This window comes from Aotus nancymaae, unplaced genomic scaffold (assembly GCF_030222135.1).
Source record: "Aotus nancymaae isolate 86718 unplaced genomic scaffold, 86718_ANA_hifiasm-v0.15.2.pri h1tg000029l, whole genome shotgun sequence".
In the NCBI taxonomy this organism is placed as follows: domain Eukaryota; kingdom Metazoa; phylum Chordata; class Mammalia; order Primates; family Aotidae; genus Aotus; species Aotus nancymaae.
The window spans coordinates 37,802,329-37,945,470 of NW_026988442.1; the positions used below are offsets into that span (position 1 = coordinate 37,802,329).

Here is a 143,142-nt window from a genome sequence, read left to right on the forward strand (position 1 = left end):
TGAGCCTTACTGGCTGATTGCCACAGTGAGGGGTAGGGAGTGCTTCAAACCCCCTGAATTCATTTCTATCCAAAGAAAAGTTTGAAAAGCTCTTCATCTTCAAAAATAGTCCTTTCCAATGATTGTCCAAAAAATACCTTAAAGAGTGATTATACCCGCTCACCAGGCAGAGCAGAACCGATCCATTATATTGAGTTTCATCTTGGAAAATGGGTTGATCTCTATGGGACCCATGACAATAGGCTGCAAGCCTTCTGAGAAGCCATGATTCATCTGTCTCCCCGGGAGCCACCAGCACATGGCTTTGCACGCGGTAGACACAGGGTTAGGAACAAGTGGATTGAAACCAATTCTCATGGGCTTTTAAAAATCAAAAGAAAATCTCAAAGTCAGACCAGGTAAAGACTCATCTCTTTTTGAAAACCACCAGATGAACTGTACCTCTGATTCTAACCACAGTTACTCAACTTCCCTCCCTGTCTATCTGGGGCTAGAATGTATTACTCTACACCTGTCAGCAATCTAGTTTTCATATCTGGGGGCATTTCACATCAGTGTGTGTGTTGTTGGATGGCAGGAATTCCTCAATTACTGCAATCTCCCCACAATGCCTGGAATAGTGTCTTGATCATAGAAGTGGCTCCATTCACAAATGAAATAGCCAATTTCATTTGTAATTTCCGAGACAGCTCCAGGGAAGGAGGCAAAGAGGACCAATGTAATTAATAGATGGACTTGATTAATTTATTTGCTTCAACAAGTGGTGAGTTGTGGCGCAAAGAGCCTGTCTTAGTGAGGAAAGCTCTTCTGTAGGCCACTGGGTCCATCACACACATCTGTTTGCCATGCCTTAAAACTGCCACCCCAGGCCGGGCACAGTGACTCATGCCTGTAATCCCAGCACTTTGGGAAGCCAAGGCGGGCAGATCATGAGGTCGAGATTGAGACCATCCTTGTCAACATGGTGAAACCCCATCTCTACTAAAAATACAACAACAACAACAAAAATTAGCTGGGCATGGGAGTGTGCGCCTGTAGTCCCAGCTACTCGGGACTGCGGCAGGGGAATCACTTGAACTCAGGAGGCGGAGGTTGTAGTGAGCTGAGATCATGCCATTGTACTCCAGCCTGGTGACAGCCTGGTGACAAACACACATAACTGCCATCTCAACATTCCTGTCACTGAGCCACTTATACTTTCAATGCTTCCAAAATAGTAAGAAGTATTTTACTATTTTGGAGGGAAAAGATCATGTCCATCAGTAGAGCCCCCAAGCCCTTTCTCGACGGCCTCCAGAGGCCTTCAATGGAATCAGAGGCTAACCTGCTAAGACTGTGGTAGGCACCAAGTTCCAACCCTACTTACTCACTCACGCCATGAAAAACATCTCCAGGGGCTGATCACCTGTCCTTTCACCTACATTGCTTCGGACAAAGCACCAACAACCTTCTGACAGCCCACTCCATGCCCGATTCTTCTTTGGGTTGCGCTGAAGGCTTTCTGCTACAACTACCACCGACAGGTTCTAAGTTTGCCCTCTAGAGCCATACAGAATAGATCTTAAAAGCCTCTTCCTCAGGAAAATCCTTTAAGGGGTTAAAGACAATATTCTTCACAATCCATCCAAATCAGAAGCTTACTGAATGATACTGTAGTGAGCTGGGAACTGCGCTCTCCTGCCCAACTGGTTTAGGAGCCTCCCTCCAGCAGAGCCCTGGAGGTGATATATGTCCATACTTTATTTACCGGCAGACGGAGAGAGCCCCTTCTTCCTTAGTCCGGGAACAACAGAGGTTGTTCATCACCCACTTGCTCCTTTTTGAAATTCACTCTGCAGCAAGCACTTTTTAAAGTCAAGCACGTACTGCATTTTAAAGAGCATATTCTGCACAGCTCCATTTGCTCAACCTCGGCACTAAGTGTGAGCTGCAACAGATTTCAGTGCAGTCCCCTGCTCCCTCCTCCCAGAGCCTGTGTTGAATGTACACTGAGATGTATTGGTAACTATGCGGGACTGGGACTCAAAAATGCAGTGTTTTGTTAAATGTTTGTTTGCCAATTAAAATGCATCTTGGAAAGAAAGCACATTGCTAATGCAGAATCTAGTCCAAAAATATGTATTATGTAATGCACATTTTTAAATAATGCAGGCAATCTCAGTGTATCTATGTTAGTGAATCAGTTCTGGGCTGCCATCTCCTTTATAGGCATAAAGCACTCCATCTGAAGAATGAAGTACTTTCCTATATACACTAAAGAATCATAATCCACCTCGTTGCTGACAGCTGACATTAGTTTCCTTTCAAAGCGCATTTACTAGCACCCATATATTCCTGATTTTTTTTTGCCAACATGCACTGAAATCAGCTTGAACGATATCTTTCTGTGCCATGTGCTGTCGGTGGAGCTGTGCTAATTGGAAGAAATAAAGTGGGTGGGTCAGCGTAGGCAGACCCTCTAGAAATGTGCCCCATCAGTCAGGACTGAGAGGCAGAGATCAGAATTTGAAATATACAGCTCTAAATGCCCCTGTCCAGTGTCCCATAATATCCACACAATGACTACAGCCACACAGGCACTTGCTATAATCAAACCTTTGCAGTTCCTCAGGAAAAGTGGCAGAGCAGAGCACAACAGGAACACAGACATTTGTCCTTTTGTGGGGTTTGACAAATCACTCCCACTTTATTAGACCACCTTCCCAGGTTCAAGCAATTAATTCTTGTGCCTCAGCCACCCAAGCAGTTAGAACTACAGGTGCATGCCAACGTGCCTGGCTAATTTTTGTATTTTTAGTACAGACAGGCTTTCACCATGTTGGTCAGGCTGGTCTCGAACTCCTGGCCTCAAGTGATCCACCTGCCTTGGCCTCCCAAAGTGCTGGGATTACAGGTGAGAGCCACCGTGCCCAGCCCAATCACTATTTTCATGCTACAAACTAACATAGAATGCAAGATGCAAGATAGACACAGCCAAGATGCAGAAAGGAAAACCTCAACACATCCAGAGTGGCTACTGGCTTCTCACTGGGGTATGAACTCTGCACTTGGTAGCTTTAATGCAGGTGTGGTGTTGAGGGTGTGAGAACGACTGTGGGTACATGACTGACTCTTCAGACACCAGGCAGAAGTACAAGGAGGGTAATACCTGGTGGGCCACCCAGTGGGAGAACATCTTTTTTTAAGATTCCCCACACTGACTCAAGAAGGAGAAAAGGACCCCAACCCATGACATGAATCCCACATAAAACAACCTTCTTGATACTCCCATGAATTCTAGGATGATGGCTTTGCTCTGAGTTGTTTGGCCTTTGGACTTGTCACTGTGGCCAAAGGGGCACTCTCTGATCATCATGGAGGGCCAGACTGAAGACATGCACACCCCAAAAGCAGCAGCCAGGTTAGCTCCCACTGCAGGGATCTCTTCTGCATGCCATCATTTGATTTTCTAGGCCCAAGAAAGAGTGGCAGTATTTATTCCACATCTTCAGCCTTTGCAGAGTTCAACAACACGATCTAGTGGTGTCTGGCCGCCCCCTAGCCCTGATCCGATCATTTTCTCATGTGGAATTCAAGCCAGATTAAACAATGTTGGTGGGTACAGAGGGATTCTGACTGATTCAATCTCCTGATTAACAGCAAATTAATCCAAAATGTCTTGTCCTTAATACAACACTTTTGCTGTTGTTCACTACTCTACCTTCAGCACCTAGAACACAGCTTGGCATGTGTGAGGCACCCAATGAGTATTGCTGAAAGAGTTACCTTCGTTAAAAATCTATCTACAAAATAGCTGTAAGGGGCCTCCATTGAGGATTCCGTGTCACCCCTGAACTGCCCCACAGGAGAGAAGTGGTGGTGTGGACTAAGAGCAGAGGAAAAGCTTCCCTTTACCCATGTTCTCAGCTCCAGCCTGAGTTCCAGCACCACCTTCTCAGCTAAATAGAGCTCAGGGCAGTTCTCAGATGGGTTTGCAGACTTGCAAACTACTACCTCAACCCTGCAGGCCCTTGTTGAAAAAGTTGAGGTGATTAGCCAATTCAGACTGTTTGGGCATGTCTTTTTTGGAAACTTCTCTAATTACCATCACTACAACAGAGCTGCAAAGGCAGTTTAATGATTAATGACTGCCTGAAATTACCATCCTCAAACTATTAAGACCTTGGAAAAGACTGGGGGCTGGATCATTAACACCTGCGTAGAGACCCTCATTCCCCTGAATATTTGCTATCTGGGGTTCTGGGTTCTTAGCTGCTCCGGGGCTTTATTTCACCAATAACTGGGGGAACCGGGAAGGGGCACGACCCCATGGGAGCCGATGCCCACCTGCCCAAGTGCTGGATCCCGGGCTAGCTTGCCCGCTTGCTCCTCGCCACCCGCCAGGTCCCCCGCCCATCGCCTCGCCTAAATCCTTTCAAACAAGGTTCCCTCCTGCCATCTGCCGGCCCACTAGGGTCTGCGCCACAGGCTCGGCGCCACCGCGCAGCTCGTGGGGAGGCGGCCCCCACCTCCTTACTGCACATGCCCGGCAGAAGTCCGGGCGCGCAACTTCGCAGAACCTCTCTGCCCGTCCCTCCTCGCCTCAGTCTCCTCTGTCCTCTCTCAGGCGAGAGGACTGGCGGAGGCACCTCTCTGAGTCTTAGACTGCAACGCCTAAGACTCAGCGAGAGGAGCCCGGGAGGAGACAGACCTTTCCCCCCTTTTTGCTCAGAGAGGCAAGCAAGGCGTGGAGCTTTAGAAAGTTCCTAAGTGGTCAAGAAGGTAGGTCTTCCCTGTTTCTCCTCACAAAGAGGTGAGGCTGGGACCTCCGGGCCAGCTTCTCACATCGTAGGGTGTACCTTTCCCGGCTTCAGCAGCCGATGCACTTTGGAGCCGCTCTCTGCAGAGCCAGAGGGCAGGTCTGCTTCTCGGTGTGCGCCTAAGAGGATGGATCGCAGGTCCCGGGCTCAGCAGTGGCGCCGAGCTCGCCAAAATTACAACGACCTGTGCCCGCCCATAGGCCGCCGGGCAGCCACCGCGCTCCTGTGGCTCTCCTGCTCCATCGCGCTCCTCCGCGCCCTTGCCACCTCCAACGCCCGTGCCCAGCAGCGTGCAGCTGCCCAACAGCGCCGGAGCTTCCTTAACGCCCACCACCGCTCCGGCGCCCAGGTATTCCCTGAGTCCCCCGAATCGGAATCTGACCACGAGCACGAGGAGGCAGACCTTGAGCTGTCCCTCCCCGAGTGCCTAGAGTACGAGGAAGAGTTCGACTACGAGACCGAGAGCGAGACCGAGTCAGAAATCGAGTCTGAGACCGACTTCGAGACCGAGCCTGAGACCGCCCCCGCCACTGAGCCTGAGACCGAGCCGGAAGACGAGCGCGGCCCCGTGGTGCCCAAGCACTCCACCTTCGGCCAGTCCCTCGCGGAGAGCCAGTCTCTCACCCAGCGTCTGCACGCCCTCAAGTTGCGAAGCCCCGACGCCTCCCCGAGTCGCGCGCCGCCCAGCACTCAGGAGCCCCAGAGCCCCAGGGAGGGGGAGGAGCTCAAGCCCGAGGACAAGAATCCGAGGGACCCCGAAGAGTCTGAGGAGCCCAAGGAGAAGCAGCAGCGGCGTCGCTGCAAGCCGAAGAAGAAGCCCACCCGCCGTGAGACGTCCCCGGAGTCCCCTTCCAAAAAGGGACCCATTCCCATCCGGCGTCACTAATGGAGGACACCGTCCGGATTCTCCTTGTTTTCATGGATTCAGGTTAGTTGCCTTCCGCTAAACTGGGGAGCCCGGGGTGGGGGGCGGTGTGGGAGCGGCGGGCGGAAAGGATGTGAGAAGGAAGGGCAGGTTAGGGGCGAGCGGGAAGAGAGAGGCTCAGCTGGCCAGCCCAGGACACTGGGTCAGGGTGAGGCGGCGAGGGCTCCCCCAAACTTCCCAGGATGCCAGGAGCGCCCTGGTGGCCAAAGGCTTGTTGGACGGCGGGACGCACCCGGTGCGTCCTGCTGGAGACAACCTGAGGTACCGGTGCTGGTGCGCTGGCTGAGCGACTGAGTCCTGAACGCGCCCCAGATTTGGAGCTGCACACCCAATTGGTATTGGTAAGTCACTTGTTTTGCGCGCTTTTCTACCTCTTAGAAAGACTAGTCTCAAATAAGTTGGCTTCGCAGGCGCCTAAAATGTGGTTCAGAGGTGCGCGCGCCAACTTTCACGATTCGGGAGCAGCTGCGCTATAGGGACAGTGTTGCAATGTGCTGAAAGTAGTCAGAATGGGATTGAGCCAGAACTCTGGAGACTGACAGCCGGGGAGGGAAATCACCCGCGCGCGCGGCGCCTAAGCAACTCAGAGCCGGGAGCCCAGCTCTCAGCGCTGCCAATTTGAAGCCACGGGACCTCCGCGCCAGTTTGCCCTGCTGCTGCGCGCCAGGCTTGGCCGCCACAGCCCGTCTCCGGGCGCTCTTGGGCCCAGAGACCGCCTCAAAGAGCGTGCGCACCTGCCCGCGCGCGCCTGAGCTGACCTCTCCGGGCGGCTGGCGGTTGGGGGAAAGTACTTGGAGGAAAGGTAGGAGAGGTAAGGGGACCCCTGGGGGTGCTTCTACGGGCTACGAGGGTTGGACACACAGACATGGTCACGTGGGGGTATTGGCAAGCTTTTGGCGCAGCTGGTCAGGTGGCCAGGCTGCATGCAGCTGACCTGACGTCCTGAGCTGTTTGCGCAGGACCCCGGGAGGCCCTCGAGGTGGTCGCGAGCGGAAAGGTAAAGCGGAACAAGGGACAGGCTGGAGAGGGGGTCGCGTCTAACATCACGATAACTTACAATTCGTCCCCAAAGAGCGCGGCACCCGCCGAGGTGGGGAAAGGTGTTGGATCCAGCGCCAGTCCATGGACAATCAGTCGAAAAGCGGGCAGGGGCCGGCTGCTGAGGGAGGGGAGGCGGCGTGCTCCGGCCATTTTCAGCTTGGGTAGAGTTTAGAATCTGTAACCTGGAGGGGAATCTGCCCTGGTGACCCAGCACAAAAACGGCTGCAATCTGGTAACACACCTTCGGAGGGGAAGGCGTGCTCTCCTCGCCAGTCCTGGGAGGAAAGACTGATATGTGAAATGCCTTTACAAAATCTCATCCGAATTGGAAATTGATTTTTTTTTCTGGTGCGCCTGTCTCCTTTTGTGCCGGCTTTACTTATTATGATGACAATTATTTGGAGGAAAAGTAAAGCGATTTGATGATTTGAGATGAATGACGGTCAGGTTCTTAATTCCTAAGAAAAGGATGGTGACAGAAGGAAAATACCTTAAATAGTCTTCCTTCCAGGACTTACTCCGTAGGAAAGGCGTCGCAGCGCCCAAGAGTCAGTTCTGCCGGGCTGCAGCGCGAACTGTGGTTGGATGCCTTTGTGGTCTTCCCTAGTAAATACGGAGAAGCCAGTTTATTTGCAAGTGGTTTTCTGCGGCAGTCATGTTAGTCTCCGAAGTTTGGAGGGTGCAGAAGGGCTAGGCGTGCCCTGCTTTTGGCTTGCCCCTAACTTGAAATTCCTACTCAATGTAAACAGTGATGGTGTGTTGCTTTCCGTGACATGAAGTGTTCAGTTTTTCGTCTGGTAATGTCTCAGTCGCCTGAGTACACCAAGCAAAAGGTTTCTAGGGACAAGCAAGAGAAGCCAGGGGTTATGTTGAATTTTTTGGTGTGCTTTTCAAGGGTGGGAGCGATCTTCAGACTGGGTGGTCTGGGAGACCCGTTTTCCCACAGAGCTCGGTTTACTCACTAGAGAAATTAGCATGTTGCCGTGTTGCAGGGTGAATAAACAAGTTTTTCAAAAGTCTTCCATGTCGAGCCCACACCAAGCCCAACTCAGGGAGGCTTCCTGAACTGTAAGCAATGCACCATGTTCACGTATAGCAGGGAGGGACAATCTAGGAACACACAGTCTTTCAGCCTTCCATAACTGCCTCCGCATCCGCATTACAGCCCAATTGGGAAAACCTGTTACCTACCGGCACTCACCCTCCCCCACTCAATTCTCCTCCCCCAACTTCCCTCTTTACACCCTGATTCAGTGGTGGAAAAGCCAGTGCAGACCATACAAAGCAACTGAGAGATAGACCAAAAGACCACCCCCCACCCAAGGAAAGTACCCATGACCCTCCCCGCTACCCCAGCCAGGAGACAGGATTTTGCTGTATAGACTTATCAAGCCTTCTTTCTGCCTGAGAAACTGGTGTTCAGCTGCCTTCCTTTTCCAGAGCCATTTCTAGCAAGTTCCCCAAGCATACCTAAATCACTAGTCTCCCAACTGGCCCTTTGTCTCACTCTGCTCAACTAGGGTTAGCATTTGAATAGGCCCACTTGCCCCTTTTACTTAGGTGAGGTCTGTGGAGTGAGGCTATACTCTCAAGATAAAGCAGATCTTACCATTAACCACATAGGTGAATTCCCAGCCAGTTTTAATATTTCAAATGGAGGGCGAGGGAGGAGGAGCAGGAGATTAAAGCTGGTTAAATATGATGGTATGCCCCAATATTGAAGTTTTTTCCTTTACTACATTAATCATTTACTTAATGGACATTTGCTTTTTGGGGGGAGGGGAGGACGACCCCAAGGTGCTCTTGTAATTGAACTTATTTGAGCTGAGAAATTATGTCACAGTGTTCCAGCATTGTGTGGTGTCAACCTGGTGTAGGTTTAAAGTTTTGCAAACAAAACTCTTTCTGTTCATCAGAATTCAAGAATTAGAAATGTTACAGTTCGGGATTGTTTTGAGATGCTTCTTTAATGCGCTGCGAGCCTTTTTCACCACGGAATTGCTCACAGCCTTTCACTCTTTAGCCTTCACTCTTCGCAGCTGTGTAGAAGGTTTAAGGCGAAAGAAAGCTAAAACTTCAGTGTTGGTAAGAATAAGTTTTTTTGGTTTTTAAATAATCAGCATGGATTTACTTCATTTATCAGTTATTATTATACTGCTCTTCAAGAAGAGGAAAGCTTTTGAGAGGAAATTGAGCAGAAATCATGGTGTGGGTAAAGCATGTCTCTTAACAGAAAGGTGACCTATCACAAAAACCAAATCACTAAAATAAAATTGAGCCTCAGGCCAGTGATGTCACATGCTGGCCCAAGCCCTGCTCTTCTCTAAAAAATTGCCCAGGAGAGGGAGGAGATGCTCAAATGACATCTTTAATCCCCGTGTTCAAGAATGAGGGATGGAATTTCTTGTTCTGTTGTAGAGTTTTGACACTAATGACTCTATTTCCTATAACTTGATGTCCCAGACCGGAGCCGTGGGATCCAAGACAAAGCCGGGGGCTAGCAGCCCAGGTTGCTTCTAGTCCTGGTCTTGCCAAGTGGCCTTAGGTCAGACCCAACACCCCTCTGCCTCATTTTCTTCTACAATTAAGTTGCTGAATGAGATGTTCCAATTATCCCTTTCAGCTCCAAATGTCTAGATTGATTAAGAAGCCTGGGGTTGTCCAATTTGACTCTATACTAGTGATTTTAACCCTAATGGGATTCCAAAAAACTTTAAATGTTGATCAAATAAAAAGCACCAGCTATGAAGAAATCTGTTTTGTGTTGGTTTCATATAAATTTTCGTCAGATCTTCTTTACAGTTGGTTGCAAAATGGTCTAAAAAGGCAGTTTAGAAAATGCAGAATTCTACTGTGTCCTTTCCCTAAACTGGAAAAATTTAGCCATCCTGAGAGTCGTACTTAGTGTGTGTTGTGTGTGTGTGTGTGTGTGTGTGTGTGTTCCCCACCTTCTCTCCCTGACCTCGGTGTCTAAGAACAAGCTTTTCAGAGCAGGAGCAGGCAAGCATGGTTGCAAGTACTGACCTAGTACTGCAGCTCAAGGAGGATAACTGCTGTGGAAGACAGCAGACTGATGGGGACATTGGTTAAGTAACCACAAGTGTTGGTGAATGTTGTCTGGTAACAGTTTTAAGTGTTCTGGTTAAGCTAAACCTGAAAAAATGGGACAGAAGCTACAGGTATTTGAGATAAACCAGTTTTCTCAACCTTTGCTTTTTTCGTGATCACTCCCCTCTTGGCTTCTTTAGACATGTATTTCTTATTTGCCCCTCCCCATGACATTTTAATACCATGGACATATAACTATATATTATCTATTTATGTACTGCAGGACCTTGTCACAGCTAAGACGTTTTTGCACACTGCCATCCCCTCAAAAAACAAAAAAAAAAATTTTTGCCTCCGTCACAGATGCATGGGATAAACAAAGCAAATATTTCAAAAACAAAACAAAACAAAATCTGGTTCTGTCAAATTAAATGATTTAGCACCCATTTTTGTTTTATAGTTTCTTGTTTTCTTACATATCAAAAGGCCATATGTGGAGGGTGGAGGATTTTTTACTGCTATTTGTTTTTTTCCCCTTATTTAAAAATCTCATGAATTTTTTTAAAAGCCTCCAATAGCTACGCTGGTCCAAGCGCTAGTGGCCAGTTAATTCACAGGGCAAAGAAGCCAGAACAAACAGCCTAGTGACTTAGTTCTCCTAAGGCCCAGAGCCCGCGATGAGGAGCCACCGTCACCTGTTGACAGCGCTCAGCCAGCAGAGGCAGGACTCTGCCTGCAACTATTCCCGGGTAGAAATGAGGAGGCTGCCTTCCCCGCTTCCACTGGGCATAGCCTGTGTGTTTATTCTGTGGGTTTATTTTAGAGTAAGCATGTTACAAATTAGCAGGGGCACATGGCTATGAGAAACGCCAACATAAACCCAGGCTGCCTGGACAGAGGGTAGGTGGTAGCAGTAAAGTGGGAAGGGATTTAAGGAAGACAAAAGGAAAAGAATTTGAGGGATCACAGAAAAAAGGAAGATGTGGACAGAAAAGAGAACCCCTGGGAAGGAGCAGAAAAGAAGATTTAGAAATGGGGTAGGGGGTCAGAAAGCCAGGAAATGTGGGGGTTATAAAGTTGTTTGAAGGAATAAAGAGACTTGAAGAGAAAAAAGTTGTGGGCAGTTTCAAGTATCTGGTGGCTGAGGGGGTTAGAACAAGGTGCAGCAAGGGACAGACATCAGCTCAGCATTAGGAAGGGCATTTTTTAACAGCCGGATATGGCACTGGAGGGCAACTAATGAGGCTCATAGATTCGATACTGTTAACATCACTGTCCCCTGAGAGTTTCTTACAGACCTGTCCCAAAAATTCCAATTTCACAGGTGTGGAGTTTTCATGCAAGTACTTCAATTGCTACGCTCAAACAGAAAGACTTAACACCCAGAAATCTAGCCGTTAGCTCCAAGCCTAAGCCTTGTGTTTGGTTCACAGCAAGGTTGGTCTTCAAGGTCCCCACTTTCAAACTTGGGGGGGTCCAAGGGGCACAAGCCAAGGACTGGCAGCCAGCAGAAGACCACGTTTCTTATCCCTCTAACTCCATGTGGAAGCTGATTTCTGAGTGTCCTGGCTTATGTCGTTGTCTCAATTAGATTTCATTAGGAAAATTTGCTCTGGGTAATTGAGGTTGTTCGAGAAGGTGAAATATACCATTCCTCTTAAATTCGAACAATGATGCCCAAAAGCCCCCAGGGTGGCTGGAATTTCCACCATGAATTGCAGAAATTTTAAACAGAGCTTCCACTAAAGCCAAATTACCTTCTGGGATTCCCTCTCCCTCCTCCAGCACCCACTTTTGCCCCTCTCTTAAGTCGCCTTCCCATGGTGCTGTTCACCTTTTCTGGAATGACCTCTTCTCCCCTGAAATTCTTTGCTGCATCATCAGCTAGTCTGGAGAAAGAATCCACAGCCCAGCTCAGGCAACTACAGAGAAAATGTCTGGACCCACTTTTCAAGCACAGGTGGTCAGATGACAGTGGCGTGCCTTGGCTGAAGCAGAATTTGGTGTGCCTTTTGAAAAGGTTGCTGAGTTACAGCTAATTAGCTGAGTGAAGGGATGTGAATTCACGATAGGGGCTTTTTAAGTATTTTCATAAAGACTGTTTCCCCTACCTCTAATATCAGCCTTGCACCTGCCTCTAACCCGGTATCTTGCCTCATCCATTTGAGGCTTTTTTCCTTTAGCTGGGATTTGCCTCAAACAGCCTAGCCATGCAGACCCTTCTGCAGACAGCAGTATGCTGCTGCCTCCACCGGCCAAGGTGGGCAGAGGAGAGGCTGAAAGGAAAAGGATGGCAGCAGTGAGTCTCGATTGAAAAGTGATTAACTGAACAGCTTCAAGTCTTATTACTACTCAGTCAGCACTCAGAAAACATTTGTCATTGGGAGGCTGAGAAACTTCATAGTTGCCTAAATTCTTTTCTACCTTCTCTTTCTGCTTTTACTTTTCCCTCAATTGAAAGAAACCCACTGACAACTAATGACACAAATAGGCTACAGAAGGCGCTTCTGCAAACTTCACCACCCAACCCCCTGCAAAGCCGAAGACCAAAAGGAAAATGACTACAAAAAAAAAGACTGTTTTTCATGGTTTTGGTTCCCTTCCCTTTCACCCACCTCCCTCCTCTTCCTCTCTCTACTTTGCTTTCTCTTTGTGGGCTACAGGGATAAATCCAGAAAGCTGACAGGTAGCTACCTAAACTTGGGATGTGCCTTGTGCTTTTGGTAATGAGTAAGAATCCCAGAATGTAAATAGAAGCACAATCACTTGTTGAATACATGTGCCAGGAAAGTGTCAATAGAGAGCTGAGACTAAGTTTGGAAAGCCCAGGACACCACATCAGGCTACCAAGGAATGGGGCTGTAATGGTGCTCTTCAGAGAGTCAGCAGTAAAGAAATACATTCTTTCCATTTGGGGTTCCATATTTTCAAAAAGCCACTGTTTGCCACCTGTGGCACGTTGGGCCATTTGGCTTTCCTCAGAAATGCAGTTTAATGGAAGCATAAGAAGTTTTTTCCCATCCCTTTCTTAGTACATCAAATGTAGAAACTATTATTTTTAAGTAGCCAAGTATACACATGATTTTCAAGTAAGCCATCCCCGGGTTTCAACAGTCAATCCTATCCTCCCCTGCTTGACACATTATCTCATGGCAGCCCTGCACTTCAGCACACAGCCCCTCAGGACAGGGGTCAAGACCCTGGCACACAGCTTCTGTCCATCTCAACTCAGCCTTTTTTTCAGGCACCAACCTCTCCTGACTTCTTCTTCCTTAGCTGCATAAACACATTAATAGACTTTTCTTCCTCAGTCCTATCACATATTTATCTCTTCCTATGATGGCAATCCATCCAGCACTGGAAATCTATGTTTAAGGTTTGCTATTATATGGTTATAAAAGCAGATCCTAAAAATGCCACTGGTCGGGTTAGGCCCCAGAAGACACTGCCCACTGACATCCAGCACTGACCATCTCTCTCCAGGTCAAGACCACATTTCTGTCTTTAGCTAGCAAAATTACCAGCCCTCAGGAGGATCACCACACAAGCCAACCAATCAGAGGCCAAACAAGGTGGCCCCCAGTAAACCACTAGCCAATCACCCCCAGCTCTTACCATACTGGATTCCTCAGGTCCCTGTGGCCAGACCACCGGCTGCCTTTCAGGTGGGTCAACTCCTCAAACATTTGGCCACACTTCTGGGGTCCCTGACCCCATGCTGATGTTTCAGCTCTTAGCTCCACTCACCTAAAAGACTTAGGTTTTTCAGAGTCTGGTAGCCAGTCATTACAGATAAATAAACAAGAGTGGAAAAAAAGGGGAATATTGGGGTTAAATACTGGGATTTATTCTTCCTGGTCTTAATTTACCTTTAAATTAAGGCAATTACTATTCAAATCTAAGGGTCCTTTCTTTGCGTATAGTGGCGATTTTCAACTGGGGGTGATTTTGCTCCCCAGAGGACATTTGGCAAAGTCTGGAGACATTTTGGTTGTTAAAACTAAGGGGATGCTACTGGCATCTAGTGGGTAGAGGCTAGGGATGCTGTGCCACATCCTACGATGCACAGGGCAGTCACCACAACAAAGAATTACCCGGCCCCAAATGCCACCAGTGCAGGGGCTAAAACACCAAGTCTAGATTAGATGGGCTGAGTTCTGAAACCCCTTCCTCTGGTGTGCTCCCATCTCTCCCTTCTGAGTTCTCCCTGCTCACTCCTGGACTGCCACCCTTTTTCCTGTCCAGTGCGCCAATTGTTCAAGACTCTATTACCAAATGTATTTTTCCCCTAGAGAGTTTTATCTGACTCCATGATTTCACATCTTTATTAAGATGATTGCCAATTTGAATGTATGATCTTTATCTTTTTCTAAACTTCAGACCTTTCCTCCCAAATAATGGGCCGCAAAAATCTCCATCCCAACTGCCCAAGTTTCCTTCAACTCTGCCGTGTCTAAAACCAAATTGGCTCTGCCACCTTGCCAGCCCCTCCCACTGGCTTCCCTGTCCCACTCCCAGTGTCCCATCCATCTGGGTGCCACATCCAGGAGGGTCCTTTGGGACCCCTCCTGAGTGCCGTCCTTCAGCCTTTCTGCTTCCTTCACCGTGCCAGGTCTCTCCTTTAAACATCTCCTTTGTGTATAACCCCTTTCCTTTGTTCTCTCTCCATCAGGATCATCCTCCATGCTGCTTCTTCCTTTCCTAAAAGTAGGCTCAAATCCTCACTTGCAGAACAAACTTTCAGCATCCTCTCCCGTTTCCTGCCAAAATAGCCTCAAATGTGCTTGCCCTCATACTCCATGGCATCCTTAGAGAGATTCTATCTAATTTCTCCTGCCTTTTCTCCCACTGCTCCCCAAGAGCCAGCCAAGGTGGCCAGTTGTGTTTACCCGGCCACGCCCCATGTTTCCTACCATTAAATCCTTTGTTCGTGGTGGGCAAACGTCTCCCATCCCCCACTACCACCTTCTATTCAGCCAAGGCGCCTATCCTTCCTTGGAGGCTCATATAAAAAGCCATTTTCTCCATCAAGACTTTCAAGGTCCCCCAAAGTGGAGGTCTTTTCTTTCATTTTTATGCTGCTCTACCCCCTAGGATGAGGGATTGGTATTTGTCTAACTTTTTTTTTTTTTTAATCACTTCGATGCATGTGCTCCCCTGGCAAAGAATCATGATACCAGAAAGAATGAACAAAGGAGTCCCACAGACCCATAAGGGTATCAAACAGACCCTGAACCCGTTCCTTGACAAATGGTGCTTTGGGGATGAGCGCGAGGCCTGACGACAGCAAATCGTCCCTTCAGAGCACCCATCGCAGCCTCCCTGGGGCTCCAACCCCAATGTCTACTGACCTTCCACTTGTGCAGGCTCAGCATCCCTGGGGCCTCAACTCCTTATCCATCCTGGGTTGCTCCTCGCAGTAAGCCCTTTCCTCGGGGTCCTGGCCCTCTACCTCACAGCCCTGGAAATCTTCTTGCTCCTCGCCTCGCCCGGCGGCGGCACCCTGTTGGCTAGGCTAGCCTGCCGCCATCAATGCGCCCAAGGGTTGGCTCCTGGGACCCCGATCTCTCCCCCAAGCCTCGGCGACCTGTGGCATGAGGAAGCCTGACCCTACGGCGCTAGCAGTCCTCGTGGCCTTCCAGGCCTAGCCGCCATATACCCGCCCACCAACCGCTTTCAACCACCTCATCAGCACAACCTCTTTGGGCGTTCCAACGCGGCGCCCCCTATAGGACCTCCCACCCATATCCGGTTTCCGGTCTGACGCCCCCTTCTCATTCGCCAGGCAGCCTTGATTGGCATGACCCCGGCCCAATGGCTGACCCGGCGCTGGGGTCGGAGGGGAGTGAGTTGGTGTTGGGACCCAGTTGGGCCATTCAGGGGATGTCCAAGTGGTTAAGCCGTTTTGCGTGGGGGTAGTTGGCCAAAGTTTGAATCAAAGTTCAGTGTTGACATCTGGAAGTGTGTAGACCCACAGAGCTAAAGCGATACACCTTTGGGGGACCCCAAACGTTTCCCAGGGTCCGACTGTGTTCGCCTCCCTCCATGCTGCCCCACCGCCACGAGGATGGTGGATGCAGAGGGTCAAGGATGCGCCGTGCCTGTGGTACCCGGGCTCTAAGATGGATGTGTTAGACTAAACTGGATCGCCTCGTGCGGTGGTTCGCCCGCCTGCGGCAGGTATATAGCGGCCCTCGCCATACGCCCTGCTTGCTGCAGCCCGCCCTGTGTAACACTCATCCAGCCTCTTCTCCCCCAGGGTTCTGCAGACCAGGCGACCCCCTACCCAGCTGCTCTGTGCCTAAACGTGGCTCACCAATCTGTCAATCACTGTTGAGACAGACCTGATTCGCGCCTGCCGGGTTTTACGTGACCCCTGGCAACAGCTTTTCTCACGGGCTCAAATCTCTCTGCAGACCCCAGACCAGAACACAGCATGTGCACGCACCAAGGCCACCAGGTGATGTGGGTATTTACCTTCCGCTGGCTCTGAGCCCACTGCAGCACAGTAGCGGGAGCGCAGCTGCGCGGGCAACCGCCGGGTTTGTGGCTGGATGGCGGGCTCAGTGCCGCCTCAGCGGGCTCTAGCAGTGGAAAACTAAAGTGGCTACACTAAGATACCCATAGCGAGAGGAGAGGGGCTGGAAGGGTGCTGGAGACAGGCTGTAGTGGGGCTAAAGAAGCGTACTGACCGGCTCTGCGGCGGGCGCCTGAAGCAGCGAGCCACGCACCTCAGCTGTGGTTGCCGCGCGGCACGGTGTTTATCAGCGGGTTCAGTGCGCACGGCACAGTCCAGTCTCCGAAACCACCCCAAAGCGGCCACAAACTGCAACCGAATCCCCTTTAATCCTTCCCTAGAACAGTAGGACCTGTGAAACTCTGAGACCGCTTTGTGGGGTCCCCCTGTGAGCAGCACACCCCCCACCCCTCCATCGGTACCACCGCAGCTACTGCCTAGGGGGCTTTGCTCTCGGCGGTGCGCACCTGAGACCCTCTTATTCCCCTGCGTCACCATCCACATAAACCGCGGAGCACCCTGCCTGCGCCGCTATGGGCTACTGCAGAGACCCCTAGAGTGTGATGAGGATGGGGGCTCTTAAAGTGCTTTACCGGAGCCAAACTCAGCAAGCGACAAGCAAAAGCAGCAAAAAGTCACCCAAGGCATTTAAAAAACAAATTGTGTGCTCGCACACTCGGCATCCCCTCGCCCTTGCCTCTCTCTGCTTCTCTGGTGGGCCCACGACCACCTGTCGCATCCCCGCGCGCACCTGCGCCCCCTTCCCAGGCACCAAAAGTCTTGCGCTCTGGACCAGGGACTTGAGATTCAGGGCTGCCTGGAGGCTGGGGGCTATGACTCAGGGGTTCGGGGGTATCCTGGGGTGATGCAATCTTTCTTCAGTCCCCCCTCCCCCGAGGAGTCTGTTGGGTTGGAAAGGGAGGGTTTCAGCTCCTGTACTCCAGCGTCCCGAGGCCCACGTCTTGCGTCACGTGTCCCGCAACGCAGGAGATCTTTCTCTGGACAGGGGAGAAGCAAGGAGAAAGACTCCAAATCAGTTGGGGAGAGGAGTGAAAGGAGCCAAAATATCCCTGCGAGGCCTGCGCTCATCAGCCCCCTTACCCAAAGTCCTGGGCTGCTGGTGCCGAGAGCAGGCTCCTGGAGCCGGCTCCTGGAGCCGGAGCCAGCTTGGCACTGGAACCGGCGTCCTCTGGTGGCAGAGAGCGCGCGCTACTGGCGATTTTCGGACCGAATCGGCACGCTCGTCAGATCCAAGCAGGCGGGACTGGCCTGAAGCAGAAAGAAAGAGAGAGGAAGGTATAAGGACAGACCAAGGAAGGGGGGCTAGGGGTGCAGACTGAGGGGATAAAAAGTGGCCAGGAAGGAGCCAAGACTCCACCAGCAACAATTGAGTTGCTTCAGCCTCGGTCTAGGGTTCCAGGCCCTGAACCCCCGCAACCTCACAAGGGTTGGAAAGTGAGGCTGGAGAACTTTCCAGGTGGTACTTTGATGTTTTTCTAAAAATTTTTTTTTCACCCTAGTTCGGTTGGGTGCTCCGTCCTACGGAGCCCCAAACTTATTTTAAGAAGCCGCCACCGTGTTATGGGCGTGCGCAACTGCCTCGACAGCAATAATATGTCAGGACAACACGATATCTCCCCTGAAATCGGGGAACAGCCCGAGCAACCACCTTTGGAGGCCCCAGGGGCAGCTGCCCCCAGTGCTGGGCCTAGCCCAGCCGAAGAGATGGAGACCGAACCGCCTTACAGCGAGCCCATCCCCATCGAGAATGACGGCGAGGCCTGTGGAACACCAGTGGTCTCCAGGCCCAACTTTCAGGTTCTCAATCCGCCCTTCAAGGAAGCTGGAGCCCATGGAAGCTACAGCCCACCTCCCGAGGAAGCCATGCCCTTCGAGGTTGAACAGCCCAGCTTGGGAGGCTTCTGGCCCACACTGGAGCAGCCTGGATCCCCCAGTGGGGCCCATGAAGGCCTTGAGGCCTTCTGCTCAGCACTCATGGAGCCCGGAGCCTTCGGTGGTGGCAGACCAGGCGTGGGAGGATACAGCCCTCCACCAGAAGAAGCTATGCCCTTTGAGTTTGACCAGCCTTCCCAGAGAGGCTGCAGTCAACCTCTCTTACAGGTCCCAGACCTTGCTCCAGGAGGCCCAGGTGCTGCAGGGGTCCCCGGAGCTCCTCCAGGGGTCCCCGGAGCTCCTCCAGAGGAGCCTCAAGCCCTCAAGCCTGCAAAGGCTGGCTCCGGAGGAGGCTATAGCCCTCCCCCTGAGGAGACTATGCCATTTGAGCTTGATGGAGAAGGCTTTGGGGAAGACAGCCCACCCCCGGGGCTTTCCCGAGTCATCGCACAAGTCGACGGCGGCGGTGGCCAGTTTGCGGCAGTCGCGGTCTCGAGTGCGGTCCGCCTCACTCCCGCCGCGAATGCGCCTCCCCTCTGGGTCCCAGTCACCATCGGCAGCCCATCCCGAGAGGCTGTCAGACCTCCTAACTTCACCGGCAGCAGCCCCCCGATGGAGATCTCCGGACCCTCGCTTGAGATTGGCAGCGCCCCCACTGGGGTCGACGACGCTCCCGTCAACATGGACAGCCCCCCAATCGCGCTTGATGGCCCGCCCATCAAGGTCTCTGGAGCCCCAGATAAGAGAGAGCGAGCAGAGAGACCCCCAGTTGAGGAGGAAGCAGCCGAGATGGAAGGAGGCACAGCCACCGATGCCATGGAGGGAGGAAAAGTCCCCTCTCCGGGGGACAGATTCCCTGCCGCCGGGGCAGCCTCAGCGGATCCCGCAGCCTGGGCGGCCCCTGCAGTCCCAGCCGATCCCGACTCCCGGGCAGCCCCAGCCGATCCCGACTCCGGGGCAGCCCCAGCCGGTCCCGACTCCGGGGCAGCCCCAGCCGATCCCGACTCTGGGGCAGCCGCTGCCACCCCAGCCGATCCCGACTCTGGGGCAGCCCCTGACGCACCAGCCGATCCAGATGCCGGGGCAGCCCCTGACGCCCCAGCTGATCCAGATGCCGGGGCAGCCCCTGACGCCCCAGCCGATCCTGACGCCCGGGCAGCTCCTGACGCTCCCGGCGCCCCTGCGGCTGCTGAGATCGGGGCAGCCCCTGTCGCCCCAGCTGCGCCTGACGCCGGGGCCCCAGCTGCCCCAGCCGCTCCTGCCTCCCGGGCAGCCCCAGCAGCCCGAGCAGCCTCTGCAGCCCCTGCCTCCGGGGCCAGACGCAAGCTCCATCTCCTTAGACCCCCCAGCCCCGAAATCCAGGCTGCCGATCCGCCTACTCCACGGCCTACTCGCGCGTCTGCCTGGCGGGGCAAGTCCGAGCGCGGCCGCGGCCGCCGCGGGTACTACGATGAAGGGGCGGCCAGCAGCGACGATGACTCCAGCGGAGACGAGTCCGACGATGGGACCTTCGGATGCATCCGCTGGTTTCAGCATCGGCGAAATCGCCGCCGCCGAAAGCCCCGGCGCAACTTACTCCGCAACTTCCTCATGCAAGCCTTTGGGGGCTGCTTCAGTCGATCTGAGAGTCCCCAGCCCAGAGCTTCACGCTCCCCCAAGGTCAAGAAGGTACCCCTGGCGGAGAAGCGCAGACAGATGCGCAAAGAAGCCCTGGAGAAGCGGGCCCAGAAGCGTGCAGAGAAGAAACGCAGCAAGCTCATCGACAAGCAACTCCAGGACGAAAAGATGGGCTACATGTGTACGCACCGCCTGCTGCTTCTAGGTAATGCGGTGGACTCTGCCTGCCGGCAGCAGGGCCGCCAGGGAACCGGGGAGGGGGTGGCAGGGCTGCCCGGTGGGATGCGCGGGGCTCAGCAGTGGGAGGAGGGGGTTCAGCCAAAGGCAGGAAGAGCCTGCTCTAAAGTTCCAGGGAGGGACCCTAACTTTGCCCTGGGAGCGGGAGGGGATCTTGGGTGGATTCGGGTGGCCGAAGTATATGCCCTCCAGGGAGAAAAGTGGTGCCGAGCGACACTGAGGGTCGTTTCTGGCTGGACAGGCCAGCGCCAGCAACCGTAAGCTGGACAGCAGGCAGGGGCTTCAGGTGAGCCAGGAACTGCCTGGGAGGGGCCCCGGGGCTCCCCCTGGCTAGGCTGGTGCGGGCCATGGTGGGCTGGAGTCATTGGGGAAGGCGCGCCCCCGCCTCGCCTGGCACGGCTGCTTGGACTCTGACAGCTTGTCGTTGATGTGTGTTGGTGTCCATATTCTGTGTTCGCCTGTGCATGATACGCTCAAATGTCCCCTGTTCCTATCCCGGCACCCCCAAATTACCCGCCGACTGTGTACTTGTACTTGGGAACGGGCTGTCTTGTGGTTTGCGCCATGGCGCGGGCAAAAAAACTTTCGGTGTCTGCACACTCTGGTGGTACCTGCGCCTGGGCGATCTGCGGTGAGCCGTGCGGAGGAAGCGCGGGGAAGCTGGCGGGACCTCCCGGGAAATAAGCAGGGCTCCTGGCCTGGGGGAGTAGGGGGGTCGCTATTCGCCGGCCTCCGTAACCTTGTTCCTGTATATCTTTCTCTCTTTTTCCCTTTGCGCTAAGCGTTTCCTCACTTCTCATTCGTTCGCCAAACCCTCCCGCCTTTACAGTTGAAAAACCAGACACACAGGTATCTGGGGCGCCCGGGGCTGCACACATCAGTTCAGTATTCTGCACACACTCTGCTCGCCTGGTGGGGGGATGGAGGAGAGGGGAAATACTTAACCTGCTGTAGACAAGTCTGGATTCCAAACCATGCGGGGGCTGGTTCCAAGGGGGTGGGCGTGGCTGTGCTTAAAAAATATGAACTAATTTTTTTCCTAGCGAAGAGCCCGAGGTAAGCCAATCATTTTTACTAAGAGTACAGTAGGAGGGACTTGGTTTAAAAAGATGAGTGTTATGTGTTGGGAGTGGAGTGTCATCTTTGTATTTGAAATGCAACAGAAATAAAAATTTTCAAAAAATGCTCTGAGTGTATTTTAAGTATGTGGACAAAGTATGGCAAAAACCGTGAATATGACTTGTGAAACATATAAATGTTTACACGTGCATTTTTTCAAGCAGCTTTAGCTGGGGGCAAAGAGGCTTGTCAAAGGTAAGGTCTTCTGCAAGTTGGCTCTGGGTACAAAAAAATATAAAGGTCTTCAGATTACAGAAGTTAAAATCATGCTATTCTCACCAGGAGGGTATTTTAATGGCCTTCTACCTCCCCCTCCTCCTCTGCTCACATTCCGTTCTCCCCTCTGCAGGATCCCCCGCACCCCACAGCAAGACCCTTTCCTGTATCTCTCAGTCTTTCCCTGGTCATTCCCAGTTCCCTGGCCTTCCCCCAGCCCTCCAAGACTTCTTAACTTCAAATCTGCGGCATTAAATATTTTTCCACATTTAATCAAAGCAGCAATTAGCAATGGTCTGAATATGTCGTTTAAATGAAAACCTCCAAACAAACTTGACAAGCTTAATTTTTACATTTTATTCTCTAAGACCTTTCAAGGGATTTCAAGATCACAGTTTTTAGGGCTGTGCTACATTTGTTAAGTATGTTAGAACATGTGATGGTTTTATTAATGGCATTATTGGCATATAACTGTGTGTTATTGTGATGTGGCTCTCACAAATCACAATTTTAAATGTAAGGATCATTTTATATATGCCCATCCAGGGAGATCATGACATTATCACTTACCCAAAATCATATAACATGGAAGTTGTTTTAAATTTCATATGTCCCAACTACACTAAAGCCACCAAACATTAAACAACAATGCACTGGTTTCCCTGCAGACAACTGATTTTGCCGTAACAGACCCATTTCAATATTCTAAGCACAGGTCTGGGAAGCAAACCTATAAACTGGGGGTGGGAGGACACAAGTGAGTACAGACAGGAGACCCAAGTGACTGTGCACCTGACGCCTAATTATCAAATTGGTGGTGTACCTTACATGTGGGGCCTCAGTTGCCTCCTTTGTGAAATGAAGCTTTTCTCACAGATCTCCACTAAGGGATGCTTTTGCTCCATGATTTGAGTCTTTATTCTTCCTGGGGGCGGGGGTGGAAGGTGTAAGTCTCCATTTACATGAGGACTGAAGACTTATACCATAGATAGTGCAGCCATCAATCCTGCAGCAAACTGTCCACATCTGGGACCAGGTCTTAAGAATATTGTAAGTTTCCTTTGTCTCCCTTTATTTTGTCACCAGGAGTAAAAATTAACCTTAACAAAAGATTTGCTGGGATCACCTTGCACCTTGTCCTGGCTTTGTTCCTAGGTGCTGGTGGCCGAACACCTTTGGAGGCAGCATAAGGGCTGGTAAACCCTGGGCCATGTCTAGCATAAGCCTTAACTACCATAGCCAGTGTTAGCTGCTAGCTGAAACTGGACCAATGCAGTTTGTCAAACCAGGCTACAGTTTTCCATCAGGCTTCCTTTTGCAGAGGTGACCAGAGGTTCCTCTTCTGGACCTGAATTATTGATTGGGGATGGGGAGAGGAGGAAGGATGAGAACTTACATGTAGGACAAGACTTTTTACTAACTTTCTAGTCCTAACAAATAAAACAAGACATCCCTACACCTCTACCACTGAAAATGCAGATCAAATGGCTGTCCTTTGATATGGTTGCTAATTTGTGACATGCAAATTCATCTGTTGCTTGGAAAATGTGTGTTTATGTACGTATCCTTTCTGGTTTTATTGCCCAGTTTAACCTCATTACAGGGAATCTTAAGAAATAAGAGAGAGAAAAAAGGGTAGATAGAAATCAATAATATGATGAAAATTCTAAAATATCTAAAGAATTTTTTAGGTATTATATAAATATTCTTTTTAAAGAATATATAATGTCTAAATTTATAATATTCTTTCGAAGTCTTTTTCTCACTCAACACTATCTACCAGTAGACTGTTTCCATGTTTCTGTTACATTTTAAAATAATTTTTGTGGCTTAAACATTTTTTAAAACCTCATTTAGGTGTGGTTTCCTCCTTGTTTGAGAACTGAAGAGGGGGAATAGATCAGAGTTTCTTAGTATTTGCCACATTTATTAAAATTGTGCAGGCAAAAGCTATATATAATAATGGCTATTCTGCTATGATGCTTTATTTATACAATGAATCACAATTAATTGTATGATAATTTATTTATGCCACCAAGTGCAACAGTAATGCAATGCATCCCATCTTGCAGAAGTATTCTTTTTTCCCCTCTCTTTTCTTTCTTTCTTTTTTTTTTTTTAACATACAGCCATTTTTCTGTATTCTAAATGCCTCCACTGAGCTTTTCGTGCAGTGGGAGGGCATGGTTTATCAGGCCACAGAGTTTTGGAGTCCAAATAGTTTTATTATTTTTTCTTCTCAGTCTCCTAATAAGATTCATGTTTCTCAAAGTCTGAAATTCTGCCTCAGTTTTAATTCCTATAGATTTCTCTAAAAAAGAAATTCCCATATAGATAGATTAATTTTTTATTACCACATTATCTACCATGGAAAACTGGTTTTAAGCAAAAAGAATTGGGGGTCATCCCCTTTCTGTATATACCCTCCTAACTTGAAAATCTCACTGCTTTCAGTATTAGTAACCAGTAATAATAAAAATAACAACACATTCTGATTACATTTTACATTTTTGTTCGTTTTGAAACAAAGTCTTGCTCTGTTACCCAGGCTGGAATGCAGTGGCAGGATCTCCACTCACTGCAACTTCCACCTCCCAGGTTCAAGCAATTCTCCTGCCTCAGCCTCACCAGTAGCTGGGATTACAAGTGTGCGCCACCATGCCCGACTAATTTTTTGTATTTTTAGTAGAGATAGAGGTTTCACCATATTGGTCAGGCTAGTCTCGAACTCCTGACCCCAAGTGATCCACTTAGCCTCCCAAAGTGCTGGGATTACAGGCATGAGCCACCATGCCTGGCCACAATTTACTTTTCTTAAAAGGCTTTCATCTAGTCATACCTGTCTCTTGAAACAGTCCTGGGCAATAAAAACTTGATAGGGCCCCATTTCACAGGCAAATAACCCAAAAGCTCAGAGATTAAATGTCAGGCATTTTTCCTCAAAGACTGTAAGGTAGGTAAATGATCTCAAGTTTCAAATTCAGATAAGATAATGCTTACCAGAAATGTGATGATAAGCTTAAAGCATTATTTAAATGTAAAGCATGATTATTGTAAGTATACTATGTGCTCTTAAAATCCCTTGTCAAATGACACGTCAAGTCATCTCCTGCTTTCTGAATTATAGCCAAACTCACAGATCCCTGGTTATAAATGTCCACTGAGCGTACATGAAACGTGAGCCCCCCCCCCCCGCATTTCTGAGACGGCTGTCATAGCTGTGGTGATACTGCATTTCCTCATTTGCTTTCACTCATCTGCCAGCTCTGCAACGCTGCAGTCCTAGTCTGTCGAGCTTCTCTTTTCCTTTTGTTTTATGCAGATTTTCTGTCAAGTTTTTTTTTTTAATCTCACATTTGTTTTCTTTAGCAGGATCTAAAGCTTTTCTTCTTGTTTAGATTTCCACTAAATAATAATTATTAAAACAAAATGCAGTTACTTTTATGGATAGCTCTATTATAAGTATAGTGTTAGAATGTTTAGAATGATGGTCTGGATCTCATGATCTTATGGAAATAACTCTGCTCCATATTCTTCCTAGTGATTTTTTTTTTAAGTATGCCTTGCTTCTAGTCCAGGCTAATTTCCATTTAGCAAGAGTTAGTGTGTGGTCTTAGAAATCACCTTTGACTTTTATGCAGGAAGGTTACTTGTGGGTTTGTTGTTGTTTGAGATGGAGTCTCACTCTGTCACCCAGGCTGGAGTATAATGGCATGATCTTGGCTCATTGCAACTTCTGCCTCCCGGGTTCAAGCGATTCTCCTGCCTCAGCCTCTCAAATAGCTGAGATACAGACATGCACCACCACGCCTGGCTAAATTTTTGTATTTTTAGTAGAGACAGTGTTTCACCATGTTGGCCAGACTGGTCTCAAACCCCTGACCTCAGGTGATCCACCCACCTCGGCCTCCCAAAGTGCTGGGATTATAGGTGTGAGCCACTGCACCCAGCCAGGAAGGTTAGTATTAAGCAAAAAATACATTTCTTTTTAGAGAAGGTAGCCTAGATTTGAAGTTCCCAATGCCAGTCATGCTCTTTCTTTTTAGAGTTAGTTTTCCCTCCAAATAAAACTTACTCCCAACCCCAGCAAAATTGTGGCTCTGCAAATGGCTCTAAATAAAGTAACTCTCAGGAGACACATCAGTAGCAAGCAACAATTCATTCTACACTTTCTGGTTTCTTTTACTTGTAGTAGCAAATGTGAGGTTCCTCTCAAACCCACTCATGCCATTTGCCCATTTAAAAATCAAATTTCTCAGGAGGAGTAGCAATTTTCAAGATAGAAAGGACAGGGCCAATTGATGTCACAAGGTCCCCACCATCAATTAAAACAAGTCACTGGAGGGAACTAAAAGCACTGGTCAGCCTAATTGACCATCTCTGATCCCTTGGAATAGGGACTCAGAGACTCTGGCCCTAACACACACCTTCACAGATTCATTGAATTAGACTGAATGGAGCTTTTGTTCCCATCAGATTCCTGTTCTGGCCTGTGGTCACCCTGAGTACAAGATCATGCTGTCTTTAGGAAGAAAGAGGAGAATGGGCCTGAGCCTCTCTTTGGGAGTTCTGCTGAAGAGTCTGCAAGCCCTAAGTGGCCTTTATGCAATTTAGATACTGGAAGGAAGGCACGGATACAAATTGGCCATGGGGGTCTCATGGGAAAAAGTCCCTGAATGAGGGAAAGGAAAGGTATTTTCAAAAAATGGATACAGTCTTTTTTTTTCTTACTTCCCCAAAAAAGATGGCCAGCTACTAGAAGCAAAGCTACATTTGAGAAATCTAGAGTTTTTTAAAGGACAGCATGCTCCACACAGTGCTTGGCACATATATGTCCTCAAAAATGTTTTGGGTTTTGTTTTGTTTTGAGACAGGGTCTCACTCTGTCAACTAGGCTGGAGTGCAATGGTGCAATCTCAGCTCCCTGCAACATCTGCCTCCCGGGTTCAAGCGATTCTCCTGCCTCAGCCTCCTCAGTAGCTGGGATTACAGGTGCCTGCCACCACGCCCAGCTATCTTTTGTATTTTAGAGATGAGATTTCACCATGTTGGCCAGGCTAGTCTTGAACTCCTGACCTCAGGTGAGCTGCCCACCTTGGCTTTCCAAAGTGCTGAGATTATAGGCATGAGCCAATGTACCAAGCCTTAACTTTTATTTTTAGAAACTTACTTTTCTTCTAGACTTTTTTTCACCCTGCTCCAAGTGAGGTTTTTGGTTTGGTTAGTTTTTTGTTGTTTGCTGGGTTTTATTTTTTTTTGTTTTTCTGTTTTTTTTGTTTTTTTGCATTTCCTGTAAGACTATTCATGCATAAGTTCTAAAAGTACCAGCCATCTCATCCTGTCTTTCTCTCTCCACCTTTAAGAGTATAGTCTTTGTTTACATTTTGTAAATAAAGATCAACTCAAGCAGTAGACGAATGCCACCTTGCCAAATTTATAATTGTGTGAAGTCACTCTCAGGTGAATGACGTTGCAGGGAGAGATGAGGAGATAACTTACTTTTTGACTTGTCACCTGTCACCTCTGCATATCCAGCTCCCCCTTCTGTTTTGATTAGCTCCTAACTATAAATCAACTCAATACCAAGGCTGAACTCAAGGACCTGAGCTTGGATTGTTCTGCGATTATTACACATGCAAGAAAAGAAAAGAAAAGAAAAGAAAAGAAAATGTGTTTAGCTTCCTTTCCAGCCGCCAGATGGTAAGCAGGCCAGCCCATGGGAACTGAAGATGAAGAGACCTCCGAGAAAGAGGTAGGGAACAACACAATAAAACCATGTTTGACTTTTCATTATGTTGATCATCACATGCTCTCTTGAAACGTAGGATGCTTTGAGCACGAGGTACACACCTTTCAAGTTAGAATCAGTGGAGCACTTTCCTGCATGCAACAACTGGGAGCTATGCTAAGGGAAGAATGTTAGGCAACTGATCTGTGACGGAGCAATGGAAATTATGGGAGTGTGCCTCTGTTGTACTTCCTTAGAAGTAAAATCCCAAATTGCATTGCAGAGTAATTTGTTAAACCTCAGGAGTATTTAAATTCAGGAGTATTTTGACTTGTGGAGTTCTGCCCACAGAACTGCACGTTGGATCTTACTAAATGTTTTTTAATGATTCAATTTGGAGTGAGGAGAGAGGTATAAAGGTAGTATAAATTGTTATCCGACCTCAGATTTATTATGAGTCAGTCAATGTTTCCGACATTGTCACACATTCTGTGTGTGGGACACAGTAAGTACTTTAAACTTCCTTTAATGAATTGATAATGGGAAGGAAAAAATCTCTGTACTACTTTCCAAGGAGTGTCACAGTTGAGCTTTCATAAGCTCAGTGTCACCACTGAGTGAGCATCCATTCTTATAAGGAAATTAAGACTTGGGCTGCAAGAGCCTCTCTCTTCTGAGTTATCTGGCTCTTGCCTCTCGCCCTCCATCAAAACACCATACTATCTCTCTCCTCTTTCCCATTTGAACAATTTTGCCATCCATCGAACTGATTGCTAGTGTGGAAATTACATGATGGAATTTTTACAGGGAACCTGCATTCAGGTAAGTTTGAAGCTGTGGGATATTTGGGGGGGAATAAAAGAGTGATATTTATCATGATCCACAGAAACTAAAGTCAGCCATTGTGGGACAGTCCAGAACCCAAGAAGGGTCATGACAGGACCCTTCCAAAGGAAAGAGAAGCACGTGTCCTGTGTCTTAGTGATTATCCATTCCAACTCCCCCGGGGCTCTGGGACCCACATATCTGTGCCTCCATTTTACTAGAGTTGTGATAGCTGGTGCTCCAGCTGAAGAAAATGAAAACAGGAAACCTGTCAAGAATAGTGTTATTGGCCCAGTGCAGTGGCTCACGCCTGTTATCCCAGTACTTTGGGAGGCCGAGGCAGGCGGATCACCTGAGGTTGGGAGTTCGACACCAGCCTGGCCAACATGGAGAAACCCCATCTCTACTAAAAATACAAAATTAGCCGGGCGTGGTGGCACATGTCTGTAATCCCAGCTGTTCGGGAGGCTGAGGCAGGAGAATCGCTTGAGCCCGGGGTAGAAGTTGTAGTGAGCCGAGATTGCATCACTGCATTCCAGCCTGGGCAAGACAGAGCGAGACTCCATCTCAAAAAAAGGAAAAAAAAATAATAAAAAAAAGAATGGTGTTATTTAGGAAGTATATAGGTACTTACATTACTGAGACCACCTGAACATATCCTTTTAAATAGATTCTTTTAAAAAATCTATGGTTATGTAACATCTATGTCCAGGGGATTTAAGCAGAAGCCTTGTAGGTTTCTCTTTTAAAAAGACAGAACTTACTTATAATCAGCCCCTTGATTTTTTTGGCTTTCATATGCTTTTGAAATCTTAGGAAGTATCCATCCTAATTCCTTATAGCTGCTCTTTCTGTGGCTCTACTAGGCCTGCAAGATGCTGAATTAACTTATTAATTAAATCACTGACATCATTCGGGGGGTTCCTTCTGCCCACTGCCCCCCAACATGGGAATTTTTAAATGACTGGCTCCAGAAGGGCCCAAAGATGGTGAAGGTGCATTAATATTTCAGGTGACCACTAGATGGTGAGACAGTATAAGGCAGAAAACAGATGGCATGTCTATGTAAAAATGACAGAGATGGCCAGGGCCAGCCAACGTGAGGAAGGGTTCCCTTTTACTTTTACCGCCACCTTCCACCCCAGGACAGAGCTTGGATTCAAATAGGCCCCAAAGCTTTAGCAAGAACAGCGTTTTACTTTTATGCTGTGAATTCTCCTAGTTAACTATGTGCTAGGATTTTAGGGGCATTTTCGGGGGCTCAGTCTAACAGAGGGGTCCTCTTAGTGGCTCCATTGACATTTTGTCATGGGGGGCTGTCCTATGCACTATAGGATGTGTAGCAGCATCCCCGACCCCTACATACCAGTAACTCTCTCTCTCTCTCTCTCTCACACACACACACACACACACACACTGTTTCTAGTCATTGCCAAATGTCACCCCTTATTGACAACTACTGCCCTAACATCAGTATCAAATTCTGGGGAAAGTTCCAGATCATACATATTGTAACTTGCATATCTTAAAATTATGTATATCTTCAAAGAAAAGTTTGTCCACTGCAGTTACTTCTTTTTTTTGAGATGGAGTTTCACTCTTGTCACCCAGGCTGGATCTCGGCTCACTGCAACCTTCACCTCCTGGGTTCAAGCAATTCTCCTGCCTCAGCCTTCTGAGTAGCTGGGATTACAGGTGTCCACCACCATGCCCAGCTAATTTTTGTGTTTTTAGTAGAGAGGGGGTTTCACCATGATGGCCAGGCTGGTCTCGAACTCCTGACCTCAGGTGATCCACCCACCTCGGCCTCCCAAAGTGCTAGGATTGCAGGCATGAGCTACCGAGCCCAGCCTGCAGTTACTATCAACCAGTCAGAAATGTTCATACTGACTTTGGTGACCCATATTCTTGGGTAGAAGTAATTTCTAGAAATCTCAGAGAAGAAAGTGAACCACATGATCCTAACTAGAATAGAAAAAGGAATTCTTTCAGGGAAGTAAACAATGAGCTGACTTTGAGTAACCACGTCAGTCCCATAGCTGGGCCAAATCAGTGTTTAAATAGCGTTTACCCTTAAATGATCACATCTATCACTTAGGGGTTCTTAAGGATCCTTTTCCTGTAGCAGGCTAGGAATTCTGTCTCTGACTGGTGCACACTCAATTGAAGAGAAGGATGCCAAGACATGAAGGACCCATCTGCCAGATGGCTGCTGACAACGTATCAGCTCTAGGGTGGCAGGGGCCCCACTTCGTATGTGTTCCCCCAGAACAGTAGCTGAGCCTTTAACTGATCATGTGTACACACCAGCAACCAGTGTGTGTGGGCCCCGTTGCTGGGTCTCCATAAGGTCTCCCTGAGGTCTTCCTAGTCCCAGGCCCATGAGGAACCACCCCGCTGCATGGAAGTGTATAACCTTTAGCAACTGATCTTCCAAGCCAGGAAGTTAGATTGCAAGAGAGAGGGGCACTTCTCTGAATGACTGCACTGAGAAAGAGCATAAGATCTCTTAGGAATAAAACATAGCTAAGCCAACAGAAGTAGCAATCCAAGACATTTCCTGCTCGAGAGTCTTGCACTTGGTCTTTAATAAAATGGACACCCCCTTCTCCATCCTAGGGCAGACTCTTAAAACTGTTATTTCTTGGAATAATCATAACAGGACTAAGTTGTGATCTTAGTTTTAAACAGTGGTCTAAGCCCCTAACTTGCATATGACCGGCCCCTCTCCCAAGTAACCATTATGGAAGGTGGCTTTATAACTTCTTTGTTATATTTTTACTGTAACACATTTATATTTTTGCCCCCATTTGGTCTTTCTGTAGAGTTTTCAGATGTTACAGATTCATCAGGGATCTAATTTTTTCAAACAAAGGAGGTTTTTTTTTCTTTTTTTAAGGAAGTTTGGAATTTGTGACCTCTGAGTTCATTGCAAAGACCAGAAAAATAAATAAAGACAATGACCACTCTCCACTCCAGACTTGCACATGTATTTCAACACTTTAGCTTTCACTCTTAGGATTTCTTTAGGGGAAGACATAGAAATAAATTGGTAGTTTGATAAATTATATATCAGACATGTAAAATTTAAAATATCATTTGAAATCAAAACTTGTCTGAAGACTAGCTTTTTATGTCACAAGTTCAGCTAAGCAAAATGCCCCCTAACTACAAAACCTTCTTACTGCGGGATCCTAGAAATTACCCAAGGCAAGCTTTTTGAATGTTGATTTTGACATTTTGCCTGGGGAAGTTTAACATCTTTCCAAGTAAATGCTTCGAAGACTCAGGGCAGAACCCAAAAATAAATGCCAGACGTTAGGGGAAAATTTTTTTTAAGTTGGATTGCCGAAAAAACTTCTAGCTATTTATAATTAAGCATTTTCAGCTGCTAAAAGGGAAACACATTAGATCATTTTGTTTTGCAAAACAAATGGCTAGGGCGGGTTTTAGGATGGACACTCCCAGGAGGGTTCCCCTTTCTGAGTGGGAGTCTGGAAATGTTGCTGATGCGATCCAGCCATTCTGGAGCTCTCTTACGAAATCGCGCATCCTAGGGCAGTTTGGTGTTTGTGAGCTTACGGTGTTTACCCCTTGCTGTCTTCTATGGTAGGTCTGATCTAACAGAGTTGGCCATGGACAGAGGACCCCCAGCTCTTTGGGAGGGTCCTGGGATACTACACACAGCACTGGATGAGAAGTTGGGGGTTCTCATTCCTGGGATCTTGGTTCATTCTAGTACTTTATTCTAGGATTTCATGAATTTACCAAGTTGACATCCAGAAAAGGCTAAAGTTTGATTCTTGGAAGTATTGACAAGGCTTCATTTGGGGATGATTCTGCCAAGTATTCCTGGGGTCCTGCCATGGTCAGGAGAGTACTTTAAATTTGATGGGTTGTCCCAGAGGAAGCAGAGGGTATCTCTATGTTCAGCTTTATGTCTGAAGAAGTAAAGACCCAAGACGGGGACAGGACAGGGACAGTTTGAGAAAGGAGGCTTGAGATAGAGACTTGGACTCGGGTGCCAGGGACGAATCCAAACTGCTTGCAGGCGTCTCAGCCTCAGACTTAAGCTAAGTGAGTGGATAGTGCACACCTCTTGTTTCTTTTCTTTCCTTTTTTTTTTTTTTTCTTTTTGAGATGGAGTCTTGCTCTGTCACCCAGGCTGGAGTGAAGTGGCATGGTCTTGGCAATCTCCACCTCCCAGGTTCAAGCGATTCTCCTGCCTCAGCCTCACGAGTAGCTGGGATTACAGGCATGCACCACCACTCCCCGCTAATTTTTGTCTTTTTAGTAGAGACAGGGTTTCCCTATGTTGGCCAGGCTGGTCTTGAACTCCTGACTTCAGGTGATCCACCCACCTTGGCATCCCAAAATGCTGGGATTACAGGCATGAGCCATAGTGCCCAGACTTCCCCCCACCCCCTTCTGGCTCTACAGTCTTGATTCCCCAGAGTTAGGGTCTGATTTCAGACGTTAAGGCAGGCTCAAAGTGGGGCACCTGCTCTGCCAGAAAAAGGTGGGGAAAGGGGCCAGAAAGAAGGAAGATCATGAGGGCTGCATTAGTTGGAGAAAGGGGGCTCATCTCTCATTTTTCTCAGAAGTTTCACAATGCAGATCAGAAATCAGCCTCCTGAGGAATTCTTGAATTTCTTTCTCGCTTTCTCTCCTTTTTTTTTTTCTTTCTCTCTGTCTTCTGAGATTTTTTTTTTAAATAGTGTTCTTATTTTAGGGGGGCTTTCTGAGCAGGAACTACCTTTTTTTGGCAGGAAACAAATGAGAACACGAGTTATTCAGGGCTGGGGAGTGGAAACGATGAGAGCAAGGCTGCTCAGAACCGGCTGGCAGGTGGCGCTCGGCTTTTGCTATTGACAGCCTGGTTTCAAAAATTCCCTCTTGCGCTGGTGCCTAAGGCAGAACCCGCATCCCCCTATCAAAAGCCTCTTTCCCCGGGACACAGCCCCCGCCCCTAAGGCTGAGGAATGCTTTTAAAAGTTTTCAGTTGAGCAATTGACATCTAAGGACAAATTCCGGCCACTTTTAACTAGCAGATCTGGAGAGTTTAACCAAGGCAGGAAAGCACACTATCAGGCAACCTGCAGATTCACAGCCTTGGTGCCCCGGGTCTCCTGGGAACTGGTCCTGGGTCTTGGACAAATCCCTTTATGTTCTGGTCCTGGCTTTCCTAAACTGGAAAAACAGAAGGGATGTCTTTCTCACTTTAAAACGTCTTTAATTCTCCTATAAAGTTTAAATAGACGAGGTATGCCAACACCCTATCCCACACACACTTTTTAAAATGTCTGTTCCAAAATGGCAGAGTGTATAGGAAATCAAATGGCAGGGCCCTCTGTTGTCCTTTGGTAAATAATTGATACTTTCTGGGTCCCCATCAAAGGGAGAATCTTTGTAGGAGCAGAGTTTCGTGGTAAACTCTTTCAAGGGCTAGAAAAGAGGTTCATAGGTAAGCAGAGGTCCAGTTTCCACCAGGGAAATCCAAGGGGTCTTCCTGGAGGAGTTAGCATTTAAAATAATATGGGAAGATGCAGGGAGATAGAGCAGAATTTGAGCTACATGGTCGATGATTTTTTACAGAGAAGGCACTTGCTAGGGATAAATCATTATTTTTCCATTCATGCAAGCATCATCGGGTTTTTCAGGACCTCTGAGACCTCAGGGCTAGTTTTTAGTTTGTGCCCTCCTCAACCCCTCTTTAATTCTCAGTGCTTCATACTGACAGCGCACCGGGGCATTCTCATCAGCGAAGGCGTCTTCTCTAAGCACGGGGCCCCCACTGTCCATCTGAGGCTCAGCACTGCCTTGGGGCAAGCCGCTTCCGGCTTCTTTAGGCCTCCTTTCCACTGGAGGGGAAGCTGGGTCTGATGGTGTCTGGGCCAAATTCCTTGGTTCCAAGAACAGGTGCCATTGCCATTCCCTTTCATTCTGCCCCCCGACACACCACCCAGCAGCTGGAAAATGATGAGGTTATCTATTTGAGAAGGGCCCCACAGGTTCCCACTTGAGGGCTACAAAGTCCTCCAATGGGAATTTCTTCCTTTCTGATCAAACTTACCTACCCTCCGAACGCCATTCATATACACACTGTCTCTCCCCTCACTCTTAACATTGTAAAGTGAAAGAAGCTGAATACAAAAGACTGATTTACGTAAATGTCCCTCTCCACCCTCCTATTTAAAAATTTTTCTCTTAGTTGATAACTTTCCTACGACATTATTCTCTTATGCCCATATTCTTATGGGTAGTCTTTAAAGCTCTTCTTGCCGTTTCTCCTTCTCACAGTTCCTGACTTCTAGCCCCAAGTGTTGGCTGAGGGCAGGTGGGGAGCAGAGGTGACCAGGGCAGGTGGCTGCCTCTTTTCTGGGCTACTGAAGCTCCTCCCCACCAGAGGTCAGCAGAGAGCTCAGAATGGCTGGGTCCGCACTCAGAAAGTGGGCTCTTGGAATTCTCTAGATGGAATGTAGGATGCGCAAACGGAAAAAAGCCCCGTGTTTCCAGGGTGTTTTGGTTGAGATTCTCATCCTGTCTTGGGGCCTGGGGACCTTACTTTTAACACCAATCCAGCTATTCAGTGCTTTCCTCGGGGGAGGGGTTTTGGTCTGTTTATTTGGTGGCTTTCTTGGCCACTCTTCTCCCCGTGCCAGATGCACAAATCCCTCCCTTAGAGGGAACCACACCCTTTTAGAAATCCCCATTCTGAGGCCCAACTGCCCACTTTCACTTCCCACAGGACACTGAACCCACATCCTACACTTGGCCTGGTGCCTTTTCTCCTAGAAGTTGTATTTATTGTTAAAATTGACATCATAATATTACAGGAAACCCCCCTCCCCTGCCCTCACCCTGCTGTGATTGTATTGATCCTTACCTCCCTCTGCTCTTTACTCAGGTGCATGGATAGTCTTAGGGCATTAACCACGGTGTGCAGTTTCCTATTAATCGCCTTCTCCACAAACACACACTAACGGCCAGCTTCCTGAGAGCTCTTCCCGGGTTCCCCACCGTCCTCCCCACTTCTGTCACTTTTTCAGTCCTATTCCTAGCCCAGGAAGAGCAGGGAAAGAATCTAGGTTCCTCCGTTTGTTTTTCCTTCTCTGATCTTTTGAAATCCCAAGGTCCTTGTGAACAACTCAGAAGTTAAAACCAGTTCCCTTTGGCCAGTTGTTTATTGTTGAAAGAGAGAGACAGAGAGAAGTGAAGGTGCAAACGGAAGGAAAGAAGTAAATAGAAATTAAATTTTAAAATTTGAAAGGGAGCGGTGGCTCACACCTGTAATCCCAGCACTTTGGGAGGCCAAGGCAGGCAGATCACCTGAAGTGGGGAGTTTGAGACCAGCCTGACCAACATGGAGAAACCCTGTCTCTACTAAAAATACAAAATTAGCCAGGCATGGTGGCACATGCCTGTAATCCCAGCTACTTGGGAGGCCGAGGCAGGAGAATCGCTTGAATTTAGGAGGTGGAGGTGCAGTGAGCTGAGTTCGTGCCATTGCACTCCAGCCTGGGCGACAACAGTGAAACTCCATGTCAAAAAATAAATTGAAAGGGAGAGAGAGGAGGAAAAAAGAGGGAAAGGAAAGAGAAATAAGGAAGAAGGGAGGGAGGAGGGAGACAGGGTGAAAAGAAAAGAACGCCTTTGCCAAGTTTAGCTCTAAGCACCAAATAGGGTCCTTGCCCTCTAGGAACTTCTAGTCCAGAACAGAAGAGAGGATCAGGTTGCAAGTGATTATCTTCCTACCAGGCAGGGAGTGGAGCACGGCCAAGGAGGGTGTGGCCAGCACAGTTGAGGGGCCAGGCTGGCTGGACTGGACAGGAGCAGGGGAAGGAGAGGCAGCCTCACAGTCCAGGCTGGGGCATCCTCTCCTCCCCATCCCACTGCCCCACGAGGTCCCTTGTTGATTCAAGTGCCAACCAGAAGAGCCGGAACAGAGGCCTGTCCTGTGTGCCAAGATGGGGCCACCGCCACCCTCCAAGCTCTGACCACTGCCCTCTCACCTCTTACTGCTTTCCCAAATGTTTATCTCCTGATTCTAAAACGATGGTCCATTATTTGTTTTATGTTAAAGTTAGGAATACCCTGCCTGTAACACAGCCTCATTTTCCAAGTGCTTTTATGAGCCTTATCCCACTAAGTGGTTTTGTTTTGTTTTAGGAAGTCTGGCACGCAGAGAACCTTCTAGTTCTTTAAAAAAAAAAATCATGAATTTTAAATTTGATAATTACCCAGAACAAAACAAAGCAAACCCTAAAGTGAAAAGCGGGCATCTTATACGTTAAATATACATCTTTAATGTTGGGGAAACCTTTGAATTTTACAATTGATGTCCTCGAGAATTGGGTGCTAGCCAGACCCACTGTAGGCATTGTTTTATTTTTTCTTTTTCCTTCCTTCCTTCCTTCCTTTCTTCCTTCCCTCCCACTCCCCACTTTGAAAAACAAGTTTTATTCTCTTGGGGTATGTTCATTAGAGAGGGAAGACAATTCTGTTCGGTAAGGAAGGGCGAGGGGAAGAGAAAAGAGGGGAATTCAGCAGGAAGAGACCAGGGGCAAGGTCGATTGCTCTGTACTGGGGCGAGGGTAGGGGGCAGAGAGAGTCACAGCCAGATGCAAATCACAAGAGCAGACCTTCAGCTTCCTGGCATTGGTGGGGAAAACATTCCATTAGCTCCTTCCTATGTCCTGGGCTTTATTCATCAGCTCAAGAGAAAAAAACAAAATCAAAATTTCACCCTAATTTGTTGTGGTTGGACCCCATTCTCCCGTGTTTTGGCTTCTTTCGAAGCACACCCACAGAGGCGGAAGCGGCTTCCTGGGCTGACCCGCCTCTCCTTTGATTCTCAAGGCATTCACCTGGTTCCACCAGGAGGAGTTCAGACTCTCCCCAAGCGCCAAGAGTTAGAAATGTGTTGCTAATTGATTTGAGCTAAATTTGTGTTGCTTTGAGACTTAGCAAAATGGCTGATTAGGGCCGGTGTTGGGGAAAAGAATTGCTGATCTAATAGCTAAGAAAAGGAACTCATTCACAAATATGTTTTAAAAATGGGCCTTCTGTGACATTTTGGAGTTGCCAGGGAGTCAGGGGCCATGGTGGGTCTTCAGGAAGAAAGAAATGTTGTTGGGAAATGTTTAATGGAAATTTAGCATAAAATGGCATGCCTAATTTAAGAACATAGTTAAATTTATCCTGGTTCCAAGTGAAAACAGTTGTCACAAATTAATTTTTCAAATTTTTGACTATTGGCAGGTCTGAGGTTTACCCATATGTAGGTTATGTCCAACTTGGCAAAAGCGTGGAATACCACCCAGTTCTTGGTACATGGGAACTAGCACATATACCCATTTTTTTCTCACTGCTATTTCCTAATTTTTTGGTTAACTTGTAGGTTGAAATAGCCTTACTCCTTTTTGTCTGTCTAGTAGCATCTCTAAGCTCGCAGTAGCCACTCACATATCTGCCACATCTCTTAGAAGGATGAATCCTTGCCAGGTCAGTGAGTTTGCCTCAATTCAGGCATTTTCATTCATTCATTCATTCATTCAATATACATGTATTGAGTGCCAAATACATGCCCTTCCCGGTGGGGAAGACAAAGGTGTGAGACATTGCTACTCCCTTGATGCAATCGAAACAAACCCAGGAAGTTAGCAAGAGTGGGCAGTCTCTGCTAAGTGATTACACAGGGAATAAATAAGGCAAGATGGAGATTGTCAACCAAAAGACTTCAACAACCTGCTAAGAGTCTTCCAGCCCAGCTGAGCACACCAAATCAGAGCTTACTTAAAAGTGTCATGAGTGCTGATAATCAAACTGCAGAAAAACCAGAAGGATCTGCTGGGGTCAAAACAAACAACATTTGACAGGCACAGCCATTCAGATTTTCATGCCACTCTGAGGCTGAAAATTTCTGCACAAACAGCACTGACTGAACCGTTTCTAGTCATGGGTAGACCTCCCTGTTGAAGACTTGCCAGTCATGCGACTGAACGAGGCCTTTCTCCGGGAAGCGTAACCCAGAGGGTTACTGGTCATGCTGAGGAGCCCGGCTTGCTTCCAGGAGGGGCTGTAGAGGCCTGGCCCAGGAGTGGTGCTGAGAACCGCCTTTTACCAAATTCCTTCTTTCATTGAGCTCTCTCTGGAGCCAAACTATGCCTTCCAGGATCTTTCAAGACTAAAATTCTCTTAGGAGAATGGGCCCAATATCTCCCACTTAACCTTAGAAATCGTCTATGTCTAGGATTAGTGTTTTGAGAGTAAGACGGGAAAGTGTAGTTTGCAGCCAGGTCCTGATGTAGTGTAGAGTGCTTTTACCTTAGTGCTTTCCTCCTCCATCTTCGCTCCAATCCTCTGTCATAGCTCTTGGGCCGGCACCCATCTTAGCTCTAGTCTTCCATCTTCCCTCCTGGCCTGCCCTCCATCTTAGCTCCTGGTCTACCTTCCATCTTAATTCCTGGCCTGCCCTCTCGCTTAGTTCCAGTCCTCCATCTTAGATCCTGAGCTTCGGGTCTCTTTTGTTCCCTAATGCAGATAGAGGTATTATATATTCAAATTCTATAATAAATCCCCAGCCATTGTGGAAAGAAAAACACATTTTAATTTCCAGAATTTTATTTCCAACTTTCCTTTCAGAAATACTTTTCAATTATCTATTCATTGCCCTTGAAATAATATGTCTTCTTGATAGGTCTCTGTAACTATCACAGCACGTGATAGTGACCTTTATGTTTTTTTGAAAATATGAGTGCGTAACACAGATTGATAGCTATTTTTTACGTTAAAAATATGACAAGGGAAGGTTTTTTTGTGTGGATGACTGAACTGAAAGAACTCTCAGATAAATTTTGTTCCATAGTGAATATGATTGAGATTTATAGAATTATTAAGTTGTGGCTTCTTAAAACTTGCCACTGAAACAAGAATGCCTGAATTTTGCGTTCTGGGTGATCTCGGATGAGCACATGGCAAATCTGAGAAGTGATTTGGCCCCAGGCCTCCTCACCTCCCTGCAGGTGGCTGTGTTCTCTTCAGTTAATCCCATTAGCTGGCAAAGGCTTATGGGGCTACTCTTAGGGACATTTGCATTTTAATAAAGAGCTCTATGAGGCCCAAAAGCCCTGACAGTCACATTTTTAATAGTGGGGTTCTTAAGAGTAGCATTCTAACAGAAGGCATTGGGGGGAACTGGAGAGGGCTTTTGGGCAGTCACCCCCTCCCCACCTCTTGTTCCAGCCCCATACCCTGTTATTCTCAAGCCAAGTCTATGGCTGGCTAGCAGCCCCAAAGCAATGAATTGACTTTCTTTCACCATGACCCCAGGACACGCAGACCCCTCACTCCAGGTCTCCAAGTAGCCGCATAGTGCTTGCTTAGTGCTGTTCCGCCTGGCAGCGGGGTGCCCTCCACCCCATTCAGTGGCACAGTCAGGTTCAGATCGCAGCCTTCGGGGTGCCTGACTCATCCAGCTCTGGTCGATAATGACAAGCCCCATGTTTTTCTCCAGCGTCCACGGCTATGACACATAGAACAGTCAGGAAATAAAAGACGCTTGAGTACTATACGGTAGCTTTGCTTTCTCTAAAAAAGAAATATAATGCGGGGGGCGCTTGGGGAAGAAGCAAGGAAGCAGAAGGCCAGGCCAGCGAGTAAGCCAGCGGCAAAACAACCTTGTTGTTTGTATGTTACATAAACAGCCCCCCTCAAAACTGTCCTGCAGTTTATAGCCTTAGGAAAAACTGGGGCTTAGTGGCACTTGGGTTGATTTCACACCTTAGCTTAGAGTTACTCAGAGGTGTATTAACAGCTAATGACTCCATTGAGGGCGGCCCAGATTGCCATCTTGACTTGCCAGATATTAGCAATACCCTGATAGAAACCCAAAAGCCTGCCAATTAAGTTCCCCAGTGTAACTTAAAAGGGGCCTTTCCGAGATGTACGATCTTTAGGAAAAGGAAATTAAGCTAATTTTGAAAGCTCCTGACACTCGAGTTTCCTTATAATGTAAGAAGGTGATGGCTGGGATGAATATTATGAGTGCCTCCCATAATGTGTATTTGAATAGATGTCATGGATTCTAATGGCAGAGTTCAAAGTCGCTCAGATGTGTGGGTTTCTTTCAGAAAGTTCTATGATGGCTAACAGGATTAGAATAACATTGTCACAAAATGATAGGAGACATTAAAAAGACCCCTACATGATGCAGTGTTCACAACAAACAGGAAGTACCCCCCCAGTATGACTCAGTAACACTCAGCTAGGAGGAGAGCACTGAATTATGCCTGTAAGTTACAGCTTTATTTCAAACACACAAACACGTAGGCCAATGGTGACGGTTGCAGGCATGCTTTCCCTCAGAGCATGAGAGGCATTTGGATTTTATCTTCCCAGGTACAGAACCTCTGTACTTCCTTCTAAATAGCTTCCTCCTGACCCTTAGCTAAGTCAACAGGGAGAATTAGCCTCCAAGTTTTGCTAAATTGTGTACCCTGACAGTGACTTGTAATTAGGAGAACTTGCATGGATCTAAAGCCCAGAGGTAGCCTCTGCCCTTGTTCCTCCTGATGAAAACGGCCTCAGCAGCACCTTGCTGCAGACAGAGGCCAGCTCAAAACACTGATTTTCTCCCCACCCTCCCAAGGTTAGGCTTCTGCTTAGAACTCGATGCCTTAAGTTAAAATTTCCATCACCAAAGGGCCCGATTTCAGGCAGAGAAAAGACCATTTTAGCAAATGAGAGAAGCGAAGAGGAGTGGAGAAGGAGGGTCATTTCAACCAGCAAAACTCAGCTGTGCCATTTTCCCTGACAGCACTTTAATTATGATGAAAGAACATGATTTTTTTTTTTTTTAAGAGGAGGCTCTTGGTGGGGGAAAAGGAGGGGGCCTCTGAAAGAAGAGATCCGAGTTGCTAAGGTATGGAGTGCGAAGTGGCTGTCACCACCAAATGACAGATGCACTTGGAGAGGGGGAGAGAAGCCCCTCCCTGAGCCTGTGCACCACCGGCCCATTCTGTGGGGCCCAGGACTAGTCAGCCAGGGGCAAGTGGTGAATAGGATAGCCCAAAGGGCAAGACAGAGGCACCTGCTAGGTGCCAGCTTCCCCTTTTCCTTCTGTGAGATTTTAACCCTGGGTCTGGTCCTCCTCCTTGTGCTCTGCTCCACCGGCTTTGAAAGCCTTGGAGGGGTTTCAAGTGGTCACATACCTTATTGTTGTAAAGGATGTTTTTCTTTAAAGTCAGGTGCTAAGTCAGGTGTGAGGTTGAAATGAACACTTAAGGACCATTCAACATAGCATTGGAAGCGAGGTAAAGGGACAGAGCCCAGCAAGCCGGGACTTATGTTCTGAGGGGCCGAGGCCAGCTGTGTTTTTGGGATGGGGAAAGAGTTGGAGCACAAGATGTTGTTAAGAGACTACAGTCAGCTCAAGTGAGAATGAGGGAATGGCGCCGTCACCGACTTCCACCTCCCAGCCTGGCCTGGAATCCCTGCTCTGATCTGAGGCATGGGGTCCACAGGAGTCCCCTATCGTGTTGTTGCTACAGTGCCGCAAAGTGGCCTAAGGATTCTGGGCTGGTAATGTTTAGAAAGAGATAAAAGTGAATTCTAGACTCCCACAGCTGGAAAAAACCTCTCCGCCTGGGCATGGGAAGTAACAAAATGTGTCTGGGTTAGCTGTGAAGTCCCTAGAGATGAAGGGAGCAGAGAGGGGAAAAAAAAAACAGGCATAGAAGGTGCATTATTTTGTACTTCCTTTCACCTCCCTCCTTAATTTTAGGGCCCTTTCGTGACATGCAACAGGAAGTGCAGGCTGCGTTGACAGCCTCTGGTGCAGACTTACGCAGAGCACAAGAGATGATGTGAGCCTGCTCGTCTGGGCTGCTTTTGTGTAACTGAATTACACAGTATCTATGTTAGAAGTAATGTCGCACAAGAAAGCCCCGTGGCCTTGAACTAAATACTGAGGGGCCCTGGGCCCCAGCCCCAGGAGGCCCGGTATGCGGCAACTTCCCTGAACAGTTTGTGATTTTCTGTTCTTATTCCCCTCACTAAATTGCCATACGGCTAGAGACGCTTCTAATTTGATGGTTATTAACGGGCAGCTGATAATGAAACAGCAAGGACTCAGGGCTTTGCAGTAGGTATATTATGGACATTTACAAGTTAAACAACTTTATTTCTTACATTTAGCAAGAGGTTTAACAAACCAAGTGCAACATCTGCAGAATCTTATGGGAGGAGGCAGTGGTCTTGAAATTGTGAGGCAGTACTGCAGAGATAGAGATAGCTCCTTTCTCTAGAACAACAGCAATCTCCCTATCAGAGCCAACTGCAAATACAGATTTGCTCCTATATCCACGCATGGTGATTCTGCCTGCTACTGAGATGGAGGAACAGTGAACTATAAACACTTGACAAATATGTGAAAATGCATTTTCCTCCTGGAAAGCAACATTAGAGTCCAGCAGTTCTGTCTGGAAGGAGAGAGATGCAGGAGCAGCATCCTGGCATACGACCGGCTGGCTGCTTAGCGGTTTTATTTTAGGAAGTGTCTTAATTCAGAGAGGGGAAAGAAACAAGACAAATCAGATACAGAGGTTTGCCGAGCCTGGAGGTCAAAAGAAGCCCACTTCAGGAGAGTGCATTTTCAGTGTCAGAATAAGTAAAGTATTTGAGGATTTTTTTTTCCCCTCTTAAAAATAAATAGGCATGGCTGGGTCCAGTGGCTCACGCCTGTAATCTCAGCAATTTGGGAGGCTGAGGTGGGTAGATCACCTGAGGTCAGGAGTTCTAGACCAGCCTGGCCAACATGACGAAACCCCGTCTCTACTAAAAATACAAAAAGTAGCTGGCCATAGTGGTACATGCTTATAATCCCAGCTACTCAGGAAGCTGACGCAGGAGAATCACTTGAACCTGGAAGGCAGAGGTTGCAGTGAGCTGAGATTGCACCATTGTATTCCAGCCTGGACAACAAGAGTGAAACTCCATCTCAGAAAATAAATAAATAAATAGAGACTTTTGGAAAAGGAAAATATTCAGGCTTTTGAGAAACACAGTGAGGCAATCAGTTAATGTGGGGTGCTGGTGATTGTGATGTCGGAAGAATTGGTCTCATTTTTCATGTCACAATTAATATTGTTTGAGATTAGATGGCGTCTTAATTTAGACCATTTACATTTTACAGAGCACTGAAAAGGAACACTCCAAGCCACTTTCTGGCAGCAACAAAGCCAAATAAATGGGAATAATATAACCTTAACAAGATCCATTCTTTCACTTTGTAGCTTTGCTCTGGTCAATTTTGAGTCATTTAGCACAATCTAAAAATTCACATTTTTCATTGTTAGAAATATGTAATGCTTCCTGCTATTCACTGCCTACAAATTTCCTACTCTGATGACCTTTTTGACTTGGGTTTTTGTCTTCTTGACACCAAAGCATCCAATCAATTTGGTCAAAAGTTCAATCGTGAAAAAGCATCTGGATGTTTTGTCTACCAACAACCAGTTTGCCTGAATATTTGAGAGGATCAGCTCAGCCAGCCACCTGTCCCAATGTCACTCCAACACAGTCCAAATGCACTCAGGGGGTGCAGAAGGAAGGGTACACACAGACAAGGTGTGGGGGTCTCGCTTTCTCTGCTGCAGCCATCTGAAATCGACAGCAGAGGACGGGGGAAATGAAGCAGCAGGCTAGTACTTGTAGGCAGATGTGGAGGGAGAACAGTGTGGAAAGAAATCTTTATGGCTAGACTCTCAGCAACATCACTGTCAGAGTCTGGTGCCTGCAACCATCTTAGAATTCAGAGGAAGCTGAAGCTACCTGATGCATTTTGTCTTAGGTTACAAGCAGCTCAATCCAGCCAGCAAAAAATAAGGGTGAGAAGCATTTTGCTTTTATAGAAAAAGAAAGTGTCCATGATTCTGTTTCTCAAAAAAAAAAAATGACCCTCCCCAACCCAATCCTTTTATTTCAAAGTCACCAAAACTGTGACTAGATTCTCTCTCTCTCTCTCTCTCTGTCTGTCTCTCTCTCTCTCTCTCTCTCTCTCTCTCTCTCTCTCTCTCTCTCTCTCGTGCATAGCCAATTTAGACTCTCTTGGTTGGAATTTTTCCTGATCTCTCAATGCAGTAAAAAGCCAGGCAGATGGGGGAGGAAGGGGACAAGGAAAGGCAGGAGAAGGGGCAATGGCTCCTTGGCACATCTTCCTTTGTAGTTCAGTCTTACAGTCCATTTCTATTTGCAAATAGCTCAGCCCAAAAGAAAGTATTGATATGACCCCCAGATGCTCTTCCTAATCCATCTTACTTATTTTCCCTCTGGGGTGCAGTCAGGGCAGAACTCAGATATGATCAGACCTTCAAAGCCCAGCCTTGATCCTTTATTTTTCATGTTACAGTCACAGACCTTGAAAATGTGTTTTCAGCAGTTTACCACATACCGAGAATTTCAGGAAACAAAAGGTCAAGAATTGATGACTTAGATTTTTTAGTTGCCCCATTAAGCAGACCTCAGAATTCTAATGATGGGTCTCTGCTAGACTAATCAATGTCATGTTTCTAAAAGGACAAGAGTGACAGCTAGGTGATTTCACAGAATTATCAGATATTGGGAGGAAAGTTAAGCAGGGGTTCAATTACTATCAATTACAATGATGTTTTTGTTTGTTTCCCTGGAGTTTTCATGCTGCTAGTAGTGGTGTTTTTTTTTTTTTCCTTGCATTTGCAGATTTGCTGTTTCGCTTTACATGTTTTAGAAATTATCTATTTTTTTTTCTCTCAAAATCTCTTCTACCTTTGGCATCAATTGTAGAAATTAAATGTTTGCTGTGAGTTCTATCATTTAATCATAGTCTTTACAAAAAAAAATAAGTTCTCTTCTCTGCCTCTCTGCCTCCCCCCACCCAATAAATCTAGTGAATATGTAGTTATGCCAAATTGTGGAAAACACATTGAAGAATGTGTAAGGTAAATGAAAGTACCTAAAATTAAGATATTAAGTTGATTTAGGGATTATACTAGTCAAGATTTTGGTTTTGTATTCATTCATTGAACTAACTCATGGTATCTTGTTAAAATGATGCACTTAAAATAATTGTTTAATTAAAAGAAAACTAAGGAACTTCACTTTTCAGGCTGAGGATGAAATTAATCCTGTTCTTGATCGCCTCCCAGAGGCATGGGTTAAATAACACGAGTATGAATTTAGGGTCATTTAGGCTTTTCTAGACTTTGGGATGCCTCCAGCTGTTATGAGTATAAGGAGTAGTCCTTTAACTTGGAGATCAGACGTCTCTGGGTCTCAATTAAGTTTTATATCCATTTCCTTTGTATGGTTCAGCTCTTTGGCACCATCTTGGCAGAAGATAGGGATCCAGGGCCTTTGCTGTCAGTGGAATGGACTAAGGAAAGCTTTCTCCTCATTGATCAGTCTTGGCTTGGCAAAACATGGCCTCCTTCCTTTCCTCTCCAGACCAAGGCACCACGTGGAGATGGTGCAGTTTGCTTGGGCTGGTCTTGGACATTTCAGAGTTCCCCTCTTACTGCATGCTGACATCACCCAATAGCTCCCCATGTGCCTTTCTTCACTGCTACCAAGTGCTCTTGAAAATCAACCACCTTCCTGAGGGACTGCTGCTTTCTCACCCCAGGTTAGACCCATGGACCCAATGAAAGTGTTCTCAGGGGCTCCCATACCCCAGGGGAATCACACCTTCTATATGTGAAGGACTAGTTTTCCAGAGTTTTTATTTCTTGGTGTTAGGTCACTGCAACCCTGGGATAAAAATAGGTGTAATTAGCATGTTACAGATCAGACTCTGCACTTGTAGCTTTGTGCCACTTCCTCTAATAATACCAATTTTGGTGACACATTTCCTAGAATCCTGGACTTGCTTCAATCCCTAAAATCCTCTAAGAGCTGAATTGTAGGACAGACCTCTTTGCTTTAGAACCTAGAAGGGCTTGGTGCCAACTAGATTGTCTCTTTTCTCTACCTTTCTAGACATTTCAGGTCCATCTCCATTTTCTTGTTTTTATGATCAGGGAGCAATGGCTCCATCCTCCCTTAAGGCTGACATTTTCGTTGAAGGCTGAGCACACATGTCTTCTGTGCTTGTGGCAAAAGGCCCTTTCCTGGCTGGCTCCAGAATCCTCGCCAGTTAATTGGGAAAAAATTTGAGTTAGGCATCACAATTTCAGCCGAGCTGGGCATACAATGAGTACACCTGTCACTCGAGCCAGTGTCCAAAATTCAACCCCAGGGATCACAGCTGTAGCATTATTTCAGCATGAGCAATTCAGTATTTAATGTTCCTTAGAAAAAAATAAATCATTCCAAGCTGCTACTGTTTACCTATTAACCCTTTCAGGATTTCATGGTGGCAGGGGTGGAGGTGGGGAGTAATCTATAATTTGCTTGGCTAACAGAGATAATACCCCCTTCCCAAGTCTGTCTTTTAAAAGGCCATTTCTTACATAATGGAGAACAGGGGCTACAAAAACAATATCCTCTTGATCTCTGGCAGCCACTGCCTTCCACATTGAGAAGTTCAATTTTCTTCTTTCATTTCATCTGTGTTTTTACCTGCACAGTACAGGTACTGCTTCCTATGGTTGGCAGCTTCCATTTCTTTAGTCTTTCAATGGTAGCTTAAATTAGCCTGTCATCATCAGCAAGTATTAATTTACAATTCAGTGCTGGAAAAAAAAAAAAGTTTATCATAAATCAGACCTTCTCATTTTAGGTAAATGGCCCCCAAGAGCAACACACATTTTTAATCTGTCCTGCCGATAGCTGAGCCCTGCTGTCATTTGGGTCTTAATAAATGAATTGGACATTTGCAATTAATCTGCATAGTACAAATCATTGGAAGGCCGAGTCTGTCTGCCTTCTGAAAGAAACTGGCTATATTTAGTTTTTAAAGCAAGTCTGCTTTGTGTTCTTTGTAAAGTCAGCGACATTCTTTCAGTTTTTTCGCTGTAATTAGCACAAAAGGAACCGTAATCTGAGAAGGTAGTAGAGACTTAGGCAACCAAAAAACATGAATGTTCAAGAAAGTGGGCAGAGGCAGCCTTCCCAGTACTGGGCGGCATGCAGAGACCCTGGGACGTGGCTGTGGGTAGAGCTGAGGTCTGTAGCTCGTAAAAAAAAATCTCCTTTTCATCTGATCCCCAGACTAGTTGCAAATGCTTGACGCTTGGGCTGAATGATTTTCCCCTCCTTATAACTTCCAGTGGTCGGCAAAGACCTTAGAAAGACAGTGCCATCTGGGCTCTGCTGATGTTGAGGGGCTCCTGACAGGCCAGTGAGAGTTCTGTGCACACTGCCAAGCCCTCAATAAACTGCCGAGTGGCAGAGTAGAGGGCACAGCCCTGAGCTCCCTGGCAAACACTTAATTTCAACCAACTGGAGGCTAAATGGAAATCAAGCAGAGGAAGGCCGGGGTGGCTGTGGGGAGGAGAATTGGAGCCAGTGCGAAAGGAGGGTGCACCCCTCCTTGTTAGGAGTCATGCAGCCTGGGTCCCAATTAGTTCCCCCCTCAAAATAAAAGCCAGGGAAATAGGTGGAGCTAAGTGATAATTACACATTTTTCAATTTCAACTTAAACATGTGTGGGCAAACACAAAACGATGAAAAGGTATCACATTTCTAGATGAATTAAATGTGTGACTAATTATGTCACATTAATTGCTTAATTCCTGGTTTACTAACAGCAGATGGAAGTGGGACTGGAGAGGGGGTTTCAGCTCTGAAGGCAAATGACACCCGAGGCCCAGTGTGCATCTCAGTTTCCCAAACTGAGGCTAGTCCCTAACGGCAAGGCTGTTTGAAAATGATCACCTACATTTGCTTGGCACGTAGATAAAATAGAATCCAAAGATGTAAAACTCTTATTTAGCAGTTGTTTCATTTGTATATGTCCACAAAGCAGCATTTAACTAAAAGAAATGAATTGCGAATTCATCCAGTGTTTTTGACTGTCTAAACTCTAATTCTATGGAGCTAAATTTGAAGAAGTGAATACCATGAGGGGAAAAAAAAAACCCTAAAATCTTTAAAAATAAGAGCAATGAGAGAGCTTCTCTTATCTAAGGATATTTTATTAGGACTTCAGACCTCTTGATTGGTCTCAGCATCACATCTCCAGGTGAACCAACTGGCTCTTATTTTTTCCTGTTGTCATTTTTTAGTAAGATGATGGATCAAAGTGTCATTTAAATAAGGCACCTTGTAAATAAGCATGAAAGTGAGCTGGTCCATGTCTATTTTTAACTAGTCTCCCTACATTATTCTCCATCCTGGATGAGTTTCCATCTTCAAGGCCAAGTTAAAAGTTCTAAGCAACAGGTTTTCCCATTACCTTAGTCCTCATGAAAATTTTTCCCCAAGGGAAGTGAAGGATATTTCAGTTTAGGAAAATTGACTTTCCTGCTGTAGAGAGGTAAAACTCTTAATTTTTTTAAAAAAATCCAATTAAGGGCTCCATTAAGTGGGTCCATTGATCTGTTGATGTTGATGTACCTCAAAGAGAATGGGGCTTCCTCAGTCTTTGCCTGGATTTGACTTTGAGTTTTGGAATTAATTGTTGAAGCTGCTGCCTGTGTTCTGCTGATGGCTCTGCCTTTCGCTTCCACTAGTGGGTTTGTTTTCCACTCCCTGTTGATATCCAAGTTGTTTGTCCACCTAGAATCTTCAAGGAAGGGTAACATGTGCATCATATCATTTAGATTCCTAAAAGGAACAAAGTAACACATATCATGTCTTTTTGTTAACTTCTCCCTTCTTAAGGTAGATGGTGGCTTTGTTAAAAGTCCATTCCTGCCCACTCTGGGGTTCATGGGGATGTGGTGAGAAAGACACTGATGGCCTTGGGAATTGGGCATCTGTCCACGGAGACCAGGAAGCCTCTCTCACAGATGGTGCCTAACCATCAGAGAGTCAGGGAAGATCAAGAAGGACTGCAAAATGTCCCAGTTGCCCTCATATTATGTGCCATTGTTTTAAGTAGATGTTTGAATAGCATCTCAAAGCCACTGGCTCAAGAATTTGGGTCCAAACACACTGGCCAATGTACTTCCACATTCTGTTTGAATTAGAGTATGTTCTGAATCAAAAACAGATCATTTTAAAGTTAGTTGATGGATATTAAATAGGAAAATGTCATATGGCCATGTAGTTAATTCTTCAGTAATTGACTTCAAGTCTTCTGAAATGAAGTTTTATATCACATTTAGTTTTGAATACAAATTTAGGGTTACTTTGTGGTTAGAGTTACTAGCTAGTGAATATGACAAGAAAAAAATGCCCTGGATAATCACTACATTCAATTTTTAATAACTTTTATGGTCTAAAGTAATAGAGTCTTCTTATTTGGGACTAGGAAATCCTTTTTACAATTTCTGCTTTCATCATCTACATGGCATAGGCTTTGACATTTATTTGCAATGGCAGTTTCAGTCATTCTAGCTAATTAAAGTGCTGAATGTGCTTTGAACACAGGAAACACTGTGGAAGTGCTAAATACTATTATTAAAACCTTACAGCTAAAGTTTCTGTTTCAGTGGAAACCTATTTATTGTTTCCTAGGCTATTAAAATAATATTATAATTGTATTTGCCCTGGGCTCTTGGGAAACAACTTAAAATGACCCCAACCAATGAAGGGCCAAAGAGAACATTCTTGTCCAAAAACTGAGTGACATCATTAAGGAGAGCAATGTTTTCAAGATTCTAAGCTGTAGTAAGTCCACTGCTTCGAAAAGCAGAGAAGGCATTCTCACTGAGAAAGGATACCCAGGGGCCAAAGATCACAAACTGCCTTGATTGCCACAAAGTTGACAAGACCACAGAATTCAAACCCTGGTGGGGGATGTTGTTCATTGTTGGACAGAAATGTCTCAAGGCCATTTCTCTGTGTCGTGTGTGACACCATCTGTTTAACCAAGCTGTTTTGTTAGGTGACCTAGTGTTTTAGGTTAGGGATGTGTTATGATCTCAACTGGCTGGCTTGGGCATGAAGCAAGTCTCCTGAGCCACAGATCTGTGATCTCCTGGGGCATTTTATACCCAAGACATTCTGTCCTTTGTCCCTTCCTGAAAGCTGAAGTTTCCATAACTCCCTTCTCTTCCTGAGTCAGTCGAGGGGCCCCTTCCACTGGAAAGCTCTCATCTGGACTGTTCCAAGAATTATGCTAATAGATTGCCCTACTTTCAAAGCATAAACTAGGTACTTAAAACAGTAATGATCAATTAAAATAAATTACTAATTCATATGAAAAGGTCACACATGGTAGCCTCCAAATCTGAAAGACTTGAAAAAAAAAAAATAACAACTTTTAGGGCCTGGAGAGGTCAAATTTGAGGCCAAAAGCTCAGTAAAATCTCTTCCTCCACTTTGTGTGGAGTGAAAACAGAGAGCCTAGCAGACCACAAACCAGCTTGTTTCAAAGCTCTGAGTGTCATTTGCTTACCTATAAACCCATCATTCCACCTGCTGTCATTTATTTACAAAGTATATGCTTTATTTATCCATCAGTAGTCATAATAAGATATATATGAAACCTACACTTAAAAAAACTTTGTTTTCAAGAATGGTATCATAGATTGAGAGCTAAAAGGAGTAAAGCCTGATCTTGCATTACACATTCTAGGACGATGGTCCCAATTGTGTCTTGCCTAGAACGCATGTTAGTATATGACATGGGGTAGTTTCACTCCTTTTAAAGTTCAGGTGTGGTATTTATCTAAAAGGGGAAGGTGGTAATGGAGCTTAGAGATTTCCAAATGAGGAGACTCTTCATTATATACATTGTATAACTGTGTAGCTCCTGGCATAAGTATCAAGGTCCTATTTGTTACTATTTATCTGGTACTCTTAAAGACAATGTATCTGTGCTTTGCAACATTAGAAGCAGAAAGGAAGATGATTTTGAACAAATGGAGCATAACAAAAATTTCTGGCCGGTTCTTCCCTATTAACAAGTCTTTTAACAGTTTTTTTTTTTTTTTTTTTGAGATGGAGTTTCGCTCTTGTTACCCAGGCTGGAGTGCAATGGCGCGATCTCAGCTCACCGCAACCTCCGCCTCCTGGGTTCAGGCAATTCTCCTGCCTCAGCCTCCTGAGTAGTTGGGATTACAGGCACGCGCCACCGTGCCCAGCTAATTTTTTTTGTATTTTTAGTAGAGACGGGGTTTCACCATGTTGACCAGGATGGTCTCAATTTCTTGACCTCGTGATCCAAACCCACCTCGGCCTCCCAAAGTGCTGGGATTACAGGCGTGAGCCACCGCGCCCGGCTCAGCCAGGAAGTTCTAATTTAACATCTAAAGATATAGCACCTGTGCCGTGTCATCAAGCAGTTCTAACTTAGGTGGTGGATGATAGGGAGCCTCACTATCTCTATCGCCGGCAGCCTTGGAATCATTGATCCTGAGACCTTAACTGCCGAGTTTTCCTATGAGCACATTTAGGTGTATCCACACAGTATTTTTATCCATCTTTGGTTAGGTGAAAAGCATCAAGCTAGGACAGTAGTTCCTTTGAGCATTTTCAAAGAAGGTGTATTTTTGTGTGGAAGAGAGGCCAAGATCAGGAGTGTGACAAAGACCTAGCTTAAGCCAGGTAACAACTTTTCAGCCAAGTTCAAGAAAATCAGGGGTCTGCAGTGGCCCAGGGCAGGATGGCCTGCAGGTTATGAGGGTCTGGCGTCTAGGCTGTGCTTCCTGTTCTTAATTCCAAGTGTTCTTTGCTGACTTTGAATCGCCCTCTGTTGTCCTTTCAGATACATAAAAAAGACGCCTTGTACAATGGGGATAGCGGTGTACTCGGTATACCGGAAGGGGCCAAGAAAAATAACACGTGGCGTCTTCATCTGTCACACCTTTTCTTACTCGAAGTGGAGCAAACTGGGGAAAAGGGGGGAATTTCAGCCATCCTGTTGGCTAACAGTGTCTTTTTATTTTCAAAGCTAACTTAAAACGATACAGCTGTTTGCTCAAGGCCTCTGGAAGTATCAGTCGCCCCATAGCCCTGGGGACTGTTAGAAGTGTTTCCATTTATAGGTAGACTTTTCTTTTTTCTCCTTCTTCACCCAAACATCTTAAGTTCCATGGACTGTGTTAAGAAGTCAAAGAAAAAGTTGGAAGACTGTGGACTTTGCGTATCTGGGCTTTCCGGGATGTAGGCCTGTGTCCCATCCAAGACACTACTCACATCTTAGCCCGATTACCTAGCCGCCTCAGCTCACCTGGGCACATGGTGGGCCGCGGAACCCGCAGGCACCAAACATTTATTGAATGAATGAACTGTATCCCAGCAGACAACACGGTGGCAGCAAATGACCCAACCAAGGTCCCAGGAAAGGCAGGCTGGAGTCCAGTGGTTGAAAACTTAGTATCCCTGCTCCTAATCCTGTGCTCTGCTGCATCCTAGTGTGGGGCGGGACACTTGAAAGTTTTGAAATAACCCTCAAACAAGTTCACGTTCCGTAAACTACTTTTCCCTCTGTTCCAGAGTCCCCAGGGCGCCCAGGCCAGGCCGCCACCTCTCCCACCTGGGAGGACGCCTCGTGCACCGACTCCACAGCCCCGGCCACCGCTCCTCCGCTCCCGAGACACCGGCGGGCCTGCTGCTTCGGGCAGGGATAGCTTTGCAATCCCAAAGCACTTTTCTCGTCCGAAGATCCGAAACCCCGTCCGGGCGTCGCAAACAATTGGAATTCGGCTCTCCGACACCTAGACACCTATCTCGGCGGGCGCGCGCCGCTGGGAGGGCGGGGTGGGTGGCTGGAGGTAAGGAGGCGCACAGCAGGGGTAAGCGCCGCCGTCGCACACTTTGCACGCCGCCCAGGGCTACACCACTCACCGAAAATTGGGAGGCAGGTCTGGGAGGCGGGGTTGAGCGCCCACCGTCTTGGGCGCGCCCGTGCCCCCCGCCACCGCGCCCCCGGCGCCCCCGGCCCACACCTGCGCTGTCCCCACACCGGCCCGCACCCCCAGGGTGCGCGGCGGCCCATTTGGGCGCGTCCCCGGTGGGCCGATTTTTCACGCTTCCCCTTCGGTTTATAGGGGCCGCTGCTATGGGTCGGTCCTCTGAAGAGGCTGGGGCGTCATCGGGGCCGGTTAGAAGAGCTGCTCCCCGGCGGGGACACTCAGTCGCGTCGGCACCGCGGAGCGGGCTGCGTCAGGTGGCTGGCCGGCGCGGCGCTCCCCTGCTATCTGGCTCCGGGCTGCGGCGCCGCGGCTGGAGCGAGCCCCTGTCCCGGCGCGGGGTGGCAGCGGGCGGCTGGCAGGCAGGCGCTGCCTTGCGTGTGAGTGCACCTCACTCACATGTAAGTCGGGGAGCGCCGGGGCCTCCCGCGGAAGTCCGAGTCGCCCGGCGCGGGCAAGAGCCGCCGGAGCCGGGACAGGGCAGGGGCGCCCGGGCGCCGCTGCCCTGCCCCGCGCCTCCGGGCACCCCCCAATTCTCTCTCTTTTCTCTTCTTTTCTCTTCTCCATTGGCGTGCCCAAGAGCCAAACCAAGGAGCGCCTGAGGGTAACAGCAGACTCGTGCCATCCGCGCGCCTTTGCACTTTTCTTTTTGAGTTGACATTTCTTGGTGCTTTTTGGTTTGTTCTCGCCCCTTTTTCTTTGCTCATCCTTTTTGGCGCTAACTCTTAGGCAGCCAGCCCAGCAGCTCGAAGCCCGGGCAACCGCGCTCGGCGGCCCCGGAGCAGCGCGGCGAGGACCGCAGCGGAGCCCCCCGACACGGGGCGCACAGGGGCCGGGCAGCCCGAGGCCAGGGGTAAGCAGGGCGCCCGGGCCAGGCGCGAGCCGAGCTCCCCTAGGTGGCCGGGCCACCATGCTGAAGATGGCCATGAAGCTCAAAGCCCGGGTGGCGGAGAGCGAGAAGAAGACGGCCGCGGCGGCTGCCGAGGTGGCTGCCGAAGCTGCGGCGGCGGCTGCGTCGTTGACCGAAACGAGAGAGCCGCTCGCGCCGCGGAAGAGCGGAGACGCAGAGAAGCCCGCGAAGAACCCCAAGAACCCGGCGCGCGAGGCGCCCCCCGAGAAGTTCCTGACCGACAAGGAGCGCAGGAAGCTCGAGAAGAAGCTGCTGGAGCAGAGGCGCAAGGAGGAGAAGAGGAGGGAGAAGGAGAGGAAGAAGGTGGAGAAGATGCTGAAGAAGAAGAAGAAGGTGCCAGAAGCCCAGGAGGAGGCCCGAGGCCCCGAGGCCGCCGCCGCCGCGGCCGCCGCCGACGACGACGAGGGCGCCGAGGAGGGCGCCGCCGGGGGCGCCGAGGGGGCCGCCGCCGCCGGGGGCACGAGTAGGGCCTGGGCCGAGTGGGACACGGACTCGGGCGACGAGGACGACGCCTACTACGCGGCGCCGCGCGTGGGGGGCGTCGTGTGGCGGCCTGGGCCGCTCAAGGCCGGCGCGCTAAGCGCCCACCTGCCCCTCGTGGTGTTCCTGGTGTTCTCCGTGCGCAGCCCCTCGTGGGTGCTCAACTTCCTGCTGCAGAAGCGCACGGAGCAGGGCCGCGGCTGTGGCTTCGTGTTCGGGGCGACCTGCTGCTTCCGAGTGTTCCTGGGCTGCGCCTTCTTCTCCTACTTGGGCGGCCGCGCAAAGCGCAGAGGCCGCGGGCGCGCCGGGGCCAGCAGTGCCTTCGGCTCGGGCCATGGCGCCCGGCGCCGGGGGCGCGAGGAGCGGCTCATCTAGTCAGCCCCCCCACCCCGTCACCGCCACCAGACACCACCATCGCTGTGTAGTGTGGATTTTTATTCGTGTTCGTGTTTGTGTGTGGACACATTTTCCTTTTCGGTTGCTCTGTCCTTTGGTTCGTGCTCGCCTCGCTTTTTCCACACTCCTGCTCTCTGGCTCTCTGTGTCTCTCTCTCTTTCGAAAATTTTCCTAAGTCCGGGCGCGCGCTCCCTCCCCTTCCGCCCACCCCGGCCCCTCGGCGGCGCCCGCGGGAGGGGGAGGAGGCCTCGGGGGCGCCGGGCGACGCGGCCCGGGAGGTGGAGCGTTGGCGTCGTGCGAGGGGTCGTCACTGGCGCGGAGACGCCCCCTCTCCCCCCTCGGCCCGGCCCGGCTGCGGCCCGAGCCCGGGGGGTGGGGGGCGTCTCCCCGGCCCGTCCCGTCCGCGGCCGGGCGCGGGCGGAGGGACCCCCTCCCCGGGCTCCCGGGGGGCCGCCTCCCTCCGCCGGCTCCCGCCCTCCCTGCCGCCGCCGCCGCCGCCGCCGCCGCGGCCGCTCCTCGGCCCTCCTCCTCCTCCTCCTCCTTCCACCCCCCTCGCCGCCGCCGCCTCCTCCTCCTCCCCCCGCCTCCCCCCGCCCGCCGCGGCGCTTTTGGTTCGGGGTGGCGGCGGGGGCCCGGGCCGAGGCAATAAGAGCGGCGGCGGCGGCAGCGGCGGCAGCAGCTCCCGCAGCTCCTGCTCTGGTCCGCCTCGGCCCGGCGGCGGCCATCAGCCCCCTCGGCCTCGGCTCGAGGGGCGGGGAGCTGCGCGCGCCCCTCGGTCCGACCGACACCACCCTCCCCTTCGCGCCCGTCCGCGCGCCCCGCGGCCCGCGGCCCGCGCCCCGTAGTCCGCCCCGCGCGCTCCTCGCCGAGGAGCCGAGTCCGCGCCCGGCCCGCCCGCCCGGCGCTGCCCCGGCCCTCCCGGCCCGCGTGAGGCCGCCCGCGCCCGCCGCCGCCGCCGCCGCAGCCGCCCGGCCGCGCCCCGCCGCCGCCGCCGCCGCCGCCGCCGCCATGGGCTGCCTCGGGAACAGTAAGACCGAGGACCAGCGCAACGAGGAGAAGGCGCAGCGCGAGGCCAACAAAAAGATCGAGAAGCAGCTGCAGAAGGACAAGCAGGTCTACCGGGCCACGCACCGCCTGCTGCTGCTGGGTAAGGGCGGGCGGGGGGCGCCGGCCGGCCCCGGCCCGGCCCGGGGGCCCCCGAGGGGCGCCCCGCAGGCCGCGCGCGCCGAGCCCGCCCCCCGCCCCGGGCGCGCGCTCCCGGGCCCCCCTCCCGCTCGCGGGCTCTGTCTGTGGGGGGCGAGGCCGGAAGGGAGACCCCGGGGCGCGGATTCGGCCGGGCGGGGGCCCAAAAACGGGGCTGGGGGCCGTGGCGACACGGGCGCGGGTCCCCCTCCCCCGGCCCGTCCGCTGTGTATGTCTCTCGTTCTCCCCCCACCTCTCTCTCCTCTCTTTTTCCGCGAGGCCTACACGACGCCAGGGGTTTGGGTGCGTGTTGGGAAGGGGGAGGGGGAGGCCCACGGGGCTCCGGAGACTGCGACAAAAAGAGGGTTTCGGGGACAGGAAATAGGGTGGCGGGCAGAGGGAGGGGGACCCGCCTCCGTGGGGTGTGAGATTTGTTGGGAGAAGGAAAGGGGGGAAGAAAGGGGCGAGGAGAGGAGGGGGTGACGCTGGGGGGCGCCGTGGTGGCGGAGGGGGCCTCGCCAAAGGGAGGCTTTGGCGGGGAGAAGTGGCCGAGGAGATTGGGGGGGCTGGTGACATCAGCCCCTCGGAAAGGATCGGAGCGGTAAAGGTGGTGCAGTGAGGGGGAGGGGGCGCAAGGGAGTCGTGGCGCCGGAGTTGGGGGGGGCAACGAGGGGAGGAGGGAGGGCGGTTGCCGCTGGGCGCGACTTGGTGCGTTTCGGGCAGGACCGACTGTGTGCGCGCGGAGCAGACGTGTCCCGGGCCAGGCCGGGCGGTGAAAGGAGAAGGAGAGTCAAATAAAATAAGACCACCCCCCACCACCAAAAAATGGATAGTTAGTACGAGAAATGCCCAGTGAAGCCAAATGACACGTCATTTTACAGTATGACCTTTTTTTCCCCTTCCAGACTTGCAGGCTTTTTCAAAAGCCAAGCGGATAATTAATTGTAGCAGCCGCCCCCCATACACACACAGACACCAAGCAGCGCCCCCCTAACACTATTTTAATAAACCATCAAAAAACACATTTTCCTGCTGGCTGGCCACATTGAGAGTGCTTTGTGAAAAGAAAAAAACAAAGACATTCACAAATCAGATAAAACTGGAAAATGACATTTGTCTGTAAATGGCTTCTTGGTCTGGAAATGGCGTGGTTTTTTTTTTTTTTTTTTTGTCCTTTTCAAGGTGGGAGGGGGGATTGAGAGTGCTCTAAGGAGACTTTTCCTGCAGGTGGGAAGAGATTAAAAGACATTAATTAGTTGTTTATCAAGTGACATTTAGTTGTTTGGTTTTGGGTTTTTCTTCTCTTTTTTTGGATTGTGACTTTTCCTCTCTGGCAAAAAAAAAGAAAGAAAAAAAGGTGGTTATATGGAAACGGCCTTTCCCCCCTTTTTTTTTTTTTTTCCTTAAGGTGCTGTTTGGGGGCGTGGGGGGAATTTTAAATGACCAAAAGAATTACACAGCATTAATTAAAAATGGAAGTTTTCCACTTCCTTGATAATTTAGCTATCTGAATAAATTTGTGAATTTGCTAAGTTAAGACCTCGTTCGTAGTCACATTTCAACAAAACCGCTTGATTATAAAGAATAAAATATAAAAGACCGAGGCAGTTTTTCCTTTGATGGCTTTTGGTTTGCTGTTTTTGGATGGGTCATGACTTTGTTCTCCTGGGTCCAGATTTATAAAAGCAGAAAATTAAGTGAAAATAAGTGTCTTTGGTGTTTATGCATTTGCAATATCAGTAATTAAATGGTACATGTGTTGCTGTCTTGTCTAAAACTTTTAAAAGCAGAATTGTGCTATTGGGACATTAATATGCGTATAACATGATTTCAAAGTAACTCTGGAAAAGTCTAGAATCTTTTCTGTGAAAGCTATCTGAATGCTGATTTAAGTCAAATGTGATGCTAATGGTATATTTTAATTTAATCTAATGGCACCTTAAATTTCCAACACCTTTTGTGTTGTGATCACAAAGTCTCCACTTAATTTGAGACTGTTACCCAGAACACATCTTGCGTCAGAGGGACTAATCTAAGCGTCCTAGTCTATATGACTACATTACATCATGATGCGTTGATGGCCTCTGGCCTAGGAATCTGCAGCCCAAGCCAGTGACACAACATTTTGCATTTTTAAATGGTGATTCTCACCAAAATAATGCCTCCCCCAAAAGAGGAAACCTAATAATGCCCCAAATCCTCTTTTTACTCCATCTTAACGACATAAAAATTAAGTGAATTAGAGAACTACACAGATCTTAAAATAATTTTTCAGCCACGTCATAAATGTGGAAACTGAGGCACCGATCTGTTTTTGCCTGTAAAAGATAGACATCACGCAGCTTAACACTTCTGAAATTAGAATATTGGAGATCCTGCTGAATATTAGATGTTCTCTTCATGGCATCTCTTAATAGTGCCATTTGTATTTTTAATTTATGAGAGTTAGGCTCATTAAGATAGAGTGTTTGCTTTGAAATCAATGTTTCTGTGGAAACTAATTTTAACTTTTACAGGTATTGATTACGAGCTTGTGAAAAGGCAAGCGAAGGAGGAATGCTTTGTTATCTGGGCATTAAAACAAAAGTTAAAAAAAAGGTAAAAAGCAGATTTGTGTGGACGGAGGGCAAAAAACTGTTCACACGTGTATTATCTTGGAAATGTGCATTACTAAAAAGGAGATGCAAAGTAGCAATCCTCCTTCTAGCTTGATGGAAATGTGTTTTTTTCCATGAAACATATATGTATTTTTACAAATGAAAGATGATTTAAAATGGAGGCATGTGTTCCTACTCTTTTAGTTGGGAAGGTCTTGGAATCTCTTTCAAAATCAATAGTTCCCAGGGATAGTTTTCCTTTGGATTAAAGTTTTGTTCTTGTATTACTTTTTACTATTGTTGTTCCAGTTTACCTACTGCTAATAGGGTCTCAAGAACTGTATTTGATATTAAAATGTGGTTTTTCCAGAAGATGACAGATAATTGATGGTCTTCCATTTCCCTCAGCAACATAGTTGTACCCAGAGGGAATTTATCTTTAGAAAGATATAGTTTGTGAGGGAAGAGGAGGGTGGAAAGGGGGAAAAATGTAATGCAGTTTTAGGGGTGGATGTTTAAGTAGCCCAAGGGGTTAGGAAACCTGCACAGAAAGAAGCTGCGTTGTGAAAATGTTAGCAAGGAAAGTGCTGCATCGCTACGTGATGTGGAAGAGACTGCGGTGTCTGGGCATTGTTGGGAATCCCGGGTATTTTAACCGTGAAACATCTGACAACAAATTATGTGTCTAGATACGTTTATGTGTGAATGTTCATATATCGGGGATTCCGCTTCACAGTTTTAACTTCAGTTTTCTTGTTTACCCCTCAAATGACAAAATTGCGTCATTCCTTCTCTTTGCCCCTTTCCTTCACCACCCCAAAATTTTTTAAACAAGGCGGGGTGGGGGGGCGGGATTAAAATGAGCAAACCTTTAATTCTTGTTATTCTCATGGGGAAATACCGCAGGTAGACACTGAGTTGGACTTTGATTTCCTTTCTCTGCATCGAAATGTCAAGGAAAATTGCAAGTCTCTGATTTTGTGTTTTTCTGCGTGTTGCTTCTATGGAAAAACAAAACAGCAGCAGCAGTCCTCCCTGCCCAAAGTGTGTAAAATGCCTCCTTCATAACCTGAGACTTACTTTCATTTTCTAGGTGCTGGAGAATCTGGTAAAAGCACCATTGTGAAGCAGATGAGGATCCTGCATGTTAATGGGTTTAATGGAGAGTAAGTGTCAAATCGGTGCAGGGGCACCAAGTAAGAGGAACAGACTTGATACTAACCTTTAGGAAGTCTAGGGAGGCTTTGGGGGCTGGGCAGCCAGTTTTCACTTAATTTTTCCTAATTTACATATTAGAAAATCCTGGGAAGGGCTCTTGAGGATCTCCCCCCTCCCTTGAATCGTTGGTTCAACAAATACTACTACTACTGATGAAGCACCGGTGTTCATGCCAAACAGCTCCCTATCCCAAGAAAATCATGCCTGGTTGCAGGGGACGCTTGACAGCACTTGGCCCCGTGACAGCCCCCTCTCTGGGTCAGGTCCCTGCCGCAGCCTCTAGACTTGCTGCAGTGTCTCCAACGTGGCTTTGGCCACTGCCCCCTTGTCCAGCCCATGCTGATCACTGCAGATTTACCCCACCCCACCCCAGACAGGTTTCAATGTAATGAACCCGCACGGGATGTTTTAAACTATTAGGGAAACATCATTTGAATAATATTCTCACCAGAAACAGATTTGGAAGTGGCAGCCCTTGTTTACAGTTACTCATTTTTTGGGCCCCCCTTAAATTATGGGCAAATCATTGTTTCCCTTTAAAACAAAAAACAAATCAGTACCCCTGCCTAAAGAAAAGAAAAAGGGAACATTCATTTGAAGGATGGAAAGACTGGGAGGTTAGATGCTCCCAGCCGCATTGAAGAGCATGTTTGCCTTTGAAAAGTCCTCCCAGGTATCCTGGTATAGGGCAGTGTGGCAGTCCTGCAGTGAGAATGAAGATTAAACAGGAGAGAGTTTATATTAGACGTGTGAGGCAAGTTAGGGGGCCCTGCCTCGCATGAGGAATGCAAACAGGGAACATTCAGTAAATCAGGGAGCTTGCCTTTCTCCCCAAGACCCCACATGGGGCCTGCCCATCATTCTCGTGTAACAAAATGTGTCAAAAAAAAAAAAGAAAAAACTAAGTTTACCTGTCTCTTTTCACTGGTGTGACAGCGTTAACCATACTAGATTACAAGCACCTGAAGGCACTAGTTTGTAATTACTAGCTGGTTAGCACAGCCCCATTCCCTTTCTTAAACCTGGATTCAATTGAAAACTTAACCTGGAGTTGTATTGGCTTCCATTTCAGAAGGGGAGATGGAGTCAAGGTGGAAGCATTTAATTATACACCTCCCCCCGCCACCAAAAAAAAAAAAAAAAAACTTTACTAGTCACTAAGCATCCGGGAAACAAAAGTGAATTTTATCACCTTTCAGAGCAAGGTTCGCAGCTCCTTATGGATAATTCTAGAATTTGTTAGATCAAATCATTGTTTAGAAAAGGATGACATCACCCATACAAACAGTCATGTTAGTTTAGGATGCTTTTTACACTTTAACCCTGAATTCTGAAAGATTGGTTGGGATGCAGAGGAATGGGCTTCTTTACTAGTCTGATGATGACTCTCATGGGTGGTCAGTGTGCACACATGTGCTGTTGAGTAAGTCAGCATCACTTGTCACCAACCAATTCCAAAATTCCTAATTCTTGACACACCCCTGGATGAAGCCCTGCCAGCGGAGACTGCCATCCTGACAGGAAATAAAAACCCCGAGATAGACTTCCAACCGTGAATTTGTAATGTGAAGAAAAATCTTGCATACATTTTCCATCTGCAACTTGCAGGAGTACTTCTTCGTGAGAGTAGTTCAGCAAAAATCATTTGACCATGTATCCTCTAGATAAAGATTTTGATGAAAACTGGACATGGCTAGCATTTTTAAAAGGTTCAGGAGCCACTGTTGACCTTAGCTTGCTTCGGTCGGAAGCTAAGTCACCTTTGAAATAAACTACTGACAGCTTCATTAACTCTACAGATTGCCCTGAAATTTAACAATTTTTATAGCAAGGATTCTCCTCCCTAAGTGAGCCAGCCTATAACACCAGGCAAGGGTTTTCAACCAGAACTTCTCTTTTCTGTTTTCTTTTTGGAAAGAGGAAGCAACATTCCCAGTTTGCCGCCTTTGCAGACAAGGGCATAGATACGTTAAATTTAGCCTGTGAAAGGGTTGACGGGGGTATTCCTCATGGGAGCCTAGATACCTTATTTTTATCTCGTCCAACTGCCTCTTTTTTTCTTTTTCCTCACTGCAGTACCGCAACAAAAGCTATTTCCTTCTTAACTAGGAATTCCCTATGAGACAGTGACATCTGTCCCTAAAGGGTAGTCTGTGTGGTACAGGGTTTTTCCTGCTTGATCTTGCATTTTGTTAGGGCTAGGCTGAGCTATTAAATTTGCTTTAACTCTCTGCAGGCTGCCATACCGGTTAAATTTTTAAGAGTAAGATAATATTGATTTGACCTTCAGAAATACAGAGATTGGATTTGGATTTTCCTAACTCAAAGCTAACTCTTTTTCTTACATTTAGTGCCAGGAACAAAACAAAACAAAAAACATAAACACTGTTAACATTGGTTGAACTAATTACTAAACTGTAGAATGCTGCCCTTTGGCCTTCAAGGAGGAATTCCTACTGTTTATGAAGATCGGGTTTGGGTTGTTTTTTTTTTTTTTTTCTCGTTTTTTCTGTGGTGGTAGGGGATGGAGTTTTGGGTTCTTTTAAATTTTTTGCTGCATCACAGTCCAGACATAGTTTAATGATAATTTATGGGGAACAATTATTTATAAATGAAACCACTTTATAGGTAGTTTCCTCCCGCTGCAGGAAGTGAGGTCATTAGTTTTGCAGGAAATCACGGGCAGAAGTTTCCCCCGTCTATGCCTTTGTGCCTTTAGATACAACACTGTGAAGATTGTGACCTGGGAAAATTAGGAGCCTTATGCACTGCCATATTCTCCAAAGAATTGTGAGATAAATCACTGCTTTAGCTCCCTAATGCATGTACATTTAGTGAAAGCACAAGAAAATAATTATCCATCCCTCCTGTATCCGACCAGAGTCTCCAGAGAGCTCTGTTAATACTGCAGCAGAGGTGTGGGATCCTTCCCCCATGGCCTGCAGTCTCAGTAGACGGGCCAATTTAGACAGAAAGGCGACCTAAGAATTAACGGGAGGACGGATGGCGCGCGAAGTGTTGCTTTTGCTCTTGGCTGATTGTTTCGGAACGTAGAGAGACTGTGTGGGGTTTGTGTGAAATTGCGGTGCCTTGCAGATTAGGTGAGCTTTCAATCTCTCTTTAAAAGGGGCGGCGAAGAGGACCCGCAGGCTGCAAGGAGCAACAGCGATGGGTAGGCACATTCAAAAACAGAAAAATTGTTTAACAAACAAAACAAACATGAAGATCATACTGGGAAACTGAGGCCAGAGACCCGGGAAGAAAATAAAAATCATTTAAAGGACCATCAGCCATATTGGCATATATTTGCAAATAACAGACCATTTCCAAACATTTTGGAGCAAGTAAAGTGCGTAACATAATTTTTTTGGCCATGCTTAAAGTAGAATGAGATCCAGCTTGGGGAAAGTTATAGATTTCAGCTTTAGACGATCGGTTTAGGATTTTGAGAACTGATGTTTTTCCACATGGTTTCTGTTTTCCCGTAGCTCTCCATTTGAACCAGCTACTTGTTTTTAAAACTGTCTACTAAATTCCATTAACCACTGGTTGGTCTGATTTTAAAATTTCAGACCTCTTTGAAACAAAATTTTTTTCCCTCTATTAAAATACGCAATGCTGCACCGTCTTTAATTTTGAAAAATGACTTGGTACCTTGCAGCAGGTCGTCATTAAGAATCATCTCGAAAAGCCTCTGGCCTTTTAAAAATGATCAAGTGTATTTGAATCCAAGGCACTTTACGTTAGCTAGCGGATAAGGAAATTCATGGTGGCATCTATTATTTTTCCATTCATTATCAAATTATTTTTTTCTTTGCTTCCTGCATCCCCACACCCATCACACACGCACACACATGCACATGCATATGCATACACAGACACGCACACACATGCACACGCACACACATGCACACGCGCCGCGCACACACACACGCATGCCAGGTAACCACTCTAGCTCTGCCGTGTATTTAGCATGCGGTGGTGGAGTGGCTATTTCTCATGAGAACATGAGAACCACTGACTTAGCTTAGAAGATCTCAGAGGATCTCAAAGAAACAGCTGCTGTGGCCGGGGAGGGGAGGGGCAAAAATATTGGGGTCTGGGGACAAAGTAACTGACACATGTTTGTTCATCTGTTTCTTTTAGAATATATTATCCCTAGATGATGGCTACAGTTTCTCATCTTCCCGGCTATGTCCTATCACAATTTGCATGCTGGAATTGCTCGGTCTTAGGAACTTCTAATAAGAATACTATTCTGTTGTCTTGGCGGGGCGGGGGGGGGGGGGGTGGGGGGGGAGCGGGGAGGGGCCCCTCCTACGTGACCTTGAACGATGATTGAAAAAACAAACAATGGACTGAAATCCTAAATTGGCAGAAATGTAGTATGACAACTGTCCAAAAAGGTATCTCTATAAGAAATGACTGACTGACAATCTACTGTACCAAAAGTTGGCATTTGAGCAAAATATGACAAGTCCTTCCTTAGTGAGCAACCTGCTGTGTACTAGATGTTGTGCTAAACCCTTGAACCCTACTAATACCTTGCCTGCACATCTCTCTGTGACTGTTCTGCAAGTAAATATAAGTATTAACATTCGTGATAAATAAAAATTCTCTGCATGTTTCAGCAATCCCTGTATCTCGCGTCTGTCTTCTGTCTTCCTTCCTTTGTCTGTCTTTTCCCACCAAAGCACAAGGATAAATTGGAGACCTGAATAGCCCCCCTCCCACCACCACTTACTTAGCTGAAGCCGGGGGAGGGGAGGAGCTCTTAAAAACTGAACGCAGCTCATCTGCTTTATACATAGATGGGGGAGGAGGAAGCACCAAGACCCTAAAAGTACTTCCAGCCCTAGCCCCAATTTTGTAGCCAATCAGTTCTAGCTACTGGCATATATTTTGCCTTTGTTAAGTAGTTTAAAGACATCTAAGGCATTTTCTCTGAATTTCACAATCAACGTTTAAATTCATTAAGCAATAGTAAAAGTGATGATAAACCTGCCAACCCCCAGTATAATATCTCCATCTACATAGTAATTGCTTCAATGGAAGAATTTTATGTTTTAGTATTACACACCCGAATTAGATTTTAGATTTCTATTTTAGCTGTTTTATACTTGATATACTCCCACACCTATTCACATACGTAGATGAATACTGAACACGTTCTCAAAATATCCGTATTTTAAGACGGGAAGTTTTCCAATTATCATACTACTGCTTAGACCAAAATATCAAACTGAATGAAAGAAACTTGTTTCTGGAAATACTTTCTTCTTGCTGTATGCGGATTTGGATATTTAGTACCCAAATGTATCTAATTTTACTATTGTGAAACCTTGAAACCAAAGGTTAATAGCTTTCATTACCTATGAAATGGAGCCTGCTTTTAATGAATGGGAATAGATTTGTCCTAGGGGGTTTTAGGTAAATTCTGCATTCAAGAGTGAACATTGGGGACCATCAAACACATGTCCTTTGAATTTATAACATCGAAATAATTGATGTGAGATTGTAATACCAAGGCCAGAAATTCTTAATTTTAGAAATGAGCTTTGATTCTGCACATACAAAGCAGACAGTCCCACAGAACGGTGAGGACTTGGTCCCTTTCACTCTACGGTGGTTGCTTTAAGAGTCTGGGGGCCAGAATCAGATTTCAGATTTGTGCACAAGGTCTGAAGCTCACCTCTCCCTGTCATCTGTGCTTCTGAGGTTCTCTGGACTGCACCACTTTTACTTAAATGGCCCTGAGGGGATTCCTGGCACCATCTGTTCCCCCTCCCTTCCCCAGACACCCCCCACTACTAATGAGCATGGCCCCTCTGAACTTTGCCAGCTCTTCACTCCAGTATGGAAGAACAGTGGCGTGGAGACCTCTGAAGGCCCTCTCAAATAAGTACAGACGTTAATTCAGAAAGAAATTTGAGAGTAGAGTTCTTTTGAGAAAGGGAAGACCATGTTATTTGTGGAAGGCCTGTGGGCAGGCTTGCACTTGACCCCACCATCCGTCCCTGCTCCTCCTTCCCCACTGACCACCCTGCCCTGCTTGTTTGCTGTTTCTAATTAACCTCCCTCCTCCTTTTCTCTACCTTGACTTTGTCATGTTCTAGTCTGGAGGGAATTATATGTTTAATTTCTACCTCCATTCTATGAATTAGTGCATCAGCCAAGTGAATGCTTCAAAAACTGGGAATCTCAAAAGATTTTTTTTAAAAAATACAGTGAAAAAGATAAACTCCGTCCCTTGCATCTCCCACCCCCATTGGTTTCTGCCTCTGCAACTCAAGGCTTTCTCCCTCTCAGCCTCAGTTTCCCCATCAGAGAGGCAGGACCATAGCACCTTCCTTCTGTACCACAATGCCCTCACCTCCTAGGGCCTAACAGGTACAGCAGGTGTGCTGGGTGTGCTGCACATTTTTGGGCTGTGAGACCTGGTGAGACACTCCAAGAGGCCCTTTCTTGCCCCCTAAAAACACAAACTCCAGAAAACCTTCCCTGACTGTGCTGCTAATATTAGAAGGCTAGTTTCTGAAAGACATACAGCATTTGGATCAGTGTAATCTGGTACAAAAATTAACATTAGGGTCCCCAGAAGCCAGAGGATGTGGCCTTTACCTGTGGGACCAGTGACCCTGAATATAGATCATTCCATAAAGACCACACAGGCCATCCCATTTGGCTGAGTTAAAGTCAAGGAAAAGCTACAAAACCTTCAACGTCTACTTACCAGAGGGATCTGACCCCCTCCCCATAGAGTATAAGAACATCTAGGGGGTGGAATCTTATTTGATACCTACGCACATGGACCAACTTGCAGTAATATCATGAACTAGAAAGTTCATTGCTGCTAGTTGCAGCGCCTGGAGCAGCATACACGTGACTTGCTACAAAGCTCTGAGACCTGTAATGAAACTTTTTTTCTTTGAGATGGAGTCTCAGTCTTTCGCCTGGGCTGGAGTGGTACAATCTCTGCTTACTGCAACCTCCACGTCACGGATTCAAGTGATTCTCCTGCCTCAGTCTACCCAGTAGCTAGGATTACAGGCGCGTGCCACTACGCCCAGCTAATTTTTTATATTTTTAGTAGAGATGGGGTTTCACCATGTTGGCCAGGCTGGTCTGGAACTGCTGACCTCGTGATTCACCTGCCTCAGCTTCCCAAAGTGCTGGGTCGCAAGCATGAGCCATGGCACCTGGCCCTTTTTTTTTTTTCTCCCAGATGGTCTTGCTCTGTCACTCAGGCTGGAGTGCAGTGGCATGATCTAGGCTCACTGCAACCTCCACCTCCCTGGTTCAAGCAATTCCCCTCTTCAGCCTCCCTCACCCTGTAGCTGGGATTACAGGTGCACACCATCAAACCAGGCTAATTTTTTTGTGTTTTTAGTAGAGATGGGGTTTCACCATGTTGGTCAGACTGGTCTCGAACTCCACACCTCAGGCAATCTGCCCTACCGGTGTGAGTCACCGAGTGCCCAGCCCCCTGTAATGAACTATTATTAACTCCACTACCTGTGCTCACTGGTTCTCTCGGTATGCTAATCTAGCAACTGAGTGAATTTCAAGTCAAAATAGGGGACTGTTTTGCTCCACTGCAAACTCTTAGTGACCTGTCACCCCAGCCTCACCCCTACTCAGATGCTGACAGGGTCAGGAGAAGTGTTAGTATGTAGTGTGGGGCTTCAAGCCCATGGGACCACCTGAAAGAGTCAGTGACCTGTGTGCAACTTTTGGTACAGTCATGATTGCTAAGGCAGTTTGCTCATCTGTCCCATTGGGCATGTCCTCAGGACACATTTGGGAGGTTATAATTTGCAACCATGTCTATTCAGCTGCCTCCAATCTTTGCACAGATCTGAACCCACAACTCCTTGAAGAACAGAATACTATGCTTTTTAGTCGGAATATCTTTATGAAAGCAATACTCTTAATTGACATGATGCAATATGATTTTCTTCTTTTTTCAATCCTACTGCAGTGAGAAGGCAACCAAAGTGCAGGACATCAAAAACAACCTGAAAGAGGCGATCGAAGTACGTGCTGGATCCTTGCACTTTCTGTCTTACAGCCCCTCCCAGCCGGTGCTGTTCCCTGACCGCTTTGCTAAATCATTTTCAGACCATTGTGGCCGCCATGAGCAACCTGGTGCCCCCCGTGGAGCTGGCCAACCCTGAGAACCAGTTCAGAGTGGACTACATTCTGAGTGTGATGAACGTGCCTGACTTCGACTTCCCTCCCGTAAGCTGCTACACCCCGACTTATGTGGCCTGAGCCCCACTCACCTGAGCATAGTGTTCCTATGGGAACATCAGTGACAGCCCTGCACATGGGCAAGAGTGTCCAAACCACACCACAGGCAAAAACGCATTTCAGTGACGTCCATCCTTAGGAAAAAGTTAATTTCATGTGTAACCCTAATTTAATAATAATAATCATTAGAGCTTTGTTCGAGATGGATGAGCAAAATTCTGTCACCCCTTGTCCATCTTAGCTCACCTGTCCTCACAAATAAACATCACTCTTTAATATTACAATCTCATTTTATTAGATTGTAAATTTTTAGGAGGGAAAAAAGTTCCTGAGCTATGGTAGGCTTAATTATGCCCTCATTCACATCTTAGGACAAACAAAGCTGTGTGTTAAATATGGCACACAAATACTAATTGTCCATTTACTCCACTGGAAGTGCCCTAAGGTACCTTGGGATGCCTCAGTGAAGTGCCAAATGGAAGACATTCTCATTTTAAACAGGTGACCTTTTCATATTTATTAAGAGTTTCCTAAAGTCAGTCCTGGTCTTTGGGCAAATGAAATCTTTTCTCAATATTAAAAAAATGTTTAAATATATCTAAATTGTAACTCAAAAATACATCATAAAATAGAACACATGGAAAAGACTTTCCTCTGGATGCTTGACACTGTTGGCTCCCTAAAGAACTATTTTTAGGGAACAAAAAAACTGTTCAAGCCCAAACATACACGTTTAGGCCCCTTCGTGGGGAGAGTGGCTTATAAGCAGGGAACTGGAAAGATGGATGCGTTTGTAAGGCCCACAAGGAAGAGACTTGTCTACAGTGAAGACAATGAGTTCCTGTTGCCTTTTGTCAGGCTTTCGTGGGAATTTGTGTTTGTATATTTTAGATGGGCTTGGCTGCAAACTCACATTAGCAGAGAAATTAATAGTATTCAGTTAGTATAGATAGCTAAATTTTTAAAAATAGCATTTTGGAAAAAAAGCAGTAAACAGTATGTATAATGTAACCCACTTTTATGAAATATGATTCTATATTTCTACTAGGAAAAGAAACATAGCAGCCTATTAAACACGTGTCAGAACAGTAACCTTTTATTAGTCCTACTAACATCTGAACGGTTATGTTCCTACTGACAAGTCCCCATCGTCATATTTTTTTGGTAAGAGTCACATTTTCCCAGAAGGAAAATTTAGTCCCAGCACATCTTACAAATGAAGTTTCTTGTTTTCACAACATTGAATCTCTTATTAGCATATTCTCCTAACACAGACTAGTGTATATTCTTCCTAAACAATTCTGTGAAGAAAGTAAATTATTCAGTAGTTTACCCCACCCCCCCCACAACAAAATAACACAAGAAACTACCCAAAACCAGCAGTTCACAATAAGAGCAGCAGCTAATTATGTGAACTTTTGAATATGTTTAACAAGTTGAATTAAAGTTCTTTGTGAGCATTCATTCATTCACTGGACTCAAAATTCAGAATCACATCAAGTGTTGGTTACATAGGGAACTCTGGTCTCAGGGTTCGAATGACAGCGTTCTTTATTAGTTCAAGGTCTTGTCTTTCTCTAAACTTTCTTGTGTTCACGTTCAGGAATTCTACGAGCATGCCAAGGCTCTGTGGGAGGATGAAGGAGTGCGTGCCTGCTACGAACGCTCCAATGAGTACCAGCTGATTGACTGCGCCCAGTAGTAAGTAACACTGGCCCCACCCATCAGCACGTAAAACAGGCAAAAATGAGAAAACGTGAAAACCTGTGATTCCTGCTTTCACAGTTACTTGTCAGTGATCCTTTCATAGAAGCCAACCAGTTATCCCACGGGCAGAAAGTTCTAGTCTGATTCAATTGTTTATAAAGTCCTTAATTGCACTTTTTTTAGTGCAGTGACATTATTTTAGATAAACATTTAATGTCTATTAGAGCAAAATGGTGATTAGTTTCATAATATTCATAATTAGTGTGAAGTAATTAATTGAATTGACCCCCAAGCATTTAGGAAAATAGGGCAGTTCTCCCATTTTAAATAATTTAAACATACTGTATTTTATTGCTGTAATTTTAAAACATAACAGAGGGGAATGGTGAAGACACACTCTGCCTCCTCTCTCCGTGGTAGTTGTTGATTGCTCTCTTTCTGCTCTCAGGTAAGCGACTCTAATAGCTGCCTAGTATTACTAGATCTTAGTGACTCTAGGTAGAGTTTATTTTCATGTTGTCTTGACTTTTGAACTCTTTCATATCCTTATTTATTCCTTCACACCGGGTCTTGATTCAAGGATGGTAAGTGGTCAGTGGGTTTTAAATCCTAAACTGTACACCTAAGCAATACAGTACTGTGGTGGGGTTATTTTCAAATGAAACAAATTACTGCCGGCAAGGAGGACAGGTGAAGGCCTGCAGTAGCGACGGGAAAGGCATCTTTCTCCAAAGTCACTCACAAGGTGGGCTCACCTGATTAGTGTGCTGATAAATGAAGAAAGGAAATTATAAAACAGACTGTATTGCACAAAAACAGATTGATGCCCAAGCTGCTACCCCTGTTGCCTCACACCTGACTTACCATTCCCTCAGGGACCACCTTCTGTCCTTGTCACCCTTCATGTTGTCTCCCAGAGGACATCACACCCCATAGCTAGAAAGTTGCTTTTTAAATAGTTTATGGCCTCCCTCATCCTGCACATAATATAGCAGGCGTATGGTAGTCAGGGTTATTAAAAAAAAAAAGTAAAGATATCTTTTGTTTGTTGATACTGCACAATGCACAAAGCAATCTCAGTTAATGATATTCTGAAGCAGGAATGTCCTATGACTTAGGAGCCTAGTAGAGGTTTGATGTTTTAGCTATCCTTATTACAAGTAGTTGAATTTTGGAACTGATTTTACTATAGGAGGTATTAACTCATTGGAACGAAGGTGCCAGGCTGACTCACCAAGGGCTAGAATTGCTTTACTTAGTAGCCCCAAGCCCAAGGAACTGGTTGTGAAAATTTCTTGAATGAGCAGGAGGGAGGAAGAGGTAGTATGTTCATCTATAAATCATACAAGCTTACGTTAGGTTCTGTGCAATCTATGAATTTGTCTTTCCCCAGCCCTGCCTTCCCACTGGAAATACCTTTGATTATTTTCAATTGTCACATACATAGATATTCCATGGCTTAATATGCAAGCAAATTTGTATATTTTTTCAAGGAACAGAAAAACAGTCCATATTGGCCGGTCCCTATGGCCCCAGCCCCCATTCCTTCTTCAGCAAAGTCCCTGATTTTCTCAAAAGTTTGAACTAAGAGCTGGAAGCGCTAATTATAGTAACACAAAACAAATGGAAATCCTGGAATTGTTTGCGTTTTGTATTTTGGATCCAAGTCAGAAGTTAAGTACAGGTACAAGATTAGGAGAGTTTAAGCGTCCCAGTTTTGAATGCTGGGGGGCAGGGAGACACAGTTTCATTAATTAACGGTAGTCTAGCCAGGTTGTTGCATTTTGTTGGATTTCGTTTTCTCTCTCAAAACATTTAAAAGATTTTGGGTTTTTTTTTTTAAGCAACACTTAATTACTCCTGAAACTTTGTCTGAAAACTGCACCATTTGCATAGATCATAAAAAGTTTTAAGGAAACTCAGAGAAAAAGAGAACAACGCAGCTTCAAACTTTTAAAATGTCCTCCCTCCCCAGTGGCCCAAACAGCCCCGCATCTGCCGTGGCCGGCACGTTTCTGGTTGAACTGCCTTTATGTTAAAGTTGAGACACTGGTACCGTGCCCATTTCTGAAGCTGCCTATTTTTATTTGTTGAGCTGGGGTTTGGCTGGCTCCACTCCAGATGTCTCTCGCACAAGATTTGGTGCTGATGAGCTATTTATAGAACTGTGGTTCTGTTGCCATGGTAACATGCTGGAGGCCAGGGCGGCTGGGGAGCTATTTCTGGACTGGTGCTGTAATGTAAGATTGATTGGGCAAGTTAGTATATCCTCTAAGCCAGACTAACTCTGAACTAGTAAAAAGGAACAGGGGAACACAAAACTTAGGGAGTGTCTTTAAATAGACTTTTCTCTCTTGATGATTTTCTTTTCTCATTAGCCCACTTTAAAACAATTCCAATCTCTATGTGCCCCTCCTTCCAAAAAATAAACTGGTTTTAACATTTTCTATATTAATTAAATTACCCCACTCTTTCAAAAGTAAACTTTTCTGTGTGTCTAATCAAGCAACACAAACAAGATGATTTTTTTAAGGAAAAACTTAGTATCTGGAGTGTTCTATTTTATGGACGAAACAGAACGGAAGAGAGCTTCGTGTTTGTTTCCTGTTCAGGATGGTTAGGGCAAGAAGGGCCCCTTTGTGCCAGTCTCTTTTGTTCTCTTTAATCAATGAGATTCTTAAAAAGTAAAAAGGAAGGGATCCAGATTCTGAGTAACTAAAACAATCTTGTGTACCCTTGAGGGGAAAGTCCTTGATGCTTTTAAGTATGTCACTTTATTTTTTTAAACTGATGATATAGAGATACACAGTTTTCAAACCGTTTGCCATTTTAGTCAAGCAATTTGAAAATTAAAGTGTTTTTGTCAAGCATTGCCAAATGGCACAGAATGTGATAGGCCAGCCTGGTTTTGGGGTCCTTTCTCTATTGGTTGATATGCATAAAACCTTTTAAAAATCAAGAATATTACCAGAGAGCAACAGGAATAAACAAGCTAAGTAAAGAATAAAAAAGAGAAATAGAAAAAAATAAGAATGAAAAGCAAAGCCCCACCACTGTCCTGTGTTGTTTGTGTGGCCCCACTGCGCCAAGGTCACGGGCTAGCTGCTAGACACATCTGTAGTTCCCTGATTCCTGAAATTATCTTAAATCCTATTTGCCCTAACCTCCTTAAGGCATCAGCTTTGAGTCATAAATGTAACCAATGCACAAGCAAACGTGCCATTGACTTAGTGCTGTGTAACTGTGGGACAGCCACTCCTGTTGAGCCTGACTTTGTAGAGAGACACAAACAAATAAATAGTTGGCAAATTGCTGTGAGTGCTGTAAACACCCCTCGTGTCTTTCTTTTTCTCCCAGCTTCCTGGACAAGATTGATGTGATCAAGCAGGCCGACTACGTGCCGAGCGACCAGGTGTGCAAAACTCTCACCACCAGAGCACTCTTTCCAAGCCACTCAAGGCTCTCTTGCTTTAGATTGCCAATTACTGCTCTTTCGATTGGCTTTGGTGAAATGCACTGACCTCAGTTTTGTTCTAGGACCTGCTTCGCTGCCGCGTCCTGACTTCTGGAATCTTTGAGACCAAGTTCCAGGTGGACAAAGTCAACTTCCAGTAAGCCAACTGTTACCTTTTTATACAACAGAGATCATGGTTTCTTGACATTCACCCCAGGCCCTCTGGACTAACCAGCTGTCCTCTTCCCCGCCAGCATGTTTGACGTGGGTGGCCAGCGTGATGAACGCCGCAAGTGGATCCAGTGCTTCAACGGTAGGACGCTGTGGGCTTGGCTGTTGGCGAAGAACGCTTTGCTTCTGTGTTGTTAGGGATCAGTGTCGCCGCTCACGCTCATGGCTTTGCTCTCTTTGGTTAAGATGTGACTGCCATCATCTTCGTGGTGGCCAGCAGCAGCTACAACATGGTCATCCGGGAGGACAACCAGACCAACCGCCTGCAGGAGGCTCTGAACCTCTTCAAGAGCATCTGGAACAACAGGTTTGTGGAATGACAGCCTGCCCCCTGTGCTTGCCCAGGAGGCCCTGGCCCGCATTCCAGACCCCTGGCCCAAAGTGTGCTTCTCCCAGGCATTCACACGGGCTCCCTCCTTGCAGATGGCTGCGTACCATCTCTGTGATTCTGTTCCTCAACAAGCAAGATCTGCTCGCTGAGAAAGTCCTTGCTGGGAAATCGAAGATTGAGGACTACTTTCCAGAATTTGCTCGCTACACTACTCCTGAGGATGGTATGTGTAGCTTCCACTCTTGCTGGCTGTTCATTGCAGTGGTTCTGAAAACCCTCACCCCACTCCTACTGATTCTCATATGGAAAAATCAGAGTTTTGAAGAGTTCAGGAGCTACCATGATGTTAGCACCCTAGCTCTGCTTGAACTTCTAATTACATTAATACATGTTCCCTTTTTTAATAGCTACTCCCGAGCCCGGAGAGGACCCACGCGTGACCCGGGCCAAGTACTTCATTCGAGATGAGTTTCTGGTGAGTTGAGCCTGTCTTTAGTTTCATCTCTTGCTCCTCCTCTTTTTCTCATGGATGTAAATTTACTTAATTCCAAATTCAGGGGTTCAGCTACCCAGTTCCGCGGTTTTAGTTCACACACATTCAGTTTGGAATTGAGTTCTCTGCACCCCTCCTTTTCCTTTTAATAAGACATCAGAGGCTGGCCAACAGCCATCCCTGGTGGTGGGTGTCCCCACTGGTGATAGGGTGGTTGCTGAAGAGGGTGTCCCTGACGAGTCCCTGCGTTTGTGCCCGCAGAGGATCAGCACTGCCAGTGGGGATGGGCGCCATTACTGCTACCCTCACTTCACCTGCGCTGTGGACACTGAGAACATCCGCCGTGTGTTCAACGACTGCCGTGACATCATCCAGCGCATGCACCTTCGTCAGTACGAGCTGCTCTAAGAAGGGAACCCCCAAATTTAATTAAAGCCTTAAGCACAATTAATTAAAAGTGAAACGTAATTGTACAGCAGTTAATCACCCACCATAGGGCATGATTAACAAAGCAACCTTCCCTTTCCCCCGAGTGATTTTGCGAAACCCCCTTTTCCCTTCAGCTTGCTTAGATGTTCCAAATTTAGAAAGCTTAAGGCAGCCTACAGAAAAAGAAAAAGGAAAAAAAAAAAGGCCACAAAAGTTCCCTTTCAGTAAAAATAAATAAAATAACAGCAGCAAACAAACAAACAGAAATAAAATGAAATAAAAGAAACAAATGAAATAAATATTGTGTTGTGCAGCATTAAAAAAATCAAAATAAAAATTAAATGTGAGCAAAGAATGATGGGATTCCCGTGAGTTGTTTGCAGTTTGGAGCGAATTCCCGTGGTTCATGGTTTTGACTCGGTCCTCACATCAAAAGTTGGGAGACCCCAAGGTGAAGTGTGTATAAAATCTCACTACTGTATGTTTTCTTACAACCTCAGACCTAAAGGCCATAAGGTGGTTGGGGGTGGCTACAAAAATGAAAATCACACTTCTTAAAATAATTTGAATGGGGGAAGGGCCTGGGGTGGGTAGAAATCTAACAAAGGGTTGATCTCCCTAATAAGCAAAGACTTTTTATAAATTAATAAGCAAAACCATCAGAAAAATGGCACAGTATATAAGCATGCAACTTAAAAGATATACAAATAAATAGCTAATAAACCTCTGGGGCTATGTGGTTTATAATAAAAAGCAAACATTCACCATCATTGAGAGTGGGGATAGGGGTCCACACTCATGGGTTGGAGTGTGGCTTATATCTGAGGTTCTGGGGTTCCCTAGTCTTTCACCCCTAGGCTTATCCCCCAAGCTGTGGTCACTTATGTGGTCACTTCCTGGGTGGCTCCCAGGAAGGGTGGGAGGAAGAGACCAGCATCAAGGATGGCCTCTGAAGCTGGCCAGATGGGACTTCAAGCTCATTCTGTAATCCAGGCCCCAAATCTATTTCCCATTCTACTTTCTAGATCAGATTACTCTCACCCAAGTGAATCGTACAGTATAGCTCACCAGAGGTGAGCAATGAGCTCCAAAGGGGGCAGAAAGTAGCAAATACCTGCATTTCCATCAAACTTCACATAACATTTGGTCCACATGTGCTTGCTATGCAATTTTTAGTACAAAGCCCTCAAAAGCCCCCCAAATAAATACACAATCCAAATAAAAATTGGGACTTGCTATGCAAATGTAGCCAAAAGACCAGCCCACAAGTTTCCATAATCCTCCAAAGCACCCCAAATAAACACACCTAAACCAGGACAGCGGCTATCAAGTGCAACCACAAGACCAGCGTGCCACACAAACATTCATCCCGGTAAAGGTACTCAGTGAGAATCAAGGTTGAGCCCCAGCCCCTAGCTCCTCTTCCAAGATGACCACCTGTATGACCCTTTTACATAGAAATTCTGTAATCTTCGCATAATGCACATGAGATTGTCACAGCTCTAGCCACATATCCATCAAAATTAGAAAACAAAATTCCCAGGCCATAGGGCAGTTACGGCAATGAAAATGATACGCCAGAATGCCACTTTGTTGGTCATAAGTGACAGAGACTTCATGGTATCGTCTAGAAGGGCCACAAAAGTCACAGTTATCAGGCATCTACTATTGCTAGCCATTGCCCAATGGATAGGTTGAGCTGCCATTTTACCAATGAGGCCCAGAGAGGCCCCAACAGAGGTCTCTACTGAGCCGGGAAGATAAGCTTCAAACTCAAGTAGCCAAAGCCTACTACTGGGTAGGCTTTGGAGAAAAGAAGAAAAGATCTCCTGGTGTTCTTCCCATGACATCAGTTATCAGGAATCCATGAACTGTGACCCCCAGCAAAAGTCCTATAGGCCACCGTGGGGTTCCATACCCGGGTGGGTAGGGCCTCGTCCCACAGACCGTGGCACTGGCCAGACTCCTGCCTCCCTACCAGGTCAGGGCTTTGTCCCCACCAGTCACCCCGTTGTGTTTGAGACTTGCTTCCCTATGTTAGGGTTCGTCACTGCTATTTAAAACATTTTGTTTCCCTTTTCCCTTTGACCCTGGTATCAAGCAAAACTTTTTTTTTTTTTTGGAGACGAGTTTCGCTCTTGTTGCCCAGGCTGGAGTACAATGGTGCTATCTTGGCTCACCGCAACCTCGGCCTCCTGGGTTCAAGCAATTCTCCTGCCTCAGCCTCTCGAGTAGCTGGAATTACAGGCATGTGCCACCACATCCAGCCAATTTTTGTAGTTTTCTATTAGACACCATGTTGGCCAGGCTGGTCTCGAACTCCTGACCTCGTGACCCACCTGCCTCAGCCTCCCAAAGTGTTGGGATTACAGGCATGAGCCACCACTCCCAGCCATCAAACAAAACTTCTACAGAGCTATTTTAAAATCTAAATTTTAAGATCTTTGAAAAACAAAAAAATTATAAAGAATGTTACTAATCTTTGATTACAATAAGCCATTATTTCAAAAAAAATTTTAATCTGATTTTAAAATCCCTATTCGAGTGCAAAACAGCCTATTTTTTAAAGGTAAAAATTTGCGCCACACTTCATAGAGATGTGTAAGCCAAATATTATAAATGACCATGAATTTTTGGATTGAACATGATAATAATAAACCATTAGGGCCCCCACACACAATGTGAGAAGGGTCTAGAATTAGACAGAATTTTTATTTACCTCCACTTTTACTTAAATGTGCACAGAATTATGCCCCCCAAAATGGCCACATCTGCAATAGCCCTTCTACATAGGCCATGGCATCCTCTTACTATAATGCTTTCTTGGATGGTTTTGGTCATCTTTTGACTCAATAAATACATTGAGACTATGAGATCTATGCCAGCCAGAGGGAATTCTGCTCTCATGGGGTTCATGTTCTAGCGAGGGAGACACACGCTTGCTAAATAAATCATAAAAAGAATTACAGTTGGTTACAAAATCTCTGAAGCAATAAGCAGGATGAGGGCAGTGGGGAATGGGAGGTATTTGAGAAGGAATTTCACTTTAGATAGAATAGCTGGGAGGGCCTCTCTGATGTGGCACATTTTCTTCTGAGAATGTAAACGATGAGAAGAAGCCAGCCATCAAGTATTAATAGCTAACATCATTATTTAAATTTGTTATTAAAACATAATAATTAACAGCCAGGCATGGTGGCTCACGCCTGTAATCCCAACACTTCGGGAAGCTGAGGTGGGCAGATCACCTGAGGTCAGGAGTTCGAGACCATCCTGGCCAACATAGTAAAACCCCATCTCTACTAACAATACAAAAAATTAGTTGAGTGTGTAGTCCTGGGGGCACCTGTAGTCCCAGCTACTCAAGAGGCTGAGGCAAGGAGAATAGCTTGAACTGGGAGGCAGAGGTTGCGGTGAGCTAAGATCGTGCCACTGCACTCCAGCCTGGGTGACAGAGCGAGACTCTGTCTCAAAATAATAATAATAACACTTATGGAGGACTTTACCATGTGCCAAGCACTGTTCTAGACTCTGTATATGGATGATCTCATTTAATCCTTTCAAAGCCCTGTTAAAATGCATCCCATAATCTGTACAACAGGTCCTATCCCATTGTGCAAATGTTAGCTCAAACGTTAAAAAGGCAAATGATATCTAAAGCATTGTGAATAATTTAAGCAAATCATGCTTTTAATAAAGGTTATACTAAAAAAGTCATTGCAACAAGCACTTAATTTAAGTAATTGCTACACATGTTCCTATTTAAGAGTTGAAGGACTTTGCATCTCTAGGATAATTTTCCCACATTAAAAAATATGTATGCTATGAACAACAAAAGTCTTCTGATTTTGCCTATTTTATTTACTGTATCAGTTAGGAATGCATTTAGCTGCAAGTAACAGAATCCTGACCCAGAATGGCACAGGCAAACAGAAATTTGTATCCACTTACCAAGAATTCTAGAGGTAGGTGGTCCCTGTTATTCCAGCAGTTCATCAATGACAGGACTAATGTGTCCACAATTCCCTTGGCATCTCTCTCATAGTTGCAAGATGGTGTCACAGTACAACTGAAGGCAGAAGAAAGAGGGGAGAGACAGCTCAACCAAATCTCTTTTGTCCTCTTTTGTCAGTCTTTCGTAGAGGCCTCTTCATTCACTTTTCACCTTGTGAAATACACATAGATATCCAGCTATTTATGTGTATTTAGAAATGTAAAAGTAACAGAAAAGTATCTCTTTCTTCTTTCTCTTTCTTTCTCCCTCCTTCCTTCCTTTCCTCCCTCCCTCCCATACTTCCTCCCCTCTTTCCCTTCCTTTCCCTTTTTCCCTTTCTCTCTTTCTCTCCTTTCTTTCCTTTTCTTTCTTTACTTCTTGAGTCTCGCTGTATCACCCAGGCTGGAGTGCAGTGGTGTGATCTCGGCTCACTGCAACCTCCACCTCGCGGGTTCAAGCGATTCTTCTGTCTCAGTCTCCCTAGTGGCTGGGATGACAGATGCCCACCATAACGCTCAGCTAACTTTTTGTATTTTTATTAGAGACAGGATTTCACCATGTTGGCCAGGCTGGTCTCAAACTCCTGACTTCAGGTGATCCACCCTCCTTGGCTTCCCAAAATGCTGGGATTACAGGCATGAGCCACTGCATCAAGCCAAGAGGGATTTATAATGTCCCATTTTATGTACCTCGATGGAACTTCTGAAAAAAATGTATCCAATGACTATAGTTTTAAGGCTTAGAGAAGATAATGGGGGTGAGGGGGATAAAACCCAGAAAACAACTTGCATAATTCTATGTAAATAAATTAGAAAGCCTGGATGAAATAGATAATCATTGAAAAAAGTACTGTTTACCAAAATTGACCCCAGCGGAGACATCCTAAGTCTAAGCCGACCAGTTACCATAGAGAACACAAAGCACAGAGAGAGGCCTCCATGACAAGAAGGTTCCAGATTCTCGCTGGGATGGGAAGCTAATGATGAGAAGGAAACACGAGGGAAGCTTCTAGGATGCTAGCAAGTTTCTGTTCTTGACCTAAATGCTGGTTAAACAAATATATTCCATCTGAAGGCTGGACACGGTAGCACATACCTGTAATCCCAGAGCTTTTGGAGGCCAAGGCAGGCAGATCATGAGGTCAGGAGATCAAGACCATCCCTGGCTAACATGGTGAATCCCCATCTCTACTAAAAATACAAAATTAGGTGGGCATGGTTGCACGCGCCTGTAATCCCGGCTACTCAGGAGGCTGAGGCAGGAGAATAGCTTGAACACAGGAGGAGAGCCGAGATTGTGCCACTGCACTCCAGCCCCAGAGTGAGACTCCATCACAAACAAACAACAACAACAACAACAAATATATATATATATACACACACACACACATATAAATACTCGTGTTAACTTTTTATGTGTGATAGGAGTACCATGATTTTCAAGAGTTCTTATCTTTCAGATATACCCACTGAAATAATACATATATATTTCATTAGAGAAAATTCACTAATTACACTTAGAAAATTCACTAATTACACTTAGAATTTGGAACTTTTTAGTACATACATTATATTTTCATTTTTTTTTAATGAGGAACAGGAAAAAGGTACCAGACCCGAGTAGTTTTACAGGGGAATTCTATTAAACCTTTGAAAGTCAAATAATCTGAATGCTTCTTAAATTATTCCATAGCATAACATAAGGAAACCCTCAAAATTATTTTTATAAAGTATACTATTGATTCCAAAGGATGCCAAAGATTGCACCCAAAATCTTTGCACCCAAAAATAAAATTAGATTAATCTCAATTATGAATATCAATGAATATCAATGTAAATATTTTAAAATATAAGCAAACATAATTCCATATTGCATTAAAAAATAATACATCATGCCCAAGTAAGCTTTATTCTAGGAATTCAAGGTTGGTTCAGTATGAACAAATACAGTAGTATTTGCCAAAATTTAATACTGATTTATATTTTAGAAATTCAATAAAATAGTAATGAATGGGTGCTTTTCTAATATAATGACTCTCTCTATATATATCTATATATACTATGCATAGTATAGTATATATCATGTATATAAATAAAATCTCCAAAAGTCAACATTAATGAATGAGGAACTTCTAAAAGTTTTTCCACTAAGGCCAGGAATAAGAAACAAGAAAGATAAGGCTGCCTCACATCATCACACTCTTTATCATTGTATTAGATGAATAAGCCAATTTAATTAGACAAAAAAGCAATGAGAGACCTAGAATTGGAAGGGGATAAGCAAAACTATCTTTTTGCCAGGTGCAGTGGCTCATACCTGTAATCCCAACACTTTGGGAAGAAGAGGTAGGAGGATTGCTTGAGTCCAGGAGTTCAAGACCAGCCTGGGCAACAAAGCAAGACCTCATCTCTAATAAAAATTAAAAAAATTAGCCAGATGTGGTAGCACATACCTGTAGTCCCAACTACTTGAGAGGCTGAGGTGTGCAGATGACTTGAGCCCAGGAAGCTGAGGCTGCAGTGAGCCATGCTCATGCCACTCCACTCCAGCCTCAGTGACAGAGTGAGACCCTGTTGCAAAAAAAAAAAAAAAAAATGCAGGTGATATTAAATATTATAACTCTCCCCTCTAAAAATCCATGGAGAAATAATTACTAAAAAGTGAGAGTATTTAGTAAAGTGCAAAGTACAGGTTTATAAGATTAACATGTAAAAATCAATACCAGCCTGGGCATGGTGGTGCATGCCTATAGTCCTAGCACTTGAGCCTAAAAGTTTGAGGCTGAAGTGAGCTATGATTATGCCACTGTACTTCATCCTATGCAACAAGAACAAGACCCCATCTCTAAAATAATAATAATAATGTTTAAAAAAACCAATAGCAGGCTGCGCACAGAGGATCATGCCTGTAATTCCAGCACTTTGGGAAGCTAAGGTGGAAGGATTGCCTGAGCCATGGAGTTTGAGACCAGCCTGGGCAACATGGAAAGACCACGTCTCTTTAAAAAAAAAATTTTTTTTTTAATCAATAGCATGTGAAAGGTAAAACAAGAAAGCTTTAAGAAAAAAACACAAGAGACTGCTGCTTGCATAGGGTCCCCATGTTACATTTGGTCGACTTACCTCCTAAATCCTGTGTAATCTGTCAGTTACCTCTTCTCTTTTTCTTTCCCCTTATACTATTTTGTTGCTGAAGAAACTGAGTTGTTTGTCCTCTAGAGCTTTCCATATTCCAGATTTCACTGATTCCATCTCCATAGTATAAACCTTCTAATTTGAACAAACCGACTATTTTTTAAAAAGTATGAAATCGTCAGAGAAATTTAAACAATGGCTGGATATTTTACAATACTAAGAAAACTAGTGTTAACTTTTATATGTGTGATTAGACTATCACGATTTTAAAGAGTTCTTATCTTTCAGATATACCCACCAAAACAAAACAGTATGATGTTCCAAAATCATGCAGTGAGGTGAACGTGGAAGTTGGAGCCGTGCTGGTAACTGTTTTACCACAGGCTCTCCTGTGGCAAATGGGGATGAGGGGAGCCTTGATGTGTTTGCCAATTCCCATGGTATAAATCCCCCCACTATGATTGGTTTCAAACTCCCAGCAGTATGCCATTGGACATGGAGTTGGGAAGAGAGGTGCACAGTCACCTCTGGTGGCTCCAGCACATCACTGATAGGAGTGGGGAGGTGAAACAAGATTGGCCACGAGGTGATGCTTGTTGAAACAGGGTGATCAGTCCATGGGGGTCCATTATACTATTCTAATTTTCTATGTGTTGGATATTTTAACCAAAAGTTTACAAACAAGGGGCCAGACGCAGTGGCTGACACTTGTAATCCCAGTACTTTAGGAGGCAAAGGTGGTAGGATCCCTTGAAGCCAGGAGTTCAAGGCTACAGTGAGCTACCATTGTACCACTGAACTCCAGCCTGGGAAACACAGCAAGACTCTCTCTAAAATAAAATAAAATAAAATAAATAAAGACATTGAGAAAAAGAGAAAGAAAAATCTTACATTTCCAGATTAAAGTTTTTAAAACCTCCAATGTTAATGATGATAGCAGGCCAGGCATAGTGGCTCATGCCTATAAACCTAGCACTTTGGGGTGCTGAGGCAGGTGGATCCCTTGAGTCTAGGAGTTTGAGACCAGCCTGTGTAACACGGCAAAAACCCATCTTTCTACGAAATAAAAAATTAGCAGGGCATGGTGGCATGCTTCTTTAATCCCAGCTACTTAGGAGGCTGAGACAGGAGGGTCGCTTGAATTCAGGAAGTGGAGGTTGCAGTGAGCCAAGACGGAGCCGCTGTACTCTAGCCTGAGCAACAGAGTGAGCCCTGTCTCAAAAAAAAAAAAAAAAAAAATGATAATAGTAAGAGCAACTACATGTTGAGAGCCTACTACCTACCTTTCACTAATTTAAGCACTTTACAGGGAATAACTCAAGATGTTTTTATCCTTGCTTTACAGATGAGGAAACCAAGGAGTAGAAAGCTGAACAACTTCCTTGGTTCAAGATCATATAGCTAATAATTGGTAGAGTCCATATTCAAACCTAGGTAACCAGGAGCCTACAACTTTAAATTCCAACCCAAGACACTTTTTAAAATTTTTTTGGTTTTAAGAAGCAAAAAGTTTAATAGGCAAGAAAGAAGGAAGAAGAAAACAGTTCCACCCTACAGAGACAGAAGGAGTGGGGATTAGAACAAAGAGAAAACCCCCAACCCAAGACACTTGATTCAGAAAACGCCCCAGATTTTAAGACTGGAAAGCAATGCAGTGGTGTTGCTGAATGACAGATAATACACTGTTGAGGAAATCCTTTTTCCCAACCACAAATTTGTTGAATACCTCCTTAGGGCCAGTGCTGAACAAGATGATGGTGCCCAGAACAGGCTGGCTCAGTTCGAATGGGGCACTCCCTATGCTGTGAGGCAAATCACATTTGCAAAGTGGGGTTTCATCTACGTGGGGCTTAGTGAGGCAGAGGACAGGGGGATTATTGATATAAATTTCCAGGTTAACCTTTCATCACCATGATGCTCTGGTATTTCTTTGCATAAATCTACAAAGAATAATTTTTTTATATTTTAAGAACAAACATTTTCATCCTTTGTCATAGCACAGACTTTTATGCATTCAACAAGTATTTATTAGACACTCAACAATACACCAAGCCCTGTGCTAGGTGGCCAGGTGACAGCAGCCAATGGGGTAGACAACCATTCTCATCCTAGAGGGAGAATTGAGATGATACAATGGTAACCAAGTAAGTAATTCAGATAATTCAGATGGTCACAAAGTTTATCTACAGCAAGCTCATGTGGTGTGGTGGTTGTGGGGGTATCATTACAAAAGGTGTGGCTAGAGAAGAACTCTCTGAGGGGGTGATCTTTGAACTGGGAATCAAAGGGTGGGAAGAGGGCGAAGGTTGGAGAAAGGAGCTTGAGGTGGTGGGTGCCTCCAAGAGGAAGGCCCTGGGGCACACCACATATTTCCAGTACACATTTTGAGACACCACTGTATTTTTATAATTAATGACTTTCATGTCTTGCTGCTCTAAGGATCTTTTGTTTCCAAAATTGGTGATGCACGCTTTCACGGGAGGTGGTGGGATTTGGGGTTGCATGCAGAGGAGATGGAAGGAGGGTAGGGCTCAGACGTCAGAGTCTGGGATAAGAGGCAGTGCCGTATCTGTGGGGCCCAGTACAGAGCCAACAGTCCTTGAAGAGATGTGAAATGAACCAACTGGGAAAATAGGAGGGTGTTTCCATCACTTTTCTCTAGGAATCGTCAAGGTGGCTTTTGCAATAAGGGGAAGGTAAGTCTAGGAACCCCATGTACCTGCAGTCCTCCTTGCATATGCACTTCACTACTTCAGAGATGAAGTTCAAGTTTGAGAAAAATTGCGATCAGCCACTAGAAATAAGGATCCATGAACCAGAGATAAGAATTGGTTCACCCAGGTGTAGTAGCTCACACCTTTAATCCCAGCACTTTGGGAGACCAAAAGGCAAGCAGATCATGAGGTCAGGAGATCGAGACCATCCTGGCCAACATAATGAAACCCTGTCTCTATTAAAAATACAAAAAAATTAGCTGAGCATCATGGCATGTGCCCATAGTCCTAGCTACTTAGGAGGCTAACGCAGGAGAATCACTTGAACCAGAGAGTCAGAGGTTGCTGTGAGCTGGAGGTTGCAGTGAGCTGAGATCATGCCACTGCACTCCAGCCTAGAGACAGAGCAAGACTCCATCTCAAAATAATAATGATAATATAAAAAGAATTGGTTCTTCTCTTTTTCCAAAAGGAGAGAAATAAAGAAAAAAAATATCGTGACCCTGTTCCCCAAGGTCAGGTTGCCTCAAAGGAAGCAGCGTCTCCATCAAATTGAATTTGAGGAAAGAGAAACGTTGAGAAATGAAAAATTGTACTCAGCGTTGGGATTACCAAAAAGCTCCTGGAGCAAAGGTTAAGAATGCTTTCGTGTTTTCTCATCAGTTATCCCCTGATTGGTACTTGCTTTAGTATTTTATAGCTCATTAGCAAGCAGGATTCTTGGAAATTGTAGGAACTGGCCAGTGACACATTCTGAACTGCATTCTTCAGGGTTTTATAATTCAAAACTGAAGGATCACTAAAAAATCACATTGCATTTGGTAAATCTGTAGTTATTCAATCTTTCTCCCTCTCAGTTTCATTTTTCCTTCTCAATTATAGCCTTCAGTAGCAGTGTTCAGAATGACAAGTTTCTTCTGATAACTCTTGAGATTGAAATGTCAAAAGCTGCTAAGTATGGGGGAACTCTTTAATCTAGTTTCATTCAGCTAATTTGATGCTAAAATGTTATCCTTCATTCCAAACCAAAAAAAATTTTGTACCAAATTGCACTTAGATTGGCCTTAAAAGCTATCAATCAAAGAAACAGAGGCTCCTAATGAGGAACGGTAAAAGGTGAAGGAGAAACCAGACTGCTGGTATGCAAAATTTTAAGGAAATATTAAAGTTTACTTATCTTCTCAAAGAAGAGAATTATCATCTCTGGAATAGCTAAAAGAATTCTTATTTGTTTCTAGGAACAAGAATTGAATGCAGAAATCATGAAATTTCACAAAACAGAAGACTCCTTAATTAGTAACTGAAAATGTAAACATTGATTACTCACATGTACTGTTGCTGTGAATTGAATCTGCTTTACCTGGTTCCATTCAAAGCAACAGTACATGACAACAAAGTGTTAAACCTTTACCCCTAAAATTATAGCTTGTTGTACAATCAACTGAGAAATTACCCAGATGGAATTCTATAATTGCTTTAATCCACAACTGTAAGCATTTCTATTACCTTCTTAGAGAAATTGAAATATTCTCATAGCAGTTTTAGCAATACATTGAAGATGTAACAGTAGCTTATCATTTGCCTTAAGGTTTTTACTTTTACTAAGAAGTAACAGTAGTGGAGAAGCCACTGAAATTCTTGGTGTGTGCCTGTGACAATGTGAGTGAACTCACTCAAGTCACGTTCAAATCTCAGTGACACTTGATTCCATAAAAGCAGTACATAGGTTGAAAATAAAAGCTGAGTCTTTTCCTTCTCTCTTAAAAAAAAAAAAGAAAAAAAAGATTTTTCACCTGCATACCTCAAATAAACATTTAAATTTTCACTTTTTTTCATTTGGAAGGCCAAGGTGGGCAGATCACTTGAGGTCAGGAGTTTGACACCAGCCTGGCCAACATTGCAAAACTCCATCTCTACTAAAAATACAAAAACTAGCCAGGCATGGTGGCATGTGCCTGTAGTTTCATAGTCCCAGCTACTTGGGAGGCTGAGGCAGGAGAATCACTTGAACCTGGGAGGTGGAGGTTGCAGTGAGCCCAGATTGCACCACTGACCTCCAGCCTGGGCCACACCACAAGACTCTGTCTCAAAAATAAATAAATAAATGAAATAAACATGAAAACGGCGGCGGGGGGTCGGGGAGGTTTGTTTTTCACCTGCATACCTCAAATAAACATTTACATTGTCACTTTTTTTCATTTGGGAGGCCAAGGCAGGAGGATTACTTGAGGTCAGGAGTTCGACACCAGCCTGGCCAACATGGTGAAACCCCGTCTTCACCAAAAATACAAAAATTAGCTGGACATGGTGGTGCATGCCTATAGTGCTATAGTCCCAGCTACTCGGGAGGCTGAGGCAATAGAATCACTTGAACATGGGAAGCAGAGATTGCAGTGAGCCGAGATTGTACCACTGCACTCCAGTCTGGGTGACAGAGTGAGACTCCATCTCAAAAAAAAAAAAAAAAAAAAGGTCACTTTTTTTTTCCAATTATTAAAAAGGCATAGAATTAACTCATCTACACATCTGACCACAGTGAGGGCTTGGTTATGGATAATTCAGTGCATCTTCTGAAAACCAAATCTTCACTGTGAGAGTTTTAGTTCATTGGAGTTTTGAGGGTTAGTCTTTGTCATTGTTCTTGAAATAAGCAATGCCAATGAATTTTCTTTTGCATGTCACTGCAGCATTGGATTTGTTAGTGCTATTTCAACCATGGTAACATTTAGAAGAACACTGCCATATTGGGCTTTGCTTCTTGCTCATTTGACTTCTCCTAAAATGATGTTGATGCTTTGGGTCTCCTTCTCCCATGCTTGACACACTTTTTACAAAGTAAGAGACATATCTTAGCAAACAAAATCCAGACTATAGCGAAACGTTTACCATAGAATGCAAAAGATGAGTATCACGAAATTTGCCAATATACTGTCCGTGTAAATGGGTCAAAAGAGAAGATGCCTTTGGCAGCTTGATAGAGTTGAAAGGCATCTATGAGCATTGAGTCCCTTTCTGTTTTGTTTTGTTTTTAAACAAAGGCCCTTGGCAAAATGGCAATAAAAGAATACTTCTTTGATATCCTTTCATGTGTGTGCCTATGCATGCATGGAGCCAACAGCCATCAATATTCTTAATATTCCTGAAGTCAGGGACAGCAAAGCAGTAGCCATTCTCACCACTGGTCATTTTGTTCTGGAAGTGATGGTGAGTACAATTAGACCAAAAAATATTGAAATCGGAAATAAGAGAAAGGAGAAGCTAATACTGTGATTACGTGTGGATGTGATTGTGCAGCTTAGAAATCCCACAGAAAATTCACTACACATACGATAATAAAAGCTTAACACTCACTGAGTGCCAAGGCTCCGTTCTAAGTCTCTTAATACTCGTATACTGTCTACTATAGTAAGAAAAGTTAGCATTGATGGAGTACTTACCATCACAAGTGTGCTACTTAGGTGGCTGCATTCTTACACCGTACAACCACAACCATCAGATTTTTATATGCATTGAATGTTTATTATATGCCAGAGCCTGTTGACATACTTTAATACTCATAACAATTAACAGGCTTTAAATCCCAGCTCGGTTACATTATATAATCAACGTATTATATTACTACACATGTATTTCTATAATATACTTTGTATTGTAATTATATTTATGTAATATATTACATATTAAATCACATGTAATTTATATTACATTATATAGTTTATTATGTTTTAGATTATTAATATTGCTATTTTTATTACTGCATATTTATATTTATATATCCATGTATAATTATACATGTATAAAGTGATATAATGTTGTATATTAAGTTATATATAATTTATATCATGACAATATATTTTATTATATGGATTAAGGCTATATAACTTCAATTTAAATTTATAACTTTTATATCATTTTATAATTATATATGCATAACTTGATATAATATTAAACATTAAATTATATGATTTATATTATACTGTGCTACATTATATCTTTTATTTTACTTTAAACACTATATTTTTACATTACTATTTATATTTACACAGTATATTTCATATAACTGCACCTGTATAAGGAGAATTACATATTACATATTAAACTATATATAATTTATGTTATATTAGACTATATTACATTATGTTTTAAAATCTCACTGTTTATAAAGGCAGACACTGAGGCACTCAGGGGCGTCCCTTGTCGGAGGTCAGGGAGCAGCTCAGGGGCAGAGCTGGGGTTCCAGGCCCACTTTGGTTCCAGAAGCCCGGCTTCTAACCCTCAGAAACTGTCCAAGATCTTCCCTGGGGGAGGGGAGCTTCACCTGCCTGCTCATTCTCCACTTCGACGGGAAGTAGCAGCAGCTCTCTCAAGGGCCACAGTTGAATGAATGTGTGTGAGTGTGGGTATGTATAACAGTGTGTGTATGTGGGTGCAAGTGTGTGTATGTGTGTGTGAGAGACAGAGTGTGTGTGTGTGCCAGTCAGAATGAATGTGTGTGAGTGTGGGTATGTATAACAGTGTGGGGGGGTGCAAGAGAGTGTGTGTGTGTGTATGAGAGTGTGTGTGTCAGAAAGAATGTGTGAGAGTGCGGGTATGTATAACAGTGTGTGTGGGTGCAAGAGTGTGTATGTGTATGTGAGAGAGTGTGTGTGTCAGTCAGAAAGAATGTGTGTGAGTGCAGGTATGTATTAAAGTGTGTGTGTGTGCAAGAGTGTGTATGTGTGTGTGAGAGACAGAGTGTGTGTGTGTGAGAATGTGTGTGTGTCAGAATGAATGTATGTGAGTGCGGGTATGTATAACAGTGTGTGTGGGTGCAGGAGTGTGTATGTGTGTGTGTGTGAGTGTGGGTATGTATAACAGTGTGTGGGCGGTGCAAGAGTGTGTTTTTGTGTGTGAGTGTATATGTGTGTGAGTGTGTGTGTGAGAGTGTGTGTGTGTCAGTTATTTTTTAAATCCCAAATGAGGCACAGTGGCTCACACCCTTAATCCCAGCACTTTTGGAGCCCAGGAGTTCAAGACCAGCCTGGCCAACATGGTAAAACCCTGTCTCTTCAAAAAATGCAAAAATTAGCCATGCACATGCAGCCCAGGACTGCTTTGAATGTGGCCCAACACAAAGTCATAAACTGTCTTAAAACAGTATTAGATTTTTTTTTTTTTAGCTCACCAGCTATTTATTGTCAGTGTATTTTATGTGTGGCCCAAGACAATTCTTCTTCCAGTGTGGTCCAGGGAAACCAAAAGATTGGCACCTCTGCTCGAAGTTAACTCTAAATTTAATGCAACCCCTGATTTTTTTTAATGTGGCAAAATCATCTTATAGTTCATCTGGAAGAATAGATTACCTAAGAGAACAGCGGATGGAATTCCAGCAGTGAAGGTCGTTGGCCATGGACTTGCCCTACTGGATACCACACATATAGTATGTTCCAGCACAGGAATAGACAGAGTCTGGGAACAAAACGGCAGACCATGAACAGGCCAAAGTTTATGGAAATTTAATATATTATTAAAGGGCCATTTGGATATATTGGTTAGGATTTATTTGTTGTATGTAACAGAAACACAATATAAAATACCTTAAGCAAAAGACAAAATTAGTTGACAGGTTCCTAATATTCTGGAAAGAGCAAGGGTGTTTATTTGCATTTGGCCTCGTTCTCCCAGACCAAATCTTTTGTTCAGTCAGTGACAAAGCCTGTCCCAAGCTTCAGAGCTTCCAACCTCACCGTCATAGACTGAGAAGCAGGCAGCAGGCTGAGCAGTGTATTCACTAGCGTGCTTCCATTTCTATAAAAGGTTGTAAGTCTGCATGTGGTGTTGTGGGGAGAATGCATCTTTGTGTGAATATGTTTAAAATGCCTAACTAGTATTACTGGATTCCCCCAGGGAGGAGAGACACAGCAGTGATCTTTTCCCCCTTATTGGACTCCAGAGATGAGAATTGTTATCTTCCTCACTTCGTGGCCAGACTTCCGTGGTGTGTGCAAGGTGCTTGTTTCATCTGTTTACTTATTCTCCCTAGCTACACGTCTCTTTCCCTGTGGGCAGCAACTCCAAGATGTCTGACGTCTTCCTTCTCTTTGTGTGTGTTATTGAAAAACATGTACATTGTTTGGGGCACATTGTTCTTATCATTTACTTATTTATTTTCTTTATTTTTGAGATGGGGTCTCATTCTGTCACCCAGGCTGGAGTGCAGTGGTGCAATCTCAGCTCACTGCAGCCTTGACCTCCCGTGCTCAAGCAATCCTCCTAGCTCAGCCTCATGAGTAGCTAAAACTACAGGCACACACCACCATGCCAAGCGAAGTTTTGTATTTTTTGTAGAGATAAGGTTTTGCCATGTCACCGAGACTGGTCTTGAACTCCTTGACTCCAGCCATCTGCCTGCCCTGGCCTCCCAAAGTGCTGGGATTACAAGCATGAGCCACCACCCCCAGCCAAGGGACACATTATTTTTACTTGGCATAAATGATATGCTTACAGATCTCATTCTGTGTTTTCCCCAGCCAGCCCTGTTCTCAGATCTATGCACATCACTGTGTATGTGCCACCATTGCTTCCAACATCTGCATGTGTCACTGTCAGTCAGGATAGAGCAGGTTATGCTGCTGTAACATACACTCCTGCGATGGGAATGGTTTAGCCACAGACGCTCATTCCTCCTTCAGGCTGCATGACCACCATAGACTGACAGAAGGGCTCTGCTCTTCTTATCACCCAGAGACCTAGGTGCCCTCTCTATCACTGCCAGTTGCTATGCCAGACACTAAAAGGCACAGCAAAGCATTCCCTGACTCCTCTGGTAGAGATGCACATCACTTCTGCACACATTTCCATGCCCAGGTAAGTTACCTGGCTCTACCTCACCCCACAGGGCAGGGAAGTTCAGTTCTAGCATGTGACAGTTGGAGAGGAAAGTTGGCACAGCTCTGAACAGTCCTCATGACTACTATGGCCTCCCAGGCTGCTTCCGCCCTCTGCCACCCCAAACAAGTCTGTGTGGACTCATGCCTGCACGAGGCCCCTACAGATGCAGATGACACAGCTTTGGGACACATACCCAGGAGTGGGCTTTCTGGGTAGAAGAGCAGGCACTTATTTTCACTAAGGAGTGCTGGAGTGTTCTCCAGAGCATAAGACAGGTGACTGAGAATAAACGAGCACCAAGCAGTTCAGGCTTCTAACATACAGAGGTTTCTGAGAGACAATAACAGAGAAACCAAGCGAGACAGAAGGGTCTGAGAACGGAAGGACGATTAGGACATGGGCAACGGCAGCCAGTATTTCGAGAGGAATGGGGAGGTCACCTCTGTCTAGTGCTACTGGGGGCCAGAAAAGATGAAATCCCTGCAAAATTATCCAGTAGGAGTAGGGGACAGATCAAACAAGATTTGCAAATGTTGATAATTGTTGAAGTTGGGCAACAGAGGTTCATTCTATTAGTCTCTCTTCTTTTGAATATGTTTTAACTTTTTTTTTTTTAGACAGAGTTCCATTTTTATTGCCCAAGCTGGAGTGCAGTGGCGCAATCTCGGCTTACTGCAACCTCCGCCTCCTATGTTCAAGTGATTCTCCTGTCTCAGCCTCCCGAGTAGCTGTGACTACAGGCACCTGCCACCACACCCATCCAATGTTTTATATTTTTAGTAGAGTTGGCCAGGCTGGTCTCAAATTCCTGACCTCAGGTAATCCACCTGCCTCAGCCTCCCAAAGTGCTGGGATTGGAAGCATGAGCCACTGAGCCCAGCCTGAACATTTCTTTATTAAAACATACATCAAACAAACACAAATCTATGTGATTTATCAATATATACATCATTTATGGTTTTTTGTTTTTTTGTTTGTTTTGAGATAGAGTCTTGCTCTGTCGCCCAGACTGGAGTGTGGTAGTGCAATCTCGGCTAACTGTAACCTCCACCTCCCAGGTTCAAGCAGTTCTCCTGCCTCAGCCTCCCAAGTAGCTGGGATTACAGTCATACACCACCATGCCCGTATTTTTAGTAGTGACAGGGTTGGCCAGGCTGGTCTGAAACTCCTGGCCTCAGGTGATCTGCCCACCCCACTTTGCCTCCCAAAGTGTTAAGATTACAGGCGTGAGAGCCACTGTGCCTGGCCTACATCATTTATGAATTTAACTAGACAGGTAGGTAAATAGCAAAAGCTAGACTGGGAAGAAATGAGATTTGTGGGAACTGAGGAAATGAAGATTAGGACAGTCAAAATGGAAGACTGTATTTCTCAAGAATGCCCCCAGCAATGTGCTCCATTCCACATGCGCTTCCAGAACCTTCCCTCTCCTCCTCAGGAGGTGGCATCTACCCCCATACCCTTGAATCTGTGCACACCTGTCACTTCTCGGACCAACAGAGAACAGTGATTTGCTGCTGTGACTTATGAGGCTGGGTCATAAAAAGCATAAGCCTTCCTGAATCATATTCATTCTCATTCTCATTCTCCCTCTCTCTCACTCTCTGTTGCAATAAGATACACAGAACACAAAATGATCCATCTTAGCAATTTCTAAGTGTACAATGCAGTAGAGTTAAGCCAATTCCCACTTATGTTGGGATGGATGATGAACATCTGGAGATGTTCATCCATCTCCAGAACTCTTTTCACCTTGCAAAACTGAAACTCTGTCCCTATTCAACAACTCCCCACTCTCCCTCCACTCAGCCCCTGGCGATCACTCTTCTATTTTCTCTCTCTATGAATCTGACCATCTCTGCTTCCCTTTTTTAATACATTTTTGCTTGTAATGCAGGTGTCCTGCTGTGAAGCCCAGAGTCATCCAGGACAACCTAGAGGGGTGCACATGGGGAGAAACTGAGGACCCAGCTGACAGTGACCTTCAGCCACCATTCCTGTGGGCAAACTCACCTTCAGGTGATCCCGGCCCAGCTTTTGAAGCAAACAGCTGAAGCTCAGACCTGGTGCAGCCGAAATGAGCTGTCCCCACTGTGCTTTGCCTGAATTTTTGACCCATGGAAACTATTACAATAATAAAAGTCACTGAGTGTGGGGTCATCTGATTTGCAGCAATAGGAACTGGAACAGGAGGTAACTCTCACATGGAGTTCGTCTACAGAGAAGGAGAAACACGGAGTGGTGACCAGAGGAAGTCAAGAAAAGTTGTTTTTGTTTCATTTTGCTTTTTAAGATTGAAGCAATCTGAGTATGTTCAAATGTTGAGGGTAAAGGAGGGAAAGACTGAATATGCAGATGAAAGAATTATCCAAAGAAGGCGGCTCCGGAGAGGGCGGAGTGCAGAGGATCCTCAGCACAGGTGGGCCCTGGGAGGAACAGCCCGATGCTGGCGGGGTAAACCTTCAGAGCAAGGAGGGTGGCAGGGTGCTTGCACATGGGCTGTTTCTCTCTGCAATAGAGGGTGGGAAGGGTGAGGGTAGGAAATGGTGAAGTCAGAGGTTTGAGAAGAGAATAGAAAGTTTGACACATCTTTGCAGAGAGAGGAAGAATGTGTTGATTTGAGAAAAGAAGGATTTGAGGACAGATGGTTTGGTGGACGTTGGTGATGAGGAATTGCTGGGAAATCGGGTTATCCTATTGTGGGCTTTTGTCTGCAGAACTTAGCTACGCAGGTACATGCATGATACATATTCAATTCATCCCAGACTGGGGTTCTGCCCAACACATGTGATCAGAGGATAAAGAGCAATGGGTTTAGGTCATTAGCAAGAGGGTGGTTGACAGGATGGACCATGAAACTGAAGCTGGGGAAAGAGGGCACATGCGTGCACATGGTGGGGGAACTAATGTATAAACTTTGATTCAGCATTTCTACTTCTAGGACTTTATCTGAAAAAGAGCATTGTGCCACTGGCTCTACTTGCAATGACTTTCATCACATAATCACATAGAATAAAGATTTGAAACTAGGCAAATATTCATTAAGTATTGCTTAAATTAAAAAAAAAAAACAACTATCCAGCCACCTAAACACTTTTTGGGATGCAGGCATGGGAAAAACAGGAATTGTAGGGTCCTGGCAGCCATCCTCTTTGTCACAAGGTAAAGCAGATTGACAATGGGACAGGAAGGAGGTGACACAGAGAGAGGAGGGAGCTGGGAGACCTAGTCCAATCCTGATAACTCTGATGTCTGGTTTCAGTTATATGTAAAATGAGCTTCTGGATTCCCCAGTTACATGAGACAGGTCATCCTCTTTTTTGACCAGTCTAGTTTGAATAAGGTTTCTGAAGTTTGCAATTCAAAGCACCCTGCTATGGTTTGAATGTGTTCTCCTCAAATTCATAGGTACAAACCCTAACGCCCAAGGCAATGGTATTAGGAGGTAGGGACTTTGAGGGGTAATTAGATCATAAGAGATTCCCCATGAATGGGATTAGTGCCTTCATAAAAGAGGGCCCAGGGAGCTGCCTTGCCCCTTCCACCATGTGCAGATACAATAAGAAGGTGCCATCTATAAGGAAGAAGCCCTCACCAGATGCTGCCTGTGGACCTTCATCTTGGACTTCTCAACCTCTAGAACTGTAAGCAATAAATATCTGTTGTTCATGAACCACCCTGTCTATACTATGTTGTTATAGCAGCCTGAACAGACTGAGATGAAGAAACCACCCTCCACCCTAGCCTCAACTAAAATAAAAGTTGCTAACGGGAGTAGGGTATTAAAAGCAGCTGAATATTAAAATGTGGAACTGGCTAAAGTGAGATGAGGTGAGTTGGAAATTTTTTTTTTTTGAGACGGAATTTCGCTCTTGTTTCTCAGGGTAGAGTGCGATGGCACAATCTCGGCTCACTGCAACCTCTGCTTCCTGGGTTCAAGCAATTCTCCTGCCTCAGCCTCCCGAGTAGCTGGGATTACAGGCATGTACCACCACACTCAGCTAATTTTGTATTTTTAGTGGAGATGGGATTTCTCCATGTTGGTCAGGCTGGTCTTAAACTCTCAATCTCAGGTGATACACCTGCCTCAGCCCCACAGAGTGCTGGGATTACAGGTGTGAGCCACCACGCCTGGCCTAGAAATATTATTATGTAGTAGATAAGCTGGTATTAAACTCTGGCTGGTTGCTGGTTGCTTGTGAGAATTAGATCATTTGACCACTGAAGTTGGACCTTTAGGTAAATTGGCAGAAAAACATCAGACTATTGGAAGGTTGAAAACTTCACAGGGTTCCCATCTTTTATTTGAAGAATTTCTACTTCTCTGTTTGTAGCAAAACTAATGGATCCATTAACCACACACCTCTCTACCACTAAGAGGTCGGCAAATCAGTCTCTGTCTCTGTTGGAAAATGTTATTTATCCTAGAAGATAAGTACTTTTAAAATATCACAATATCATTATCACATCTACAAGTATCAACAACATTTCCTTAATATCATCAAATATCCACTCAGTCATCCATTTTCAATTTTAAATTGTCTCATGAATTATTTTAGCATTAAAAAGAATTCAAAAAATAAGATTCCTTGACAGACTTCCAAATCTCTGAATTTGTAGGTCCTCTTTTATCTCCCTTTTTTCTTCCTTAAAATGGTTTATTTCCCACGGTCTGGAATTAGTTTATTGAATTCCTAAATTCTATCACGAAGACTGGCCATTAGGCCTAGAGGCTTCATCAGATTCAAGCCTGATTTTGTTACGAGATGACTGTACAGGCGATGTTGTGTGCGTCCATTGGGAAAACATAATGCCTTGCTTCCGCTCCTTTCATTGTGAACAACCACTGACATTCAGTATCTGCATTCACTAATTCGCCAGAGGCTGAAAAATGGTCAAATTCCAATTTTAGCATTCCCTTTCCATGTATTATGCTTCTGTAAAAAGAAACTTCCTCAGGCCGGGCACCGTAGCTCACACCTGTAATCCCAACACTTTGGGAGGCTGAGGTGAGCGAATCACCTGAGGTTGGGAGTTCAAGACCAGCCTGACCAACATGGAGAAACCCCGTCTGTACTAAAAACACAAAATCAGCCTGGCTTGGTGGCACATGCTTGTAGTCCCAGCTACTTGGGAGGCTGAGGCAGGAGAATCACTTGAACCCAGGAAGCAGAGGTTGAGGTGGGCCGAGATTACACCATTGCACTCCAGCCTGGGCAACAAGAGTGCAACTTCCTTGCATCCACTATTTGGTTATGTGAATATACAGTTGGTATAGGAAAGGCAAGATAAGTGCTTGATTCCCTCTCTTTACTCATTTTCAAAACAATGTATGGATCCCCTAGCATCCTGCAACGGTGATCAATTATAACTGTCATTATTAATTATAACTTAGTATCATATTAACATTGTTTTTGATGTTATATGCTTCAGTCTATTGCAGGTTTATTCTTATTAATATTTAAAGAGTTCAGCCGGCAATGAGAACACATGGACACAGGGAGGGGAACAATGCATCCTGGGGCCTGTCAGGGGAATAGGGAGGAAGAGCATTAGGAAAAACAGTGAATGTTTGCTGGGCTTAATACCTAGGTGATGGGTTGACAGGTGCAGCAAACCACCACGGCACGTTTACCTATGTAACAAACTTACATACCCCACACATGTATCCTGGAACTTAAAATAAAAAATAACAAATTTTTAAAAAGAATGCAGAAGCAAAATATATATATATATATATATATATATATATATATATATATATATATATATGGTTGGCTGGTGGCTTACACCTTGTAATCCCAGCACTCTGGGAGGCCAAGGTGGGCAGATCACTTTAGCTCAAGAGATTAAGACCAGCCTAGGCAACATGGTGAAATACCATCTCAACTAAAGGTGTGGTGGTGCATGTCTGTAGTCCCAGCTGCTTGGGAGGCTGAGATGGGAAGATCACTTGAGTCCTGGTGTTCCAGGTTACAGTGAGCTATGATCATGCCACTGCACTCCAGTCTAGGTAACAGAATGACACACTGTCTCTAAAAATAAAATAAAATAAAATATTTTGACACTAATGAAAATGGAAACATAACACACCAAAACTTATGGGATGCAGTTCTAAGAGGGAAGTTTATAGCAATAAATGCCTATATAAAAAAAAAGAAGAAAGATCTCAAATAAGCTAACATCATACCTCAAGTACTAGAAAAAGAAAAACACACTAAGCCAAAGTTAGTAGAAGGAAGAAAATAATAAAGATCAGAGCAGAAATAAATGAAATAGGAACTAGAAAAATAATAGAGAAGACCAATGAAACTAAGAGTTGGCTTCTTGAAAAGACGAACATAATTGACAAACCTTAGCTAGGCTAACTAAGACAAAAAGAGAGAAGATTAAAATAAGTAAACCAGAAATGAAAGAGGAAGAATTACAATTGATAGCACAGAAACAAAAAGGATGATAATATATCATTATAAATAATTATATGCCAACAAAATGGGAACCTAGAAGAAATGGATACAATCCTAGAAACATACAACCTACCAGGACTGAATGATGAAGAAACAGAAACATACAACTTACCAGGACTGAAAGAAGAAACAGAAACATACAACCTACCAGGGCTGAATGATGAACAAACGGAAACATACAACCTACCAGGGCTGAATGATGAAGAAACGGAAACATGCAACTTACCAGGGCTGAATGATGAAGAAACGGAAACATACAACCTACCAGGGCTGAATGATGAAGAAACGGAAACATACAACCTACCAGGGCTGAATGATGAAGAAACGGAAACATACAACCTACCAGGGCTGAATGATGAAGAAACGGAAAATCTGAACAGACCAATAACAAATGAGGAGATTGAATCAGTAATCAAAAATCTCCCACCAAAGAAAAGCCCAGGACCTAATGGCTTTACAGGTAAATTCTACCAAACATTTAAGGAACTAATACCAATCCATCTTGAACTCTTTCAAAAAACTGAAGAGAGGGAATACTTCCAAACTCATTTCACAAAGCCAGTTTTACTGATACAAAGGCCAGACAAGAACACTACAAGAAAAGAAAATTATACGTCAACATCCTTGATGAACATAGATGCAAAAATTCTCAACAAAATACAATCAAAACTGAACTCAACACCACATTAAAAAGAACCTTCACCATGATGAAATGAGATTTTCCCTTAGGATGCAAGGATGATTCCAAATATGCAAATCAATAAATGTGATGTAACACATTATTAACACAATAAAAGACAAAAACCATATGATCATCTCAATAGGTACAGAAAAGCATTAGACAAAATTCAACATTGCTTCAGAATAAAAATCTCAACAAATTAGGTATAGAAAGAATGTATCTGAACACAATCAATGCCATATATCACAAGACCATAGCTAATGTTCTACTTAATGGTAAAAAGTTGAAAGCTTTTCCTCTAATATCAGGAATAACACAAGGACACCTGCTCTTGTCAATTCTATTCAACATAATACTGAGTTCTAGCCAGAGCAAGTAGGGAAGAAAAAAAAGCCATCCAAATTGGAAAGGAAGAAGTTAAATTGTGCTTGTTAGCAGATGACATAATCTTACAAATGGAAAATCCTAAAGACTCCGTTAAAAAAAACTGTTAGAACTAATAAGTGAATTTAGTAAAGTTGCAGGTTAGAAAGTCAACATATAAAAATTAGTAGCATTTCTACATACCAACAATAAACTATCTCTAACCAATTTACAACAGCTACAAAACAAAAATACTTAGGAATAAATGTGATCAAGGAAGTGAAAGATCTGCATAATGAAAACTATAAATTGGTGATGAAAGAAATTGAAGAACACACAAATAGATGGAAAAATATCTGGTGTTCATAGTTTAGAAGAATTAATATTGTTTAAATATTTATACTACCCAAAGATTTCTACAGATCCAACGCAATCACTATAAAAATCCCAATGAAATTTTCACAGAAACAGAAAAAACAATCCTAAAATTTGTATGAAATGATAAAAGACCCCAAATAGCCAAAGCAATCTTGAGCCAAAAAACAAAGCTGGAGGAGTCATACTATCAGACTTCAAAATACACTACAAAACTACAGTAACCAAAACAACATGGTGCTGGGATAAAAACAGACACATAGGCCAATGGAGCAAAATAAAAAGCCCAGAAATAAATCCATGTATTTATGGTCAATTGATTTCTGCCAAAGATGCCAAGAACATACAATGGGGAAAACAATCTTTTCAATAAATAGTATTGGGGAAACTGGATAGCCATATGAAGAATAATAAAATTAGACCCTTACTTCATGTATAAAACAACAACAAAAAAATGGATTGAAGGTGTGAAACTGCAAAAGAAAACAGGGTGAAAGCTCCATAATATTGATCTAGGCAATGATATTTTGGATATTACCTCAAAAGAGGATCTAACTTCATTCTTTTAGGTATGGATATCTAGTTGTCCTGCCACAATTCTGACTGTTCTTTCCCCCTTTGAATTGTCTTAGCACCCTTGTCAAAAATCAGTTGACTCTCATATTGAAGGAAAGCTTAAGGGAAAAAAAATCAACTGACCATGTATGCCTGAGTTTACTTTTGAGCTCCCAATTCTATTACATATGATGTGACGTATCCACATAGTCTTCATCAGTGTAGCTTTACAGTAAGTTTTGAAATTAGAAAGTGAGACCTCCGATTTTGTTGTTCTTTTTCAAGATTGTTTTCATCATTTTTGATTTGTTGCATTTCTCTATGATTTTTGGTGTCAGCTTGCCAATTTCCACAAAAATGTTTGCTGGATATTGATAGAGATTGCATTGATATTGACAGGGGTTGCATGGGCTTCCTCAGGGAAGTTTCTATTGATTGCTTCTTTTTCCTATGAATGGGCAATACTGTATTTCCTTGCACATCTCATAATTTTTTGTTGAAAACCAGCCTCTTAAAATAACATATTATGGGTCGGGTGTGGTGGCTCATGGAAGGCTGAGGTGGGCGGATCATGAGATCGAGACCATTGTGGCCACACAGTGAAACCCTGTGTCTACTAAAAAAAAAAAAAAAAAAAAAAAATTAGCCAGGTGTGATGGCGGGTGCCTGTAGTCCCAACTACTTGGGAGGTTGAGGCAGGCGAATTGCTTGAACCCGGGAGATGGAGGTTGCAGTGAGCCAAGATCGTGCCATTGCATTCCAGCCTGGTGACAGTGAGACTCAGTCTCTAAATAAACAAATATTAACATATTAGGCCAGACGTGGTGGCTCACGCCTATAATCCCAGCACTTTAGGAGATCAAGACAGGTGAATCACCTGAGGTTGGGAGTTTGAGACCAGCCTGACCAACATGGAGAAACCTGTCTCTACTAAAAATACAAAATTAGCTGGGCACGGTGGCGCATGCCTGTAATCCCAGCTTCTCAGGAGGCTGAGGCAGGAGAGTCGCTTGAACCCAGGAGGTAGGGGTTGCGGTGAACCAAGATCATGCCATTGCCCTCCAGCCTGGGCAACAAGAGCGAAACTCCATCTCAAAAAAAAAAAAAAAAAAAATGTCAACTCTGAAAATCAAATTCTCTCCCTTCTCCAGGATTTGTTGATGTTGCTGTTTATTGTTATTGCTATTTGTTGCTATTGCTTTGTGACTTTTCTGAACAAATTCCGTAATATCTGCATTTCTTGTAATGTGTGGCCACTAAAGTCTCTGTTCTGTTAGCTTAGTGGTCAGCTAATTATTAGAAAGAGATTTTCTTAAATTCTTGTCATCAACAACTCTCCCAGGCTTTGCGGGGGAGCTGTGCGTATGCCTGAACAGTGAGCCAGGCAGTTGACAAAGCTGCCTGAGTCTTTACTTTTTTCTTGCATAGAGCCTCAAGGTGCCCCAGAGATGAAAGAATCTCTCTGATTCATTCATGAGCATGTGCACAGCCTTGGGCGTGTGCTTTTCAAAGATCCTATGGCTTTTCGTGACATTTCATTCCCCAACTTTTCCTTTTAAGCCCTTGGGTTAGCCTATTGTTCAGTCCCAACTGTTACTACTGCCTCAAGCAGGCATAAAATTAAACAATTCCTCCTAATTGTTTGACAAATGCCCCCAAGGAAAAGGCCTATTTTTTTTCTTTCTTTTATTTATTTATTTATTTTTTGAGATGGAATCTCACTCTGTTGCCAAGGCTGGGCAGGCTCACTGCAACCTCCACCTCCCAGGTTCAAACAATTCTCCTGCCTCAGCCTCCTGAGTAGCTGGGACTACAGGCACGTGCCACCATGCCCTGCTAATTTTTGTATATTATATATTTTTTAGTAGAGACGGGGTTTTTCCATGTTGGCCAGGCTGGTCTCGAACTCCTGACCTCAAGTGATCCACCCACCTCAGCCTTGCAAAGTGCTGGGATTATAGGCGTGAGCCACTGTGCCCGGCGAAAAAGGCTTTTAACACTAGGCAAGCTTCCAGTCATGGCAAACAAACCAGATGGGTAAAATCATGGTAATTCCTGAGAATAAGGCTTTGAAGGAGCTTCAACCTCATTTTATTCTTGCTGGTAACAACCAGTTCTGGTTTTCACTTTGATTGCAGGCTACTGGTTTTCAAGGCTGCCAGAAAACTGGAGGAAGGGAAATAGAAATAGGGGAAGTTAAAATACCACAAAGCTCACTATTCTTATCAAGGTTCAGCCATTTTTCTTAAATGCATGCTTTCCTAATGGCTGCAAACCTTTGGTTAATTTTCAAAGTTTTAAAAATGCCGATTTTGACTATTTTGTCAGTTTTCTCATTGCTTTTCTGAAGAAGGGAATTTTTAGAGGTTCTTACACAGAAATTTTCACTAACATTATTCCAGTAAATTTTTAAAGTAAGTGCCTGGCAGTAAATATTTTAGGTTTTGTGGGCAAACTCAAGGATGTTATATAGGTACTTATGTAACAAGAGAGGGAAACAAAATTTCACAAAATTTTAACTGATGAAGTTCAAAATATGATAATGAATACCTTTTTGTTTTATAGCTCTACTAAGAAGAACGGAGTTTTTTGGGGGGAAGTAACATTTTACTTAATTGGGGATCAAAGTTGGTTATCACCATAACCAATTGCAAATTTTCATTTATCAATGCTGATCTGTAAAGAGATTTTATGTCTTTCATCTTTGAAAATGTCTTTTCACAAAGATAGGTACTGCCAATACTGATAGCAGTCCACAAGCATGTGATTTTAATTGAATTCAATTGCGATTTAAATTTAATTTATATTCATCACATGTAAGGCATTTACAGAATTTTATTAGATTCTTTTCTTGATATTTGCCTTTTAGCATGTCATTTCATTACATATTAATCACTTTGAATTGAAGGTTATTTGGAAACTCTTCTATTGCACAGCTAAACAGACTTTGAAGCATGAAAGTTTCCTTTCTGCATATATCACATTCTATGAATCGCTGCTTAAACTGTAGTTTGAATTCCAAAAACAATTCCACAGGAAATTTCTATGGAAATGGAGATCTTCCTTTTTGTCTTAACTTCTGACAGCATGGGAAGTATTTAAAGTGGCACAACATCAGCTGTGACCCAGACAGTATTAGTAAAGGCAAAATGACTTTAAAAAAAGATAAGTTTTGCATATAAGCACTGTTTTGCCTTTTAATATTACCTTGAATTTATTAAGAAATATTTTCAAGTTCACAGCAAATTCTAAATTCCAAAGCTACTCACTATGGTGTAATCGTAGTTGACAGAGACTATTCTTGTTCAGAAAAACTTAAATCTTGGCCCTGAGCTCAAAATGTCTCAGTAAAACTTCACTACCAGCAAGCCTTCAAATTTCTTTTCTTTTCTTTTTTCTTTTTTTTTTTTTTTTGAGACAGAGTCTTGCTCTGTTGCCCAGGCTGGAGTGCAGTGGCGCAATCTTGGCTCCCTGCAACCTCTGCCTCCTGGGTTCAAGCACTTCTCCTGCCTCAGCCTCCTGAGTAGCTGGGACTAAAGGCACATGCCACCACACCTGGCTAATTTTTAGTAGAGACAGGGTTTCACCATGTTGGCCAGGATGGTCTTGATCTTCTGACCTTGTGATCTGCCTGCCTTGGGCTCCAAAGTGCTGGGATTACAGGCGTGAGCCACCGCACCCGGCCAAGCCTTCACATTTCTGTGTGGCAGAACAAGTCAAGGTATTTATCATCTATTTCTGATAAAAATTCATAGAACTGATGATTAAGTCCACAAGAGTCAAGTTCACGGTTAACATAACTCATTCAATGACACATAATTCAAATATTTTCCTCAAAGTACCTACCAATATATAATACAAAGAATTTCACAGGCTTTAAACCACTTACATCTCTGTGAGCTTTACAAAGTTGTCCAGCTAAGCCTCTTGCTGCTCCACACATATTTTTACTGTCATTAGTTGTAACACATCTTAGCAGATTATACTTCTGATTATACTGAATTAATGTTTTTTCAACTTCTTTAAAAATATTCTCCCTTGTAGTTGTTTTTTCTTTTTTTTTGAGACGGAGTTTCACTCTTGTTACCCAGGCTGGAGTGCAATGGCTCACCGCAGCCTCCACACCTCCTGGGTTCAAGCAATTCTCCTGCCTCAGCCTCCTGAGTAGCTGCGACTACAGGCGTGTACCACCATGTCCAGCTAATTTTTGTATTTTTAGTAGAGACGGAGTTTCACCATGTTGACCAGGATGGTCTTGATCTCTTGATCTCATGATTTACCTGCCTTGGCCTCCCAAAGTGCTGAGATTATAGGAGTGAGCCATCGTTCCCTGCCCTTGTAATTGTTACATGCATAAAGGCTACTCCTCTAGCCACTTCAAATTCAGCATTGATTTCTCAAGTTTTTTAAAAACTGCCTTTTGGCCAGGCACGGTGGCTCACACCTGTAATCACAGCACTTGGGGAGGTTGAGGCAGGTGGATCCCTGAGGTCAGGAGTTTGAGACCTGCCTGACCAATATGGTAAAACCCTGTCTCTACTAAAAATACAAAAATTAGCTGGGTGTGGTGGTGTGCACATGTAGTTCCAGCTACTCAGAAGGCTGAGGCAGAAGAATCACTTGAACCCAGGAGGTGGAGGTTGCAGTGAGCGGAGATCACACCACTGTACCCCAATCTAGGTGACAGAGTGAGATTCTGTCTCAAAAAAAAAAAAAAAAAGCTGGGTGTGGTACTCTGCACCTGTAGTCCCAGCTACTCAGGAGACTGAGACAGAAAAATCTCTTGATCCTGGGAGGTGAAGGGTGCAGTGAACCGAGATCACACCACTGCACTTCAGCCTGGGTAATAGAGCGAGACTACATCTAAAAAAAAAAAAAATCCAAAAAACAATAAAAACTGCCTTGTTTTTAATGGACTATTGATGCTACTCCCAATGTTCTAAACGCTTCAACCAACTATTCTCAATGCAAGGCTAGTATTCTTAAATAAGTTTACTTTTTAATAATATTTTAAAAAAAATTTTTTATAACATTTATATTTTTATAACATTTATTCAGCTGTTATAATTAAACATCATTTAATTAACTTGCCATTTATAAACAGATTTCTTTCTTGGCTAACAAATGAACTACTTGATAATTTAGTTATGGATTCTTTGTCATTTTTAATTTTTGTGAAGAAATTTTGCCATGATCTCTGCCATGCTGATGCATATCATCCTCTTTCAGAAGGGCCATATGTCATTGCACAATACACACAGTGTTTTGTCATGTGATGTGATAGCAAAATACTTCACACCCCATTATACCTTACAAACAGACATTCAAAGTCTACTTTTATCTTCTTTCTTATTTTAACATGAAAGACATGTACTCATAATTGTTTTAAAGTTAGAGCATGCCAATACATGTAGCACTCAAAATCCTGTCTTTTTTTTTTTTTTTTTTTTTTTTTGAGACAGAGTTTCGCTCTTGTTACCCAGGCTGGAGTGCAATGGCGCGATCTCGGCTCACCGCAACCTCCACCTCCTGGGTTCAGGCAATTCTCCTGCCTCAGCCTCCCGAGTAGCTGGGATTACAGGCACGCGCCACCATGCCCAGCTAATTTTTTGTATTTTTAGTAGAGACGGGGTTTCACCATGTTGACCAGGATGGTCTCGATCTCTTGACCTCGTGATCCACCCGCCTCGGCCTCCCAAAGTGCTGGGATTACAGGCGTGAGCCACCACGCCCGGAATCCTGTCGTTTTTTAACTGTGGAACTGCAGTTTTCATTGTGCCAAGTAGCAGTTTAAGGCAATGAGAATGCTACGTCCGGGCCCGGGTACAATTACTCAACTTTGCCAGTGCAGCACAAAAGCACCCGTGGAAGAAAAGTAAACAAATTAGCATGGCTGTGTTCCTGTAAAAGCTTATTTATGGATATTAAAATTTGAATTTCATATAACTTCATGTGCTACAAAATATTCTTCTTTTGATTTTTTTGACCATTTAAAAATGTAAAAACTATTCTTAACACACAGGCCATATGAAAACAGGTGGCAGGCCAGATTTGGTACACAGTCTATAGTTAGCCAATCGTTGCTATAAATCAATACATTTAACTCAATTAAAAAAAAAAAAAGAGTCTCACTCTGTTGCCCAGGCTGGAGTGCAGTGGCACAATCTTGGCTCACTGCAACCTCTACCTCCCAGGCTCAAGCAATTCTCCTGCCTCAGCCTCCCAAGTAGCTGGGATTACAGGTGCCTGCCACCACACTCAGCTAGTTTTTGTATTTTTAGTAAAGACAGGGTTTTGCCATGTTGGCCAGGCTGGTCTCGAACTCCTGACCTTAGGTAATGCACCCACCTTGTCCTCCCAAAGTGCTGGGATTACAAGTGTGAGCCACCATACCCAGTCAAATTTAACTTAAGTTCATATTAATTTAATTACTTGTATAGGTAATACTCGCACATGCTCTAAAACTTAATATCGTAGTGAGGGGTGAGTGGCATAAAATTTTCCTTCTACATCAGCCACCAGCTACCCAGTTCCTCTCCCTGGAGGCAACCGGTATTGCCAGTTTCTCATGTAAACTTCCAGAGCCACTCTGTGTACATCTAAGCAATTACATACACATACATTCTTCTTTCCTCTTTGTGTTTACATAAAAGGCAACAAACTCTACTTCATACTCACTAACATGGCTATAATCAACGATAGCAATATTGGCAAGGATATGGAGCAATTGAAACCTCCGCACATTGCTGGAAGGAATGTAAGATAGCGCCGCCACTTAGTATGTCAGCCAGCACTTCTCTCCCAGGCGTGTACCCAGGAGAAAGGAAAACACAAATTCACACAAAAACTTGTAAACTTGTAATCCAATGTCCATGTTATTCATAATAGCCGAAAGTGGAAACAATCCAAATGTCTATCTACTGGTTAACAGATAAACTGTGTTAAAATACACACACACACACACACACACACACACACACACACACACACACACTCTAGAATACTATTCAGCCATAAAGATGAAATACTGATACATGCCACAACATGCTGAGCCTTGAAAGCACCCTGCTAAGTGAAAGAAGCTGGACACAAAAGTCAGTGCATTGTATGATTTCATGTATATGAAATGCCCAGAAGAGGCAAATTCATAGAGACAGAAAATTGCTAGAGGAGGAAAAAATGGGAAGTGACTGCTAATGAGAGCAGGATTTCTTTTTGGAGTGACGAGAATGTTCTGGAACCGGGTAATGGTGATGGTTGTACAATCTTGTGAATATACTACAACCACTGAATTGTGTGCTTAAAAAAATGCATTCTATAATATGTTAAGTACATCTCAATAAAATTAGTAGCATATTGTACATATGCCTTGCCTTTTTCCCTTATCATCATCTAGATGCCAATTAACGGGGGATGAGACATGCAAAAGCGATATGAAATAGAGTGGTGGCTTCTGTGAGCATCGGCCAAATTAAAAACGACGGTAACCCAAATCTAAAAATGCTGCCTCAACAAAGGGAATATTGGCTGGGCAAGATGGCTCACACCTGTAATCCCAGCCCCTTGGGAGGCCAAGGTGGGTGGATCACCTGAGGTCAGGGGTTCGAGACCAGCCTGGCCAACATGATAAAACCCCATCTCTACTAAAAATACAAAAATTAGCCAGGTGTGGTGCCATGCACCTGTAATCCCAGCTACTCAGAAGGCAGAGGCTAGAGAATCACTTGAACCTGGGTAGCAGAGGTTGCAGTGAGCAGAGATTGCAGCACTGTACTTTAGCCTGGGCAACAGAGTGACACTGTGTATCAAAAAAGGAAAGAAAAAGAAAGAAAGGAAAGAAAAAGAGAAAACAGAGAGAGAATGAGAGACAGAAAGAGAGGGGAGGGAAGGACGAAGGAAGGAAGGAAGGAAGGAAGGAAGGATGTTAAAGTCTTTCTACAACTAAGTTTAAAACAACTCTGGTTCTAACCACAGTTAAAAGCTGAAAACTGAACCCATCCGAGACTGAACCTGCAACTTGTGTATTAACATGATTGAATTTACAGTCTACAGCACTTTTAACAAAAAGTGAAGGCAATGGTTGAGAAAGGAAGAAGGCCTGACAAGATGGAACTGGAATAAAAATATCCAGATATATTCTTTTTTTTTTTTGAGACATAGTATCACACGGTCGCCCAGGCTGGGGTGCAGTGGCATGATCTCAGCTCGCTGCAACCTCTGCCTCCTAGGTTCAAGTGATTCTCCTGCCTCAGACTCCCAGGTAGCTGGGATTACAGGCACCCGCCACCACGCCGAGCTAATTTTTGTGTTTTTAGTAGAGATGGGGTTTCACTACATTGGCCAGGCTGGTCTCAAACTCCTGACCTCATGATCTGCCTGCCTTGGCCTCCCAAAGTGCTGGGATTACAGGCGTGAACCACCGCATCTGGCCCCAGAAATATTCTGAGAATCCTCTGGCTCCAGCACTTTGCAACGCTCCCACTGTGCCTCTCCTCCCTAAGGAAGAGTCCTCGCCCTTTGAGGGAAACTAACCATCCTCTCATGCCCTGCTACTACACATTTTTGCTTGGCTGGTAACCAGAATTGAAACTCAACAAGGCCTGGGAGTGAAAGGTATTATTATGGAAGGAGAATGAAGAATTACTTATTGAAGGAAGAGCATGGCTGCACCAGTATGTATAATCATAGAGTAAATAAAAACAAAACAAACGGAAGTTATGTCACTGTGAGAAGAAACGTAGGGGCCCTGGGCATAGAGGGTGGGTTTGTTTCTCAGCTGGGATGAAGTTACTGATTTAAGTGCATTCTTTCAGGGGCGTGGGCAGCTGCTTTAGCAGTTTGCTGCTTTGGCTAATGTTCTGAATGCTGCTCTGTGCAAAATGACATGGCAAAGCCAGAGACACTTTGGCACAAGACAGAGAAAGAATTCAAAGACTTCAGAAGAGAGGAATGCTGCATTGGAACTGCAGTGGGTTTCCTGCTTACCAGCTCCTCCTGCCTCCATGTGGCTCCCAGAAGGCCTGGAAGGCTCTCCACTCACCTTTGCCTTGAGAAATGGATTGGTGAGAAAGATGGCAGGGCAGTCTTTCCAATGGGCTGTTCTCCTGGCCTGGGGACGTTGGTGGTATGGGCTGGAGTTGCCTTGCTGATTTCAATGGGGATGAGAGGAGCTGGGGTTGGCTTGGTCCACGTGGCCACAGTTACCTGCCAGAAGGAAAGTAGATTGAGTAATTGTAATAGGCAACAAGCCAGGCATGCATATTAGGTTTCACAACATGGTGTAAGGCCCAGAGATCTTTAGCTGTGGTTAATGAATTAGAGGTTTCCCAGGAATGAAAGTGACAGGTGCCCCATCATTTTGTATACAACCATAAAATAAAAATAGAATAAAATAAGTCCAGGTCTAATGAAAATCAAGACACAAGGAAGTCAAGAACTTGTATCTAATTCCGTGTGCTGGGTCACTTCATTGATCCGGAGTCTCTAGTCCAGAGACTGGAGACCGTAAGTAATATGTTCTAGGTATCCTTGAGACCCACATAATCACCAAGCCAACCTGGAGGCCTTCTTCCTCACATTCTGCAAAGAGAAATGTGCCCTGGGAGAAAGAACATACCAAGCCCTTTGGTCTACTGAATACTGGATTCCATCTAATTAATGCTAATTATTGGGATCCTAGGAACCTTGACATCACCATGTTCTGCCATTAGGATGAGGTCTATGTGGATTCAGAGATGAATGCAGTTGGGATCGAGTCCACCAATAGCAAACCTACCCCAACGAACTTTTCTGTCCAGATGTAGAAACCTGGGTGGATCTCCTCAAAATCAGGCATCATCACCCACTGGCTTATTAAGGCCTGGAGTAAATGCTACCATGGTGGGCAGGGTCAAAAACAAGATACTGGAACTTCCTCTTTCCTCCAAAATAGCAACCCAAAAGCACTGTTACCTCTCTAAGGAAAATACAGATAGTCCCAAACATCACTTGGAAAGGGTGTGCTTGGTGACCCCTGTGACATCCCCACTAAATCTACAGTTCAACTGTTGCACAGGGTGTCAGCTGAATTAGCCTTAACTTAATCAGGTGGTTCTCCAACTGTTGATCCCATCCCAACTCACATTTTCTTCTCACGGAGACGATCAATACAGTACCTGAAAACTGTTATGCACATTTATTTTTAGATGGAGCCTCGCTCTGTCGCCCAGGGTACAGTGCAGTTGTACAATCCCGGCTCACTGCAACCTCTGCCTCCCGGGTTTAAGGGATTCTCCTGCCTCAGCCTCCCGAGTAGCTGGAATTACAGGCATGAACCACCACGCCTGGCTAATTTTTGTATTTTTAGTAGAGATGGGGTTTCACCATGTTGACCAGGCTGGTCTTGAACTCCTGACCTCAGGTGATCCACCTGCCTTGGCCTACCAAGTGCTGACATTACAAGTGTGAGCCACTGCACTTGGCCTGGTATGCAATTTTTTTTTTTTTCTTTTTTGAGACAGAGTCTCACTCTGTTGCCTAGGCTGGAGTGCAGTTGCATAATCCCAGCTCACTGCAACCTCTGCCTCCTGGGTTCAAGTGATCCTCAGCCTCCTGAGTAGCTGGCACTACAGGCATGTGCCACCACGCCCAGCTAATTTTTGTATTTTTAGTGAAGATGGAGTTTCGCCATGTTGACCTGGCTGGTCTTGAATTCCTGGCCTAAAGTAATCCGCCCACCTCAGCCTCCCAAAGCGCTAGAAAAACAGGAATGAGCCACCACACCGGACCCTGGTATACACTTTTGATTGAGCAAATGCATTTTTCTCCATCATGAAAGAGAAAATACCAGACAATGTTTCCTTTTACTCCTTGACAGGTCTTCGTCAAAGTCCTCATTTTGGGACATAAATTGTTCCCAATGAACATGGACCATTGCCCATAACAGCTAATTGGTCTATTACATTGAAAGCAACATGTTGATAGACCAGGAAAAAAAAAGGAAAAGCTACCTTGAAGATATATATAGATTACATATTATATATATGGAATATATAATTATGCATCTCATATATATGGATATATATTATATAGATATATAATATATGGTTAGCACAAAAGTAATTGCAGTTTTTGCATTGTTGAAATTTGCCATTTTAAATTGGATTTTTTTTTTTTTTTTTTTGAGACGGAGTTTTGCTCTTGTTGCCTAGGCCAGGCTGGAGTGCCATGGCAAGATCCCGGCTCACCACAACCTCCACCTCCTGGGTTTAAACGATTCTCCTGCCTCAGCCTCCCGAGTAACTGGGATTATAGGCAGGAACCACCATGCCCAGCTAATTTTTGTATGTTTAGTAGAGACAGGGTTTCTCCATGTTGGTCAGGTTGGTCTAAAACTCCCTACCTCAGGTGATCCACCCGCCTCGCCCTCCCAAAGTGCTGGGATTACAGGCGTGAGCCACTGCACCCAGTTGGAATACATTTTTAAATGTGGTTATTTCATACATCATCTTAATGCGCATTTCTTGCTTTATTTATTTTTGCTACTGACTTATTACTTGCTGTTTACTTTATATTTGTTTTAGACTATGGAAATGACGTTAGACAAAAAGCAAATTCAAGCAATATTCTTATTCGAGTTCAAAATGGATTGTGAAGCTGTGGAGACAACTCACAACATCAATAGCGCATTTGGACCAGGAACTGTTGCGAATGTGCAGTGCAGTAGGGGTTCAAGAAGTTTTGCAAAGGAGAGGAGAGCCTTGCAGATGAGGAGCATAGTGGCCAGTTATTGGAAGTTGGCAACGACCAGTTGAGAGCAATCATGGAAGCTGGTCCTCTTACAGCTACATGAGAAATTGCTGAAGAACTCAACACCCACAGTTCTATGGTTGTTCGGCGTTTGAAGCAAATTGGAAAGGTCGAAAAGCTTGATAAATGGGTGCCTCATGAGCTGAGCAAAAATCAAAAACATCATCATTTTGAAGTCTTGTCTTCTCTCATTCTACATAACAACGATCCATTTCTCAATCGGACTGTGATGTACGACGAAAAGTGGATTTTACACGACAGCGAGCGATGACCAGCTCAGTGACTGGACTGAGAAGAAGCTCCAAAGCACTTCCCAAAGCCAAACTTGCACCAGAAAAAAGGTTATGGTCACTGTTGGGTGGTCTGCTGCTGGTCTGATCCACCACAGCTTTCGGAATCCCGGCAAACCCATTACATCCGAGAAGTACGCTCAGCAAATCGATGAGATGCACTGGAAACTGCAAGGCCTGCAGCTGGCATTAGTCAACAGAAAGGGCCCAATTCTTCTCCAGGACAACGCCTGACTGCAGGTCCCACAACCAACACTTCAAAAGTTGAACGACGTGGGCTGTGCAGTCTGGCCTCATCTGCCGTATTCACCTGACACAACCAACAGGTCCCACAACCAACGCTTCAAAAGTTGAACAATGTGGGCTGTGCAGTCTGGCCTCATCTGCCGTATTCACCTGACGTCTCACCAACTGACTGCCGCTTCTTCAAGCATCTTGACAACGTTTTGCAGAGAAAATGCTTCCACAACCAGCAGGATATAGAAAATGCTTTCCAAGAGTTCATCAAATCCTAACGCACGGATTTTTACATTACAGGAATAAACAAACTTATTTCTCATTGGCAAAAATGTGTTGATTGTAATTGTTCCTACTTTTATTAATAAAGATGTGTTTGAGCCTAGTTATAATGATTTAAAAATCACAGTTCAAACCATAGTTACTGTTGCACCAACCAGAATATATTTAACATAATATATATTCCAAATATATGACATATAAAATATAGATTTCATATATGATATTCCATATATAATATAAATCACATATATTCCATTTATATATTATACTCCATACATAATATGCATATTCCATATATTATATATAATATATATTTTCTTCATCATATATTATATTTAGGCAGGGTCTTGCTCTGTTGCCCAGGGCGGAGTGCAGTGACACAGTAACTGCAGCCCCAATCTCCCAGGCATAAGCGATCCTCTTACCTCAGCCTTCTGAGTAGCTGAGATTACTGGCACACACCATCACACTTGGCTAATTTAAAATTTTTTTGTACAATCTCACTATATTGCACAGACTGGTCTCAAACTCCTAGACTCAAGCAATCCTCTTGTCCCAGATTCCCAAAGTGCTGGGATTATAGGCTTGAGCCATCACACCCAACAGAGGATATTTTTATGGCTGTTCTGCACCACAGCATCCTTGGACAGGTAGGAGAGTGTTCATTTATCATCTAGCTCATAGGCTGCTGAAACAGGAGGAATAATGTTCAAACATGATCAAAAGGAGTATGCATCTCACACAGAGAAGCTAGGCTTGGAGCTATGTTTTAACGGAATGTGACAGAACATGGTCTTAATTTGTAAAAGAAGGAAGATTTTGAGTTATTTAAAAGATGCATATGGGAAAATTTTCAACTTTGTACATGTTGGAATTATGAGTATGTGTCTGTGCACAGGTCTAGGTGGGCATGAGCCCTTGAAAGTCAAGGGTAGGCCAGGAGCAGTGGCTTGCATCTGTAATCCCAGTGCTTTGGGAAGTCAAGGCTGATGGATACCTTGAGTCTAGGAGTTTGCTTAAGTCATGGAGTTTGAGACCAGCCTGGGCGACATGCGGAAGCTCCATCTCCATAAAATAAATAAACAAATTTTAAAAGTTAACATTAAAAATGTAAAAAGAAAAAAAAAGAAAGTCAAAGGGTGGACTGCAGTTTGCATTTTATTGTTTTTGTCTGGCCAGCAGCCCAAATGCCTTTGGAGAAAGGTTACCCTCAACTCCAGCCATACAATACTGAAGAGGGTGCCAATCAGATCACCTTGCACTTGTGGCCACAGAATTGGGCAAACATCCAGGCTGATAATAGTTTTTTGAGGTTTCTGTTTTTGTTTTTTTGCTATTGTTGTTTTTTTGAGACACAGTCTCACTCTGTCACCCAGGCTGGAGTGCAGTGGTGCCATCTTGGCTCTCTTGGCTCTCTGCACCCTCTGCCTCCTGGGTTCAAGCAATTCTCTTGCCTCAGCCTCCCAAGTAGCTGGGATTAAAGGTGTCCGCAACAATGACCAGCTAATTTTTGTATTTTTAGCAGAGATGGGATTTCACCATGTTGGCCAGGTTGGTGTTGAACTCCTAACCTCAGGTGATCCATCTGCCTCAGCCTCCCAAAGTACTAGGATTACAGGCATGAGCCACTGTGCCTGGCCTGATAATAGTTTCTTATTGGTAGAAACATTTTAAATGACAAGACATAGAATACCTAATGAAAATGCCTTATGAATGAAAGAAACATAAGTGGCATTTATAAAATACTCTTCACAACAAAAACAGAACACACGTTGTCTTTTTCAAGTGCTTGTAGTACATATGCCAGGGTAGTTCATATTCTAGGAAATAAAGCAAACCTCAACAATTTTAAAAGAATTGCAATCTAATAGAGTATGTTTTCTGAACACAAAGGAATTAAAAACTAAAAACCAGTAACAAAAAGATGTCTGGATTATCCTGAAATATTTGGAAATTAACACACTTCAAATAACCTATAAGTCAAAGTCACAAGGGCAATTAAAAATATTTTGCATTGAATTAAAATGCACAAACAACTTATCAAAAGTTGTAGGATAAAATTAAAGCAGTGCTTAGAGGAAAACTGATAGCATTAAAGATATATCCTATAAAGCTATCAAATCAATGACCTAAGATACCACCTTAAGAAACTAGAAAAAGAAGAGTAGACTGGGCACGGTGGCTCACACCTGTAATCCCAGCACTTTAGGAGGCCGAGGTGGGCAGATCACGAGGTCAGACCAGGTTGGACAACGTAGTGAAACCCTGTCTCTACTAAAACTACAAAAATCAGCCGGGCATGGTGGTGTGCACCTGTAGTCCCAGCCACTCGGGAGGCTGAGGCAGGAGAATCGCTTGAACCTGGGAGGCAGAGGTTGCGGTGAGCTGAGATTGTGCCACTGCATTCCAGCCTGGGCAACAGAGCAAGACTCCACCTGAAAGAAAGAAAGAGAGAGAGAAAAAGAAAAGAAAGAGAAAAGGGAAGAGTAAACTGAACCCAAAGCAAGTAGAAATAAACAAATAATAAAGATAAAAGCAGAAAATCATGAAATTGAAGATAAAAATAATAAAGAAAATCAAACATAAAACTGGTTTCTTAGAAAGAGGAGCAAAATTTATAAGCCCCTAGCCTAACTATCAAGAAAAAAGAGAAAACAGATTACTAATGTCAAAAATGAAAAATATTACATTATAGATCTTAGACATTAAAAGGATAAAGGAATATTTGAAATAATACTATACCTATAAATTTGATAAATTAGATAAAATGGGCAAATTCCTTGGAAAACACAAACTCCCTAAGCTCACTAAAGAGAAAATAAATAAATATTCCCATATCTATCAAAGAAATGGAATTTGTCATTTAAAACATTTCAGCCGGGCGCAGTGGCTCACGCCTGTAATCCCAGCACTTTGGGAGGCTGAGGCAGGTAGATCACGAGGTCAAGAGATCGAGACCATCTTGGTCAACATGGTGAAACCCCGTCTCTACTAAAAATACAAAAAATTAGCTGGGCACGGTGGCGCGTGCCTGTAATCCCAGCTACTCAGGAGGCTGAGGCAGGAGAATTGCCTGAACCCAGGAGGCGGAGGTTGCGGTGAGCCGAGATCGCGCCATTGCATTCCAGCCTGGGTAACAAGAGCGAAACTCCGTCTCAAAAAAAACAAAAACCAAAAAACAACAACAAAAAAAACATTTCAACAAAAATACTCCAGGCGTATTGGCTTCAGTGGTGAATTTCACTAAACATTTAGGAAAGAAACAATACAATTTCCCACAGATTCTTCCAGAAAATTGAAAAGAAGAAATCTTTCCCAACTCATATTATGAGGTCATTACACCAATACGCAAACCAGAAATAAACACTACAAGAAAGAAAATCCTCTAACTTAGATCTTGTGGAAAAAAAAAAAAGAAAGAAAGAAAATCCTTTAGACCATTATCCCTCATAAACATAGATAACAAAAATCCTCAACAAAATATTGGCAAACTGTGTTCAGCAATATATAAAAAGAATAATACATTATGACAAACTGGGGGAGTTATCCCAGAAATGCAAAATTGGTTCAACATTTAAGAATCAATGAGTGTAATTCAATTCACTGAAGAAGAAAAACTATATGATAAATAGTTGTTTTTAATATAATAAAAAAAAAAGATGCTTGAACAAAATTCAACATTGATTCATTATAAAAACTCCAAAACTAGGAGCAGAAGGGAACTTTCATAATCCTACTCAAAACCTACAACTGAAAACATACTGCACAATTAAAGACCGAAACCTTTCTCCTACTGCAAGGACGTTCGCTCTCACCATTGTATTTAACACCATACTGAAGGCCCTAGCCGGTGGAATAAACCAAGAACAAGAAAAAAAAAAAGTAATATAGATTGGTGATAAAGAAATAAAACTCTTGATTCAAAGGTGACATGATTACCAATGTAGAAAATACAAAAGATTCTATCTTAAAATCTCTCAGAACTAGTAAATGCATTTAGCAAGGTCACAGTATGCAAGGTCAATTCAATTAATTGAATGTCTATAGACTAGCAATGAATAATTACAAAATAAAAAATTTTTAAGTACCATTTACAAGAATACTGAAAATAATGAAATATGTAAGCTAAAATCTAACAAAATGTGGGCAAGATCAGCATATAGAAAAGTACCAAACACTGATGAAAGAAAACAGGATCTAAATAAATGGAGAGATAGTCCATATTTTTGAATTGGAAGATTCAATATTACTAAGATATAAATTTCATCAAAATAACCTGTAAGTTCAGTGCAATCCCAAACAAAATCCTAGAATTCTGTAGAAGTAAACAACCTGATTTTATTTATTTTATTTTTGAGATGGAGTTCCGCTCTTGTTACCCAGGCTGGAGTGCAATGGCGTGATCTCGGCTCACCGCAACCTCCGCCTCCTGGGTTCAGGCAATTCTCCTGCCTCAGCCTCCTGAGTAGCTGGGATTACAGTCACGCGCCACCATGCCCAGCTAATTTTTTTTTTTTTTTTTTTTGTATTTTTAGTAGAGACGGGGTTTCACCATGTTGACCAGGATGGTCTCGATCTCTTGACCTCGTGATCCACCCGCCTCGGCCTTCCAAAGTGCTGGGATTACAGGCATGAGCCACTGCGCCCGGCCAACAACCTGATTTTAAAATTAGTGGGTAAAGGCAAGGGACCTAGAAGTGCCAAAATAACAGAACAAAGTTGGAGGACTCAAACTACCTGATTTCAAGAGTCACTTAAAAGCCACAATAGAGAGAGATCCAAGATGGCTGATGATTAGCAGCTCGGGCACGTACCTCCCAGTGAAAGCGCAAAGAACGAGAGGACGCCACACTTTCAGATGAATATTAGTTGCTCACGGACCAGGAGATTCCCAGTGGTGGAGCTCCACGGGTCGCCAGGGCGACTCTTGTGGCCGGCGTGGCGGTTTTGCTGGTGCCTTAGCACGCCAGTTCTTGGTGCAGAGTCCGGAGATTCCCGGGCAGAAAAGCACCATCAATCTTAACACCGCTGTTTTGGCCGGCTCAGTGGATTGCTCAGATTTCGGCGCAGGGAATCAACAAGTTGGACGTCAGAGACCCAGTTAGAAAGTCGGTAATTATAAAGACGACAGACGGACAAGTATATAATGAAGGGAAGAAACCAGCGTAAAAAGGTAGAGAATACTCAAAATCAGAATGCCTCTCCCTCTACAGGGGATTGCAATTCCTCATCAGTAACGGAACAAGGCTTAATAGATTACACGTGTGTTCCAATAACAGAAGCAGGTTTCAAAACGTGGGTGATAAGAAACTTCTGTGAATTAAAAGAACTTGTTCTAACCCAATGCAAAGAAACTAAGAACCTTGAAAAAAGGGTTGACGAAATGTTAACGAGAATGGACAATTTAGAGAAGAATATAAGTGACTTGATGGAGCTGAAAAACACAACACGAGAACTTCGCGAAGCATGCACAAGTTTAAACAGTCGAATTGATCAAGCAGAAGGAAGGATATCAGAAGTCGAGGACCAGCTCAGTGAAATGAAACGAGAAGACAAGAATGCAGAAAAAAGGATGAAAAGGAATGAGCAAAGTCTCCAGGAAATATGGGACTATGTGAAAAGACCTAATTTACGTTTGATAGGTGTACCTGAATGTGATGAAGAGAATGAATCCAAGTTGGAAAATACTCTTCAGGATATCATTCAGGAAAACTTTCCCAACCTGGCAAGGCAGGGTAATATTCAACTCCAGGTAATACAGAGAACACCACAAAGATATTCTTCAAGAAGACCAACCCCAAGGCACATAATCGCCAGATTTATTAGGGTTGAAATGAAGGAGAAAATACTAAGGGCAGCCAGAGAGAAACGTCAGGTTACCCATAAAGGGAAACCTATCAGACTTACAGCAGATCTCTCAGCAGAAACCCTACAAGCCAGAAAAGAGTGGGGACCAATATTTAACATCCTTAAAGAAAAGAACTTTCAACCCAGAATTTCCTATCCAGCCAAACTAAGCTTTATGAGCGAAGGAAAAATTAAATCTTTTGCGAACAAACAAGTACTTAGAGAGTTCACCACCACCAGGCCTGCTTTACAAGAGCTTCTGAAAGAAGCACTATACATATAAAGGAACAACCAATATCAGCCTTTCCAAAAATATATCAAAAAGCAAAGAACTTTAACACAATAAAAAATTTACATCAACTAATGGGCAAAACAGCCAGCTAGCATCAAACGCCGGTATTAAACTTATATATATTTTAATTGGATAAAAAGCCAAAACCCATCGGTATGCTGCATCTGGGCCCATCTTACATGCAACAATACACAAAGACTCAGAGAGAAGGAGGAAGATTTACCAATCAAACAGAGAGTAAAAATAAACTAATAAACAAAAAGCAGGAGATGCAATTCTCGCCTCTGATAAAGTAGACTTTAAAGCAACAAAGATCAAAAGAGGCAAAGAAGGACATTACATAATGGCAAAAGGATCAATGCAACAAGAAGCGCTAACGATTCTATAGATCAACGAGATAGAAAATTAACAAGGATATTCAGAACTTGAACTCAGACCCGGAACAAGTAAACTTAATAAACATTTATAGAACTCTCCACTTCAAATACACAAAACATACATTACCACCTCACACCTATTCCAAAGGTGATTATATAATTGGAAGTAAATCACTCCTCAGTAATCGCATAGCATTTTATAGGTTTAAATTAAATATTGGTTGGCTGTTTGTTTGTTATCTTCTTCCCTTATTCCTTCCTGACTACATCATTAAGTATAATTATCAGTATAAAAGAGGTTTTCAATACCCATTACTAAATTGCATTCTAGCCTGGGCAAGAAAGCAATACTCCCATTCTCTCTCCCTTTTTCTTTTCCTTCTCCCTCCTCCCCATTCTCTCTCTCTCTTTCTCTTCCTTTTTCCTCCTTCCTATTCTTTCTCTCTAAAAAAATAAATAAATAAATAAATAAATAAATAAAAAGCCACAATAATCAATGCAGTTTGTTATCCCCGAAAGGATGAATACATAGATCAAAGGATACATAGATTAATGGAATAGAATAGCATCCAAAGAAAGATCCACACCTATATGGCTAGGTGAGAGAGTGAGACTCTGTCTCGAAAAAAAACCCAGCAAATATGCACCTAAAAAGATACTCCATGCTCCATGGTTCAGTCTTGTTACTCTGTGCAAGAAAATAGAAAAAGAAAAAAGAGATGCTCAATGACAATAGTCATTAGGGAATTGCAAATTAAAGCTACAATGTGATACAGCTATTACCAAGACAAAACTAAAAACCAAAAACAAATTGAGAAAAAAACTGATGATATCAAAGGTGACAAGGATGTAGCGCAGCTGGAACTCTCATATGCTGCCGGCGGGGATGTACAAAGATGCATCCACTTTAAAAAACAATCTGGGGCCAGTGCAGTGGCTCACACTCCTGTAATCCTAGCACTCCAGTGGGGGCGAGGCGGGAGAATCACTTAAGCCCAGGAGTTGAAGATCGGTCTGGACAACATAGTGCAACATAGTGAGACCCTGTCTCTATTTTTAAAAAATTAAAAATAAACAACATTTTGGCAGTTCCTATAAATCTAAACATGTATTTTCCATATGACTCAAAACACCCAATTCTAGATATTCAAGAGGAATGAAAGCTTCTGTTCACACATCCGTGTTTATGGTAGGTTTCTTCATAATTACAGAAAACAAGAAACAACCTAAATGTCCTTCAACTGGTGAATGAATAAAAACTATGATACATCCATATGGTGGAATTATACTCAACAATAACTAGAAATGAACTTCTGATATACTCAACATGACTGAATCTCAAATGAATTATGCTGAGTGAATGAAGCCAGACTACAAATCCTATATTCCATAAAATTTCATTCATAGGAATAGAAAAGGCAGAATTACGGGGACAGAGAGGGGACCAATGTTTCCCAAAACCTGGGGACAGGGGAATTGTTAACTGCAGAGCAGCATGAAGGAATGTTTTTGGGTGATGGAAACGTTCTATGTCGCCATTGTGCTTATGCGACTGTATTCATTTGTCAAAACTCATAGAACTGTATCCTTAAAAAGTTGAATTTTACTGTATATAAATTATAACTCAATTTTAAAAAATAAAACAAAGCTCAGAGCAACCAAATCGTTGATGAGGGTAACATGCCTTTATAGAATTATTCCAGTTAATAAATGAAGAAGAAAATATACAATTAGAACATAACCTTTTGTAAACCATATTCTGGTTATCTACTGCTGTGTAGCAAACCACCCCTCTCCCAAAACTGAATGGCTCAAAATAGTAACTGTTTTATTCTGTTTCACAAGTTTGTGGATCCTGAATTAGGGCAAAGCTCAGATGGGCAATTCTTCTGCCCTGCTGGACACTGACTGAGGTCACTCAGTGGTATTTGACTGACAATTGGTCTGGTCTGGGGAGTACAAGAGGCTTTGCTCATATACCTGGCATCTTAGCTGGGACAGGTGGATGGCTAGGCTCAAATGACCTCTCTGCCTCTTCACATAATATTAGGTCTTTCTACCCTTTCAGTCTCACCGGCATAGTAGTTAGAGTCTTACCTGATGGCCTGGGTCACCAGGTGACTGTTCCAGAACAGGAAGAAGAAGTCACAGGTATCTCAAAGCCTGGGCCCAGAAACTGACCCAGCACTGCTTCTACCACATTCTACTAGTCAAAGCAGACTCAGAGTCTGCCCAAACTCAGAGAGGAAGACATAGTCCTCATCTTCAGATGGGAAGAGTGTCAGATGGAGATCGGCCATCTTGAATCTGCCCGAAACCCCTAATGAATTAATAGATCTCAACAATCATTATCGATGGCTGCTAACAACAAAAAAAGGAGAAAAGAGGGAAAATTCAATGTTAAGGGGCCAGGCATGGTGGCTCATGTCTGTAATCCCAGAACTTTGGGAGGCCGAGGCGGGCAGGTCACTTGCGCTCAGGAGTTCAAGACCAGCCTAGGCAACATGACAAAACCTCGTCTCTACTAAAAATACAAAAATTAGCTGGGTGTGGTGGTGTATGCCTGTAATTCCAGCTACTCAGGAGGTGGAGGCAGGAGAATTGTTTGAACTTGGGAGGCAGAGGTTGCAGTGAGCCGAGATCATGCCACTGCACTTCAGCCTGGGCAACAGAGCAAGATTCTGTCTCTAAATAAATAAATAAATAAATAAATAACTAGATGTTATATAACTCATACTGAAACCACACAACACTACATAGGAAATAGTTTAGCCTTAAAAAATTAAATCTATTAGCCAAGCATAGTGGTATGTGCCTTTCGTCCCAGCCATTCAGTGGGAGGTTGAGGTGGGAAGGTCAGTTGAGCCCAGAAGATGAAGGTTATGGTGAGCTATGATAGTGCCACTGCACTCCAGCCTGGGCGACAGAGTGAGAGTGACATCCTATCTTAAAAAGAAACAAAAAATCTGAATCTGACCGAGTTTCTAGATCAACATACCGATTTCACAGAAATACAAGGGACAAAGGAATATGTTAAAACGTATTCTTTTTAACGTATGGAAGTACGTATGGGAGCTAACAGAGACACGTTCGTATGCATGTACGTGTATGTCTATACATGATTTTATATACAGTCATGTGGTGCTTAACGATGGGGATGCATACTGAGAAATGTGCCGTCAGGCAATTTCATCATTGAGCAAAAATCCTAGAGTGTACTTACACAAGCCTGGATGGTACAGATGTACATACCTAGGCTGCAAACCTGTAGCCATGGTACTGTAATGAACACTGTAGGCACAATCGCAAGTATTTGTGTGTCTAAACATAGAAAAGATACAGTAAATATACAGCATAAATGATTGTGAGAAATAGTACACGTGTGTAGGGGACTTCCCATGAATGGAGTTTGCAGGACTGGAAGCGGCTCTGGGAAAGGTCTAGGACATCACCGTACACTACCGTAGACTTTATAAACACTGCACACAGAGGCTACACTCAACTTTATAAAATTTCTTTCTTCAATAATACACTAACCTTAACATACTGTAACTGTTTTGCTTCACAAACTTTAAAATTCTTTTTAACTTTTTTGTTTTTTGAAACAGTGTCATGCTCTGTCATCCAGGCTAAAGTGCAGTGGTGTGATCTAGGCTCACTACAACCTCTGCCTCCCAGGTTCAAGCGATTCTCCTGCCTCAGCCTCCCAAGTAGCTGGGATTACAGGTCCCTGCTGCCACGCCTAGCTAATTTTTTGTACTTTTAGTAGAGATGCGGTTTCACTATGTTGGCCAGGCTGATCTTGAACTCCTGACCTCAGGTGGTCTGCCCGCCTCAGCTTCCCAAAGTGCTGAGATTACAGGCGTGAGCCACCGAGCCTGGACTTTTAACTTTTTGACTCTTTTGTAATAACACTCAGCTTAAAACGCAAACACATTGTACAACCATATAAAATATTTTCTTTTTTTTTTTTTGAGATGGAGTTTCGCTCTTGTTACCCAGGCTGGAGTGCAATGGCACGATCTCGGCTCACCGCAACCTCCGCCTCCTGGGTTCAAGAAATTCTCCTGCCTTAGCCTCCCGAGTAGCTGGGACTACAGGCGTGTGCCACCATGCCCAGCTAATTTTTTTTTTTTTTGTATTTTTAGTAGAGACAGGGTTTCACCTTGTTGACCAGGAAAATATTTTCTTTCTTCATATCTTTACTCTATAAGCGTTCTTCTCTTTTTACTTTTTTAACTTCTTAAACTTTTTTGTTAAAAACTAAGACACACTTAAAAATAAAGTAAAAACGAAGACACAAACACACACATTAGCCTAGGTCTGCTCGGGGGTCAGAATCATGAATATCACTGTTCCGCCTCCACGTCTTGTCTCCCTGGAAGGCCTTTAGGGTTCATAACAGGCATGGAGCTGTCATCTCCTATGATAACAATACCTTCTTCTGGAATCTCTGTAGAAGAAACTGCCTGGGGCTGTTTTGCAGTTAACTTTTTTTTTTTTTAAATCGGTGGAAGGGGTAGACTCTAAAATAATGACAACAAGTATAGTAGAGGCCAGCGTGGTGGCTCAGGCCTGTAATCCCAGCACTTTGGGAGACCAAGGTAGGTGGATTACCTGAGGTCAGAAGTTCAAGACCAGCCTGGGCAATGTGGTGAAATCCTATCTCTACTAACAATACAAAAAAAAAAAAAAAAAAAAAAATTAGCCAGGCATGGTGGCGGGCACTTGTAATCTCAGCTACTGGGGAGGCTGAGGCAGGAGAATTGCTTGAACCTGGAAAGTGCAGGTTGCAGTGAGCTGAGATCAAGCCATTGCACTCCAGCCTGGGCAACAAGAGTAAAACTCTGTCTCAAAATAAATAAACAAAACTTTTAAAACGTATAGTATAGTAAATACATAAATCAGCAACATTGCTCTTTATGCGCATGATTTAGTATTACATATTGTGTGTGCTATCATTTTATATGAGTGGTGGTATAGTAGGTTTATGCCAGCATCACCACAAACACGTGAGGAATGCCTTGTGCTACAACTTTCTAACAGCCACGAGGTCATTAGTCAAGGGGAATATTTTAGCTCCATTGTAATCTTATGGACTGTCATCTATGCAGTCGACCAATGACCCCAATGTCATGTGGCACATGACTGTAGTGTACATATATTTTATGTAATTACTTGTGTGTGTTTAAGTTCAGATACTGAAAGAGCTGTGCCAATGAGCAGACCTAGTGATTGTATCTCAGATTCTAAATGCTATCTGCCCCAAAACGAATCAGGGCTCCTACAGCATATACAATAAGTAAAATTTGGTAATGATAATCAACAATAATGTTCCTGGTGTTATGATCATACCAGAGGGCTGGGACAGGGAGCCTGGAACACTTTGTTGTGCCAGAACGTAAGGAAGTTCCAAAGAAGATGGAGGCATATTTAGATGACACAGAAACTAGCTTGAAAGTCTTCCCACATGGACTAATTTCAATATAAAAAATGGATAATTATAAAAATAATAATATGAGGCTGGGCATGGTGGTTCACGCCTGTAATCCAAGCACTCTGGGATGCCGAGGCGGGTGGATCACCTGAGGACAGGAGTTTGAGACCAGCCTGGCTGACAAGGTGAAACCCTGTCTCTACTAAAAATACAAAAATTAGCTGGGCATGGTGGTGCGTGTCTGTAGTCCCAGCTACTCGGGAGGCTGAAGCAGGAGAATTGCTTGAACCTGGGAGGCCAAGGTTGCAGCAAGCTGAGATCACACCCCTGTACTCCAGCCTGGGCGACAGAGCGAGACTCCATCTCAAAAAAAAAAAAAAATAATAATAATAATAATAATGACTCCTCACTAGTATAAACAGACAAGGGAGAAGGGAGATCTTGCTGACAACAGAAAGCCAATGATGACATATAGAAGATATGATGAAATTAGAAAATTATCTTTTGGCCCTCATAATAATTAATCGAGGAAAGACGTATTGATGCACGCTAAAACCAGTGAATGCGTCCAGGACAGAGGAGCACAGTGTTCAGGCAAACCCTCCCACATGTAACAAAAGTAAAAGCTGGATAAAACAACAACAAAAAATCCCCACTATTTAAAGACACTGGAAATGTCCAAAACCAGGCAGAAACTGGAGGAGAATTTAATATAAAACACAATTGGAAGAGGCGAAAATTGCACATTTGTAGCTTTCTGACCTGACCTTATTCCTCAACCCCCAAAGCTACTAGCTGTGAAAATCTGTGGCGAAACCACAGCCTTATCATTTCAAGGAATTACCAATCAGAGTTCGAGTGGAGAAAAATAGCTGGTATTTTTTTTTTTTGAGACCGAGTCTTGCTCTGTCGCCCAGGCTGGAGTGCAGTGGTGTGATCTCAGCTCATTGCAACCTCTACCTCCCACGTTTAAGCATTTCTCCAGCCTCAGCCTCCGTAGCTGGGACTACAAGTGCGCACCACTATGCCCATCTAATTTAGGTATTTTTAGTAGATACAAGGTTTCACCATATTGGTCAGGCTGGTCTCAAACTCCTGACCTTAGGTGATCCACCTGCCTCAGCCTCCCAAATTACTGGAAGTACAGGTATGAGCCACTGCGCCCAGCCTGCAGCTGGGAATTTTAACAGCAAATACTGCTAGTGAAAGACTCACAGAAGAAGCAAGACAAATTATGAATGTAAACTCTGCCCAATTCCCTGGCTGGAAAATAAGCCATGCAGGTGCTGGGGAAACCTGAGAGTCCTGGTGAAAAAGGAGTCAGAGATCAAGGAGAAATCCTCTCTTGAAGAATAAGCTATGCAGGAGGTGAGATCTGGGAGTTTGCTTTCTGTTTCTTGTTCCTTCTGAGTCCATTCCCCAACCATACACAGACTGAATGACCAAGCACTGAAGTCTTCTCTTACAGGCATACAATATCACAAGACAGACCCTAAAGCCCACAGAGCAGCTGGAAATTAGGCAGGAACCTGCATAAACCAGAAGCCACAGAGATGCTGAGCTTCATCCTGGCTGATCACCAAGTTAAGCAGGCACGAGGAAGACACCCAGGGTCCAGGCTGAAACAGCAGCAGTGAGAAACTTGCAGGACAGGACAGAGGTGGCAGGTGCTAAACATTACAGGGGAAAAAACTTGGTAATTTGAATCCAGGCAAGTTAATTGCCTATTAGGACAACAAGACAATGATCCTCAGAAAAACACAACAAAATCCAGAGTCCACACTGTATTATTTACAATGTCCAATTTCCAACCCAAGATTATCAAACGTGCCCCCCAAAACCTTCAAAACAAAACAGAACAACCACCACCAAAAATACGCAGAACACAAGACAGCCAATGAAACTGAATCTGATTGAACTCAGGTGTTGGATGTAGCAGAAAAAGACCTCCAAGAAGATAGAAAGACATTCAAGTAATTAAAGGAAAATATGGTATAAATGAATAGGCTGATACAAAGTCACAAGAGAGAAATGGAAGCTATGTGGGGGAACATTCTAGAGCTCTGAAGTATAATAACTGAAATTAAAATCTGACTAGATGGGCTTAAACGCATATTCGAGATGGCAGAAGAAAGATCAATGGAAATTACCCATCCAAAGGACATAAACATTGAAGAAAAATGTGGGAAACGTAGCACTGATTAGATATTTGACAATATAAAGAAATTATTCTCGGCTGGGCACAGTGGCTCACACCTATAATCTCAGCACTTTGGGAGGCTGAGGTGGGAGGATCACTTGAGGTCAGGAGTTTAAGACCAGCCTGGCCAACATGATGAAACCCCATCTCTACTAAAAATTAGCTGGTCGTGGTGGTGGGTGCCTGTATTCCCAGCTACTTGGGAGGCTGAGGCACGAGAATTGCTGGAACCCAGGAGGCAGAGGTTGCAGTGAACTGAGATAGTGCCACTGCATTCCAGCTTGGGTGACAGAGTGAGACTTCATCTCAAAAAACAAAAAGAAATTATTTTATTAGGTATTAAAATATCATAGTTTATATCATATGTATCATGGTTAATATTATATATTGTGTGTAATGTCTCATGTTGTTTGTTTTAAATACTTATTTGACTTATTTTAAGATGAAGAGGAGGCCGGGCGTGGTGGCTCATGCTGTAATTCCAGCACTTTGAGAGGCTGAGGCGGGCGGATCATCTGATGTTGGGAGTTCCAGACCAGCCTGACCAACATGGAAAAACCCCTTTTCTACTAAAAATACAGAAAAGTAGCTGGGCTTGGTGGTGTATGCCTATAATCCCAGCTACTTGGGAGGCTGAGGCAGGAGAATCGCTTGAACCCAGGAGGCAGAGGTTGCGGTGAGCCAAGATCGCACCATTGTACTCCAGCTTGGGCAACTAGAGCAAAACTCCATTTAAAAAAAAAAAAGATGAAAAGGTTTGATAGAAATTTGCTTCAAAATAATTATGTAGGGAGGGTTAGTAAGTACTAAATCAAATGCAGATGGCATAGATTGGCTGAACTGATAATTACTGAAGCTTTATTATTGTTATTAATTTTCTATATGTTTGAAATTTCCCACAATAAATAATTAAAATTAGCTAAAAAGCAAAAATGTCCAGAAGTAGACTTCAGGCAAGTTTGATACAGCAATTGAATGACGTCTTCAAGAACCTGCCCACCTCACTTCTCTCCTCTCCGGCTCTGCTCCTCCGCTCCCTGTCGCTCTCCCCTCTTTTTCTGCAGTATTGATATCACCTTCTGGCTCCACGTAATGTGCCCCCAGCAGTTCTAAAATCCCCTTTCAGTTTGGCAAAAGGTAGCGTTGACCAGGTGCAGTGGCTCATGCCTGTTATCCCAGCACTTCAGGAGGCTGAGGCAGGTGAATCGATTGAGCTCAGGAGTTCAAGAACAGCCTGATCAACAAGGCAAGGCCCCATCTCTCAAAAAAAAAAAAAAATTAGCTGGATGTGGTGGTGCACACCTGTGAGCCCAGCTACTGGGGAGGCTGAGGCTGCAGTGAGCTGAGGTTATGCCACTGCACTCCAGCCTTGGTGACAGAACAAGATCCTATCTGAAAAGAAAAAAAAGAGAACTGTTTCAGTTTACCAAGGTAACAACCCTATGCCATTCTTCCTTGGGGAAGATTGGCTCTAACAGAAGGAAAAGGAAACTTCTCTTTTTCAGGAGGTCCCAGCATAATTCTTCTCCTGTCAGGCCCCAATGGGGCTGCACACCCATCCTGAACCAGTCACTCCATTCCTGTTGATGAAATACACTGATGGGGAAGAGTGATTTTCTTATGGAAATGGGAGGCTACAGAAGGAGGGGAAATGGATCCTGAACAGCAATCCACAAATAACCCTAAAAACTGCCCCCATGGCCAGATAGATTGGTCCAGAGTAGACATTTGATCCGTGCTGCCACAGTCAAATTCCTTCCTTACCAAGACATTGAAGTTGGAGAATAATCAGCCTTACCTTTGTGTCGTGGGCACGGGAGTATGTGGACTGCCTGAAGTCATCTTCCCTGGTGTGTAGAGAAAGCCTGCCGGCCATTAGAGAAGAAGATGCCAACTAAGAGCAAGAAGCTGAAGTAATACACACAGGACGAGGCAGATTCCCAATGTCTTGTTTGAGTTTCTGGACCTATTCATGCATGAAGCTGGGTCAGCCCACAGACTTCCCAGATATATTAGTGAATATTTGGTTTTCTACTTCTTATAGCTCAAAGAGCCTGAATGAATACATATACACTGCAAAGTGTAAACATGACTGTCTTAGGTCAGGTTCTCCCTCAAGCAGACTCTGAGATGACAATTTGTGTGCAAATAATTATTTACTCCCAGGAGAAGCTGATGAGTGAGGTGAGGTGTCATATCTTGCAAAATCCCACTTCATCATGATCCTCTAGGTATCTCTAGAGCATAAATTCCACTTCAGAGTTGGTCCCGCATTGAGGCTGGTTTTCATACTCCTGCACCTGTCAGTTGTTGGCTAAGAACTCTGCCCCAAGGACACATAAACTTTCCAGTGTCTCTGCTCTTGGGGAGTTCTCGGGAGGTGGCATCAGTAACCCAAGATAGACTGAAGACAGTCCCAAGTGCAAGCCATCAGAAGCAGAGACCTCCAAAGCTGGGATATGCATGTGCCAAGCTGGTCAAGGGTTCTAGGAGAATCTGGCTGGAGTCCATTTCAGAAAAAAAAGCAAGGAAAGAGGCCAAACGGACACTCAGGAATTGCTGGGGGCTCCATGTGAACAAATCAAAGAGATAAAAGTGCCAGGGGGACCCAGTCATCAGCCCCGCCCCCGACTTCTGTGTCTGACCTCCAGGAGAGCTGCTGGGTCCTTACAGTGAATGTCAGAGAAAAATCCCCTCATGTTCCTGGCAAAGGGACAGGAAAAGGACCCATTTTGAAATATACCAGGGCATCCTGTTCTTTTTAACAAGGTCTGTCAACAGGAGAAACTAACCAGAGCCTAACCTGCTGGGCCTTTATCAGAACCTAACTGACCTGAGCAAAAATAAATAAATAAATAAACTCAAAATCTAGCTGGCTCCAGCCTTCCACATGGCAGAAGTCCCCAACTCCAGCCCACTCTGGCTGTTCTAACCCACCTCAGAGGAGACAGGGACTGAGAAGCACTTGTGACCTCACAGTCTGAGAACACAGGCTCACTGAGAGACTGAGACCTCGTCATCGGGCTACAGAATGCTTCTCCCCCTACACCTCACCAACACGTTCCTAAAGGCCTATTTACAACAGTTCCATTTATCTAGTACATCATGTCCAGTAACCAAGAAAAAATTACAAGATACACTAAAAGGCAAAAAACAAAAACAAAACAAAAACGCAGTTTGAAGACACAGAGCAAGCATCAAAACCAAACTCATATGTGGTAAGGATGCTGGATGATCAGAACAGAAATCTAAAAGTATCATTTTTTTTTTTTTTTTTTGAGGCGGAGTTTCGCTCTTGTTACCCAGGCTGGAGTGCAATGGCGCGATCTCGGCTCACCGCAACCTCCGCCTCCTGGGTTCAGGCAATTCTCCTGCCTCAGCCTCCCGAGTAGCTGGGATTACAGGCACGCGCCATGGTGCCCAGCTAATTTTTTGTATTTTTAGTAGAGACGGGGTTTCACCATGTTGACCAGGATGGTCTCGATCTCTTGACCTCGTGATCCACCCGCCTCGGCCTCCCAAAGTGCTGGGATTACAGGCTTGAGCCACCGCGCCCGGCCAAGAATCATGATTAATGTGCGAAGGGCACCAGTCGACACAGTATACATTATGTAAGAGCAGATGGGCAATGTGAGCAGAGAATTAGAAATTCTATGAAAGAATCAAAAAGAAATGCTAGAGATCAAAATCACTGTAACAGAAAAAAATGCCCTTGATGGTCTTATTAGTAGACTGGCTACAACTCAGGAAAGAACCTTTGAGCTTGAGGATATCTCAATAAAAACCTCCAAAAATGAGGCCGGGCACAGTGGCTCATGCCTGGAATCCCAACACTTTGGGAGGCCAAGGCAGGTGGATCATTTGAGAGCAGCCTGACCAACATGGTGAAACCCCATCTCTACGAAAAATACAAAATTAGCGGGGTATGGTGGTGGGTGCCTGTAATCCCAGCCACTCGGTAGACTGACAGGAGAATCGCTTGAACCTGGGAATTGGAGGTTGCAGTGAGATGAGATCATGCTGATGCACTCTGGCCTGGGCAACAAGAATGAAACTCCGCCCCCCGCCCCCCCAAAAAACTCCAAAAATGAAAAGCAAATAGAAAAAAAGACTAAAAAAAAAAATTGAGCAAAATATCCAAGAACAATGAGACAACTACAAAGGGGTGCCATAGACCAGAAGGAGGAGGAGAGAAAGGAGCAGAAGACATACTGGAATAATAACGACTAAGAATTTCTACAAATTCATGATCTAAACCACAGATCCAAGAAACTCAGAGAACACCAAACAGGATAAATGCAAAAAACAAAAACAAACAAAAAATTCCACATCTAGACATATCATTTTTAAATTACAGAAAATCAAAGATAAAGAAAAAATCTGAAAGAAGTAAAAGTCAAAGGAAAAAAAATCTTGCTTTGTAATTCTTACCAAGAGTTATATCCGGCTTCTCAGAAACCATGCGAGCAAGAAGAGAGTGGAGTGAAATAGGTGAAACGTTGAGAGGATAAACTCTCCAACCTAGAATTCTGTACCCTGTGAACTTGTCCTTCAAAAGTCAAGGAGAAATGAAGAGTTTCTCAGACAAACACAAACTGAGGAAATGTGTTGCCAGTAGACCTGTCATGCAGAAAATGTTAAAAGAAGTTCTTAAGAGAAAAAGAAATTGGTCTCAGAGTCTGGGATCTGCACAGGGAAAAGAAGAGCATCAGAGAAGAAATTTGTCAACGTAAAATAGCAATTTCTATTTTTCTTATTCTTAGTTGATCTAAAAGATAGCACTTTCTTCAAAATAATAATACCAACAACTTACTTGGTTATATTTATGCTTATACATGTGCTAATATAGATATGCTTATATGTGTGTGTATATGCACAGATAGTGTCCTGAGTCCCTGGGTCCAGTTGTTCCAGAGGCCATCGTGACTCCGTCCTTCCTGCTCAGGGAAACTGATTCATTTCTTCCCACCTGCCCTTTTTTTCTTTTTCACTCCAGGTCACTTGAATTCCAAGACTCGTCATTGAAAAAGGTCCTGATTATAGGGCGCGGTGGCTTACACCTGTAATCCCAGCACTTTGGGAAGCTGAGGCGGATGGATCATGAGGTCAGGAGTTCGGGACCAGACTGGCCAATAGGGTGAAACCCCATCTCTACTAAAAATACAAAAATTAGCCATGTGTGGTGGCAGGTGCCTATAGTCCCAGTTACTTGGGAGGCTGAGGCAGGAGAACTGCTTGAACCCGGGAAGCGGAGGTTGCAGAGAGCCGAGACCACGCCATTGCACTCCAGCCTGGGTGACAGAGCAAGACTCCGTCTCGAAAAAAAGAAAAAAAAAAAGGTCCAGGAACCCTCTTTTGCTCCAACCAGGTGTGCCCTGGAAGTTGGGTCACAGAAAGCAAGGCAGCATCTCTGGACGGGTCAGGTCACTTCAAGATGCTGTGTCCTGAAGGGAGGTTTGGGCAAGGTGGCCGCTACTGTTTCTTCACCTGGGTGCTAAGCACAAGGGGCCCCTTGGGAGAAACCACCCAGCTCCTGCCTTCCCTGAGAACTGCCTGTTCCCCCAGTCGAAGGGATAGTGCCAGCTTCTGTGTCAGCATTTCATGCCTCCATCTCACGTGGCCATAGCAGATTGGACTGGGGTGGACACCTGCCCCAAGCCTGGGCAATCACATTCTCTTTCCCAGATATTGAATCTGGGACCAGAGACTGTAGTTTAGAGATGTTGGTGGCTGCAGCAGAGAGGTGGTGCAGGGATTCAGCTGGGGAGTCAGATACCACCGAGCTGCAGGGCAGTGGATACAATGTGGTTCCTGAGAGACACATTACACAGGACTCAAGCTCATCAATCAGAACCCTGTAACAATGGTGGGTCCCGTCTTCTGGTAGCCATCTCTCGTCCCAGGCTACATTTTCTTGATCCAGGAAAAGACCCCTCTTTTAGGTTAGTTATTAGAGTCTCTAACTCATGATACTGGACTTGAAGCTAGAATGTTGCATGGTTTTTGTTTGTTTTTTAGAGACAGGGTCTTGCTCTATTGCCCAGGCTAGAGTGCAGTGGCATGATCATAGCTCTCTGCAGCCTCAAGCTCCTGGGCTCAAGTGATCCTCCCACCTCTGCCTCCGCCTCTCAAGTACCTAAGATGATAGGTGTGAGCCACTGTGCTACTGGCTTTCAGTCTTCACCTGAATAACTTATTGAATGGTGGGGGTTTGAATATAGGGGCTGTTGATACTTCCTGCTATGTAAACTAAAATGGATGGGACGCTAGTCCGTTGAGAGAGGGAGACAGCAGCAGATGCGGAGTGAGGAGAGTCCTGACCGTGCTTCTGCTTTCCCCTGCCCACCTGTCTTTGTTTCCACAAAAAGGGAATTTATGATAAATTCTCTATTTTCTTAGGCTACTATCATTTTCTTTTTTTCTTTTTTTTTGAGACAGAGTCTCACTCTGTCACCCAGGGTGGAGTGCAATGGCACAATCTCGGCTCACTGCAACCTCCACCTCCCAGGTTCAAGTGATTCTCCTGCCTCAGCCTCCTGAATAGCTAGGATTACAGGTGCAAGCCACCACGCATGGCTAAGTTTTGCATTTTTAGTAGAGACAGGGTTTCATCATGTTTGCCAGGCTGGTCTTGAACTCCTGACCTCAGGCGATCTGCCTGCCTCATCCTCCCAAAGTGCTAAGATTACAGGTATAAGCCACCGAACCTGGCGCATTTATTTTTTCTTTTGAGACAGTCTTGCTTTGTCACCCAGGCTGGAGTGCACTGTAGTGGCGCAATCTCAGCTAACTGCAACCTCCACCTCCCGGGTTCAAGCAGTTCTCCTGCCTCAGCCTCCCAAGTAGCTGAGATTACAGATGCTCACCACCACAGCTGGCTAATTTTTTAAATTTAGTAGAGACAGGGTTTCACCATGCTGGCCAAGCTGGTCTTGAACTCCTGACCTCAGGTGACTCATCCGCCTCAGCCTCTCAAAGTGCTGGGGTTACAGACGTGAGCCACCACGCCTACCCTAGTTCTTGAATCCAAATTTCCTTACCAACACAGCAAGGAAGTGACAAATTGAAAACTTCATTTAAAGGAGTCCCTGAGCCACTCATTAGTATTTATCAATAGGATCAGGTGAATGTAACATAGTATAAAATTACTACTAATTAATTTCCATCAATAAAGCTGAATATAAACGTGAGAGACATTGAAATTATATTACAAAGAGTGAAATAACTGTGAAAATAGCACAATTGAGATTGTTCTAAAACTTTCTTAGAATCTTAGGATACATTTGCTCACTCGTTCAAGCAGGTCAAGCAAAAAGAGGAATTAATTGGAGAAACAAAGGAATGGGGCCTCGTGGCAACAATGGTCAAAAATGCAGACATTCATGAAGAATCAGTACCTAGTAAGTCAGAATAATGCACTGTGGTGACCCCTCAGCGCTGCAGCTCAGCCGTGTCTGACTCCCCGGCTCCAACCCTGCACCACCTCTCTGCTGCAGCCACCAACATCGCCGAACTACCATCTTTGGTCCCAGTTTCAATACCTGGAAAAGAAAACTTAATTGCCCAGCCTTGGGGCAGGTGTCCCTCCTCAGTCCAATCTGCCATGGCCAGGTGAGATCAGGGCATGGAATGCTGACACAGAAGCTGGCACTGTCCCTTTAGAAAGGGTTGGGGAACAGGTAGTTCTCAGGGAAGGCAGGAGCGGATGGTCCCTCCCAAGCGACCCTCTGTACTCCGCACCCAGGTACAGACACAGTAAAGGGCTGCCTTGCCCAAACCTCCCTTCAGGGCATCTGTCCAGAGACATTGCCTTACTTTCTGCTGTGTGACCCTGACTCCCAGGCCACACGTGAACCCTGTAATAGTCAGGACCTTTTTCATTGGTGAGTCTTGAAATTCAATGACCTGAAGTGAAACAGAAAAAAGGGCGAGTGGGAGGCAATGAACCAGCTCCCCTGAGCAGGAAGGACAGAGTCATGGTAGCCTCTGGAAGGGCTGGACCCAGGGACTCAGGACACTGTCTGACCCTCTGTCTTCTCTGCTCCCTTTTGCTTCTCTCTATGGAATGCCCTCATCCTCTCTATCTGGGGTCTCGTCTGCATCATGCCAGGAAGCACAGCAGGAGGACCTTCAGATTGATGTCCAACCAGCCCTACAATGAAGGTGAAAGCAGCCTTTCTCCAATTTAAGCTTGAAAAATCCTCCATGGGAACTCGTTAGAAAAAAATATAGATGACAAAAAATTTAAAACAAACAAAAGTACAAAAATTGTACTTTAAAAAAACGTTCTGTACTCATCACTCATTTTCAACAATTATCAACAAACAGGCAATCATGTTTCATCTGTACATTCACCCTCCGCTGGATCATCTTAGAGTAAATCCCAAATATTCTGTCACTTCCTCTGAAATACTTCTGATATATATCAAAAGAAGTTTTAAAAACTTAATCATAATGCCAATATCATGCTAAACACTCCTTAATACTATCAGCATCATCAACCAACGTTCATATTCCTCTAGTTGTCTCAAAAATTGAAAATCTGGACCAGAACAATTGGGCAAGAGAAAGAAATAAAGGTTATCCAAATTGGAAAGGAAGGAGTCAAATTAGCCTTGTTGACAAACAACATGATCTTATACCTAGAATTACCTAAAGATTCCACCAAAACACCCGTTAGAATAAACACATTTAGTAAATTTGCAGGATACAACATCAACATACAAAAGTCAGTAGCACTTATATATGTCAATAGTGAACAATCTGTAAAAAAAAAAAAATCAAGAAAGCAATCCCATTTGTAATAGCTACAATGAATATTAAATACCTAGGAATAAATCTAACTAAAGAAGTGAAAGATCTAGACAAGGAAAACTACAAAACTCTAATGAAAAAAATAGAAGAGGGAACACAAAAAAGTGAAAATGTATTCCATGCTCATGGATTGAAAGAATTAATAGTATTAAAATGACAATACTATCCAAAGCAATTTACAGATTCAATGCAATACCTATCAAAAATACCACTGAAATTTACAGAAATAGAAAAAAAAATCCTAAAATTTGTATAGAACCCCGAAAGACTCTGTATAGCCAAAGCAATCCTGAGCAAAAAGAACAAAGCTGGAGGCATCATACTACCAACTTTAAAATATATTATTTTCTGTTTTGGTAAAGCTATAGTAACCAAAACAGCATGGTATTGGCATAAAAACAGACACATACCAATAGAACAGAGAACCCAGATGTAAGTCCACACATTCACATCCAATTTATCTTTGACAAAGGTACCAAGAACATACAATGGGAAAAGGATAGTCTTTTCAACACATGCTGCTGGGAAAACTGGATAAACTATATGCAGAAGAATGAAACTAAACCCCCATCACTCACCATACACAAAAATCAAATCAAAATGGATTAAGATTTGAATGTAACACCTGAAATTATGAAACTACTAGAAGAGAACACTGGGAAAATGCTCCAAAGACACTAGTCTCAGGCAAACAAAGTTTTTTTGTGTAAGACCTCAAAAGTACCAACAACAGAAGCAAATGAAAATAGACAGACAGGATCACATTAAGCTAAAAAGCCAAGGTAACAATCAACAAAATGAAGAGACAACTCACAGAATGGCGGGAAATATTCGCAGACTACCCACCTGACAAGAGAGTCATAACCAGAATATATAAGAAGCTCAAACAAATCAACAGCAAAACAAACAAACAAAATGAATGATCTGATTTTTAAACGGGCAAAAGATTGGAATAGACATTTCTCAAAAGAAGCCATACAAATGGCTAACAGGTATGTGAAAAAATGTTCAACATCACTCATCACCAGAGGAATGCAAAAACCACAACGCAGTATCATTTCACCCCAATTAAAATGGCTTGTGTCAGAAGAAACAGTAACAGATGCTGGTGAGGATGTGGAGAAAGGGGAACCCTTGCACACTGTTGATAGGAATGTTGACTGGTATAGCCCCTATGGGGAACAGTATAAAGGTTCCTCAAAAACCTAAAAATAAAACTACCAAGTGATCCAGCAATTCCACTACTGTGTATATATTCAAAGGAAAGGAAATCAACATATCAAAGAGACATCTGTACTCCCATGTTGATTGCAGCACTATTCACGATAGCCAAGATACGGGATCAACTGAAGTGTGCATCAACCAATGAATAGAGAATGTAGTACGTATATACAATGGAATATTATTCAACCATTTTAAAAAAAGCCAGGAGTGGTGGCTTACACTTGCAATTCCAGCACTTTGGGAGGCGGAGGCAGGAGGATCTCTTGGGGCAAGAGTGCAAGACCAGCCTGGACAACATAGGGAGATCCCCATCTCTACTGAAAAAAAAAAAAAAAGCCAGGTGTGATGGTGTGTGCCTATAGTCCCAGCTACTTTGGAGGCTGAGGGGGAGGACTGCTTGAGCCTGGGAGTTCGAGGCTGCAATGAGCCACAATTGTGCCACTGCACTTCAGCCTGGGCAGCAGATGGAGAGAGAGAAAAAAAAGATCCTCTCACTTGCAGCAACATGGATGGAACCGGAGGCTATTATGTAAAGTGAAATAAGCCAGGCACAGAAAGACAAATATCACATCTTCTCACTCATACGTAGGAGCTAAAAATGCAGCTCCCATGGAGAGAGAGTAGAATGGTGGTCACCAGAGGCTGGAGGGGAGCGGGAAGGGAGGAATAAAAGGGAAAAAAGAATAGAAATATATTTATCAGCACTAAACGGTACGCTTAAATACGGCAAAGGGGTATTGACCATTTTTGATTTGGGTTAATAAGGAATACGAGCAAAAAATTTATTTTAAAAAACGGTAAAGAGAGTAAATTACATATGTGTATCTTACCTCAATAAAAACGAAAAAAAAAAACATGAAAAATTGGCTTCAAATCAGGATCCAAAAAAGCTTCACTCATTGCATTCAGTGGCTGTGTCTCTGCAGGCTCCTTCAATCTACAAATTCCTCCTCTTTTTTCCCCCTTGTAGCTTTTGAAGAAACGGAGCTCTGTGTTGTCTGGAGTTCCCTGCACTTCAGACCTTGTGTGGCATGTCTGCAGGGCCCTTTCACAGGGGCCTCTGTCTGACCTCATCGGCTAGTACAGATCTAGAGGCCTCCTCTCCCCCGCTGGAGTGTGCAGGTGAGCTACTCCAGCATGGTGGAGTGGTGGGCGTTCCTTCAGCATCAAGATGGGAGAAAGCGAGCCTGCTGGCCTCTCTTTTCCTGATCCTGGAGAAAGATTTCAGGTGTCTCACCTGGCCCTCATTTTCGGGCTTCCCATCAGGTTCCTGCCTGAGGCTTTAGCAGATATTGATCGCCATTGCTGGGATATGTTTCTTCTTCTGAATTTATTAGCTAGAATTCCTTCTGAATTTATTAGCTAGAATTCTTTCTAAAGTGAGTGGGCTCACTTTTTCTGTAAAGTGCTAGATAGTAAATATTTTAGGTCTGATGAACCACATATAGTCTGTTGAATCTTTTTCTTTTTTATTGCCCTTTAAAAATGTAAAAATCTTCCTAGATAGTAGTTACTACAAAAACAGGCTGCAAACCAGATTTGGTCCATGGGCCATAGTTTGCCAACTTCTGTTCTAAAAAGAAAAGAATTTTTCCTCATCCACTATCTGGTTGCCTTTTTTTTTTTTTTTTTTTTTTTTTTTTTTGAGATGGAGTCTTACTCTGTCACTCAGGCTGGAGTGCTGGAGTGCTGGAGTGCAATGGCGTGTTCTCAGCTCATTGCAACCTCCACCTCCCAGGTTCAAGTGATTCTCCTGCCTCAGCCTCCTGAGTAGCTGGGACTACAGATGTGTGCCACCATGCCTGGCTAATTTTTTGTATTTTTAGTAGAGACAGGTTTCACCACATTACCCAAGATGGTCTCAATCTCCTGACCTCGTGATCCGGCCGCCACGGCTTCCCAAAGTGTTGGGATTACAGGTCTAAGCCACCACGCCTAGCCTTGGTTGCCTTAAAGTATGGGATAAGTTGGACAAGAGAAGTGGGATTCTTTTCTTTTTAGTTCTCAATTTCAGGATGACAGTTTGAGGCTCGGCTAATGCCTGTATTCCCACCACTTTGGAAGGCTAAGGCAGGAGAATCACTTGCGTCCAGGAGTTTGAGACCAGCCTGGGCAACATGCCAAAACCCCATATCTACAAAAAATACAAAAATTAGCCAGGCGTGGTGGTACATGCCTGTAGTTCCAGCTACTTGCGGGTGCGGAGGTATAAGGATTGCTTGAGCCTGGGAGATCAAGGATGCTGTTGAGCCATGATCACACCACTGCACTCAGCCTGGGTGAGAGAGTGAGAATCTGTCTCAAAAATGAATGAATGAAAAAAGAAATGAAAAAAAAAATGAATGAATGAAAATAACAGTCTGGCACCCTTATATGCTCCAAAGGTGATGAATTGAACACCTCATGTCACCAGGTCACCTGTTCTTGGCTCACCTTTCACTCCAGGCACTACTACAGCCACCAACTTTGCTCAGATGAGACTTGGCTGCTCCTGCGTCTGCACCTCTTACATTTTCTTTCCTGTCCCAGGACTCCTAGGACACTGTGATATGTGACAATTGCAGAAATCTGCAAGACACTTGCACCTGGGCAACCTGGCAGAGTGGGGAGGATAATGCCCCTAGGGCAATCCTTGACCAATAGAGAACAAAAGCCAGGGGTAGGTAAATGTGTCCCCCTCTGTCCTTCAGTGAGCAATTTTGAGGCATATTTTCAATAGTTCCTCCAAAGGTCCTGCAAGAATATGGCCTCCAGTCGTAACCACCTCAGCACAGCACCTTTGTATTGGCTTTCTTCCTTTCCTGTTCCTCCCTCCTGCCCCTGGGGTCACTTCAAAATGACTACCTGATGTTGTTCTCCCCAGCCACGGTACTCCCAGCCACTGGTGAGGGATTTGCACTGCTCTCCACTCTGGTAGCAGCTTCACAGTTTAAGGACCGCTTCATTCAGATGTTCCCCAAGTGATACTGCAAATTTGTCTTCAAGGTGGCAAAGCTTCTCAAAAATATAGTGATTTTTACCAGGTGTAGTGACATGCGCCTGTAGTCTCACCTATTCAGGAGACTGAGACAAGAGGATGATTTGAGTCCGGGAGATGAAGGTTGCAGTGAGTTATGCTGGTGCCACCACTGCATTCTAGCCTGGGCAACAGAGCAAGACTCCATCTCTAAATAATAATAAGTAAACAAAGTCTTAAATTCTATTTTCTCTGAAATTAATATAGAAACTTCAACTCTCGTCGGGCACGGTGGCTCACCCCTTGTAATCTCAGCACTTTGGGAGGTGGAGGCAGGTAGATCACGAGGTCAGGAGATCAAGACCATCCTGGCCAACATGATGAAACCCCATCTATACTAAAATACAAAAAGTTAGCCGGGTATGGTGGCAGGCACAGCTACTCGGAAGGCTGAGGCAAGAGAATTGCTTGAATCTGGGAGGTAGAGGTTGCAGTGAGCCGAGATCGTGCCACTGCACTCCAGCCTGGTGATAGAGTGAGACTTCATCACAAAAAAAAAAAAGAAAGAAAAAAGAAAGAAAGAAACTTCAATTCTCTTCTGGTTACTGTTTGCATGGCATAAATTTTTTCCAACCTTTTGCTTCCCATCTATTTGTGTCTTTAAATCTATGGTGTTTCTATTATAGACAGCATATGTGTGGGCTCTTGCTTTTTCATCCACTATGACTATCTCTGTCTTTTGAGGTATTTAGTCTATTCACATTTAATAAAATTCCAGATATGCTTGGATGTATGCTGCCATTTTGCTATTTGTTTTATATTTGTCTCCTGTCTCTTCTGGTCTGCTTTACTGCCTTATTTTATGTTAAATGTGTTGATTTTATTTTTTACTTTATTTATTTTAGTTCCTTCATTAGTGATTGTTCTAGAGATTATAATGCACATCTTAATTTAGCACAGTCTGTCAAATTTACTTAATTTCAGTAAAATATAGAAACCTCAGCTGGGTGCAGATTACGCCTGTAATCCTGGCACCTTGGGAGGCCGAGGTGGGTGGATCACCTGAGGTCAGGAGTTCGAGAGCAGCCTGGCCAACATGGTGAAACCCCATCTCTACTAAAAATAGAAAAATTAGCCGGGTGTAATGGCGGGTGCCTATAATCCCAACTACTCGGGAGTCTGAGGCAGGAGAATCACTTGAACCCAGTGGGGCAGAGGTTGCAGTGAGCCGAGATCATGCCACTTCACTCCAGCTTGGGCAAAAAAGCAAAACTCTGTCTCAAAAAAAAAAAAAAAAAGAAACCTCACTCCACTATATCTCACTCCCCTTCATCCTCATCCTTTTGCTATTATAAATACAATAGTACAATGTTATGATGATGGCTTTATTTAATATTATATATTTTTAAAAACTCAAGAGAACTAGAGTCTCTTTATAGACTTTAATATTTACCATTTCTGATATTCTTCATCTCTTTTTGTGAATTGAAGTTACTATCTAGAGTTACTTTCAGTTGAAGAATTTCCTTTAGCATTTCTTGTTATTTAGTATCAGGTCATTGGCAACAAATTCTTTCCATCTTTATCTGGGCATGTATTTATTTTACCTTTATTTTGATATTTGCTGGATATAAAATTGTTGGTTGACAGTTTGAACATGTCCTTGCACTACCTTTGGCCTCCATTTCTTTCTGATGAGCAGTCAAGTCATTAATCACATTTCCCTTGTTGCTTTCAAGAATAAGTAAGTACACAGGCCAAAATGTCACAGACTCACAGTGTTCTTACTTAAAGGTTAGTAATTTTAATTAATAAATGCTTCTCCATTTGCTGTATGCCTTTGGTCTATTATTTCCAGAGGCCTGCAATGGTTATTTTTGACAGTTTTGTCCAGTATCATTGTGACATTTAAGGGGTAGGATTTGTTGACCTCACTCTGTTGTCATATCAGACATGAGAAAATGGTTTGTTTTTTTTCAGATGAAATGAGAAGCCACTGAGTTGTATTAAGCAGAGAAGGAACATAATCTGGTTTGTGTTTTAAAAGACTGCTTTAGATGCTCATATTAGTTCATTATTACTGCATAGAAAAATTACCCCAGATTGATTTACTTATAACATATCTTTATTATGTCATAGTTTCTGCAGAAAATTGGGAAGCAGTTTAGCTGCGTGGTTCTGACTCAGGGTCTCTCATGAAGCTGTAAGCGGTATGTCAGCTGGCACTTGACTGCAACTGGAGAATCCACATCCAAGCCCACTGACTCAGCTGCTGTAGGAGGCCTCAGTTCCTCACCGTGGGCTTCTCCGTCGGGCTTCTCACAATGTGACATCTGGCTTCCTCCAAAGCGAGCGATCTGAGAGAGTGTGGCCAAAATGGAAGTCCCAGTGTCTTTTTATGACCTGGCCCATAAAGCGTCTTTTTATGACCTGGTCCACTGTCACTGCCTTATTCTATTCATTAGAAGTGAATCACTAAGTGCAGCCCACACTCAGGAGGGAGGACATTAAGCTCCACCTCTTGAAGAGAGGAGTATAAAAAAAGTTGTGGCTATATTTTGTAAACCATCACGCTGCTGTTTGGAGAATGAACTGTAATAGAGAATAGAAAGATGAGTCAGATCAGTCTGTGGCTATTGTAGCCACCCAGGTGAGAACTGGTAAGAGCCTGAACTAAGACAGTGGCATAATGATGGAGAAAGCGGATAGATTTGAAGTAGATTTTTCAAGTGGATCTGATGCAGAATTTGCCTTGGGCTGAATAGGAGTCATGGGGGACAGAAGTTATTAATGATTTCCAGGTGTCTGGTGTTGGTAACTAAGGACCTGGTGGCCCCATGTCCTGAAAGGAGAAAACAGAAGAAAAAGATGACATTTGTGTTGCTCATGGAGATGCTTGAGATGCCCATGGAATACCCAAAGATGAGGTTAAGGGGCAGTTAGAACAGTTAAAGACACAAGTCTGGAAATCAGGGAAGACATGAGAGCTGGAGACAAATATAAGAATTCTCAGCACACAGATGGTTTTAAAGATGTGAGCTAAATAAGATCGTTTAGAAAGAGAGTGGAAGTAGAGAAGAGATCCAGGTCTGAGTCCTGAGTAACTGCAATAGCTACAGAACAAGCAGAGGGACGACAGGAAGGAAGTCCAAGAAGAAACAGGTGACAGGGTGGAAGGAAAGCCAGGAGAGGACTGTGCTACAGATACAGGGGAAGAAGAGCTCTGCATTTCAATAACTCTTGAGAGATCAGATAGAATGAAGACAGAGAAATGCTCTTTGGCTATGTAAGAAATGATGGCAGTGGCCTGAAAGAGACAGAAGACAGATAGGAGTGGGTTGAAACATGAATAGAAGATGAAAGATTTAAGGATTGGGGTGTTCATTATACACTCGTCAGGTAAGACCTTTCAAACTGCAATCTAGCTGGCTTTCTAAGCCTCTTCCAAATGTGTTCAGTTCGTCCTCATGTCTGCCTTCATCTCAGTTACCATCAAGTCTCACCTGGATGTCTCATCAATGGCATCCTAGCTGGTCTCCCAGGCTCTACTTGGCTCCTCTCAGATCTTTTCTCCATACGGCAGCCTGAAAGAGCTGCAAACCCATCTGACCATGCCACTCTTGCATTTAAAAGCCTTCTATGGCTACCCATTACTCTGAGA

The 143,142-nt window shown here is 44.4% G+C and overlaps 2 protein-coding genes across 14 annotated transcripts; both read left to right on the top strand.

Annotated features, from left to right (window-relative positions):
• Nucleotides 1-4,715: 4,715 nt before the first annotated feature.
• On the top strand, nucleotides 4,716-5,721 carry LOC105727567 (neuroendocrine secretory protein 55). The gene has a single exon (XM_012467551.2). The coding sequence runs from the start codon at nucleotides 4,927-4,929 to the stop codon at nucleotides 5,683-5,685; it is 759 nt and encodes a 252-aa protein (XP_012322974.1). The 5' UTR covers nucleotides 4,716-4,926; the 3' UTR covers nucleotides 5,686-5,721.
• Nucleotides 5,722-17,896: 12,175 nt separating this feature from the next.
• Nucleotides 17,897-74,939, top strand: LOC105727565 (guanine nucleotide-binding protein G(s) subunit alpha). 13 transcript variants are annotated; one of them, XM_064382550.1, is made up of 18 exons: nucleotides 17,897-19,193; nucleotides 19,275-20,045; nucleotides 20,270-20,338; nucleotides 35,164-35,183; nucleotides 35,732-35,750; nucleotides 42,820-42,831; nucleotides 59,562-59,634; nucleotides 62,814-62,858; nucleotides 67,668-67,722; nucleotides 67,808-67,927; nucleotides 69,543-69,640; nucleotides 73,004-73,058; nucleotides 73,184-73,257; nucleotides 73,355-73,413; nucleotides 73,518-73,638; nucleotides 73,755-73,885; nucleotides 74,070-74,137; nucleotides 74,417-74,939. In XM_064382550.1, exons 1-18 carry the CDS (start codon nucleotides 17,912-17,914, stop codon nucleotides 74,561-74,563), a joined length of 3,219 nt encoding a protein of 1,072 aa, XP_064238620.1. In that variant the 5' UTR covers nucleotides 17,897-17,911; the 3' UTR covers nucleotides 74,564-74,939. The 13 variants fall into 13 exon arrangements, with proteins under 13 accessions (XP_064238620.1, XP_064238621.1, XP_064238622.1 ...); XM_064382551.1 differs by lacking the exons at nucleotides 20,270-20,338; nucleotides 35,164-35,183; nucleotides 35,732-35,750; nucleotides 42,820-42,831; XM_064382552.1 differs by lacking the exons at nucleotides 20,270-20,338; nucleotides 35,164-35,183; nucleotides 35,732-35,750; nucleotides 42,820-42,831; nucleotides 62,814-62,858 and adding an exon at nucleotides 63,348-63,350.
• The last annotated feature ends 68,203 nt before the right edge of the window (nucleotides 74,940-143,142 follow it).

Excerpts from the sequence above, each read along its gene's own strand:
- LOC105727565 (XM_064382550.1), top strand. The coding sequence starts at position 17,912 with ATGGGCGTGCGCAACTGCCTCGACAGCAATAATATGTCAGGACAACAC. Across the intron at positions 73,258-73,354 it reads GTGGACAAAGTCAACTTCCA|CATGTTTGACGTGGGTGGCC; the intron begins GTAAGCCAACTG and ends CTTCCCCGCCAG. Across the intron at positions 73,414-73,517 it reads GTGGATCCAGTGCTTCAACG|ATGTGACTGCCATCATCTTC; the intron begins GTAGGACGCTGT and ends TCTTTGGTTAAG.
- LOC105727567 (XM_012467551.2), top strand. The coding sequence starts at position 4,927 with ATGGATCGCAGGTCCCGGGCTCAGCAGTGGCGCCGAGCTCGCCAAAAT.